At 38.5% G+C, this 144179-nt stretch overlaps 4 protein-coding genes across 7 annotated transcripts in view; 2 read left to right on the forward strand and 2 right to left on the reverse strand.

Moving 5' to 3' along the window:
* Positions 1-410: 410 nt before the first annotated feature.
* Positions 411-58213, reverse strand: mllt3 (MLLT3 super elongation complex subunit). 3 transcript variants are annotated; one of them, XM_079600063.1, is made up of 13 exons: positions 58128-58213; positions 55031-55211; positions 24075-24157; positions 23789-23932; positions 21590-21628; positions 19957-20085; positions 16795-17373; positions 6369-6441; positions 6009-6147; positions 5752-5851; positions 4872-4940; positions 4484-4555; positions 411-1771 (listed from the first exon to the last, which is right to left on the reverse strand). In XM_079600063.1, the coding sequence occupies exons 2-13, from the start codon at positions 55125-55127 to the stop codon at positions 1640-1642; spliced, it is 1656 nt and encodes a 551-aa protein (XP_079456189.1). In that variant the 5' UTR covers positions 55128-55211; positions 58128-58213; the 3' UTR covers positions 411-1639. The 3 variants fall into 3 exon arrangements, with proteins under 3 accessions (XP_079456189.1, XP_079456187.1, XP_079456188.1); XM_079600061.1 differs by lacking the exon at positions 58128-58213 and adding an exon at positions 55650-55911; XM_079600062.1 differs by lacking the exon at positions 58128-58213 and adding an exon at positions 55378-55747.
* focad (focadhesin) lies at positions 57069-118364 on the forward strand. The gene is made up of 44 exons (XM_079600049.1): positions 57069-57174; positions 60553-60637; positions 60843-60917; positions 63873-64027; positions 69171-69269; positions 72275-72376; positions 74184-74409; positions 76039-76245; positions 76623-76710; positions 78171-78361; positions 78449-78709; positions 88798-88902; positions 90337-90438; positions 91370-91500; positions 91671-91797; positions 92677-92811; positions 92917-92967; positions 93132-93215; positions 93331-93466; positions 94463-94651; positions 94812-94933; positions 95333-95425; positions 95536-95624; positions 99043-99084; positions 99412-99520; positions 99634-99750; positions 100911-101149; positions 101318-101407; positions 102158-102308; positions 102685-102804; positions 102965-103087; positions 103525-103602; positions 107908-107979; positions 108063-108165; positions 109853-109933; positions 110014-110142; positions 110227-110342; positions 111142-111402; positions 114041-114130; positions 115094-115271; positions 115436-115533; positions 117046-117297; positions 117893-117968; positions 118111-118364. The coding sequence occupies exons 2-44, from the start codon at positions 60581-60583 to the stop codon at positions 118182-118184; spliced, it is 5424 nt and encodes a 1807-aa protein (XP_079456175.1). The 5' UTR covers positions 57069-57174; positions 60553-60580; the 3' UTR covers positions 118185-118364.
* Positions 118365-122632: 4268 nt separating this feature from the next.
* LOC306991858 (putative C-type lectin domain family 20 member A) lies at positions 122633-124222 on the forward strand. The gene has a single exon (XM_079600093.1). It carries the CDS (start codon positions 122772-122774, stop codon positions 123537-123539), a length of 768 nt encoding a protein of 255 aa, XP_079456219.1. The 5' UTR covers positions 122633-122771; the 3' UTR covers positions 123540-124222.
* A 3193-nt stretch (positions 124223-127415) lies between these two features.
* hacd4 (3-hydroxyacyl-CoA dehydratase 4) overlaps positions 127416-144179 on the reverse strand; it is a 20208-nt gene continuing 3444 nt past the window's right edge. The window contains exons 1-8 of one of the 2 annotated variants that reach the window (XM_079600103.1): positions 142536-142633; positions 141694-141800; positions 139936-140063; positions 139524-139633; positions 136831-136937; positions 135770-135904; positions 135273-135419; positions 127416-127662 (exon numbers count right to left, since the gene is read on the reverse strand). In XM_079600103.1, coding sequence (XP_079456229.1) covers positions 135337-135419; positions 135770-135904; positions 136831-136937; positions 139524-139633; positions 139936-140063; positions 141694-141800; positions 142536-142540 — 675 coding nt within the window. In that variant the 5' untranslated portion in view covers positions 142541-142633 and the 3' untranslated portion in view covers positions 127416-127662; positions 135273-135336. Of the gene's footprint in view, positions 127663-135272; positions 135420-135769; positions 135905-136830; positions 136938-139523; positions 139634-139935; positions 140064-141693; positions 141801-142535; positions 142634-144179 lie in introns of those variants that run through there. The other variant, XM_079600104.1, reaches the window with a different exon arrangement.

Consider the following 144179-nt stretch of genomic DNA (forward strand, 5'->3'; position numbering starts at 1 on the left):
TTTTTTAAATAACGAACCTCATCACCCAAAAGAAAACTCAATGAAGTGCTATTGGAAGACATGTTGTCATCGCTTCTTGGTACATAACGGCTACCGTAGTTGCAATACGCATTTGAAAAAAAAGCGAGGCGCTAGAGAGCACTATTCGTTTGAATGTAAAATACAATTTCACCGCTATAGATTAGAGAAATTCCTACACAGTGTACCTTTAAGTAAATGCAGATGATTGTAGCTATATTCGTAATACGTTTCACTGATAAAATATTCACTGGTCAGTATTCAGTAACCACATCCACGACGGCTCTGTTTTGAATTTATATTATGATCAAGACCTTTCAACTGGAAGCAGGTCAGGGCCTTCCAAGAAAGGAAATATATATATTTTTTAAATCCCATATAAAGTTTATATACACATATAAACATTATATAGTGATAACTAAACTAAAAGCTCTTTGGGCTGAGAAAATGAATCTGGGAAACAAAGTGTACAAGGCATGATTTTCATTCAGCAAAAACAATCAAATAAAAGAAAACAATTCATACACTTCACACAGTGCCAATTATTCAGTATGAACCCACTCCGTCTCCCAAAATAATGATCTATATTTCTGGCCTGCTCATCTGATTCAACATTATAAGGTAATGAAAAGGGAATGCGGTTGCTTTTGCAGAAAGCGGAGCTCGAGGGCTACAGCTTGACCGCACAATCTGCTCATATTGGCCTCTATCACGTAATCTAATTCAAAACCAAAAAAAGAAAAGTCGTCATACAATGGAACTGAAAAGTAAACTTTGATTACTTCTTGATTTCCTCAGTTTAACAAAGCACTCCCAAGCTACAATCGGGACAACCAATGAACAGCCTCGGGAACGGTGGTCCCCAAAAACAATAAATAACATTAGAAGATTCAACAATACATTTCCTAACTGAACCAACTTTAAGAAAACATTGTGTGTAGAGGTCAACGGATTTGCTTAAGATCCCGTCTTTCGAATGGTGCAATGAAAACCATTATCAATTATTCAACAGGGCAACATTTTACTGCTCAGCAATAATTTGCAGACAATGTGCAATTCATTGAATAATAAAGTCGACTCCGTCCAGCATTATGACACCGTTCATTTTACATGATGTACAGTACTTTGCTTCTGATCCATGGAAACAGTGAATGAAAATCCTTTTCGTGTTTAGCATTATGAGATGTTTCATTGCCAATGAGATGGTGATGATCCCAAGTGCTTGCACAAGTTTAATATCATTTGCACTTACACACACACACACTTGAAACTCGTACTCAATAAATAGACAATGTGGTAAGGCAGTGTTTGAAACATGCATTCATCACAAAGAACCTATCAAACATTCATACGCAAGTAACAATATACACAAATGTATCTCGATTTTGGAGCAAGAACATTTTTTTTTTTGGCAATGTCAGATTATCAAGGCTTTTTGGGTGAAGAATCTCCAGACTCATGTAATAATGTTGTCAATTTCTGAGGCGTTTCGAGAGACGAGCTCTGGAATGAAAGCGGATCCTTCCATTGCCTTGCAAGCTCCTGTTTAGAAGGGAAAAACAAAAGTAGGAGAAAGGGGAGGTGTGATCTTCCTCCTGGTGGCAGCCAGCTGCACAAGTCTTCAAGACGATCCAGAAGTCTCCAGGTAGCTTTGCAGCTTCCGAACTGTGGTTTTGTCCAGAGAGCAGAGGTCAAAGTCAAAAGTTGTGTTTGTGATGTGAAAGTGTCCCGTTTCTTCTATGAGGTTTACAATCTGAAAGAAAGAGAGAAACATTTATTATCGGAGGGCTAAGCACCAAATATAAAACTGTTTTAAAGGGGTGGCATAATGCCCTTTTCACAAGATGTAAAATATTTATTTGGTGTCGCCAGAGTGTGTGTGTGTGAAGTTTTAGCTCAAAATAAACCACAGATATGTTTATATAGCATGTTAAAATTGTCACTTTTTGAGGGTGAGCAAAAACACACTGTTTTGTGTCTGTCTCTTTAAATGCAAATGAGCTGCTGCTCCCGACACAGGGGGCGGAGCTTCAAGAGCTCATGTCCTTTTACCTCACACACACATGCACTGGAAATTTCAAACACTTTTAGCCTTTTATGTTCAAACCGGAGTCAGACAATGATGGAGAGGCTCAAGAAGAAGTGACAACATGTAGACAACATTTCTGAATGGTTAGTTGATGAATTTATGTAGCTTATGTGTGGTTATCTTAGTCATTGATTAGCATATTCTGTCATGACAATATAAATCGTGTTCAGGGGGCGGGGTTTATGTAAATTCTAGGGTTGGTGATGTCACTAACCCGGGAGGAATGTCGTGTAGTCCCTACCAGCCGTTTGTTGTAGTCCTTAAAAAGCATTTTCTTTAAAAGCAAATATCTCCCTTTGCTTTGAACTTTGAGCGTTGTAACTTTGTTGTTTATGTTCAAACAGCAACAATACACACTAACTAAAGTTAGAAAAGTGAAATCATAATCAACCACCCCTTTAAACATCACTCTAGCTCATATTTATTTTGAGATAGGCGAACACCACACATTTTCTTTAGAAAGCACAAAAATCTAGTTTAATGTTGTTACTTTGCAGAATTCGCCCCAAACCGAGTCATTCATAAGCAGCATTTCTCAATAATACGTGGCCGTCTGTGTTCTCTCGTCTCTGAAAGCTCCAGTGACATCGAGGAGCCTCCCTTTGCATGATGTCTCGTGTCTGATTGTAATGAAGAAGACGCTTTCCCAAAGCAGCCTGTTATTGGTTCCAGTCCTCGCTGGTTTCGTGATTACAGAGACAGGGGGGGGGTTTGCAGAGCGGCCGCATGGATTAAACTGGACCCTAATGGGACCCAAACCTGATCCGTTTCACACTACAAAGCAAAAGCCGCATATGGAAGGGATTTCTTCCATTTCTCCTGAACGCTGGCCAGAAGCACCGTGAGACCTAGAGGCCTGTTATGACACTGAAGATAGAAGTCAGCTGTTCGTACGCCTGTAGCCTGAAGAACGTGGATGTGCTGCCATTGTTTCAAATGTAGTTTAAGCAGACAACAAAAGGCTATTGTGAAAGTTGTTGCTGATCAAATTTAGTATAATATAATAAATAAATAAACAACTACATTTAAAGTTATTCAGATAAATATTTGTATATATTTAGACATTGTTAGTTATATTATAGTTCTATAGTTCTAACATCTATCTATCAATCATCTTATTTATAACATTTTAAATAAATGTATACATTTATGTATATACACGTGCGTGTGTGTGTGTGTGTGTGTGTGTGTGTACTGTGCTAGATTAACAGACTTGTTACAGCACTTGTATACTGTTGCCCTCTTGCTGGTCTGATTGCTTCTATTGTTCTCATTTGTAAGTTGCTTTGGATAAAAGCGTCTGCTAAATGATTAAATGTAATGTAAATATAATATATGCGTGTGTGTGTGTGTGTGTGTAAAATATACATGTAAAAATATATATAATTAGGCTGTGTATGTGTATATATAACTGATACAATTTTAAATAAATGTATACACTTAGATTTTTAAATATGTCTAAACAATTAAAATATATATAATTTATAACATTTAAAATAAATGTACACATATATATATATAATTATATATATATATATATATATATATATAGAGAGAGAGAGAGAGAGAGAGAGAGAGACAGAGAGAGAAGTGTGTGTGTATGTTTCATTTATAAAATGTAAAATAAATGTATACATTTATATTTTTAAATATGTGTCAATTTTTACATATGTTTGTGTATATAATTATTTATAATTTTTTACCCATATATATTATATATCATAGACGTCCCGGAATGAAGAATTAATCTTGACAGGATAACAAAGAATAAAGCTTGCCAATGACATCAACGAATTTTCCAGTTTTGGTTAAGGGATAATCATGGAAGTTAATCAATGCCATATCTTATTGCGGTGGAGGACGATTATTTCACAAAACTCTGCAGGATTAGCTTGATTAAGATGTACGTTTGCACCGTTTGGACCTCATTTGGGACGTCTTCCAGACTTAAACCACCACAGGCTTTGCAACAGAAGGGCACGGCAAATCCTTGGAAAGAGAGAAGTATTACTCTCCATCGTGTCAAAGCAAATCGGCCTCAAAGAACAGGAATTATGGGCCGCAAAGAGTTGACTTGGCAAGCACTTGAAGGAAGAGAAAACCTACAGTTACCACTATGATTTATTACATCCAGATATTCATTGACATGTTAATGCTGAGGGTAATAACTTTAAACTTTACAGGTTTCTAAACTCTCAGGTAAAGCTCCCAGTGATCCTTGAACAGCGAGAGGGAGTTTTTAAGTGTCCCTTCTCATGTTCCCTCATAAAGGTCCTTCTGCGCTAACGGGATACATCAGATGCAGAGGTCTCCTCGTGCAGGAGTGAGTGATTTAGGAAAGCGGACTTCTGACAGAACATGCTCCTCATTCATTACCTGCTGTAATATGTGCCTTTCCCTCAGTGCCATCAGTCTTCTGTGGAGCTCCACCAGCTCATCCAAGTACGCCTGCGGAACGAGATGTTAGATTCATCAATAAAAGAGGAGACGCGCTTCAGATTGATCAATCGCGCCTTTACTAAATGTGACGTGTGTAAAATGTGGAGTCCTGAACTGCAGGGCTTTCAACGGTTATTGCTTTTTGGACATCAAGTGGCGAACTAAAAAACGTATTCAAATTGTTTAGCGCACAGCCACACACAAATGCATTCGTACAATTCAACTTATAAAAGTGTATTAATATTACAACGATAGGCCATATATACGCTACATGACTTCAATGAAATTTAGCACATATGCATAATAAATAAATAAAACTGCTTACCTTGTCACAGTCGATGTTTTTATTTTTGTCCATCTTTGCTTGTTTCATAGGACTTTTCACTTCGTGTATCTGAAAAATGTATCATAAGTTAATCTTATTATAATATGTACATTACCGTTCACAAGTTTGGGGTCGATAAGATTTTTTTAAATGCTTATATTCACCAAAGATGCATTTATTTAATCAAACATACAGTGAAAAAAAGAAAAGAAAAGAGTAATATTTTTTAGATATAATTTATTCCTGTGATCAAAGCTGAATTTTCAGCATCATTACTCCAGTCTTCTGTGTCACATGATCCTTAGAAATCATTATAATATGCTGATTTGCTGTTCAAGAAACATTTATTATTATTATTATCATTGTTGAAAACAGTTATGCAGCTTAATATTTTGTGGAAAACATGATGCATTTTTTTAGGATTCTTTGATGAAAAGCATGAATCAATTGTTTGTACTGTAACAAAAAAATAAAACAATGCTTTTAATAGTTTTTTTATTTTAATAATTGTAATCCTTGCTGAATAAAAGTTTTACATTAATCTTAGTTGAATAGAAAGTTCAAATGAACAGCATTTTTTGAAATAATTAAATATTTTGCAACATTTTGATCAATTTAATGCATTCTTGCTGAATTACATTTAATTAACTTACTGACCCCAAACTTTTGCATGGTCGTGTAAATTTATATTCTAAATATTTTTATTATAACATCAAACCAGTTTTATACAACACACACACACTCACTCAAGCAGTTCTATAGTCTATTGACAGTTCAATTTCCTTTTCCTCCACACATCATTTTCACCTCATTGCTCCTGATAAGCACACAAGTTGATATGGAAGTGTGAAATCACGACTACAGGAATAGAATGATTCACCTGGTTATTGGTGGATTTCAGTAGAGGTGGGGGGTCATTATGGGGCAGTGGTGAAGAGGCAGAGCTATTTTCACTGTCACTGCCGTCACTTAAACTCACCCTGCGAAATACGTGACAGATATTCACCATTCATTATCCCCATCCGAGTGTCCTCACGTCAGCTACACAGCATGATATGCAGGCATGGATATAATATAGAAAATAGATTTTTTTCGTCTGCATCCAGGGTTAATTGGAAGTTTTTCATAGATATTTACCTGCGGTGACGATGTGTCATTTGCGTGTGTAGCGGTCGCTCTAAGTCCGAGTCCATGTCATTATCATCCTCCTCTTCAGAATCCTCTTCGTTTTCATCCGAGTGCAAATCTGGGATCACCGACCGCAAAGGACCCAGAACTACAGGTGAATAAGGAAGGCAAATGTCTGTAGAAGCTTTTCTTCCTTTAATGTAATTTCAAAAGACGCAACGCATACACAACCTCAGTCATATTTCAGTAATATTAGTCAAATACACTAATATATAGCTAGTGAAATGCACTCCGTGGGAAAGAAAAGAGGCTTAAAATGACCCAGACTTTAATGAATCAACAGGATTTGGTAGATATTTGAAAGGTTACCTTGCCGCTTGTGTGCACGTCCAAAGCCAGAACTGGAACTGGAGCTGGAGCTGGCCGGGCTGGGCTGATCCGACTAGGAAATGAGGAGAAGTACCGGCTCAATAACAATAATAATACCAATCAAAGCATTGGTTTTGTGTGTTCGAGAAGTTTGAGCATGAAAAAAAAACAGCAAAACGAGATCTCATAAAACACAGAATCTGTCCCTATGTGAATCACATCACAATAACAATATCAAACAGACTAAGCCTTGCACAGTATTGCTTTTTCTCAAAATTGAAGTAAGTAAGTAAGTAAGTAAGTAAGTAAGTAAGGAAGGAAGGAAGGAAGGAAGGAAGGAAGGAAGGAAGGAAGGAAGGAAGGAAGGAAGGAAGGAAGGAAGGAAGGAAGGAAGGAAGGAAGGAAGGAAGGAAGGAAGGAAGGAAGGAAGGAAGGAAGGAAAGAAAGAAAGAAAGAAAGAAAGAAAGAAAAAAGAAGGAACGAAGGAAAAAAGAAGGAACGAAGGAAAAAAAGGAAGGAAGGAAAAAAGGAACGAAGGAAAAAAGGAAGGAAAAAAGGAAGGAAGGAAAAAAGGAAGGAAGGAAGGAAGGAAGGACGGAGAGGGAAGGAAGGAAAAAAGGAAGGAAGGAAGGAAGGAAGGAAGGAAGGAAGGAAGGAAGGAAGGACGGAGAGGGAAGGAAGGAAAAAAGGAAGGAAGGAAGGAAGGAAGGAAGGAAGGAAGGAAGGAAGGAAGGAAGGAAGGACGGAGAGGGAAGGAAGGAAAAAAGGAAGGAAGGAAGGAAGGAAGGAAGGAAGGAAGGAAGGAAGGAAGGAAGGAAGGAAGGAAGGAAGGAAGGAAGGAAGGAACATTTCACCATCAAACAAGATGACAAAATGCCATACAGGGGCTCATGTACAATTTAAACCTTTATCAGAATGAATTGGACTTTCTGATGCTTCATTTGATGTAACTTCAAACTAATGAAATATCCCAATTAGTGTGACAGCATTAAACTAGATGAAATATGAATAATAATACCTCTGGGCAGGGTGCGAACTAAAGAAGGCTTGATCCCCCTGAAGGACATCAAAACTTACCAGTAAATATGAAGAGGCGTTTCTATCTCTGACAGATTTTAAATCTTAATTTTGGCCACCCCTGAAATGGGTCATACCATTATCTTCACTTGAGCGGTTAAATTAAACGCGCTATAAAACCGCGCTCATTCAGGGACGTGCATTTCATTGCATGAACGAAGAGCATCATGTGTTTAAATTGAATGATAACAAACCCTCTTTAATGCTGTTAAACTGAATGTGCGAAGCAAACGGTTTGCTGAAAATATCCACAACTTAACACTGAAATAGAAGCACACGGATAATCTGTCAATCAATTGTGTGTAAAAGTTGCGTCTATAGTAGTGTATATCTATACTGTATGTGTAGACATTCAGATGCGACATCTTGAGAGCTTGTTAGTGAAAAAAACGCACACTTTTTTGAACTAGCATGAACTAGCCCATTGCCACACAGATGTAAGGTTAGTAACACAGTAACATAATTTAGTTACTCAAATACTGCATGACACCTGCTAACACTTTTTTGAGTCTGAAAAAGAGTCATAGTTACTAGTGAGGCCATTTCCACGATGTTGTGTTCCACACTAGAGGCTTTGATGGGGTTTAGTGTCACTTCCTCACTGTAAATCAGTGGGTTCCCCCTTCTCCAGACCTAATGAAGGCTGATTTATGATCACACAGATCCCTTCGGGCCAACATTCACACTAAACCTTCCTACTCACACACGTCTCTTCACTCTGAGTGCAAGGAAAGCTATATACAAGTTAAATACTTATTATCAATCCAAATCATGTTGCTAAAACAGTCACTACAAGATTTTAGCAATCCGATGCAGATATTTGTCTTGAAAGACAGCAAAAGTGAAGGGAATCAGTGAGACACTTATTCAGTGAGTAAGTCTATCAGGCTGAGGTTGGACTAGATTTAGTAGAGGTCTCTTTGAACTGTTGCATGTGTAGATTAATTGTTGAGGATCCCACAATTTATGAGGCACCTTTGACCTCGCGGGGCAATATCTCACCACAGACCGAAGCCTCTCAGAACAATGGGACTGTGATTGATTGGATCCTACGGAGGTAAAAGAGCAGACGTGTTTTTAAAGGGGCTTTATTTGCTTTTAGAGACGCATGTGCCATGTTTACTGAAAATGCCATTCAAATGTAACCAATCACATCATGTGCTCATGTGCTGTATGAACAGTTAATCCTTGTAAAAAATAAAATAAAATAAAAAGTGTTAAAAAGTTGGCAAGAAATAAAAAACATCAATTCTTTTTTTTTCATAGAATGTTGCAGTGCTTATTATAAATGATTTACCAATTAACATCTTATTTTTAAGCTCCCTCCCCTCCAAACGATTTTCCTCTCAGCGAAGGGAATAAATATTTTCACAACTGACATTCAGATCTGCCTCCATTTAGTTAGCAACGCCCAGCATCCTATCATCCAATCAATTCCCAAAGGAGGAAGTCAAGTCCCAGCCAACATTTATTTTCTCATTCCAGATTCCAGAAGCCATTTCACTCGGATATACGTCACAATGGGGAAGAAAAAACGGTCTCGCTTCATGCCGACTTTAATATTAGTACTGTAGTTACTGTACTTTAAATCACAAAATCAATGTTGCATTAAACTACATCTAATACCAAATGTGATGCATTATTGTAATTTTAGACTCAACGAACATTTGCTTTCAAAGAAAATGTCAAAGCAATTTGCAAATAATTTCAGCTTCATAATATTTTTTTTAAGAGCACAAAAGGATTTTCAGGATATACAGTTCTGCTGATAATATTAAAATTACGTTAACAAAATAATCATAAAAATTGCATGTCATTTTTATTTAGTACTATCCTAAATAAGCCGTTTCACATAACAGATGTTGACATTATAGTCCACAAAACAAAACTGAATTTACACAAAATTAACCAGTTCAAAAGTTTACATACCCTTGAATCTTAATATTGTGATCTGTTAGCTGATGATCAACGACTGTTTTTGGGGTTTTGTGATAGTTGTTCACGAGTCCCTCGTTTGTCCTGAGCACTGTTCTTCATTCTCACATTCTTCGGTTTTCTAGCATCTTCTGCAAGTAAACCCTTTTCAACAGTGACCGATTTTAAGACCCATCTTCTCACAATAGTGGTTTCCAATACACCTATTTTTTGCGCATTTTGGGATGTCTCATAAAAATGCTTGATGGAAACACAATAAATTCTAAAAATGTGCATAAAAAACATGTGCGCTCAATTGAGGAGGCTACGTTTTTTATCTGATAAGACGACATTTACTATGCACAACAAAATCTCACGTGACTCAACAGTGTGATTGGATAACTGGACCACCCAGAAGATCAGTTTCATCGCACAGCATCTCAAATGTTGGTTTGATCATTCTGAAATCTCTGAGCCAAAGTCTGTCATCAGAATGATTTGGTTTAATTCCCTCCCAGAAGCGTCTCACAGGATTGTTCACAAACACCAGCATCCGAACGCAAGAGAACATGACAGTGTTTGTGTTTCATCCGTGCGCTCTGAGACGCAAGTCACTTATGATGGAGGAAAAACAATCCACAGTTTCTTCCCCGATTGCAGCATCTTTCATTTTTATGACAGATACTTTGCGCCAATTTTCTCAGGAAGTGACGATTTTGTTCTCTTGAACACATGGGATGGAAAAGTAGCTTAATTCGCAAATGTTTTATGTGATATTCCAATTTTGCAGTTAAATTCGCAACTTTGGATGGAAACATGGCTAGTGAGACAGTATGGATGTTATACGGCACACTTCTCAACATAGTTGTTAATGCATGCAATTAAAAGTGTTCATCTGCAACTATTAAGAGAACACATCCAAATGCACATCCATGCGGCTTTCCAGGAATTTAAAACACAAAAAGGAGAAATTATTCATAAAGCATCATCAAAAGAGAAGGTTAACATGGTCCTCGCCAAGAAAACTCTCCTAAAAGAGAGGCTCTTCTGAAAACAGCCATTTCTCACAAAGCAAAATGAGTGTAATGATGTTCTTTTAAAATTACATTCAGTACAACAGAGATGTGAGCTGTAAGTGGAGCGAATTGGACTGATTGACTGCAATCCACAAAGACTTCCCGAACAAATGGAGGTATAATACAAATCAGGCTTATTGTGGCAAATGGGGCCGAGGATAAAAGAGTAAGAAAGGCGCTCTGTTACAATTGCCTTCATGGCTCTCCACTTGGCTGAAGTTTTGAGGTTTAAAGTTACATTAAAGTCCACTCGGTTTTAAGTTTAAATTTGTGCTCTAGCTGGATACGCATTTTACAAGCTTTCCGAAATTGCATGAGGTGGAGAAACATTGGGAGCTCTCAAAAAAACAAAAAAAACAGCAAGGAAGTTGAATGCGAAACTATTAACCTAATTCCTCTTGGAGAGCGGCCCGAGAGGAAATCTAAAGAAGCTATTAAAGTTAATCTGAATTAATTTGTTTACATTCTTCTCTGATGAGCACTTGGTGAAACTGAATCGGGTGTCTTGAACAAAATGTACAAGCTGAAGCCATTCAGCTCCTCAGCGAATGGAAGTAAGCGTGGGGTTTAGAATAGGGCAAGCATGGCGATTATGGCTAATGGCTAAGAAGGTTTTAGATACTCTTGGGAAACGTTGGCTAATGTTTTCTATTCAGTCAGAACGAACCGGGAGAACGCAAATTAGGGACTCCCTTCTCTTTACTATACTAGCCAAGTCACCATATAGCGCTTTATAAAATACAGACCGTTTCAAAGCAGTTTTACAGTAATAAACCAGAGAAGAACAGAATCAATGATGCAAAATTCGTCAAATACATTTCCGTATGTAGTACAGTCAACAGCGCCGACTATAATACTACTTTATCATATTTTTAATGACAGATTTACTATTACTCATACTTTGGGTTAGATATTTGAACAAACCCTTAACCTAAACTAAAGTATTGATGTACACTACCGCTAAAAAGTTTGGGGTCAGTAAGATTTGTAATTTTTTTAAAGAAATTAATTATTTTATTCAGCAAGGATGCATTCAATTTATCATAAAATAGCAGTAGAGCAATCTTTCTATTCATCAAAGAAACCTTAGAAAAATGTATGACAGTTTCCTGAAAAACATTAAGCAGCACAACTTTTTTCAACACTGATAATAACCTAAATTTAATTCTAAAAAAATGACCCATGTGACTGGTTTTGTGGTCCAGGGTCACATTTATATTACAAAATGGGCTGAAATAATCCCACAGACAATGCAATGGGAGATGTGAACCATATGGAAAAATTTTGCTGCAATTAGTTATTTAAATTCACTTATAATTTGTTGAAATAACTTAAATATCCAACTTTTCTACACTAAAGTTAACAAAACTTACATTTTTTAAGTCAAGCACGAACATTGAAGTTGAAACACATTATCACTTATTCTAATGTTGGATTTCAAGTTGTGGTGATAAATCGTAACAATCATTTTTGTACAGTGATAGGAATGCAAAAACACTCATTAACCCCTAGCAACCACTTACAACACCTTAGCGACCATCTATGGTTTTGCCTGTTCACTATGGCCTTGCTTCACAAATACAGTTACTGTGCAATATCCATTGTAATTTCCATCCTGCCCTTTCCAAATAACCCATTCAAACTCACATCCACCATCTCCTCCTCACACAGCACTGAAACTATTCACCACGGGCATCCTCGCCGTGCCTTAAACCCACAAAAACACTACATCGAATCGAAGGCTGGACATAACAGCGCGCTATAAAACTGTTACGGCTCACTCACTCGACTGGGAGTGACAGTGGTGCTAGGGAGAGTTGCTGGCGGGTGGGCAGGTGCTAAAAATCTCCCGTGAAGCGAGCTGACAATAGAGGCTGCCAAAAGTCCAGCAAGCAGGGTGGTAAAGACACTTAACTTCTACCCCTCGCCGAGTCTGTGGAAGAGCAAAGTTGTTTCTTTGAAGTTCCTTTCCCTTCATTCTCACCGTTTTTTCCCTTCTTTCTTTTTTCTTCAGTCTGCATTTTACGGCCTGTTTGTCCGTCTGGGAGCCTAGCTGACATCAAACGCATGGTCAGGGTCCCTCGCTGTAAATCAAGCACGGGCCGCACCCCTCTTCCCAAAGTAGACGCTTGTAAAAGCTCCACGGAGAAGCCCTGCACCCCTTAGACAATAAAACTGATGGCATCACTCATTGAGGAAAGGCTCGTAGATCTTTAAGTATGAAGATCATCTGGAGTGTTTGGGTTCAAACTCCTGAGAACATGGGGAGAAATACAGCGCTTTGCTGTCACCCAAACTTGAGTAATGGGAGAGCTGTGGCTATGCAGTAAAATGCTACATTACTTTTTTTTCCAGAGCTAATGAAAAAAAAAGCAACTTCCATCAACATTGACATGGTTTGCGGTGACATGCAGACCACCAAACTAAACCGATGCACTAAACCAGTCAAGCTCCGAACACACACACACACACACACACACACACGTTAAATTGTTGTTACAAGACTAGCGTGCCGTTAACAGACACACGTCAGCACATTATATATATAGTTGTCGCTAAACATTTTTCTGAATTATAATCGCCAAAATAATCCCTTTAACCAGTAAAAAAAAAAAGTGTCAATATGCTCGTAACGACTCATAATTCTTCATAAGTCTGTATTTACACTGGAACGCTTTGCAATAAACACACACAGAACGAAGGACACGCAATCCTCAAGAGTTTAGCACACAAAGCAGGTGGTCACTAGCAGCAACACACAGCTGGTCTGTGGCTTTACGACCATCGCCTCTGCTGTGATGCCATAAATCTAGCAGTGGCTCTGAAGCGGGCAACTGCTCTGCTTTAAGACTATTGTCCCGTTCCCTTCAAGCTTGTGAAGCTCCTCGCTTACGGAGGACGTCACATAAACAGATTTTAGGATTGGGTTACAGCCACTCCCACCAGTGTTTTACTCGGAGCATCTCTGTTAGCGACGCTACATGACAACATGCGATGTGCATTAGGCCAATGACTGCGACACGCATCTTCCTTTAACCTGTACTGAAATGTAGCTTTTGTTAAGAAATGTTAGTTATCAACATTTCAATTTAGCTTAAGGCAACAGTTAAATTGTTTTAAGATTATGTTTTTCATCTTATATATATAGATATTTTAAAAAATTTATTACAAACATGTGGTATACTGAACAAATTGTGTGTCTGTCTTAAATTAATTCAATTAAAATTAATATTATTATTATTTCTGAAGGATAAAAAAAAACTTTGTATAGGGAGCCCTTACTTCACTATAATATTAAAGGTTAAATCAACAGAGCCCAAACTATTAGCCTAAATTCAATTGCTTTTTATTTTTATTTAATAATCAACACTCAAATAACAAATGGTATGCAATGTAAACTACACATAAGGCAGTTTTTGCATGAACTTCTAAATCCAATTATAAAATTGTTGAAATATAATATTAAAAAAATTTATTACGGCATTTTTTGTTTGAATTTCAAGATAAAAATGGACAGAATTTGAAAGACAATGTTTCTTATCAAAAGTAACAAAACACGGAGCTTATCGCAATTGTAGGTGGTTAATGGTGGTTATAGGCTACAATGCTGTATTTGTCGTGTACACATAAGACACGTACCAAAGATTTCGCAGGACGAATGCGTGCACCGTGACATCCCTAATTACTACTTAATCAAATGTCAAGGAAGAAAAATTAGTTATGACAAAGTGAGGTCAACCTCAACAATGGGCTGGGGCAGCAGGGGTACGTACCGTGGGTGGTGTATCACGGGGTTTTGGTTTGGTTTAAATATTTTGACACCCCTAATATATATGATATATTACATATGACATGCACACAGAAAACATTGAGTACACTATTCATTGACCTGTCCATTTAATCAATCTAGTCCTAAAATAAATAGTACATGCTTTTGAGATAACATTAGGCTCTAAAAGTGGTTAAAACCATGGATGCATTACTACTATTGTTACCATAACTACTATACCAACTAAATAGCATTTGATTAATATAAGTGACGTAAATTCCTTCACTATAACATTTATGAAAAACTACCATGTACTATTTACTATGTACTTTACAAAATGGGAAACTTACTAGGTAGCAGTATATATATATATATATATATATATATATATAATATAAAAAGAGTATATAATAAACTAAAAAGATGTGCTGACAGAAACTGAGGTAAATTATCCATCAAACTGTCCATTTAGTAAATCGGTGTCTTGATCATTATTCACTAATGTTTGTTGCAGGCTTAGAAGGGTCTAGAAAAAAAAAAGCAAAGGCAATTACAACTTCCTCTTGCAAAACGCTCCTTTACTGCCTTTCTAAAGACAGAAATATACTGTGTGAATGTTAGTGGTAACGTAGATCAGAACAGGGCCACCAGGGCCTTACAGACCTGGTGACCCAAAGAAAAGCAGCACCTGGTATTCGTCAGTTGTCATAAACACTGAAGTTTCTTTCCTTCCCTCTTTTTTTAAAGAGCGAGTTTAAAGGAAAACTCTTAGCTATTCATGGTGTCCTTTCCCCATTCTCCTCGGGTGTCATAAAGCCATAAATCTCATCTCACCACTCGCCTTCTAGCCAATAAAACAGCCCCCGTTTTATGAGCTGCTCTCTTGCTGAAGGTAAATGAGCCTTGCCACTGGTGACACTGCCGAAGCTTAAAACATTCTAACATAGATCTACACGAACTACTTCATTTTTCCAGTCAAGGAAAAGTGACGAATGAAATCAAGTTGAAATTTACCAACTAGGAAGTTGCCAGTTGAGCAGCACAATTTTGCAACCTCGCCCCTCCTCGTGTAATCCGAAACATACAATCCTCAATATGACGAGAATAAATTGATACTACATCAGCGACCTAAATAAGCAGCCTTTGACCAACTACCAGATTTCCTTTCCTGAAAAGCAGAGAGGTCTATAGCGAAGGACGGCACCCAAACCAAACAAATGGTCCCTCAGCACCTGGACACCCAGCGAGTTTATTAGATCGCCTCTTGCACCAGACCTCCATTATCTCAACCCTCTAAGAGCCTGTCTCAACCTGTTTGTTTGAGGTTTACAGAGATCCCAGAAAAAGTCTCCGCTAATAGTCAACTACATTGCTCGAACACTAAAGCTCATACCAAAGAGTAGGCTCTGAGATCTATTGCACTTTCCCATCAAATTGGTCCCATAGATTTCAGTACTTGTACAATAAAATGGCCATATGGCATTGAGAGATGCACAATTTTCATGCATTTTTGTAATATTTTCAATAAATAGCTGATATTACTCTCATAAATAGTACCAATATATTGTGCCTTCTTACATTTAACAATTATTACAAAGCCCTCAATTTGTCATTAACTGTATTTCCAAAAAGGTCATTACAGGTGAAACTCGAAAAATTTGAATATCGTGCAAAAGTTCATTTATTTCAGTAATTCAACTTAAAAGGTAGCCTGGCTAACGCCAGACCCAATTCTCGTTGAGACTTGGGTCTGGGAACCACATGTGCATTTTCTCGTATTTGAGGCGTGGTGTACGAATGCGCCGGCGCCGTTTATTGGGTGCTAAGAATGTCTATCAAATGCGCCTGTACGTAGCTCATAGCCAATCGTTTCCATTATACCAGATGACGTATGTAGAGAAATGGTTTAACGCCAAACGCTGCTCTTTTTTCTAAATAAAATTGCGATCTAAACTACTTAGAACAATATCTAAGGCTGCATCAAAAGGTAGCTTCGCGTCTGCTGCCATGTTGACTCCATAGATATAAACAAACTGCTTAGTTGTGTCGCAAAGATGTCGTCATCGTCTTGCTGCTCCCTCCCCGTTCTGTGATTGGTTCCCTAAACGAGGTGAAAATCAGGTCCATGGTTTCCAGACTGCCTTTCAGCGAGAATAAAATCGCGCTGCGCAAAGGCAATCTGGGGAAACCCAGGCTACTTAAAAGGTGAAACTATATATTATATAGACTCAGATGCAAAGTGAGATATTTCAAGCCTTTATTTGTTATAATTTTGATGATTATGGTTCACAGCTTATGAAAACCCCAAATTCAAAATTAGAATATTGTGAAAAGGTTTTCATAAGCTGTAACCCATAATCATCAAAATTACAACAAATAAAGGCTTGAAATATCTACTTTGCATCTGAGTCTATATAATATATAGTTTCACCTTTTAAGTTAAATTTGAATATCGTGCAAAAGTTCATTTATTTCAATAATTCGAGTTTCACCAAATGTTTGTAGAAACGACAAAACCGATTTAAGTGACAACTGACCAACTGAGTTTCATATTGTTATGCACACGTATTATGATTGGAAATTCACTTACGTCTGATCTTGTGAACATGTTGTCGTCCATGTCCGAGTCATGCGGGTCCAACACATCCTGGAAGGGCGGTAACGCTAACGGTTTTCTCTTCTCTGAAAGTTCACTGTTTTGTAACCTACTATGCCGGATTTGCGGCTTGTCTTTCAAAACTTTTTTATCCGAATGGTGGTGCTGTAGCAAGGTGGGACACGCTTGCTGCTTTTGCGAGCTCTCCGAAAAACTGCTTTTCTGTTTTTTGGTAACATGGCCTTCAGTGTCCAAAACAGGCCGGCGTTTACTCTGTCCCAAGCTTGAGAAGCTAATCTCAGACGACCGCGGCTCCTTCGTCGTGGTCTTGGGCTCCTTAAATCCCATTTGGGGAACGGTGCGAGCTTCCTGAATTGGTTGATTCTCTTTGGGTTTTTTGGACTCTTTAGAGAGTTTTCCAGAGTCCTTGCTGAAATCTCTGAAGGCACTTTTGGACTCCTTTGAGTCTTTGGAAGGCTTGTCCTTGTGGTCCTTAGCCGGTTTGTGGAGCTTGAGGGAGCTGCTGCTAATATTGTTTGTGGTTGTAAGAGCACTGGTGCTTTTGGACCCGTCCTATAAAGAGAATATGACAATATTAGGAAAGATATAGCCAATTACTTTGAAGTCTAAGATTAATTAAGTAGTTAAGCATTGTATCCAAAGGGACAACCATAAAAATAAAATAAAAAACACTTCTAAAACTACTATGGTGAAATCATTTTACAGTGATGGTATAATAGTATTTTAATATACACTACGGTTCAAAAGTTTGGATTTTTACAACTTATATTCTGCAAATACACATTAAATTGATCAAAAGTGACATATCTTTTGTAACATTATAAATGTCTTTACTATTTCAAATAAAAGATGATCTTTTGAACTTTCTGCGAATAAAAGCTGTTCATTGAATCATTGTTTACCCGTCTATCCCTATAAAGTGCCTTTGAAAACATCTGTATTGTATAAAGCACTGTATGCTGTAAATTAAGGTGACTTGACTTCCTATTTATTAACAAATCTTAAAAAAAAAAAAAACATTAAGCAGAGCAACTGTTTTCAACATTGATAAAAAGCAGCAATGTAGCAAAGGCTGCAAAAAAATCCAGCTTTGCATCACAGAAATAAAAATATTTTAAAATAAATGTAAATAGAAAACAGATATTTTACATTTTTACTGTATTTTTGTCAGATAAATGCAGCCTTGCTGAGCATAAGAGACGACTTCTTCCGACCACAAACTTCGAACAGTAGTGTATCCAATAATTCCTTATTAATGTGCCATGGTATTATTTACATGGTAAAAAAAAACAATTGTACTTTTTGTTAGTGAAATGAAGAACAATACATTAACAACTGCTATAGATATTCAAATACTGAACTTTCCAACCATTAAAAATCGACAAACAATGTGTGTGCTCGAGCAAACAATCAAACCCATATGTGATGTGAAACATTTCCATAAACAATTGTTCAGCATGATCCGGAAAATAATACCACTGGGGGAAGGGCAAACTCAGAGCTATCTGGGAGGCAACCTGGGGACGAAGCAACAAGCCTTTCGGTGACTTTAATGACAGGGTTATCCTATCTTCAAGCTAACTAGCTCCTGTCAATAAGTCATTGGTGCAGTTACGTCGTTAAGCAGTCTAGACAGAAAGGGAGTTCCAACCTTGCCTAAACATCTTTTATTTTGTTATATCTGCTACAGCTTTTACGAGAAATGGACGAAACCCTTTTCTCCCATTTGAAACGGTGTTGCAAACACATTGAAACTGGCTTTAAAAAGTCCTTTTAAATGGTCTAGAAGACAGCAATGTTAAAAAGTCAAAAGTATTTAGACTTCAATCAGTTATAATGGACATGCTAAAGTACATTTTGGCAGCAAACAAAGAGGTAGAAACCTCTATATTTAAAATCTGAATCATGATTATGAAAATAATTCTTAGTGCTATTAAAGCCTAGTGCCAAAACGCTTGCAATATTTCTCCAAGAAAACTCTAGGTTTGCATAAAGGTTGACTTTTCAGGCAACCATTATGGTCGGCAATCAATCAACCTTCAAAAAAAATCTTCAACCATAACATCGAATTAAGTGGAGGAAGTGGAGAAGGACAACAAAGCGCAGATTGTCGTTTTTGTTTTTGCTAAAGCGACCGGTGTAGCAGTGCAGGGGAGGTTGGCTGTGAGCGACCCCTGATCTGTCAGTAATCCATCACACGCAAGCGCCTGTTTGGATTGGGAACGGTTTCCATGTGCTCCGGGGACTCTTGTAACTGCACTGTAAGAGCTAGCGTACAATACAAGCTGCTTAGCGACTAAGTGATATTGCACAGGAGACTAAAAATAAACCTAAATCAAAGAAACGTGGCGGTATGTAGTCAAGCAAGATTTACTAGCATTACGGCTAATGTGGTTTAATAGATGCGAAGATAAAAGGCTGCAGCATCTAAGGCATTAGTTTCTTTTTTTCTTTTCTTTTTTTTTAAATGACTGTTTTCCTTTGTTGTAAAATCAGTCCGAAATGCCATTTTAATAAAGTGTCGGATAACTGTAAACGTGTAGATAAGAATCGGTTACACTTTATTTTAAAGTAAGCAAGTTCACCAATCTCCCGCGACCTCATTCCACACATCACCAAATCCATTGAGTTCTTCCTCGGTGTCGCTTCTGAACAACTCCGCCAACTATAGCGCCCTCTCGCGGCTGTAGACGGTAATGTTTTCTCTTGGTTCATCTCAGTCAGTATGAATTAATTTTGATATATAAGTCGCACCTGACTATAAGTCGCAGGACCAGCCAAACTATGAAAACTTATAGTCCGGAAAATACGGTATGCAAATTTTAGTTATTACTTGCATGAGTAACAAGTACTCTGTACCTAAGAAATTTTTTGCCACATACAGAACGCTATTGTAACGGGACACCTGGCGAGTTCGTTTACGTCATCGGAATGTTAGCATGTGCTTTCTCAGCAGCCAAGAAATGCTCGACTTAAGCCAAGTTTCACATCTCTAAAATCCTTGGATTTAAATTGCCCCTAACGTCTTTCAACTTGCCAAATATGCAGGATTAGGCAGGATTCCTTGGAGAAACTGGGAGTCATGCGAAGTTCTCTCAAAAGTTCAGACGCTCAAACTTGGAGATCCACACTCACCTTTGACCCTGGGAAAGACTTGCTCTTTTTCACATCAGAGAAGGTCAATGTTAATGAGCTGCTGGGTAATGTGGGCAGCTTTAGATGCTGCCCGAACAGAGAAGTGGAGCCCTCCTGCATTACCATTACCTAAGAGATGAAAGACAATGAAAGAAATTAATACTTTGATTCAGCAAGGATGAATTAAATTGATTAAAAGTGACTGTAAAAGATTGCTATTTCAATAGAGATCTACAAAAGATTTCTAATGCTGTTCTTTTGAACTTTCTACTCAACAAAGAATTCTGAAATATAATGTATCACGGTTTCCACAACAAAGCACAAATGTTTTCAACATTGATCCGCATATTAGAACGATTTCTGAAGGATCACGAGACACCGAAGACTGGAGGAATGATGCTGAAAGTTTCGCATTTTAAAATATATTTAAAAAAGAAAGTAGTTATTGTAGTAATACTTTCGATTGTTAGTGTATGCTACAATAAGTTATTTTTGTGTTTTACTGACATGAGCTTCTATGTTTCATTGTACACAAAAAGCCTGTTTTTCCACACAAAGCTAGGAAAAGGAAAGTTATATTCAGTATATATGTATTTTGAAGATTACATTAAGTGCGCAGTAAAAAATTAAAACGGTAAACTTCAAAAGGAACTTCTGTTAAACTAGGGCTGAGCAGAATTATTGAGTTTGAAGAATATATTTATATATTTGTCATAAATGACATAGGATAAGGCAATACCATTATATTGATATACAGTTTGTATATCTGAAAAATAGCGGAGGACACAGAATGAGCTGCTGCGAAGAAAATGCATAATCCAATTTGTACTAAACACGAGACAAGCTTTATATTAAGGGCTTCAAAATATCTTGTAAGATACAATTAATGTGTATAAGTTTAAAGCAGCTTGATCCGCTCGGTGCTATCGTGTCTCTGGTCAGTGACACTAACGTGTAGCCAGACTTCATTCGGCCCAACGGAAAGCATATTTACACAGTCTGAATCGTTCCCTACCTCCTATAGTGCACTACAGTACGTGCCATTCACTATATAGAAAATGGTAATATTGTGAACAAGTGACCGATTTTATCTGCAGCTTCAACGGCTATTTATAATGTAGGGGGCGGAGCTTCAGAATCTAGAGAGCATTTGATTGGACAGAAAATCTGATGAGAAGCTGAAGTGCAGAGTGATGTCATCAAAATCATTGATCCGTATTGACGTAAGTGAGAAACTGAGTTTTGAACACTTATATCTTCTAAATGCAAATTTTGTCATTGTTTTGGAGCACACTAGCTGATAACAGTAAGACTAACATATTCATACTGAAATCCAAACAAATTCAATCTTGATTTCATGGGGAAACCATTTTTAACCTTTTTTTTTGCAAATAGCCTTACTATATTCATTATATATTTGTTTTCATAGCCTTCAATATTTTTGTTGGACAACATCGGGCAGAATGGGGAAAAAACATTTTTTTTTACAAAATAAATACAAAAAAATGGCCTTTTTAACCAAATAGAGAAAAAAAAAGTAGAACATATCAAGAAATATATTGTATATTGCCATTCAGCCAAAAAAATAGAGAAATATGATTTTGAACACATTGAAAATTGAGTTTGTCCTTACTTTAGAGTCCTCTGAAGATCTTTTGTGAGGATCCCGTTGCTGTGAAGGACAAAGTACAGATATTAGTGTCTTGACTATGAATCAACACGAACCACCACAGACAAACAAACACTCTCTAACACACATTTTGGCAAGCAGCACTCTGCTTACTCCTAGCCTGATGTAATGACGAAATGCCTTTCAACAGCCAAAACAATCAGGTAAATTGGAAAGGACCTTTCTCAGTCACCACCTCGCTAAATTGATATTGCTCTCTTAATTAAAACAACTTCCCGCGCAACTGCCGTTTGCCAATAAACTCTTTCGATTCCTGCCGTGCTTCATCTGTAACCCAGACAAGCACCAGAGGAGATTTTGTCATACCCCCAGCCGTAAAACATTTGAATTACTGGAATGAGGCAAGAGACGGCGAACTAAAACTACAAAGAGGGCCCTCACAAGAATAATTTCTTTAAATATGTCTTAAGGGGTAAAAGCGTCCCAGTTCATGGCTAATCCACACTAATGTGCTTTCGAATGCTGGTGGAACATCAAAACGTGTCCAAGATCAACAAAACGAATCAATATAAGCCAGTTGATTCATAAAAAGCTTGTGGATCCCTCTGGAAGAGGACCAAAGATAACTCAAGTTTCCTGTAGTGATAGATGGTCGTGTCAAGACTAGCCAAATCAAATCTTGTAAAGTTGCTTATTGTCTTGGTTGATGGCAACAGTAATTCCATTAGGACCGATTGCCTGACATTGGCCTTCATCTCTGGAAGACTGTTTTGCTAGTGCTAGCACAGACAAGCAGCAAGGTATATCCTAGCATTTTTCACCTGTGAACAGAGGGCATGTATTGTAAAACCACATGGGGCTAACTAACTAGTCAATGCAATGAACATCTTTTCTAATGAACACCTGATTTACCAGCACCCAAACTCTGGAATAGTCTTTCTAGCCTTGTTCGGGAAGCAGGCACACTGTCAGTTTAAATCTAGACTAAAAACACAACTGGCATACACAACACATTATCAATTTATATTATTCAAAACAGTTAAATTATTGTTAGGCTGCATAAATGAGGTCAACCAGAACTTCTTATAACAATCTTGTTTCTCCCAACATTTTTTTCTTCTCTATTCTGTCCCCTGATGGAGTTTGGGTTCCTTGCCACTGTCTGGCTTGCTTAAGCCCCTTTCACACAGCACGTTGATCCCGGGAAATTGCCGGGAAATTGTCAGAACGGCTTCTGTGTGAACGCAAACACGACCCGGGATTGATGCCGGGATCGATGCCGGGATGGGGACCTAGTAATATTGCCGGTATCAGTCCCGGAACGCGCGCTGTGTGAACAAAAGCCGTAATCAATGCCGTGTCGTAGTGATGACGCTGAAGCCGGGATCGTTCGCCAGCTAATGATACAGTACGTAATGCGCTAGTTTATGATCGAATCAGAGAGAGAAATGCACAAGCGTGGTTTCTCGAGAGAGAAATCGCAGCTCATAAGCAAACTTAAGATGCTGCGGAGACATTACATGTCACATCGATGTCACGTGTCTTTACGGGATTTAAACGCACTCTCTGATCCCAGAAAATCACTGGAAGTGTGAATGAACCAAAATCAAACGAACCCGGGTCAAATGCCGGGTCACTTTATCTTAATCTAAATTTATCTAAATTATCTAAATTTTATCACTTTATCACTCTATTCGTGTATTTTCCGGAATCTCTGTGTGAAAGGGGCTTTAGTTGGGGACCCTTAATATTCAACAACAATATTATTGATCTGACTGTACTTGAAGCTGTAGTATGAGAACTGAACTGAGCTGGGTGATAACATAATTTTTTGCAGAACTGCTTTATAGATGAAACTAATTCAATAATTGATGAGCTTTACAACAGAACTGAATCAACACTGAACTGACTTCAGCTGAACAAAAGCCAAAATGCATAATTTTCCTGTTTATCACTGTAAAGCTGCTTTAAAACAATCTGTATTGTATAAAGTGCTGTATAAATAAAGGTGACTTGACCTTTTGAGATTTAAAAGATTCCAACTAATGAATTCCAAGTAATTGCAAATGGTTACAAAATACAAATGTTTTCTCAACCATCTTTGAGACGTACATTAGCTCAGGAACTGATTATGCAAATCACTCCAATATATATATATTTTTAAAGACCCGCCCATCTTGTACCCAGAAGTTAGTCACGTACCCCTCCGGCCTTGAACAGCTTCTTGCGAAACTCTTCAGTAGGGTTGTTGAACGTGAGCTTTTCACACCGGAGATGATTGACAGGTGGGTGGCCCTCCAAGTGCAGGAACAAATCGTAGTCAAAGCGCACTTTTTTTGGTTCTTCCTGGTGAAAAGTGACAAAAATATTACCCAATGTACATCGTCACAATGCTGTCTGAATTGGTTTCAAATGTATGTAACAGATCAAATGCACTTGTTTATATGGATAATATTCACAAATTACCGTTTTGCTCAAAAGACAGTACCTTATTTTTAAAGTAAACTTCAATAGGCAAGATGAATCCAGCGTATCCAGACTCTTCAATTTTATATGGTGGATCCTTACACACTGCAAGAGAAAGAGAGAGACTGTTAGTTAAATTGTAGCATGAAAAATTACCAATACTTTAAGCAATAAGGGACAAATAGGTGTGGAGCATTATGAATATAACCATGGCTATAGGGTGTTGTTAGGGACTGTACAACACCATGCTTGCAACCCCTTTAGTCGTAATATAGCTTGAGTGCATTTTGTAAAGTGGGTATTACATAGGAATAAAATGTACATAAATTGTATTAAGACATTTTATTAAGCAAATGCATCAAAAGAAAATAATGAAATTTACTTGAGGATCATAAAACCCAATTACACATTTTATTTGTTATGTTAACAGTGTGTCGCACATCAATGAAAACAACAATAACACTCATTAATGTTTATTATTAAGGGAAGTCATTTTTTGTGCGTGTTTCGGGGCCATTTCATTCTGCCGGTTTAACAAGAAACAATGTCATGAAGTGAGGTATATGCGTTCATTCGGACTCGGAGTGGTGATTGGCTGCCGTGGCTGGAGAGTACTTTCCATGTCATCAGTTTCTGAGCTTTTCTCCACATTACTCATGAGAATAAACTCTTCTAATCCAATCACTGCGCAGTATTACGCATGAGATCTCATTACAGCAGAGAACTCAGATGTGACAAGACCTCTGTCTGTTCAGCTTTGTGTTCGGACACGTGTCGCATGTTTTCCAACTACAGTAAAGCAAAAGTGTTTTTTGCATTTTCCCCATGAAGCGGTCAGAGCAGTCATGTTTTTCTTTTTTCAACACATGAAATATTTGACTAACTATATTTCATATGTACCAACATGAGAGCGGTTTCTGAGTTTAACACTCGCAGCGCGGATCACAGTTCATATCTGGACCGGAGCAAGCGTGTTTCAAGTTATGGACGTATATTTCACATACTCTAGTGCTCAAAACATAAACCAGCACATATGTGTATCATGGCTTACAGCTTATGAAAACCTTTTCACAATATTCTAAGTTTGAATTTGGGGTTTTCATAAGATGTAAGCCATAATCATCAAAATATCACAAATAAAGGCTTGAAATATCTCACTTTGCATGTAACGAGTCTATATAATATATAAGTTTCATCTTTTAAGTTGAATTATTGAAATAAATTAACTTTTACACAATATTAAAAAAAATTGAGTTTTACCTGTAGATCAGTAGCTCTAATGCGGACATTTCTAAGAATAATTTATCAAAACATATTTGATGCGTTTATGATAGTTATTAGTATTCTCTGATGATAAGAATTTTGTGCATTTGTTGTTGCATTCGTCTCCCCTCTTCCACCATAAACACTCCCACTTTTCCACAGCTTCACACGCACATTTCTTGAAATAAATCTGAGGTGTTAAAGGTTACATATTCAAATCAAGCATTGTTATTATTCAAGCAACATTATACGAGCCAAAAAGGCATATTAGGTGTTTCCTGGTAGAGCAATATGAGATTATATTCCTCATGACCTGGTGCATGAGCATCACTGGAGGAACAGTATATATTATATATATTCTTATATTGTTTATTACACATACACAAGTATTTTTACAGAAGTCTCTTGAGCTCACCAAGGCTGCATTTTTTTAAATCTAAAATACAGTAAAAACAGTAATATTGTTCCCATTTGAGCTGCCATTAATCCAGTCTTCAATGTCACATGATCCATCAGAAATAAAAATATATATCTCACACATAAATCAACTTTAAACAAATTGTCTTTATACATAATTAACCCTTTGTGAACATTAAACTTCATTGCCAAGTAAAAAATATATGGTGAAAAGTTGCAATAAACTCCACATCACCCCCATGTCTCAGGGAGGCGTTATAAAAAGGTTCATTGCCTCTCAAGGGAACTTATTAGTGTTTAGACTTGCAGTTTAAATGACCTGGAACGTGTGTGACATCTTCCCTGATTAACTGCATTATTTATATGTCTTTATGGCCAACTCCTTTGTGCAACATAAAAACAATGCGCTTCAATCTTGTTATTTTTAATTTATGGCCTTCATCAAGAGACACTACTTATAAAAATAATAAACTGCCAAAGCACATTTAGTTTTGCTTACACAAATCATTCATCATCATCATAATCATCTCAAAACACCAAACCTCAGCAGTGAATACATTTTCTGTGTCAACTCTTGTTACACAGAATCTGTGTGTGTGTGCGTGTGTGTGTGTGTGTGTGTGTGTGTGTGTGTGTGTGTGTGTGTGTGTGTGTGTGTGTTCCACACATGCCCGCGCACACGCACTTCAAGGTACAAAAGAAAAAACATCAGGCTTGGTCCCAATTAGTCACTTCAGGATAAACACCCAGTTTAGGTCAGGTGACGTCCCAGGGGAACACTTGTTTGTCTCGTTCTCCAAATCCCACAAGAGCTTCTTAACAGCATCACCAATTAGTCAACATGTACTGTTGAGCGTTAATGGATACAAGGACACCTGCAGACAACGTGAAATAAAAAGAGGAACTAGTTCTTTCCTTGCTGTCTCACAAATACGTTTTTGTTTGATAATTAACCTCAAATTCTCAAATGTTGCTGATTTGGTTCTCAAAAAATGCTGAAAAGAGTCTCCACAATTTTAGGCAGCAAAGATACGTTTTTAATTGGTTTAAAAGATGTATGGTATACATTAAAACATAGCCTTGAAGTCTTCTTCTGAACCGAAAATAACTAGTTCAACCAGGTAGTGGAAAAACTCAAGAAGCTCTCGTCATTTTCTCAGCATTGCTCTCGAAGGAAACTGACAAAGCTCAACATCAATCGGCATGCTGAGGTTGTAATAGCAACTGATCCCCTTCCCCCCCTCAGGCTATGGGACGACTTTAATGGCTAGACGATGACTGACCTCAAGCCTAAGGTCGCCGGATCCCAAAACAGCGTCCGCTAAACAAATATTACAGAGATTGATTGCCGTGTCGGGTCACGTTTAGTTATCGTCTCTTGAAAGGGTCTGTTTAGTATGGTGCATTCATTCGATCCCGCCACCGGCAGTGAGAAGAGAGAAAACTATTATAGGGTGTTTTGCTTGTAAGATGCTTTCTCTCCTGTGTGGGATTTCTTAGCTATTCAAAACACTTTAACAAGCATAACTCTCCAAACTCAAGTGGTATATATATGCTCTTGCGGGAGGCTTCGGTTTTTTGTTTGTTGCAGTTACTCAGACAGGCACACTTACAGTATTTTGGAGATTTAGCATGCAACTCTTTCTTAGGACAAGTGCATCATTTTGTATTAATTTAGCGTCACCTCTGAAAGTCGATGCAAAAATAAACCGTGGCCATGTTGTGCTTTTCAAACACTGCCTAAAACCTGGATATGAGTTTGCATTTTAGCACATCCGTGTCCATCGTCCTGAAGTCAATGTGTTTTTTGAATGGGCTTTTGGTTAAATAAGGTCTGTGCTGAACACAAGCTCAATAGTGGGCGATATGACCAAATTCTTAGATCACGATATGAGCAATTTTATTTCACAACAACGATATAGTAAATTCTTATTAAACTGAAGAGCAGTGAGAGATTCTATGTTGTTTGATTAACATTAAGAGACATGGATGTCACTTTAAGACCGAATGCACAGATCCAATATACTGTCACACATCCATTTTTTTTTTACGTTTCGGTTTACATTCACTTAAGACATAAATGACTGTGTTTACGATGATATGAAGCATGTGTATTAAACCGTTCAAGCCCAATAAGGCGGCAAAAATGACTCAAGAGCTCTAAGCTTCAAGTGCACGAGTCTCTCTGACAGCGCGAGTATAGCCAAATGAGTTGTCTTTTGCTGCTTATTGTGCTTCAACAGTTTAAAATCACTTGTTTTTAAAAACACGCGCAGCACAGCAATGTCACGTGAGCGTAAACGCAATAGAGGCGATAGTCCAAAATCTCTACCGGTTGACAAATCTCTACAGATATATCGCCCACCCCTACTCAAGAAGACATTTTTACGTTTTATTCTATCGCATACAATACATCAGTAATACCCTCTTTACCCAAGTCAGTGGCTAAATGGGACTAAAGAGGATGTCTGGGATGTTAAACGTCATCAGCCGAACAGGTAAATCTGCTCACTAGTGCTTTCACAGCCTCGTTTGGGTTTATGATTGCGCTCTAGCAAACTATTATAACTCTCGAACTTTCAGGGAAAATGTTTCAAACAAAGATGGAAAGAGTTGTGCAGCTTAGTGATGGTGACATTGAGGTCATGTGCGTAAGAATCATAAGCTTTTTGTTAGTCGCAGACCTTATTTCCTGCAATAATCCAAAAGCCAATGGAAAAATCCTATTGGGCTTTTGTCGAGGGAACCAGGGTGATGCCGACTTCTGGGTTGGCCTACAAAAATACGTCAGTACTACAGTACTCTAAACATCAACTTCTGGCTCAACCAACGGTGTGAGTTTGGAGTGCCGCTTGGCATTAAGGTGATTGGCTCATAAAAATTTCTGAAAAAAAAAAAAGAAAAAGTAGGCTAGTCTTCACGCTAGCCATGCAAAACTGCATGTCGTGGGCTAAAATATCACACACACACACCTCTTACTCAGGCAACAAATCACACAGTGATGCCAACTATGAACTCCACAATAAACTAAATGTAAATTACCAGGAACATTTGTATTATTTATTATGATTAGAAATAGGCTAAGCTGAAAATTTCCATTTGACATAAAAGGCCATGGAAAGTTGACATGACATGTATTGTGCTGCATTTCAAAACTGTAGTAATTATACTAATTCATTTATACTAATTGTGCATGTAGCTTTATTGACAAAACTAAATATTTATACTTGAAAAAAACTTTAATATTAACAAGAAAGTTGAACTTTATTGCAAATAATGTAATGCAGAAGCCCTACTGTTAAGAATGTTGGGGGTATATATATATAAACTCTCACTCTATTGTTCATTATGAATTCATGTTTATTCATAATAATGAATAATATAAAAAATGTAACATTATACTTTGTTAGGTCATGATACCTAATGCATTAAAAGTGTTGTAAAGTATTACCAATTTAATCAGTGTTACATAAAACTGCAGGGATGGTAAAAAACTAAAGAAAATTGTGACTTCTGAAAACACACACATACATACGTGTGTGTGTGTGTGTGTGTATGTGTATATATATATATATATATATACAGTGCTATGCATAAGTTTAGACACCCATGCTAAAGTTGACTAAAAAGAGGAATAAAAAAAATCATCTTTTGGAAATTGAACTTAATGCCTTAATTTAAAAAAATAGGAAAAATCCAACCTTTAAGGACACCAATTTTCTTTGTGAATGAATAATGTATCGTAAATAAATACATTTTCTTCCTTAAAATGCAGGGTGCATAAGTTTGGACAACCCTATGTTAAATTCCCATAGAGGCAGGCAGATTTTTATTTTTAAAGGCCAGTTACTTCATGGATCCAGGATACTATACATCCTGATAAAGTTCCCTTGGCCTTTGGAATTAAAATAGCCCCACATCATCACATATCCTTCACCATACCTAGAGATTGGCATGGTTTTATTTCAGTTAGCCTAACAGCTGGTTTGATTTGCATTGAGAGATGATCTTATGGAAAGTACTCCATGCCACTCTAGGTATGGTGGAGGGTGTGTGATGATGTGGGGATATTTTAATTCCAAAGGCCAAGGGAACTTTATCAGGATGTATAGTATCCTGGATCCATGAAGTAACTGGCCTTTAAAAATAAAAATCTGCCTGCCTCTATGGGAATTTAACATAGGGTTGTCCAAACTTATGCACCCTGTATTTTAAGGAAGATTTTTTTTTTATTTACGATACATTATTAATTCACAAAGAAAATTGTTGTCCTTAAAGGTTGGATTTTTCCTATTTTTTTAAATTAAGGCATTAAGATCAATTTCCAAAAGATGATTTTTTATTCCTCTTTTTAGTCAACTTTAGCATGGGTGTCTAAACTTATGCATAGCACTGTATATACACACACACACACACATGTGTGTGTGTGTTTTCCATTTATACATTTTTAACCTAAAACATTGATGTTGATAAAAATTAATGTCTATGGACACTTTGCGTGTAAACTACCCACTTTTTCCAATCTGGAAATCAGTAAAACATTTCAAATCTCATGGAAACCCCTTATCTGCCACACTTACCCTTAGGAAACGTCATACACTACCTGCTGAATACAGGTTAGAAAAAGGTGAGGATGTAGGATAAAGTAGATCTACCTCAGAAGAAAACAGAACTAAACTTGAAATCTGTCTGGTTGTTATCTCAGCTCTAGATCTTTTGCTTAAGATGAAAAGGTCATTTTACACAGGGGATGGGGGGATGGGGGGGGGGGGGGGGGTTGTAGGAGTGAAGCACTAGACAGACTGTAGGAGTGAAGTGCACAATACACTCATTGACCTCCAAGAGGAACTCAGCCAACAGCTACAGCAGGACCAGAACAGAGAATGAACTGCACAATTTTTATTGAAAAAGGCCAAGAAGAGTTTTTTCTCTCCTTTGCACAAACACACACACACACACACTCACATACAGCATGCCAATTATAAAACAATGCCAGTCAGAATGCATTTGCCCTTTTCCTGAGACTGGGTCATAACGAGGGGCAGCCGGAAGACACTGAGCCAAATTATAGAGGAAAAAAGAAAAGAAAAAAAGAATCTTGCAACAAAAAGACACTTCAAACCACAGCACAGTCAGTCTGCCTAAACTAACCGACTTAATCTGCATTGCCTTGCTTAAAGAATCCTTAAAGGGAGAGTTCACCCAAAAACTCTCATCAATTACTCACCCTCATGTCATTCCAAACAATTAAGACTAATTCATTTTCGAAACACAAATGAAGATATTTTTAAGGAAATCTGAGAGATTTCTGTCCCTCCAGTGATACCTACGCAACTTGACATTTTGACGCTTCAAAAAGTTAATAAAGTGATTGTAAAACTAATCCATATGAATCAAGCGGTTTAGTCCAAATTTTCTGAAGAGACTGATTTATTTGATGAACAGACTGAATTTAGGCTTTTATTCACATATAATCATTAATAAAAACACACATCAGTTGTGGTAAACGGAAGCTCAAGCATGTTCGCTTGATGTGCGTGAACCAATGAGGTTCAATCCTGTGTTGCGCATCACGCTTGAGCTTCTGCAGGAACCAATGAGGTTCATTCTCGTGTTACGCATCACGTTTGAGCTTCTGCAGGAACCAATGAGGTTCATTCTCGTGTTACGCATCACGCTTGAGCTTCTGCAGGAACCAATGAGGTTCATTCTCGCACGTCAAGCAAGTTCGGTTGATCTTCTGTTTATGTTCGCTGATCAAAGTTTATAATGTGAATAAAAGCCTACATTCAATCTGTTCATCACATAAAGCAAGTGTCTCTTCAGAAACTTTGTATGATTTAATTATAATTCACGGTTCAGTCCAATCAAACACTACTGATTCCTAGTACATTTCTCCACAATATCCAGTCATGGTAACACGAAGGGCTTGTGGGAAGAGAATTTCACTTGGTCTCAGATTACAATCTCATATCTGACCTAAAGACTCCTCAGAACGATATACCTGCAGCATAAACAATCCCACTTACCAGCGGACCACCTGCACAGGGTTCAACCCAGGCCAAAACCACAGTGCTCAAGCCATAAATCCCCCTTCATGCTGATAAAATATAAAATGTAACCCAGAAATTATTAACAGGGATTTACTGTTGAAAATCAAATCAGTGCAGCCAGACACAAAAGAAGTTGTGTTACTAATGCAAGCCCTGTATGCATTACCCAGAACACATCTGCAATGTCTTACATAGAGAGCAATGTCCACCAGCTGTAGAACAAACCCATATTTTTTAGACAAATATTTTAAAATTATGCTTTCATGAAGGCAAATTCCAAATGACTTACATTTATTTTAAATTACAAATATTTATACATTTATGTCAGAAACTATGATTAATTACAAATATATTATTATTTCAAAAATAGGAAATAATTGCAATATTTTAATTATTAATACAAGTTTATTCATTTATTAATAAAAGTTTATTAATTTACTAATAAAAGTTTAATAATGTATTTATAAAAGTGTATTCATTTATTAATAAAAGTTTAGTCATTCTAAATATATTCTGTCAATGTCATATGAAGAAATAAGTGAACATTATAATATTGCATGTTCCAATATAATGTTCCAATAAAATTGTGAAAGTGTGAAAATCAGACTTCTATCCCTTGCATTCTTGCTTTTTCACATTTAATTAAATAAGACAGTGGAGGCATATACCATGATTCAAATCTATGGAAAGCCAATACATTTTTTATTTATTTATTAATTTATTTTTTATATGAGGCAAGCTTAATGAGGACCTGCACAATATGTTCCACAGTTTAGATAATCACCTGCCTAAGTCAGAAGGTCACCATGCTTCACAGATTACTGGACTATTGAGGCGATTGCATTCGGAGCTAATCAACCCAGTAGCTTAAGTGCGACAAATGTAGCATTAAGTTGTCACAACAGCTAACTGTTGTATTCCTGAATCTTTTAATTTGCTCAGCAAGAAGGACCAGAACCATTGAGGTGGCCGCAGCCTCATTAAAGACACGGCGGTAGCTTGCGATCGCAGTGCCCTTGCTGTGACTCAAGACTCATAAAATCCTCCCATTCATTTTCATTAGAGTGCTGGCTGACCTGGAATAACAAATCATTTGTGATGTGAAATGGGTCGGTCCATAATTGGTCCCAGACTCGAGCGCAATATTGACAGCAGCCAAACTCTCGGTAAGACCCTACCGCTATACTCAAAGTAATGGTGACCCGTCCCGCACTGACTTCCAGACAGTGCTTGAATTGACCTCGCCTCTTTTTATTACTACAGGAAATCTCGGATATCATTAGCCAGCATTTGAGCATTGTTAGATGCTTTTTCCAATCAAATATATTAGGTTTTAGCAGGTGCCATGAGAATGCGGACTGAAAAAGATTAGGCAGTGCACTGCTGGTTTAAATGGGAGGTTAAACCTCATTTGGACGGTTTGGAGAATTAGTGCGATGAAAGAAACAACAAAGCATTTGAGGTGGTGAGTCTTTAGCCGTTCAAGACAGAGCTCTCATACGGTCGACCAAACACAATATGTGCTTACTATCAGCTTAAGACAACCTGCCTGAACCTGTAAGCAGAATTTACGAAAATGACAAAGAGGTTGTGAGGAAACCAATAAAACGCAACTAAAGCTGCATAAGTGATGTCTGTCCTGCTATCACCGGCTCGGTTTCATCCATTATCCTTTTTTTTGTGCACATTTTGGCATATAGCATAAAAAAAAAAGAATAAATGCTGGATGGAAAAGCCAAGATGTGCATATGTTATAAAAATGCACATAAAATAAGTAGGCTATGCACTCAATTGAGGCAGATACATTTTTTTATCTGATAAGACGACATGCGCATAAACTATGATGGAAACACATTTACCAAATAAATCCCTTGATGAGCAAAAAAAATTAATCACGTGACTGCCTAACTGGACTAACCAGTGGATCAATTTCATCGCACAGCATCTCAAATGTTGGTTTGATCATTCTGAAATCTCTGAGTCAGAAGCGTCTCACAGGATTGTTCACAGACACCAGCATACGCACGCAAGAGAACATGACAGTGTTTGTTGTGTTTCATCCGTGCGCTCTGAGACGCAAGTAATTTATGATGGAGGGGAAAATAAGTAGTCACATTTTTTTTGCAGCCACTTCCATTTTTATTACAGATATTTTGCGAAACATTTCCCCAAAAAGTGACGATTGAGTTCTCTTGAACGTGTGATGGAAACGCTGATTTATTCGCAAATGTTTTATGCGAGATTCCAATTTTGTGCATAATTTAACACAGTCAGTGAGAAAGAAGGTTTGGTCTATATATGTACTGTCTAAAGGCACTGCAGACTTTTTTTTTTAAATGGACAAATATTAAAAATCTGGCCAATAAGCCAATAATTATCTTCATGTTATGGCCGATAACTGATAATTGGCAGATATTAAAATTCTAAATTCTAAAACCAATTTTGTCTAAACATATTAAAACTAAATACTAAAATTAATCGTTTTAAAAGCCACAAGAGAATTCATTACAATGTGCAGTATGAAAAATGGATATTGATTTTGAGATTTACTTCATTTAAGAGTGTTTTTAAATATTATCTTTAAGTGAACATTAAAAGGTACACTGTGTAGTTTTTTATTAGCTAAAATCAATGTCTTTATTCATAGATATGACCTCATTGGTGTAAAATTACCTCTGCCAATGATCTGACTTATCCTCGTAAGCGAATAATTTCTTATCTTTATTTACATGGGACGGGCAAGTCCAAGGAGGTTTCCATATCGTTCTGCCATCTTGAAAAACTATAATTGCAGCGAGGGACAAAAAGCACTAGTCTACCTCAACGCGTTTCCACGATGCGTTTTCGTATATAGACAGCTACAGCCAGGCAGAATGACTTGTTGGGTTGATGATGTTAGACAGTGGCCTCCAGTCATTGATGAAGGTACAAACGATCTTACAGATTATTTATGAAAATAGCTTGGCAATAACTATGTTAGCTAGGCTAACGTTAGCTAACGAGGAAACTATAAAAAGATCTGTCCATTTGGCAACAATAAATAAATGAATGACATCAAATAAACGAATTCCTGTTTTTCATTTGTGTCCATTATTTATCTAATTTTCACATTGCAAAAGGCAAGGGTAAGGTACAGCTAGAAAGTATACATAATATCGACAAATTAGTGTTTTTAAACATGGAAAGAGGTCAATATAACAGCAGAACAGTGTCACATAACGTTACATTTAGCTCAGGAAAGCCATTTAATGACCATAGCATGTTAATTGAATAGAAAAAAATAGCTATACACTGTAAAAAATGTGGCTGCGATTAGTTAAAATTTGTTGAGATAACTTAAATATCCAACTTAACCAAACTAAACTAAAGTTAACTAAACTTAATATTTTAAGTCAAGCTTGAACACATACTTTTTAAAGTTGAAACAATGTTGGATTCTAAGTTGTGCTAAATAATCGCAGCAATTTTTTTTACAGTGTAGAGAGGAGATTTTGCTGAGCACTATATTACATATTTATTATATTTTATGTAACTCACAACGTTTACTCTTCCAAATTGAAATTTTACCGCCGCCATTGAAACAATTGATAACGGAACATGTTTTCCCACTCGACATTATAAAAGTTACACGTTAGTGACAGTCGTAAATCGCGGGCTGTTTATTCCAGTGGACGCAAGTTGCAACTAAACCAATAGGAGGCAATGGCGCAACGCTACCCAGCAACAGCTCAGTTATGGCGCCCGCTTACTTCCGGTAGTTTCGCCGGATTCGTCTATAGGCAGCATAACGTATAATTAAACTCGAAGTGCTTTTGGAAGACATGTTGTCATAGCTTCTTGGTACATAACGGCTACCGTAGTTGCAACACGCGTTTGAAAAAGCGAGGCGCTAGAGAGCACTATTCGTTTGTATGCAAAATACAATTTCACCGCTAGATGGGAGAAATTCCTACACAGTGTACCTTTAAGTGACGGCAATGGTAATCGAAATGTAAAAATAGCAGAAAGGAGCATTACTATTAAATATCCTAAATTGTCCAATGTGGATAAATTAAAAATCACTAATATCAGCCAATAACTGCTAAATTGTACCAATATACTGTGCATCCCAATATAAATTACATATGAATTGTTTTCCCCAAGTAAAAAGATGAATGTAAATGGTTAGACATGCATAAAGGTGGTCTCGTTGCAGAGTTTGCCATATGGGACCACTGTGTTCACACACACAAAGGTGTAAATCGACACCTACCGCATGGGAACCACTGAATGTCAAAGAACCACCAAGGTCTCAGGTTCTTTTGGGCATGGTGGTTCACTCTCATTCATCATTTTCACAGGACATGGCTTGAATACACTGTAGCCTGTTTTCCTGAACATGTCATCCTGCATAAACGAGGGATTCAGCACGGAGAAAAGCTCTCTTCAGACCCCCATCATCCAAAACCACCGCATTAACATCTGCTTCTCAAGTACCCTGCCCCCATGGAGCAACACTTCAGCCTGCCATTTCCCAGCTGTGCTTTCTCAAACACGCAATTCAAAACAAGGGGAAAAACTGACCCTGGATCTTTTGCTCACTTTCAAGGCATGTTTTTCAAATGCATTTCGGCAGTGCCAAGGCACCGTGGGTCATGGAAAACGCCCAGCTTAGTAAAGATTCCCCAGATGCCAACTTGAAACAACGAGCGATGACCCTCTCCCTCTGCGCTTTTCAACAAACAGTCCACTCGGTTGAATTCCAGCGAGCGGTGAAAATCGTCCTGGTGTGTAGTCAAGAGCGGCTCTGCTTGCAATTACAGCTGCTTGAGGCCCTCACTCGAGCGTGAGCCTTGACACTAGTGCCGTTTGTACTTCGTTCTGTGTGCGGGTCTGTTCAGCATTCACTGCAGACGAATGGGTGAAGCGATGAGACGCTATAGTCAACAGCCATCATAAATAACTATATGTTGTGACAATTTTATGTTAATGACTTTGAATATATGGGGGAAATTATGCTTCTATTTACACAAGCAGACACAAAAGGTAGAACTCAGCGTACAACAGTTTTGTAATGTTAGGGATCAATACCAAAGAACAACAGCATTTAGTTTTACAATACATTTTTAACATTAAAGAAGATACACTACACCGTTCAAACATTTCTGGTCATTAAGTGTCACCAAGGCTGCATTTTTTAAAATAAAAAATACAATTATGTTGTGAAATATTACCACAATTTAAAATAACGGTAATTTATTTCTATGATATTTCATCATTACTCCAGTAATCAGTGTCACATGATCCTTCAGAAATCATTCTGATTTGCTGCTCAAGAAACATTTATCAATGTGGAAAACAGTGTGTGTGTGTGTGTGTGTGTGTGTGTGTGTGTGTGTGTGTGTGTGTGTGTGTGTGTGTGTGTGTGTGTGTGTGTGTGTGTGTGTGTACACTCCAAACTTTTAAATGGTAATTATGTTTTTTGGTAAAAAAATAAAATTTGTATATTAGATATTATAAACAAACATGAATAAATAATAGTATATTTATAAAAAAATACTATTGAACTGCATGTTCACAAACTTTATTGTAAACTGTTTCTGACACTGCACTCAAAACAAAGTTTGCGAAGTCTAATCCGCCGCTGGTTCTTTTAAGATTTTCCTATGGGCTTTTATAATGGGGTTTTCCAATTTATGAGTAAAATAAAGTCTGTGGTAAACATTGACGTTTTGTTCTACAACATAAACTGCACACACACCCCAAGCGGTCTTATCTAGTTACTTATTAAAAACGTACGTTTTCAAAAATGACCATAACTGCTTCAAAATGTGTGTTTCCGCTATGGGAGTGTGTCATTTACATTGTAGAACAAAACGTCAAAGTACAGTCAAGTTATGTTTACTACAGGCTTTATTTTACTCAACCCCATTATAAAAACTTAGAGGAAAATCTCAAAGGAACCAGCAGCGAATAAGCCTGCATCACTCTATGGTCACAGGCCACAAACATACGCTACTCTATCCAAGTACACAAACACAGACATGAATGCTTGGATGCATCGCAAGTGTGCAGTAGACTGTAACATGCATTACTGGGTGTCTGCATGGCTGAAAGATTTTGTTTTCACATGCACTACGTTGTAGGCTATGTAGAAAATCATAAAAATATTTTCTTAATGAGGAAGAAAACAAGCTAAAGTGTTAAAATACAGACAAAAGTTAAAGGCTAAACCCACATACGAGTCAGTGCTGCTTGCGAGGCAGGGTTTTAATGTCTTCAGGTTGACTTCAGCAGCATCCAAATTCATTCCAAGACTCTAAATAGCATTGCATTGATTGTGGTTATCAGCTTTACAGGATGATTACAAAACAAGCAAGTCATGCAATAAATGGAAGAAAGTAGAGACGATAAGACAAACCGGAGTTGTGCTTGCTGAAATCATCTTTCAACTCAATCAGATTGCAAGATTTGTATGGACCTCAGCAGGCAGCACTACACAAAATTTACAACAACAGAGAGACATGGTTTTCCTGCATTGACTATATTTTGGCGGCCGCCAAACATAATATTTGTCCCACAAAGATTTATTTGATCATTTAATGTGACGATATCTGCCCTGTACTGGTACCCGCTCATAGCCGGCTGCTTTAAAGCGCTCTCGTGAGTGTTTGCGCTCTGTGAAGAACGTCAAAGGTTTCCATTTACCACGTGTTTTTTCAGCCTTGAGCTTTGTAGCCAATCACAGACATAACTGTTGAGCATGTGAACGCAGTGGCCAATCAGGTGCATTTAAATTAGTCAGAATCCAAGTTCTGCATGCTCACGAATCCTTTAATTATAACCAACAAAGTATACTGTCAATAAGAGATTTGTAGCACGGCGTAGACCGCTTCATTGATTATAAAGAGTTTTCGCAAGGGTGCAGCTGTGTGTACTTCGCGTTGTAATTTGCTTCAATGGTCATGCCAGTGATCTTTGCTCGTTTTCTGTAGATAATCTATATTTTCCATGCTGATGACTACACATTGCTGGATTTACAAGTGCGATTGACCGTGATTACCATAGAAATGTATGGAACAAAACAATCTGATACTGCATGACAAATGATATGTCATTTTATTCAAAACAGTTGCTCAGTGACTTTTTACATATATTTTGACAGAATTTTTTTATAGACAGTTTTAAGGGCTTTATTTTATGATCTGTCCTGACATTTCATGAATAAACAGGATAAGTTAATATTATAAACTGCCTCTTTGCTTTTATTGTCAGTAATGGGCTCGCGGTTCACATGGGTAACCAACACTTGTGTGTGTGTGTGTGTGGATGGCCTTGTTCAACGGCCATCACTGAAGACCTTTTTTGACCCAGGAAAAACCCTGAGAGAGCAAGCATCAAAATACATATTTCCCAAACTATGTGGCTACATAATACATGCTCCTTGAAGCATAAGAACTGGAAATAAAACTAAACATGCACAGACTCCGAGGCACCCAAACCCTATATCTTCTAAATGTGAATGCGTAAGAATTGAAACAAGCCCTCACAGAAATTCACGAACCCTTAACAAATGCAGTTTCCTGCTCTATCTCTAATGTGTGTTCAGGGTATAATTTTACTCGCAGACATAATGAGTCAATAAAATGCATTGTGGTACGAGTAGTATTCCAACAAGACAATAAAACCTTAGCAGCCAGACAGAGTAAATAACAATAAAACATTTCTACCCGTGACTAAAGGACACAGCATTCCCGTTTGACTTTAACTATTCAACCACAGCCAAACCTGGGAATCAAGGTCTAAATCCCAGTAATTGACAATTAGGGGTTGCGAAATAGCAACATCGCAAGGGGTGACGCGGGGGGGGGGGGGGGGGGGGGGGGGGAGATTGATGTTGATAATAATTATTAATTATTATCATTAATAATAATATTATTAGTGTTTTTCTGTTTATTGTTGTTTTTATATTAGTGTTATTATTATTGGTGTTTCATTAATAATAATATTATTAGTGTTTTTGTTGTTATTATTAATGCTCAGACTTGCAGAAGATAATATTTGACACATGGCACTGATAATTCAACCAAATACAAAGTATGCTTTTTACCTGACATATTTGAAAGACAGATGCAATGATTAATGCATGGCCATGGATATTATAAAATATGACATGATTTTAAAAGTGACTTATAACATCGACTATACAATACACTTTAATTTATTTAGTGCTAATAAAATTATTAAGCCTATTTGGAGAGAGAGATGTTTATAATGTAACAATGTCAGTCATCGTGTGATAGACTACTTGTTCTGAGCAGGTGTTGTCAGTGAACAGGCTGTAAAACTGTTGGCTAAGTTACAGCAACTCATGAAAAACTGATGGTAATTATCTGGGAAACATTTTCTAACAGCAGTCAAGTTGTCATTGTTTGTGTCAAACAAGTTGTGAATTTGTTGTAACATTAAAACAGGAGATCATGAGGAGATCCAGTGTTTTCCTCTGTGTCTGTGGGTGAACGAAACTTTCGGAAGATCATGTGAACAATTCCTTTTTTCCCCATTGGTTGTTACGTTAAATCTTACCCAGATACAATAGTACTATTTTCTGATTGGCTATTTTGTAGCCCCTTTCTTTTTTTTGATTGGCTGTTAAGTGGCAGGCTCAACTAAGAACTCCAGGGGTGACGCGTCGCGGCGACGACGCGCTTGTTTCCTGCCGGGTCCATAGTGACAGCGGTGCGGCCAGAGAAGTTTTGGGCGCTGCGGCATATTAAATATATTATAAAGTTTTTCCGCGTGAGAAATACAATGTGTGGCGGGAGTGCGTGACAAAAGACTGAAATGAGTGACTGTCACGCTCAATGCGTGACACTTGAGAGCCCTGCCCATTAATAGGCACCATACTAAGGTGATTAGTTGTGGGGTAAAATTTATAGGTTTCTCATTAAAATGACATTTGAAAAAGCTCTGACTTGACTGATTTAAACTATTCTATTTCCTGCATGGGGCTTTTTTCACCTCACCGCAGAAAGCCATGCAGCTTGTCAAGGCTTTGTTTCCCAAAGGTAGACTATATTTTAGCACCAGCTGTGCTGTCATCAACCCGTCTTCAGCAAAAAAAGGGCTGTTATGCTCTTATATTGTGTTCTTTGAGCTTTCTACTAGTCTCAAAAATCACTTAGTAATCTGAAAAAAAAGATCCTGTTTAAATGAAGGAAAACAGATCCCAGATACAGGAATTTCTCAGGAGACAGTTGCTTGCTTACCGATAAAACGGTTTCAGAGAAGCCGAACAGAAGGAGCGTCTTACTGCACCACATGAGGCAAACAAAAACAGTGGTCATAATGTGAAAAAAGCAAGGGATGGTGAAATTTTGGCACTGTTATGGCCAAATCTACCCACTTTTCTATAGTTCTCTCATTATTTTGCCGCCTCATTGCTTTTCTGTCTTTTTATTCATTCTGGTGGTCTGCAAAATGTACCATTGTCAATTAGCCTACATCTTGTTCTCTGAGAATTAACATTCAAGCCAGTCACAGGTCTTTCCTATAACTTAAAATTAATTTAATGAGTCGATACAGTTTCAATTGACCAATGAATAATAATAGGGCAGTGAATCATCACCATCCACATTGTTTATTCCATGTGTGCAATTATGATGTTGTAAAGGCCCACACATTTTGCATAGCTAATACAGACAAGCAATCATTTAAAGGTAGGGTAGGCAATTTCGGGAGAGGCTAGCAATAGCAAGCTAGCTTTGAAACATGAGATCCCGTCCCCCGTTCAGGGGAGCGTTTCCCAAAGCCAACTATGGTCGCAAGATCCGTTGTTACCAATAGAGTTCAATAGAAATTGCGATCATAGTTGGCCAACGATGCTTTTGGGAAACGCACCCCAGAATAGGGGTGGGACGATACAGGTACCTCACGATTCAATTCTGTGGCGATATGTGGTCCACGATATGATAATATCACGATTCGCGATATCTACGATATTTAATATATTGGAAGAAATTTCATCAACGATATATCACGATATATGTGACTGAAAAGAAAAAGAAGGAATAAAGAAATAAGGAAATTTTATGCATTTATTAATGCCAACATTTCCAACATTGTACAAAAAAATAAGCATTTGCATAATAACTCACTGCCTTGACGATATCCATATGGGGCTATACCTCAGTGGCAGCAACCATACAGCCATACACCATACGCGCGGGCACGTACGTACGTACGTACGCACGCACGCACGCACGCACGCTGCAGATTCATTTTGGCATTGATAGTGTTGAAATAAACGCAAAAATCAGAGTCTGAGGACGTGAACAGCTCCGGGCAGAACGTAATCGTTGCCGTCGGACCGAATACAATGACTGGATGAACATTTTTTGGTCCTGAGACTTCCACAGAAGATATGTACATTTTTCTGTATTTCAACCACTTCTATTCTTGATTGCTATAAGGATGTGAAGAGAGTTTCAACCAGAACTAAGTATTTATGAAAATTGCCTACCCTACCTTTAACCTCACTCACTTAGCTTGCAATATAGACGTCATTCCCACAGAAATCCACTTTGACTAGATGACAGAAAAGATGCGAGAAATAAAGGGTGATATGGAAGAGGAGGGTCATAAGGCAAATTTAAAATGTCACAGGACTTTAAAAGATTACAAAACAAAAAAACAGACAAACAAAAAAAACTCCTGTACGAATCTTGAAAAAAAACTATATTATACAAAAAATTCTAAATAAAATATAAAAAAGCCTCTATGCCTCATCCCTCCAACCCCTATTTTGTACCATTTCCGCTCTACTTTATCTTACATATTGGCTGTTTGCATGCATGGCCACTATTCGACATGATTGATAAAATTGTAATCTGTTCTAGTCATAAAGCTTTTCCACTTTTTGTTCTGACTTTAAGAGAGACAGATAGGGAAAGACGCGGACACCATTCAGATTGTTCTTGGGTTCGTCGAAATGAAAGATCAATTCCCCTCAGCAGTTCAAGTCTTTTCAGGTGGATGAATGAATTACACTTCACTGAGATAAATGGGGATAGTGTTACTTTGTACCTCAGTAGATTCTCAGCCGCAAACGCAAGTTCCACTTTTGTGCAGCAGATCCTTTGAGACGGAGCATGCTTGATACTCTCTTAGATTGTCTTAAGAAGCTCCCTTTCTCTTTGTGGATCAAAGGTTCTCCCCTAAGGCATGACTGCAAAGGAGGGTGGCCACACATAGATGATGAAATCATTCAGCCCACTTACCCTGCATTGATTTTAGTGCACATGCAACATTCCTAGTTAGAAAAGTCATCGGTCATCTAATGATGATAAAGGTGATTTAATACAGTGGTTCGCAACTGGTTTTGCCACAGCAAGTAAAATAGAGGCTCAAAAGTATTGTAGATGCATTGACATTATACAAATAAAAAGTTTAAATGTAGTTATATGGTAAGCTGCATTTTATCGTTTGCATTTAGCATTGTTTTTAGACCATTGTTTCTCCTGCGGTCATCAGAATAGACGCGAAAATAGAACTTTGTACTAGTGATTTTTTGTTTTCTTGAGGGAAAAGTATAATGATTAAAAAGGGCAGAAGTTTGGTTCTTAACTCTTTCCCTGCCATTGACAGAATTTTCCGACAATCCATGTTTTCTCTGTTATACGGTAGGGGGCGCTGTTACACATCTTCTGAAAGAGTACTGAATCTACGGATCAAAACAAAGGCGAAGAAGCAGCAGAAACAAGCGATATAAGCATTGCTTACCCACATGTGAGCTAACGTGATCATAAAAAAAAAAAATTGTTGACCGACGAAAAGGTATAGGACTGTCAACACCTGTCATTGAAAATGTATTACACATTGCTGCTATATGTGTGCTTGTTTATTAGATATTTTGTCTATTTGCATTATGCTTGAACATAGCCATAAGCGTGTAACACTCTTAGGTCCATTTATCAAATTTGACTAAGTTTAAGACCACAGATTTTTTTCAACAAAACTACAACTAGCTAAAGGAAAAACCCATTTAAAAAAAGTTTGCAGATTCCAACTGGATCTGGTTAGCCTTCAAAGATAATGCGATGTATAATACAGATGCACTACAAGATCTTCTTATTGACTGGAGCTCATCATATAAAAATCTTAAAGTGAAAACAACAGTCTTCGAGTGCAGAGATTTGTTTTATGCCAAACTTGTGGAACTTATGACAATTCAGGCAGTGTACGGTTTTCCCAGCCATGTTTTTGGGTCAGCTTACACTTCTTGCGTTCTGCCATGTGGACAATGACCACAGCAGGATTCCCCCTCAGTGAGAGCACAGAATTGTGGGTCAGATTTCAGTCTCGCATCCCTGCCAGCAACACTGTTACAAATTAAAGAAGTCTCCTTGTGCTAGAAAAACCAACAAAACATTTTTGTGCTTCCTAACCGTGCCTATAAAATCCTGCACAACAATTGATATTGAAGGCACACAAAGAATTTGCATAAATAAGAGATTGTGAAAATTATGGCAGAGTGGAAAGTGAAAATCAATCTTTTTATTCAAACATGTTTATATGTTTGAATGCGAATCAGCCACGGTGCATAAATCAAACCTAGCCTTGCCAAATGTTCATGAGTCATTTTGAATAAATAAATCTTCACTACCAGTAAAAAGGGATTCATTCCGACCTGGTTCAGTTGTGATTTCAATCTTTTTCAAATTTGCTTGTCATTTGAAACACTATTAGCCCTTTTTGAAGTTGCATTAGGCACTTCAGATTCTGCAAATGACCTGCATCCTCATGACACCTGATTAGGCAAACATGACTAATGCATTACATGCACTTTCTTGTTTGCATTCTGCCAGGAACATAAACGCAAGCTTCCAGGAGTGCAGTAAAGAAAAGACAGAGCCAAATGCTTTATGGCGTGCACACATACAAAGCAAAGGAGTGAAAGAATTGCCAACAGACAGCCCTTATAAACCATGCTTCAATAAACCACTTCCTCCCCCCCGTCTCCCCTTCACCCCCTTTGACTCGCCAAACCGGGGGAAAATCAGCATTTATGGCCCAGTTCCTGTTTTGGACTGCTGCTCACAAGCCTCCCTCCACCCCCTCTCTCCCTTCATTCTGTCCCTCCCTCCCTCTTCCGCTCCTTTCATCGCAGCATAGGAGGCAGTCTGGAGTTTCATGGCTACAGAGCCCTTTGTGCATCACCTATACAAGGTGGTATAATTTCTGCAGCGTCGTAAAACAATTACAGGGCCGTTCATGCAGCCTTGCTAGCGCTAACTATACCGTCTGCCTTGTGCTGAAAGCACCGCTGTTGTCAAAGGTCATATTTTAAGGAATAATTGGAAAGGCTAATCCATTATATGGCACACACACAAAATGATTGGAACTAGATTCAGTGATTCGCTGAATACGCCAATTTGTGAATGACTCTCACAAGTATACAAATGATTATGGCAGCTACACTAAAAGGAATATGGATGCTGCAATATTACAGTTCTGGAGTAAATATAGACACATGGTCACTGTGATTTGGCCATGCTCCTGGGCCAACATATTTAGTTAATCCAACATTCCGGTCCAAAAATTGTGTCCTATCCCTAAACCCAACCCTACCCATCAGTTATCCCTAAAATCAGAGGGAAATGATGGTGAACAACACTCATGTAGAAGCACCTCACTCACCCTGGTTGTAAGTCTAAACTTGTCCCTCAAATCTGATTGGCTGTGGTTGATTTAAACGTTGTTTCGGGATCAACAAAGATGTTAATCCAGGAACATACCTGGTGAAATCACATTCACCATATACACACACTCAAGATTCAGATCAAGTGCAATAACTGGAGGGTAACGGCATTATAAATAATGTGTAAGATATTCAAAATGGTGTGTGTTTTTTTTACAAGCCACAAACATGTGACCTGTTAAACGGGTCAAAGTATGAGCTGGCAGCAGCCTGAGCCATGCCTTCACAGTTTAATGATATGTGCATGGTTAAAAGATCACTGTGAGTTCCTTCGCTGGGAAGAGATTTGACAGTCAGGCATGATGGGAAAAAGAAATGTGTGACACTCACACTCCCAATTGGCAGAATTTATTCCACATGTAGGGAGAGACATATCATCATGCAATTCAGCCAGAGAGACCCAATTATTTTAGCTCTCTCTGTGTGTGTGTGTGTGTGTGTGTAACAAGAAAATGACATGATTGCAAGATGCTCACAGCTCACTATGCCAGAAATGAAATCACAGTTAATGGCTGCTCATAAAATGTACAATCATTTCAAAAGATTACATTATAAGAAAGCAACCATGCATGGAGAGATACAAGGTCTCGGTGGAAACCTGTTAAATGTAATGCACAAAAGAGGCAGTGGTACTTCCAAAACTGACATTTTTATCCAACAAATTGAGGTAGACAGCTACGCAATTCACTTGAGAAATGAAATGGACAGTTTCATAAATTCAGCAATTAACTTGAAGACGATGCTTTCGGACAGAACCCACCATTCAGAAATACTTACACTAATTTAGCTGTCACGTTATTCATACAACCTCTAATGCACAAACTTGGACACATCAGTGCTGTTTCCTGGCGTCATCGAGTGTTTCAGGTCTTTCAACAGACGCCCTCTCTTCCAGGCAACCTGAACGAGGTTAATCAAGACTCGGCCTGTGCCCAAGTGGCATTTTGAGGTCCCCACAAGTCACCCATTTTCAACCACAGCTATCTTAATGCCCGCTCTGCAGCCTCCATGGCTCTTCTCCAGCTTGCGCCAGTTATTCCCAGCATTCCCTTGCTGAAGAAATGACCTGCAAATCCTCAGCAACCCACCTCCACTGGCATGCACCTGGTTTCCACCCATTCCAGCAGTCCCTCATACTTCTGCGTCTCTTCTTTTCTCTCCTCCCAAAGCACAGTTAGCTCCAGTAGGATAGACTCTGAGACCAGGATGATGTCCGGTCTAAGCGTGGACTGGTTGTCGATATGTGCTGGATTTTTCGGCTGCCTATATATCCAGGTCAACTGTCATCACCCAGTCTCATACTGTGCCAATGCTGTCACAAGTTATTCATCATCACCAACACATATAATCGCAAATCATTGAGCATTTCAAGTGTCAAACATATACATTAGGGACAGTAGCGCTCTGGCTCTCCAAGACAAAAAAGGCACTCTTCCCAATTTCGCCCCCACGTCTACAATTTCATAACTCATACTTTGTCAGAATAAAATTCCTACGCTCCTCAATTCCACTCTGCAGGGAATCACTTCATCTCTCCTCCCATGGATGGATCGCTTCCCGTCAAGGGGAAAGAAGCCTGGCAAGCGCACAGAAGAATAGGGGCGGAAAGGAAGGCAGCCCCCACTGACATCTAAGCCATACCTTGCCTGAGGAGGGCTTAAACTCTGCGGTTTCTGTGCATATGCACGATAAGACACTAACACAACCCTTTCTCCTGCTTGGGCCGAGTCAATGAGCGGCGCAAAGTTAAAAGGCGTACAGAAGTTTCAGGAAAAGATGCCCCACAGGCAAACATGTTGACCTGCTCATTATAGGACCACAAGAAAGAAGAGCCGAGTGGCACTGACGAATGATGCATCAGCGTCAAAAACATTACAGATATCGAATAGCACTAAATGTGGTCAATGACTTTTGGGATGCATCTAAAGAATGATTTCATTCCATTCTTGGTCATTTAAAGTAATACTTTGTTAATCGCTGGTTATTCCAAACCCATGTGACTTTGCCTTCTGCGACACACATGCATGTACTGGCCTTTTTTCTTCTTCATGCAGTTACAATACTAGAGTATCAGAGAAACAAAGCACTGTAAAAGTGGTCTGTACCATTCATTCACTGAAAATGTTGACATCTGCTCTAGCTTATCTCGGCACGTTCATGAGAACTAAATGTCCAATTAGTGAACGAATCGTTCTTTTTAATCATTAATCTGATTGACGGATTAATGTCCGGTTTAATCAGGATGTTATCCAGTACGTGTCTAGAAGTCCAGGTTGGTATAGTTGTATTTAACGACTTTTTATAAGGTTGACACTGGTTCCTTTGACCGTCTGTCAAGTCATCATTAGCGGGGAAACGAGCTCTTGCGAGTAGGTAACCCCCTAGCAACAGTAAAATAAAATAAAAATGCTCCGAACACCTTAGTAATAGATGAAGAATGGACTGGGCGATAACAACATCAAGAGTCAGATAAATGTTTGATTATTTTTATGTGCCAAAAGCGGAACGAAACAGCACTATACTCATTTGAACCGTGCCACGTGGACCATTTAGCCCCTGGTTCAAAGATTTTGTTAAGGAACAAATTTATATCTGCATTTTAACTCAAGCTACTACTACTACTGTCAACTCAAGCTACTGTCAAATAGGCCTATGTATTTCAAAGAGACAAAACATGTAATATTATTTATATTGCAATGCAGACTGCACTGCAAACTGTGCAGAAGATATGCATCAAAGTCAGGGAACACAAACCTGTTTCATGACTTGAAACAATATCACCTGTTAAAACATGCAGAAACTAAGATATTTATTTCGTTTTTACAAAATTAACACATTTTCCCTCAAGAAAGTCGTGATTTTTTTCCCCCCATCACAGACACTGAAGGACTATTTTCTCTATTTAACACCAGAGAGCACAGATAAAGCCGTATGGGGCTTCTGCAGTAAAACAGAAGGATGATGTTATTTTAAGCTCTTCCAGCAATTGGGCTCAAGTGTCCTGTCAAATCTAGAGAAGCCAGAGACATACTGACATGGTCCACTGATGTAATGATGATACAATCTTGTTTTGTCATTCCCGCTTTCCCTCAGCAATAAAAAGGCTAAATAAATTCAGTAATCACAAAAATACATCACACACATTCTGCAGACCCTCGTGACCTATAGTGTGGGCAGCTGGTATATCTGAATGGGATGCCTAATTAACTGTCAGACAATGTTTGTGTCCCTGGATAAAAGACTAGAAACACCAATGTTTTCTACCGAAAAGTAGAAGATAGCGACTTGTCATGAACCAAAAGCCAGACATATATTTATTTGAGAGTATAACTGGCATAGATAGAGCAGGTGAAATTAAAGTCCATGTTCCACTCCATTTATTTGGGTTTGTTGCCCCCCTATTCCAGCGCTAGCACAAAATATCAGGTTTCCAAGGATACACAGCATGCCTGCTAATCATGGCTGTTCGTTCCCTTTATCCCAGCCAAAAAAACACTTTTCACCTTTGTTTAAAATGTCCAGGTAGACATGATTTCTGAAATTGGGAAACATCCACAAAAGCACCAATCAAAATACCTTAAACGGGATGGTTTTAAATTTTGTCATGCCTTACGCACCCTCATGTCACTCCAAACCAGTTAGACTTTCTTTCTTCACACAAAAGATGATATTAAAATGTCCATACAATTAAAGTAAATTATGTTTTCCTTTCAGTTTCAAAATATATTTTTTGTCTTTTATAGAATAATAATAAAAAAAAGTCAGGTTTGGAACAATAGGGTGATTTAGGGTGTGTTCACACTTGGCTGGTTTGGTTCGATTAAAACAAACTCTGGTGCGATTGCTTTGTTAGTGCGGTTCATTTAAATAAGTGAGAACGCTGCCATCGGTTCGGCTGCCATCATCTGGTGCCACCAAACAAGCGGACCGAGACGCTGAAAAGATGAAACATGAACGCCACACGGACCAAAGACAGGACACAATAGCACAAGATGCAACCCCGAATGCTCAAGCTGTTTTTTCCCATCATAAGCTATGTTTCCATCCACGTTTTTATCCAAATTAAGGGATATCGAATGAAAAATGCCTTATGGAAACAGTAAAATTCGTTTGAATTTCATGAATATCAACTCAAATGAAATGCGTTCGGTCTCATCGGATTTTATCTTGATCGATCCGGCTTAGGCTATGAGATAAACGCTGATAGAAACGTTATTTGCCGAATAAATAATGAATTGCATTTTGTCTAGCAAAACTTTGTTCGCAAATGTTGGCTCGAATGTTGTGCGATTCAGTGCGAAAATGAATGGAAACACCTTAAAATGTCTCAAATCAATTCGATATACCAATTTGATCACAAAACAGCATGTGACGTCATTACGCACAGGTTTTTATTGGCTTTAAAGCCGTTGGATGGAAACACTTTCACCAGCTTTATTCGCATGAGTTTTTTTACCGAACTTCAGATAATTAGATTGACAAGTGGATGGAAACTTAGCTAGTGTTGTGGTGTTTCCCATCACAGTTCAGGACAGGCATCAGAACAGACAAAGACATTCATGATGAGTAGTTTAACATGGCGGCGGCGGCGGCGTTGCGCAGACGCTGCGTGGCAGGGGTTACGACCCGCACTTCTTTTTACATCAAGACGGCCATCTATCGCGTGGTAAACACTTGTTAGCAGCCACATCAACTTTATTCAGTGGGCCTACTGTTAAACATTATAAACGAAAGATCTTGCAAAGTATTTTGTGGAACATGGTTGTGACTTATTTACAACAAAAATGTAATCTGTTAGAAAGAAGTTCATTGTTGAGGTCAAGAGAAAACACAGAAAGAGAGTTAATCTACCTTGGTTTAGTGACAACTTGTGGCAAATGATGAAGTGTAGAGACTCAGCTTTAAAGAAAGCTATTAAGTCTAGAAGAGATACCGATATTTTAATTTATAAAGGATTGAGGAATAAAGTGGTTAAGGAATTGAGATTAGCCAAATCAAGTTTTTATCTTTAAGTGATAAATGAGGCTTTCTAGTAAAGAAATCTGAAAAAATTAAAATTAAGTGTGACGGAGGGATTCCTGCTGCGGTTTTCACACATTTTATAAGCTCTTCGAGTTGTCAGCTGGTCAAAATGCCATCATAAATAGGCTACCCACATACAGCGAACGCATTTATCCCAGTGCACACAGCATTGTTTTGGATGTTCGGCAAGTTCAGATGCGAAACATACGTAATAAAAGCCGACCATACAGTTTGTGAACATATCTCTATGCTATCTCTAAATTCAGTATCTTTAGGTTTGGTGTTAAAATGCCAAATGTGAACACTAAGCAGACAAGGACTAGATGTGTTTTTTTTTTTTTACCAAGCGAACCGAAATACAAATCAGAAACGAAGAAAAACTCAATAATGACTATTGTAAAGCTTGACGTATAGCAAGTCAAATTTTTAGTTTTGTTATGTCTCATTAGAACTACAGAAACGCGACCCGATCTGGCAATCTTACATAGTGTGGTTATAGCCGATAAAGGACTGCAAATCGGAGGCAGAAGTGCCTTTCACCCTGTTACGACTTGATGAACCACTGAAACGATTTTGGAAACATTATTTTAAGGTAAAAAAATCTTCCTAGTGTTGCTTTAAATGATGACATAATTTTATTTTTTTGAGAGATCTAACAAAGGCTTTTTGTCCAGCGACATCTATGAATGAAGGTGGATACTTTTCAAATGACATACTGAGTAACTGTGAGAAAGGCACAAGGAAGCACATAACCCCGTGAGAGACAGGGAGGCAACATGTGTAATCTACAACAGCTGTGAAAGGGGCAACGTCGAATACTACCGAGGCTTCAAACACAAAACAAGGTGAGAGAGAAAGAAGGGCCTTACTGCCTCTACTAGAGTAAAGAGTTTTGGAGAACTCAGCGAGTGTGTGAGCAGCTGTTCCTTTCGGGGCAGTATGGTGAGACTGTTGGTATTAAACTGTCAAACACAAGCCCGTCTGTGTGCAAGGTTTCCCTCTAACTTCCCCTCGGCTCGTCTCGACACCAGCTAACACTGATCAAAGCCCTGAGGAGGGAGAGGCGCGGGGGGAGAAGGGGGTGGCGTAGCCTCCCGGGACCCCAAATAATAAGCCTGACTGTTTACCTTACAAGCGCACCATAAATTCTAAGACTAAGAAAGCAGGTTTCTGTATCCATCCCCTCCACGGAGAGTCCTGTTGTGAATTATCTTCCGAGTACGCAGAAGGCCACATGGGGTGTTTGCTGACGTAGATTTTTCACGGCGTTGAAGAAAATGTAAATATAAAAAGTGTTTTGGGTCTAATTAGGAATAGGATTTCACAAAAGTAGTCATTCGACGTTCACATTTCAAGGGAGATCCTGTTCCGAGCGTCATTAACATGAAGTATGTACATCTATCTACATTAACTTAAGTGATTTAAACCCTCTTCCCCGAGTTCATTCTGAAGCAAACACTTTGTCGGATCCATTATACACAAAGCTGCGGACCTCAGGAAGTACTTAGACTACTAATTCATCACAGCGCAAAAACATTTTAGGTATACTTCGAAGGTGGCGTTTGGTAGGGTCTCGAAAAGCTGGTGTCATAAGGCAGGATTTATTAGAGGTTAAGTATCCCCCTGCTGCTTTTGCCTTTTTTTCCAGCAGCCCCTGGAAGACATTTGCCAAAGAAAAGAGGAGAGGGGCTAGAAGTTCAAGCAAACCCACATTTAGTGTAGCTCTTGTCATCGAAGAGCTTCAGGAGCATGACTTCCAGTAGTTTCCAAATTAGGTCCAGCCCTTGATTTACAGTCCGTTTTAATGTTTTGAGAAAATAAATATAGCGGGGGAGATTTCACCACACGCATAGAGCCTGAGAGCTGATCTGAAGCACACATCCCCTTCAGATCCTAAGTAAACAACAACTCTGTGGCATAAATCAAACCTGCGGCGGTGGACATGATATGAACCCTATAACGCAAAGGAATGAGGGAAATATTAGCATACTGTTTGAAGCCATGCATCTTGAGCTGTCCACAGAAGCAACTTAAGTCCTTCTCTGCAATTTTCCAATCTTTGTGGCTTGATTTCCCACCACAGCAATAAAACACGGTCTTAGAAAGCTTCAAAATGTTAAATCAGAACAATTTAGCAACAGTACCTACGAGAACGTGTGCGACCGGGACTTGACATTAACACCCGCCGACCTGCCAAATGAGGGTTGAATTTTATATATAATATTTACATTTTTCAATTGTATTCTTTTAAAAAACGAAGTGCACTGTAGTGTGGTCTAAAATATAGATTTTTCTATACATAGGCCTAATCAATACAGAAATATTTAAACCGCTTCCAATTCACATTTTCCGCAGAATAGATACAGGATACCGGCTGCGCTTTCTCTCTCTCTCTTATCTCTCCGACAGCGAGTGACGCGCAAACCCGCCTCTCTTCACTCACTCGCTTCATTTGCTCCGGATTAATATTGTTGGCGTTACAGGGCTTGAATTTTGGCGTGGCAGTGCACATAATTTTACTCATTCCTGTAGATGTTTTGCACACACCCAAAGTGACGCACATAAAGCCGCCTCTCAGTACTAAGTTTAGTTATTTTGCGCTGCTTATTGCGGTTAAACAGTCAAATTCAAACAAAATAATGTCAAAATGCCAGTCTCGGTGAGTATTCACGTAAACACGGTCAGTTATGTTTTTAAGTGAACCTAAACAGTTGAGAAAGAAAACGCATGTGTAACAGTATAAGGGATCTGTCCGTAAGGTCTTAAAGTGACAGCAGCCTAATATACCTGCTGGCAAATTATGAGATATATTAAAAATATCTATATAGCATGTAATCAATGTCAAAATTATGGCTAGTGAAAATGTTGAGTGGCTAGTAACTTTGGAAAACCACTAGCCACAGTGACTGGTGAGCAGAAAAGTTAATGTCAAACCCTGCATGCGAAGGTATATTTTTGTGACGTGCATGACACATCCATTTATATTTGTGAATACAACATGCACAATTTCTGAAAAAAAAACAAAAAACAAACACCCCATGCAATAGGGGGGAAATGGTTGGCTGGAACAAAGATGATCTAACAACTGTTCTCAATAAAGTGCAAATGCTCACATGCGATCTAAAAGCAGTGGGATGACAGTGACTTTCTCCAGCACTTACCACGTCACAGCAAACTCAGATTAAACACTTCGGGCAAGGAGAGGAAACCAGCAAATATTTTAATTAATTCCTTCCAAGGCTTTCATCAACCGCTACTCCTACATTCCTCCTTTCAGACCACCAGACGCTTTTTCTTTCTCTCTCTCTCTCTCTCTCTCTCTCTCTCTCTCTCTACCTCTCCTGTTTGTTGTGAGTTACAGGGGTTGAAATCACTTTCATACATGACCACCAATACATGAGGTGATTGTAGAAATCATAAGACCATAAAAAAACAGTTTAATAAACTTAAAACACATAACTGGTATAATCTGAATCGGTACATTCTCATGTTGGATATATATCTGCATGTTTGAAAATCAAGAAATACCATGTCTGACCAGACGGGGAGGGTCCATGCAGGACCCACAAAGACAGCACAATATGGGAGAGTGTGTAGGGCTACATTATTAAGCATTACCTGTATACCATTTTATGAAAATGTTTAAAAAGAATGAGGGTGTGTGCGGCAATGGACTAGGGAATAAAAATGGTAACATATGAATTTGGGTCTCATTTTTATTAAGTTGCGACAAAACAAAAACATTTTATTCAGTTTTCGCTGAACAAAACGTTCATTTAAAAACGGAGGCTGAACGTGTTCTAAACGATATACACTGCCAGAGATGAGCAAACCCTTACATTACCACAAGGAGACAATACAAGACTGCTAAGCAAAGGATAACATTAAGTTATTATTCTACCCTAATAAGAAAGGTTCCACAGTTTGTTTTTGTTTTTTTGCAGCGATGCCAAAGAAGAACCATATTTGGTTACGCAAAATAACCTTTCAGTGAACGGTTTTTAAAATAACCATGTTTTCTTATTGAGAGGAACATTTTAATAATAATAATTTAAAAAAACTTATTCCCACTCTAAAGAACATTTTGTACAATGGAAAGGTTCCATGGATGTTAAAGGTTCTAAATGGAACCATCAATGCCAATGACTAACCTTCATTTTTAAGAGAGTAAAGCGCATTTTTATGAAAACTTTTTAGAAGTAGTCGCGCTCTTATTACTGCGCGTTGTCAATGGTATCAGAAAAAGACAATCAAAACAAAAAAAATCCACACATGAATATAAACACACATGAACGCAACATATTTAGTGCTAAAAATACTTATTTATGCATCCCTGATATCTAGCACTTTTTGTCCCTGCAGCGCTCCAGTAGACCATCAGACAATCTCTGCATGCATCAAGGTGCATTCAGTCTGGATCACACACACCACTCCTGCCTTTCTCTTCAACAGAATCCACAAATGATAATAAACCGCTTCACGTACCTCTTTTTGGTTTCGGGAAACTTTCGTGAAGATGAAACACGACTTTCTCCACAAAATGCTGAATGTTGCTGTGCTCTGGTCCGCGGACAAACACCATCCAGTCGTGCGTAAAACCTTCCACGGTGGGTTTCTTTCGGACCTGGGCACGATGACCGAGTTCCAGCTTCACCTGAACGGCACCCTAAAACACCCAAATGTTCACTTTACAATGATGTCGCCAATTATTAAGTATAAAAGGAACAGTCTGAGCGCGTGCGTGTTATAAACCACTCAAAAGCCGCATACAGGTAAAGCAAAAATAATGGTCGAATCATAAGTTTCTGGTGTGCTATTTAACATTAACATACCAAAATAATTGATAGAAACACAGCACTGAATATTTGTTATTGAATGCCCTCCTTTTGTTTGAAATCTTTCAAGCGCATCACTTTTGCAGACATGCACTAATACACTGGAAACGCACGACTCCACTAGTTCTTCTGTACTTCAGTATTCCGATGGAAATATGTCTGGAAAAGCCTCATACGCGTCTAATCGCCTTTCCAACCCGGACGAAAACGAACAGAGGCACTGGAGGTCCAAAACACCGCACCGATATAACAGGTAAAGCCCTACTCACCGAACTGGCCATTGCTGAGGCCACGGGGTAATGCTATTTCATGGAGAATTTGGTTTAAATAAGGACACCGAGGACTGTAGACGCCCGATGGCGGACATGGTCTTTTAATTGAGCTCTCTGAGTTTTCAAAGGCTGAGGAGTAAAGTAAGACGCATGCGCGTGAGTGTCAGCGCGTGCTCTCGAGTCGCAGTCGGTGCGGTGCGCGAGACGAGCCAATGGCAGCGCGAGCGAGTGAAGTGCCACTATTAACCCGTGTAAAACCACCTTTCCACTGCTCAACAACAGCTATTTATTAATACTTGCTCTGTATTAAACATGTTACATGTATATTTTCTATATTGTGTGTATGTTATGCTCGTATATTGTGCCTTTCTGCTGTTTGTTGCTTTAACCAGTTAGTTTTTTTCAATACAATGTGAGTGACTATAAACTAATGTAATTTAATTTGGCCTATTGGTTTACACTGTTCTTGTTTCACACTGAGTGCAAAAAAAAAAAAAAAAAGCTTCTTAAACACCTGTTATTTTACAATATTCAGTCAAAATTATATTGTAAATTAAAAGACGTAGTTTTACTGTAAAAAAAGCCAATGGATAAATTATTTTAGTCAAATAAATGGCTAAAATGTAGAGAGAAAATGTATATAGTTTTTTTTAAATAAATTAATAATCAGCAATATGGTATGATCAACAATATAATATAATTAATATAATATAGCCTAATATAATATAGTATAATATAATTAGTGCTTAATCAGTGATTAGTGCTAAATTAGTGATTAATTGTGATTAATCACATTCATAAAGTTTTTGTTTACATAAAATGTGTGTGTGTGTGTGTGTGTGTATTATTATATTTATATATGGTATGTCTCTCTCTCTCTCTCTCTCTCTCTCTCTCTCTCTCTCTCTCTCTCTGTGTGTGTGTGTATACAGTATAGGCTAAACACAGATATATATGTATATAATATACATAAATATACACATATATTATTTAGATAATAATAATAATTAGCTAGAAACGTAGATTAATTGTGTGATTAATCGATTTGACAGCACTAAATATGATATAATATGTAAATTATAGTCACACGCAGTCTATTCTACTTAATTTTTCTATTATTTATTGGGAAAATAAATAGGCTATAGAACAAAAGTCCACGTTTAAACACCTGTCTGTATGTGGTCATGTAGCCTATATTTTAAAATAAATATTTACAAAAAATGTTCTGACATTTTATTTTATTTTATTTTATTTTATTTTATTTTATTTTAGGAAAGACATAAATGAATGTAAGAAAAGTATTAGAAGGGTACTTGCGAGTTCCATAATGTCCATACAGAGAAAAAATCCATGTTTTTGCAGTTAAAATGTTAAGAAATAAAACAGTGATATTAACGTAACGCGTTTATTAAGTTTGGTCCTCCACGCGCACTGTAGAAGCATGTGCTGGCGCTTGGAGGGTTTTTCGCGAAAAAGTTAGCAAAGTGCATCAAAATCTCACTGGAATATAGGAGTTCTCTGGGTAAGAATATCACGTATATCACATCAGCCTGCTTGTTTATGTGATGTCAACATTGTTAACACAGTTATAGAAACATTTAGTGAAACTGACAGCTAGGTACTAGGTAGCGGGCTTTCCTGTATTACAGCAATACACAAACAGGAACGTTTCTTCAATTGCTAAACACATATTTGTAATTGAATGGCAATATTTCATCACACAAATTCGGAACTAAATAAATACCCGCAGTGGGCTAACCTTACAATAAGCACTGTGATGGTGGTATGGTATCAGATGGTAATACCATGATATTGAATGATTGCTTTATTCGTGTAAAATGGTGTTTACATGGCGATTAAATGTAATTCGACAAATACCCTTAGTACGTGGTATTACTGTGATACATGTCCATTGTTGAAGCACCATCATTTGAAAACGGACATATTGTAGTCTAGCCAGCCAGTGACTTAAACACAGCATCACTTAAACAATGATGCATTATTGTGGACACACACAAGCAGTGCAGAGCAAGCAGTCCCGAGCTGAAGCCTTTGTGCATTTGGACAAGTAGCCAAAGGCTGGAAATCCCTGGAATATTTTTACTTCTTTACTTTGCTGACAAAAGCGTGTGTTTAATATTGATCAGATTAAAACAACCAACTAGTTTGCCGACATTTATATATAAACCTCTTCCTAGAAGTTTAAAATACGAGTCAAACATGACTAAAAATAGTTTTGTAACTTTTTTTTGGGTGGCGTTTTCTCGATGCATTGTTTATCATCTGTCATCACTGAATTCAAATAACTCCCAAACTACAGCAGTAAGAAGCTTAAACTAATGTGGAGATATTTTGATTTTGTCTCCTAAATAATACTCAGTTGGAATCTACAACAACATAAAAATCCACTTTTATTGTAATAAAATAGATACTTTGGGCTTAAACAGACTTAAGTCAATGAATTTCAAATCTTACCTGATTTGCCCGAGCCACTCTTTGCTGTCAGTAGAGCTTCTGTACTGTCAGTCTTTATGGAAACGCAGCAGGTATTTCATCACGCACACGCAGTGCTTGTCAGATAACAGTCCCACGAGGGGAGGGGCAGCATTTTAGGGGCTTGCATTGTCTCTTTCTCCCATGTGCTGTGGCATAAACCTGAATCTCCAGTGGCCATCAGCCAGTGTCAGTCAAATGAACGGCTGGTAATCCCATTACCCTACGCCGAGAGTCCATATGAGACAACATATGAGACGCCAAAGTCGGCGGTCCGCAACTGGACGGACATTGAAGCTTTGGCAGAAGTCACTTGTGAATAATGCATCCCATTGATGTGGTTGCCAGTGCCATCTGTCAGATGGTTGTATCTTCTGAGTTTAGATGCAGGCAGACTATATGTCTCAGGCCTTTATTTAATTTCACTTTAGATTACGTTAGTTTGAAGTGGTGTTGGGTTGTTCTAATTTCAGTCTAATAGTATTGCCCTGAAGGCGTTTTTTTTGTCCCGTTGCACCTGTTTGGCGTGTTTGATCCCTTGACACCTGTGATCTGAGACTCACAGCTGTGTTTTTTCAGATGATGTCAGTTTGCATGTTAATTTCTTCATTTCAGGAAATGAGGGTTGATTCTGAATATCCCATGACTTAATTTCTCATGACGTGATTTGCAGTTGCAGACCACACGTTTAAGAAATTCTGTTCCTTCCCAATTTAACTCTTAAAGGGATAGTTCACCCAAAAATTAAAATTAGCCCATGATTTACTCACCCTCATGTCATCCTAGGTGTATATGATATTCTTCTTTCAGACGAATACAATCGGACTTATATTAAAAAAATGTCCTGGCTCTTCCAAGCTTTATAAGGGCAGTGAATGGCCATTTCTGTTCTGAAGTCCATAAAAGTGCCTCTATCCATCATTAAAGTGCTCCACACTGCTAACCGGGGGGTTAATAAAGGCCTTCTGAAGCTAAGCCAATGTGTTTGTGTAAGAAAAATATTCATATTTAAAACTTTATAAAGTAAAATAACTAGCTTCCGGCCGAACAAACATACGGATTTGACTTAGGCCTGAGTTTAAAGCGCAACTTATGCGAGTAATGCGACGCACTGCTGGTATTTACGCTACGCCATGACGCACTGCGCTACTTATGAAGTAGACTGCGTATGTTTGTTTGGCCGGAAGCTAGAATTTTACTTCGTTTGTGTAAGAACAATATTCATATTTAACATGTTACACATTGTTCGCTTCAGAAGGCCTCTATTAACCCCCCAGAGCAGTGTGGAGCACTTTTGTGATGGATAGATGCACTTTTATGATGGATAGAGGCACTTTTGTGATGGATAGATGCACTTTTATGATGGATAGAGGCACTTTTGTGATGGATAGAGGCACTTTTATGGACTTCAAAACAGAAACGGCCATTCACTACCATTATAAAGCTTGGAAGAGCCAGGGCATTTTTTTATATAACTCCGATTGTATTCGTCTGAAAGAACAATGTCAGTCATATACACCTAAATCTAGACTAAATCATTTTTGGGTGAACTAGCCTATCCCTTTAAATTCAATAAGAAGTCAAAAGTTTGTTTTACTTTACACTACTATTCAAAAGTTTGGGGGCATTTAGATTATTTTATTTTGAAAGGAATTAATATTATTCAGAAAGAAAGAATGCATTAATTTGGTCAAAATTCACAGTAAATGCATTTATAATGTTAACAAAGATTCCTGTTCTTTTGAACTTTCTATTCATTAAAGAATCCTGAAAAAAAAAATCTTACATTGTTTGGAACGACACGGGGGTGAATAAATGATGACAGAACTGTCAACTATCCCTTTAAGCATAGGCTAGTTGTTTTTAACATTTCACACCAAATCAGCATATTAGAGTGTTTTCTGAAGAATCATGTGACACTGAAGTCTGGAGTAATGATACTGAAAATTCAGCATTGCATCACAGGAATAAATTACTTTATTAAAAAATCCTTAATATTTCACAATATTTCTGTTTTTTTCTTCACAAAAACACAGTCTTACCAACCCCAAACTTTTGTGTAGTGTAGCATAATGTAGCTACATTCCTGAACTTGTACAGCATTCATCTGATATTTAGAAGAAATGTTTGGCTTCCTAATTTACTATTAATGTGATCATTTGTTTTCTTTACAACTAACGTCATCGGTCCCTTTTACTTTTCAACACCTCCTCTCCATCCATCTACAGACTATTGTTCCACTATCCAATCAAATCCCATTAGATTAAATAAAGTGCTATATTATTTTTTTTTTGGTCATTGAATGTCCAGTTTCACTCAAAAATATGTAAATTTTGCTAGTATAATTGGCTGTGAATGCCTTTTTATGGTGACTAAATGACATTTTCTGTATGATGTTTGCTTTTAGTATGGGGCATCATACATGATTTCCGGAGATGACTGAAACTTTGAAGACACGGTTTGAGTTCCCCAGCTCCCTCATTCAAGCTCAGGTAAAGCACTCAGAAAAGACAGATGATTTAAGGAGTTCGAGGTAAAACAAGGTTCACATTCCACAGTAATTTCATTGAAATGATTATCTGTCCCGCCAAACGTGTCTGGCTTGTAGAAATCCATTCCTGTGAATGTTTAATTTTGATGAAATCTAGTTTGCTGAAGGCATGTGAAGAACCAGATTTGTTGCCTTTTTAATTCTAGGCTGTGAGGACGCTGGTCACTGCAGTGTTGAAAGAGAAAGGCCAAAATGAAAGGATTTGTCAGACTACCACTAAAGTAAGTCGTCACAATCATTCTTGCATACATTAGGGGGCATATCACATCACACTTAGGGCACATTTAAAGGAACACTCCACTTTTTTTTGGAAATAGGCTCATTTTCCAACTCCCCTCGAGTTAAACAGTTGAGTTTTACCGTTTTCGAATCCATTCAGCCGATCTCCGGGTCTGGCGGTAGCACTTTTAGCATAGCTTCGCATAGATCATTGAATCTGATTAGACCGTTAGCATCTCTCTCAAAAAAAATGTCCAAAGAGTTTTGATATTTTTCCTATTTAAAACTTGACTTTTCTGTAGTTACATTGTGTACTGTCTAAGGCCGACAGAAAATTAAAAGTTGCTGTTTTCTAGGCCAATATATAGGATACTCTGATTCAATGATCTATGCTAAGAAGCTATGCTAAAAGTGCTACCACCAGACACAGAGATCGGCTGAATGGATTCGAAAATGGTAAAACTCAACTGTTCAACTCATACAATAAGTGCTGTGTCCAGTCATTCAATAACATGCATTTGTTTGTGTATGTGCTTCTTAAAGGGATAGTTCACCCAAAAATGCAAATTCTCTCATCATTTACTCACCTTCATTTAAACATGTATGAGTTTCTTTCTTCTGTTGAACACAAAACAAGATATTTTAAAGAATGTTGGCAACCAAAACAGTTGACGTAACCATTGACTTATGACCTTCTATGCAAGTCAATGGGGTCCATCAACTGTTTGGTTACCAACATTCTTTAAAATATCTTCTTTTGTGTTCAACGGAAGAAAGAAACATGAGGGTGAGTAAATGAACTATCCCTTTAAGGAAAGTGTTTTCAAACTGGCTGCCAATGAGCAATGACATCATGTCCAATGATCTCTAAACCATTTCATTGCATATGCGTTTAAATTGCACATAAGGCAGTTTTATATCATCTTTTAATCATATAATTATGATTGTACTCCAAATTTAAATAAATAAATAATAAACAATAAATAAAATGAATAAACTAAATAAATAAACCAAATTAAATAAATAAACACTTAAACAGTGGCTATAACTCATTTTCATGAATTTTTTTATTTTTTCAAACCATACATTACCGGCGGTAAATAATGAAGACAATATGTAAGGTAATAGTGTATTTATTGCGAAAAATGCTCCTCCAGTTCTAGTTTTGGGCTATTTGGACATTGAATGTCTTTCCTGAGGCAAATGTAACATTACGTGACATTGTTTACAAGCTCGAAAGATTGACATCTTTCCAGGGTTGAAACTTTTTTTCTTTTTCTTTTTTTGAGATATGATACATTTCAGTTTCTTTAAACATACTTTCTGAATCGTTCATTTTAGGTTGTGCTTTAGTTGTAAAGAGATGAGATGATGGTTTCATGCAGCTTGAACTGAGGCCGCAACAGCGATCTGACATTTATTGTTTGAATTTCATTATAAAATTGACAAAATGTCAGTGCATCACTAATTTATTCATGACATTGAAGCCCAGAAGCTGAATGCTAAATAGCTGTGGTTGACATGTAAAGGTGGGCTGTGATGCGTTGGATCTTGGATATCTGAAATACAAGGACGTTTCTGCTGTTGTTTTTTGCTGATTAATTATTTAAATAAAATCTTATGGAGTATGGAAAAGTTTGGAAAATGATATTGGTCAGTAATTGGTATCGGCCGATTGAAAGCAATTACAGCCGATGATCAGGGCAGATTATTTCCTGTCAATCAAATGTGTCCGACTGCAACTCAAACTGTGTGTGAAGAAAATGTCTCTTGTTTTGAATTTAGGGCTATCTATGTTAACAAGACAATAACACAGTTAAAAAAATAGTGATGTTAAAGCAGGCTCTATTTGACCCTATGAATCACTCGTAGTTCAAGCAGGGTTGCCAGGTCTGTTTCCCCCCCCTACACCGAACATTACTTGTAGCTCGCCTTGAATCCAATAATCACGAAGGGTTTGTTACTTCTGATAAGAAACAACGTCTCATCTTTCAAATGCAATACGTTTTATCACAAAATTCAAGCAATAAATGGCTTTTTGACGCTTGTAAATGTGACGTGACAGATCGTTGTAGCGCCTTACTTTAAACAGCAGCGCGAGTCTGTTCTTCCACTTTTAATATAAGTTATAGCATGGAAAAACACGCATGAACATCAGAAGGTATGTGGAAAGATACAGAACAACTTCCCGAAAATGAATCATGTCTCATGTAATCTCTCAATCAGTGTTTCAACCAGAAAATAAACAGCAGTTGAATTAAATAGTTTGGGCTCTGTTGCTAATTCTAACCTCCAATATTATAGTTATGCTCCAAATGAGAGGGTTCCCTGTAACATTTGTTGGGAGAGATTTTTGTTTCAACTATCGGTATCGGCAGATATCGTTCTGAATAATGGGTTTCGCCAGAGAAATGTATTATTGGTGCATCTCTATTACATGGTAAATATGTCATGAAATATCATATCTGCCTTTTAGTATTTCCGGACAGTTAATGATTCAATTGTACAACACCATTAACATTGTCTCTTATACGGGTGAAACTCGAAAAAAAATTATATCGTGCAAAAGTTCATTTATTTCAGTAATTCAACTTAAAAAGTGAAACTAAGATATTATATAGACTAATTAGTAATTACATGCCAAGTGAGATATTTCAAGCCTTTATTTGTGATAATTTTGATGATTATGGCTTACAGCTTATGAAAACCTTTTCACAATATTGAATTTGGGGTTTTCATAAGCTGTAAGCCATAATCATCAAAATTATCACAAATAAAGGCTTGAAATATCTCACTTGGCATGTAATTAGTCTATATAATATATTAGTTTCACATTTTAAGTTGAATGACTGAAATAAATTAACTTTTGCACGTTATTACATTTTTTTGAGTTTCACCTGTATTTTTGTGCTGGTGTGTAATGGTTTGCATGTTGAGCGTGTGTTGTGTATCACCAGGGGCCAGCGCTGGAGTCTCTGTGGGAGCAGTGCAGCAGTGACAGCACTGTCGTCCGCTCGGCCTGCTGTGACGCTTGGGTGCTTTTCGTGGAACAGGGACATGCAGATCTGCCGTATGTGCTCAACACCACCCTTAACCTCCTGCCCTCGGCACGGTATGCTTCTGTTCACTGCTGGGAGACATGCACACGGCTCCACTAGCTAATTCAGATTATCCTCCCATTTCATCCACAATTTAAAAAAGCTCTGACTCGATGCAGTTTCTTTGGCCCCTTTTTCTGGCATTAAGAAGTGTTCTCGTCAATCTGATCACAAGCGGACGTCGCTAAATACATGTGTAAACGGGTCTAAAACCTTTTGAGCTTGTCCACTTATGACCACTTCCAGAGGTAGTCGAAAACGCATTTGCTTTGGTGGTGTAAACGCTCATGTGGTCGAATGTGTAGGGCTGCATAACGAGTAATCGCAACTAATCGTTTGCAGAATAAAAGTTTTTGTTTACATCATATATGTGTGTGTACTGTGTAAAATAATTATCTATTTATACACACACATGCATGTATACATTTAAAAAATATTTAAATATACTTTATATTATATATAATTATAAATACTTAATATATAAATATATTTTTTTCTTAAAATTATACATTAATGTTTGTGTATTTATAAATACATAATTATTATACACAGTACACACACATATATGATGTACACAAAAACTTTTATTCTGCAAACGATTAGTTGCGATTAATCGTTATCCAGCCCTAGTTCAAACAGCCACAAAAGACCGTCTACTCTCCGCCTACTGACCTAATGCGTAATATTATGGGAAGATTTAAACTTTGTCGGCTGGAGACCCAAGTTTGGTTTGAAGATGACAAACGTACCAAGCACAATGTTCTCACCATTCCTGATTTCTAACACTCACAGCGTTCAGCGTGGTCTTGTAAGCGAAAGCTGCTGCTCTCTGTACAGTATGTTTTTCCGTCGTCTCCGGTCGTGTTCATCTATAAATTGCGTGAGCTTATTTCATCCGTTCGATCAAAAGATCTTAAAAAGCCTGTACATTTACCCGCCTATAGACCCTCCCCTCGAAGAAATCAGGACAGAAGTGTTTGAAAGTGAACAAAATAGACGCATTAAAACACCAGGTGTAAAAGGGAATGTGTCTCCCTCGTCTACTTGTGATCCAACGCATCTTAATACCAGCTGTAAACAGGGCCTTTGACACATTTTTAAGCCCATATTATAGTGTCAAAGGTGGCTCCAGATGCATTTTTAAATGATACACCCTTCCCACCCCGTCAAGCCCTGAGGACATCATCTTATCAGACTCCTCAGGCTCTGGCCTCTCCCTTCTCTCAACTCTGGAATTAGTCTTTGAAAGAGTTTTTATTTATTTAAATAGTGACCAATTACACATCATAGCATCAGATTAAAAGTGATGAGTAATTTCGATGTTAAAATACTCCCTCCTCTCCCAGTTCAGTAAGCAAAGACAACTATATGTTGTATTATGTATTTATATTTCCCAGAAGAGTTTTGACTGTTGCTTTGTACAGTACATTGTATAGGTTAGAGAACTGTATTTATAACTATAATTTAAAACAAAACTAGCAAATGCGGAAACGGTAATCTTTTATTATTTTCAAAGGAACAGCACAGGCATAAAAAATAATAGTTATCATGCTGCGAAGTTAGCATATTTTTGGTTTTACTGTTTTTAAAGTGTTGAAAATTCTGCTAATTTGGCTATCATTAACATGGTGTTTCCAACATCACACTGACAACTATGTACTTAAAGTCCTAAAAGTGCTTAATGTCTGGTGTTTGTGTTGATCACATGGAGGTTGACTAATTGTTGACTCCATTGGTTTTGTAGATGATGCAAATTACCACAGAAGAGGATTAAAAAAACACACACATTGTATTATGGTTCTTTTATACTCACCAAGGCTGCATTTATTTTATATATTTTTTTAAAATATATATTAATGTAATTATTTTAAATATTAAAGGGATAGTTCACCCAAAAATAAATATTTGCTGTTAATTTACTTACCCTCAGGCCATCCAAAATATAGGTGACCTTTTCCCCCCCATGAGAACAGTAAAGAAGATTTTTAGGTGAAACCTCAGTGATTGATAGTGTAGAAGTCAATGGCTACCATCACTTTGAGAGTCAAACAAAAACATATGCAGACAAAACTAAATGAATACCTGTGGCTCCTGACGATTCATTGAGGTCCTAAGAAGCCAAATGATTTGTCTATACAAAGAAACTGAACATTATTTACAACATTTTGACCTCTAATCCTCTAGCCCTGAGCTCGTTCTGCAATGTCTAAAGCTGTTTAAAACTACCGGTCATCACAATTGCTGGTGATTTCGATGAAACACGAAAACATATCGCTTCCAGTTTATATATGTGGCAAGCTAAAGTCTTCGTGCTAAAATCTGGGGCTCAGAAATGAAGAAAAGCTGGGATTTTCAGTCAGGCAGGGGTGTACTGGGCCACTTTCGGCAGCTTCCTCATCGATTTCTTTGAGTTGTGGCATTGCAGTCTTCATTTCATGACAAGAGAGGCTCTCTACTTCTGTTGTCATCTCATGACACAAGAACACCACCACAGGTGCTGTCTACCTAAGGCTTGATAATGTGTCGCTGCTTCCTCAATCTCTCTCAGTTCTTAGTAGTTCTCTTAATAGTTCTCAGTATTCTGGTTCAAACTAGTATGTCTGTGCAAAAAAAAATCCACGTCGTCTAGTATTACCGCCCATGCCTATTGATTCCCGACCCGCACCGCAAATGACAATCTAAATATTAATCCTCCCGTTATATCAAATATTAGCGGTTCACCCGTTCGTGATATGCAATGTTGAGAAAACACTTCTTAAAAGGGAAATTATTTCTGTAAATCCAGTAATCAAATGTTATATTTCATATTTGCTACCCGCAAGTCTGTTTCAGGTAGTATTTATATTTTAGGACGAGGTTATATTCTCTGCAAAGTTTAAACGCTTAAATCTAACTTTTTGGAGTGCATTAGCGCATAAATGGCCGCAAAACTCCAAAATGGTTTTATTTGATCACCTCTATAAACCTCTACAGTTGTTTTGTCATAAGCTATGTGCAATTCACCATATAGAAAATAGTAAATGTGTGAACAAGTGACCGCCACAGCATCTATTTATACTGTAGGGGGCGGGACGCTTGCAGAGTGATCCATATTGGCAAAAGCGAGAAACTGAGTTTTGAAAGCTTATATCTTTAAAGTGCGTCATTGTTTTGTAGCACACTAGCTTATAGATAACAGTAAATCTAACATACTCATACTAAAAGCCAAAAAACTTCACTTTTGATTTCATGGGCACTTTAAATCATGCTAAAATCAACTCTAAGCCTGAAGCACAAACAAACAGATGCGTTTATTGCTGCTATAATGTGGTTAGTGTATTGCGTTTTTAGAGGATTACCTCAGTTATCTGCCCACATGCTTCCTTTTCCCTTTGAGTTGGACTCTTGGATGCAGATCAGCAGCAGACTGAGGGTGCACATCTGCATATTCAGAAAAACATGCAGCCTGCTCCATCAGTCAGCTCATGTGTCTCCAACACACACACGCGCACGGCTGCTGCTGTCATCACCATCGCATGGAGCAGCTACCCACACAATGTACCCTTTCATCATACAGCCCTGAATTTTAAAGGAATAGTTCCCCCAAAAATAAACATTCTGTCATTATTTACCCACCCCCATGTCATTCCAGACCTCTATCCTGTTTTTTTCAGTGATAAATCGCTATGCCTTACTACCAGAGACTGTCAAGCTCCAGAAAGGACAAAAACACCATAAAGCAGCATAAAAATAGTCAACATGAATACACTGTGATTGCAAGTCTTCTGAAGCCACGTCTATACGTCTTATGGACTACTTTTGTGCTGCTTTTTTTTTTTTTGGTGCTTTTTGAAGTTTGCCAGCCATTAATCATTATGAACTGCTGCTGTTGTGTAAAGATTAAAATATCCTCTTTTGTGTCCCACGGAAAAAAAATAACTACATGAAGGTGAGTAAATAATGACAGAATTAAAATTTTTGGGTAAACTTTTTCTTTAAAGTCAAGCACATGAAAAATGCGAGAATATTTAGGTTTTATTTATTTACTTATGTACTTTATATCTTATACTATTGATTGCTTACTTTATTTACTTGTTGATTGATTCTTTATTTGGGTATGGTGACATTCTTTGTGCTGTCAAAGCCGTGTTTATGGTGTATGGAATTGGGTATCAATACAACAAAAGGGACCAATTAAGGGCTTCTTGTGTCAATAACCTCAGCATTTTTCTGAATTATTTTTTTACTGATTTAGGAGAGTATACAAAAGACATGCTAAGACTTGCATTGCCTGTGTGAGTACTGGCAGCTTTGACAACAACATTTTGTAGACTTTATTTGGAGCTTATGAAGCACTATTGTAATAAGTAGCATATTTATTTTCAGCAAGATCTAAGCTTGCATGCACATTGTCCCATAAAATCCATCAATAAGCAGATATTTGGTACATATGCTGCTGAAAACTGGAGCATGTTACGGCTTTTCTATGCGCAGTGCGTACCAGGCTCACGAAAGAGCCTAGATGAAAGCCGGTAAGATGAATTTCCTTTCACTGTGGAGTTATGTTTTCCCCTTCTGGTAAAATATACAGTAATCAAACCCATAGGAGCTGAGAAACGTACAGTCAGACTTGAGAGAGTCGAGAGGGAGGGATGAAAGAAAACACGGCACATGTTGTCACGCAGCAGAGGTGATTTATAATGTATGAGAAACACTCCCCCTGTATCCTTAAGGAACGGGAGCTTTGTATCTTGCATCCCAATATGTCATTAGCTACATTCGGAATAGCATCCTACCATAGTGTGACTGTGTATACTGTGCAAAGTATGAATTAAAGACCCGAATGACCTCTTACATTTGTTACAATGTGCAACATACAACCAGAACACATTGTATGCCACAAAGTAATGCTCTCGACTTGACCTTCTGTTTCCAGTCTGATAAGAAAACTGGAAGTAATATCAAAAAGTATTTGATATTTGTTCAGGATCTAAGATTTTTATGCAATATTGGGTTAAAATGCAAACTGTGATCACATGCCCTCAAGCTAAAACAATGTTGCATACCACTGTTTGGATCATATAATGTCAAATGATATGTGCTTCTCTGATGGATTATGGGTCCGTGGTTTTTCTTGGGTAGGATCTGCTGATGCTAACTTGTTTCTTGCCTGGGCAGGAATGTTCAAGGGCTGATCAAAGTGGTCGGGAGGCTGCTGCAGATCCAGGCAAGTCAGCGGGATAGCGGAGCAAGCTTCACCTGTCCATATTCAATTAGGTGAGTGCCCTTTCCAAGAGCAACAGCTGCTGCCACTTGCTCTAAACCCAGAAAAGTCATCATTTAGTTTTGTTGATGTTTTCAAAACACTCTCTTGCCAAGAAGATTTTAAATATGCTAAATTATGTAACGGGAATGGGCAACAGAATTTAAAGGTGCAGTAAGCGATTTCTGAGAAACACTGTTGATTTTTTAAAATCAGACCCAAACAAACACACCCCTCCCTTCATTGCTCCTCCCCCAATGACAATGACATTAAAAGCTGTCCTTTTACTTTAGCTCACATTACAGCAGCAGCATATCTTGATTCTGTGAAACAGCAAAACCAATGTTACTCGCGTATGAACGCGTACAACACAACCTCTGTGTCTGTTTTCAGGCCTTCCCGTTCAGGTCTCCACAGCGCTGGAAAGCTTTTCTAATATTAACGTGGCTCTTGCCTGATCATAACCCCTCTTTTCCTAATGATATTCCCCTGAGATATACCTTTTCTCTTTTGTAATGTCTCTCAGCCATCTCTCTTTCTACAAATTTCCTTCTTGCTCTCTCTCCTCCCCCATCATTAGTGGACACGCCCCCTACTGCCGATTGGCTCACTCTCTCATCCCCCATCATGAGTGGACACACCCCCTACTGCTGATTGGCTCACTCTCTCTCCTTTCCATCATGAGTGTACACGCCCCCTACTGCTTATTGGCTCACTGTCTCGTCCCCCATCATTAGTGGACACGCCCCCTACTGCTAATTGGCTCACTCTCTCTCCTCCCCCATCATGAGTGGACACGCCCCCTACTGCTGATTGGTTCACTCTCTCGTCCCCCATCATTAGTGGACACGCCCCCTACTGCTGATTGGTTCACTCTCTCGTCCCCCATCATTAGTGGACACGCCCCCTACTGCTGATTGGCTACAAGTGTGTTGTGTTGCTCGTTCAGATCCACTTTCATCTGTGTTTCTCAGTAATCGCTCCATGCACCTTTAATGTTACGCTACTTCTTTAAATAAATATAAAGACCTCTTGAGTTGAACTACTGTTCAAAATTTTGGGTAAGATCTTCAGTGTCACGTGATCCTACCTAATGCTCTGGTAAGATGATGTAAAATTAGAACAGCCTTCTGTCTGTTTTCTCTCGCTTTCATCACTTTCGCTTTTAACCTCATGCACGTACTCATTTGCTAAACTGAACAGCCATTTAGATCGATCTCTCTCACAGATACCCCGACACATATTAAAAATGCTGAATCATGCAGAATTTTTTGTTTGTTTGGTTATTTATGTGAATTAAGCCTGGACTACATGACCCCTTATGATAAGTTACTTTATAATGAATCAAATGACCGTGTATGTAATTTTTCTCCTCCTGTGTCGAGTTTCTCCCTGGTGAGAAGATGAATGGGTCGATGGCTCTGTGCTGGCCTGGGATTGGTGCTTGGCCTTTAGCACGGGTTGGCACAGAGGGAGGGCTCGAGGATTAATGAAAGATGCCCACTGGTGCTCATTGTGTCCGTCTGCTCGATGGATCCTCTGCAATCTGCTCTGGGGTCACAAAGCCACTTACTGTAGATATCCAACAGAAGCAGACAGGGTTAGGGTGGGGTGTAGACGAATAAATCAACTCTTTCCACAGAAAAAAAGACAGATTAAAAACTCAAACTCTATATCTTTTTAATTTGTCTGTGTTTCTTAACTGCAGTGCATACTAAACAAAACTATGCTGCTTTGGAATATACTTCTCTTAGGCTCACCGAGGCGGTGTTTATTTGATCATAAGTACAAAAAAAAAGAACATTAAAAAACATTTATTTTTCATCACCATTACTCCAGTCTTCAGTGTCGCATGATCCTTCAGAAATTATCATAATATTATATTATAATATCATAATATTGCTACTCAATAAATATTTACATTTTTTAAGTATTATCAATGTTGGAAACAGTTGTGCTGAGTGATTTTTGTTAAAACTGTTTCTTTAATTATTATAATAATTTTTTTTACTAAAACAATGTAATCTGCTTATGCAGTAAATGCTGACAGATTCAGTGAATAACTTGTTGGACTGATTCAAACTAATTCAAAACTTTTTTTAAACTTAAAAATAACATCCATTTGTTTTTAAATCAATACACTGACTGGTCAAATGTATGTTGTTTTATAAAAATTAAAAAAACATCCAGCAAAAGCACAATAGGAAGATATCTATTTTTTTATATTTTTTTTATATTATTTTAATCCAGCTCTTTCCATTCAGAGTGCAAATCACAACCCAAATAAAATAAAATGCATTTCATTCCCTATGAGTGCTGTATATTCAGTCTTTTTCTGTAGGCTCAAACCTCTAAATTCTCCTGGTCCGCTACAGTTTTAAGACGTCTCTCCTGGTTAAGCAGTCTCGCCCTAAACTTTCATTTCAAATGAGTGCGATGGAGGTCAATGTGTCAGCCAGCCTTTGTCTGGCAGTTAATGTTGTGGCTGTCTGCTAAAAACCGCCCCTGATGGATGAACCCTGATAATGTGATGCCGCACCAGTTGGCCGGGGAACAACAAGAGATAGATGAGCAAATGTTTGAACTGTAGGCTGTCTGTGGAGAGCTTTGGTGCAGCCCTAACATCTGTCTGGAGGTGACCCAGACCATAAATTCAAGTGCTGAGAGACTGTTTACCATGTGGAGGATTTCAAGGTAACTTAATAAAATATGTTCCTGCCTGACCCTGTGCCAAAGGCACACACAAACAACATGATCAGGAAATTGGATGAGTTCATTAATCTTAGGATAAAAGAGCATGCGTGTTTGTTAATATAAGGGCCTTTATTTGTGTGTTAGCATTAAGGGACATTAATCACATTCACCAGCATAGCATAGACATCCAAGCAACGACTTGGTGTCCGATGCGTTAAAGATAGAGGATGATTTGAAGCTATTTTGTTTGTATTGCCTTATTAAAATACTGATGTTTAAATACTATATGTTAAATATATATATTTAAATATGTGTTTGATCTTAGGAGCTTCCCTCACCCCTACATCACAGTGCTGGAAAACCGTCCCGACTGCTGGCCCGCTCTGCTCCAGGAAATTGATGACTTCCTCCAGCTGGCTACAGACAAGTATGAAATCCGTTAACAATGACAGATCTGGGGGATTTCATAGAACATTTTTATAACATCTTAAAGAGGTCAAGGCATGAGAAATACAATTTTGACATTTAGAGGTCTTTGTACCATTTAAACATCCTGCAAGTTTCAGAGCATAAAATGTCCTCCTCATTGTAAACAAGCATTTATTTAATCAAGCTCCAAAAATGGTTTGTTTTGATATTGCGGGGTCTGTGACGTCACATGGGCAAATACATTTGCATACGACTGCCTCCTGAGCCAGACATCGACGAATAGTTATACATCATTGCACCTTAAGCCCCGCCCACTGGCTTTAAGTCACTTAAAGGAACACTTCAGGATTTAGCATTAAGCTTTGTATCAGTAGAAAACCTGTAGTATTTTCAAATGACCGTGCTTCCCTCCCTCATGTCCCCCTGAGATGAGAGATTTATGTATTTTTATCTGTAAACAATCCTCAGATGATGCAAAAATCTTCATTATGCGTCATCAGAGGCTTTTTTTGGCCAGAGGCTAAAAACTACAGCCAGTAGAAGGCGCTAGATCCGCATGTTTTCAACCCGCCCATAGAGGGACGGATCTCACTCACAGAATGTACAAATAGTGTCAGCCATCTTTTATTTGGAAGCTAAGCTAACAGGCTCTTGTTCTGTGGAGAAAGCTGAGTAGTAGGGGTTACCATCCTCTTTTTCCCGGACATGTCCGGCCGTCTAGATCGTCCAAAATATCCGGGATTCGGCTTTTGCTTTCTGCAGTCGCCATTCATTGTTTACACGCACATCTTTTGTTTCAATCTAACTGAACTCATTCCGATTGGTGAATCTGAATGTAGTGTTTACATGAACGCTAAACAAGTGATGGGTTGATGTGCGTTTTAACATTGCTAAGAAAATTCCTGCTCCTCCGTGAGAGATACGAGACCGGTGTGTCTCACAGGTGCCGCTCATCAGTAATCACGCCACCGGCCTCGCGTCGTTCTCCCGCGGCCGTCAGTCACGTCCTGCTCGCCACAGTAAACATGATGAATGGCGACTGTAGAACGCAAAAGCCGAATCCCGGACATTTTGGGCGGTCTCGAAATCCCGGGCAGACTCGTCACAGAGACTCACTAGTAGCCTAGCCTTGTTGTTTAACTGTGCTCTGTTGCATTCTGGGAGTTGTTGTCTTTCATCCACATGAGCCATAAATATATTTTCTGGCTTTTCTCAGTCTAGAAGGCTCCAAATTAAAAAATAATTTCACATTTCTACTACATAAATGACCCATTTTAAATAAACATTCATCTTTACAGAAGTGAAGTATCCCTTTAACGGTTGACCTTCAGGTGTGAACGACCAGTGATAAAACAGGGGGGTTTCATGAAACTTTAAAAGCGGATAATTTCAGACAGAGGGTCAGAATTATATATTTTTGTCTTTTTTTTATGCAAAATACTTTAACATTATAGGTGAACCTTAAGGAGCATATTAAAATAATAATAAGAATCCATGCCGTGACCCCTTTAAAGGGATAGTTCACCCAAAAATTTAAATTCTGTCATTAATTACTCACCCTCATGTCGTTCCAGACAAGTAAGACTTTGGTTTATCTTCTGAACAAAAGAAGATATTTTGGATGAAATCTGAGAGCTTCTGTCCCTCCATTAACAGCCACACAACTACCACTTTGACGCTTCAAAAAGTTCATAAAGAGATTGTAAAACCAATCCATATGAATTAAGTTGTTTAGTCCAGATTTTTTAAAGAGACTTGTTCATGTTAAACCCTTACAAGTGTACTTATGGTGTGTTTTTCTTCAGAGATGAGCCAGTATATGTGGAAATGCTGGTACCGTTCCTTCGTTACCTGTACTGCGAGCCCCAGAGGTTGGCAGAAAACGCTCTGCTCAGACACAGCCTCCTCAGGGTCCTGCTCCAGCCACGAGGGGCTCGTGAGCCTGACAGCCTGCAGGAGAAGGGGGCGTCCGGCACTAGGGTGGTCCGTGAGCTGATTCGCAGCCTCTTTGACCTGCTTCCGTACATGCTGGTAAGCTGGAGGATGATTTCTGATGTGCTGAGCTGAAGTAGCTCCACGGCACTATGTGGCTTAGACCCATGAAATGTTTCGACAGAAGGTTTACATTACCCATCGTTGTGAATTTCCCATGGTGCCTATCTCTAATTTATGGCTTAACAAAAAGCCTTAAAGATGTATTAAGCGATTTCTGAGAAATGCGGTTGTAAATTTATATGAATATTTGCTAGATGTCTGTACTGTGTGAGTGCTGAAAAAATATATTGTGTTTGTACATGGTCTTGGATGTGTAAATAGGAGAAAAAAACAAAGTTGATTGGATTAATCCACGCAGCACCGAAACTCTCTTGTAGCCAATCAGCAGTAGGGGGCGTGTCCACTCATGATGGGGGAGGAGAAGAGAGTGAGCCAATCAGCAGTAGGGGGCGTGTCCACTCATGATGGGGGAGGAGAAGAGAGTGAGCCAATCAGCAGTAGGGGGCGTGTCCACTCATCATGGGGGAGGAGAGAGAGTGAGCCAATCAGCAGTAGGGTGCGTGTCAACTCATGATGGGGGAGAAGGGAGAGTGAGCCAAGCAGCAGTAGGGGGCGTGTCCACTCATTATGGGGGAGAAGAGAGTGAGCCAAGCAGCAGTAGGGGGCGTGTCCACTCATGATGGGGGAGGAAAGAGAGTGAGCAAGAGGGAGATTTAAAGAAATACTGTAGAAAGAGAGATGGCTGAGAGACATTATCAGAGAGGAAAAGGTCAGATGAATATAATTGGAAGAAGAAGGGTTACGATCAGGCTAGAGCTTTAGGTCACACGCAAATATTAGAAAAGCTTTCCAGCGCTGGAGAGATGTTAGAGAGTGGGAAGGCCTGAAAACGGATGCAGAGGTTGCGTTGTTTCTACTCATACACAAGTAACATTGTTTTTTTGCTGTTGTAGACCTTTGTTGTTGTTGAATCACAGCTGATTCATCCATACTTGCACAAGCTGTCTGATGCGCCAGCTGTTTGTCGTTGCATTGTGTGTTCGTTATTTTGGGGCCGGGGCAATGTGTTTGTTTGGGTGTTGGTTGCAAATTCAACAGTGTTTCTCAGAAATCACTTACTGCACCTTTAAGGGTGCCTACTGTTCAAATCTAAAAAAAAATTGTATTTGAAAGAAATTGATACTTTTATTCAGCAAGGATGCATTAAACGGATCAAAGGTGAGATTCATCAAAGAATCCTAAAAAAGTTCCCACAAAAATATTAAGCATCATCTTCAGCTGTAATAATAATAATGAAATAATAATATTAGAATTATTTCTAAAGGATCATGTGACACTGAAGACTGGAATAATGGCTACCATCACAGGAATAAATTACATTTTAAATATATTGAAATAGAAGACAGTTTTACAGTTTTCACAATATTAATGTTTTACTATACTTTTGATTAAAAAATGCAGCCTTGGTGATAAAAAAATCTCCAAACCTTTGAACAGTAGTGTACGTTCGTTGTATTGAACATGGGGTGAACATTCATATTATTTTAATATTTAATATAATTAATAATGGGTGAACTATCCCTTTAAACATTTTCACACTTAGTTTACACATTATTCCAGTTATATCATATCTTATATCAGTGTCTTCATCCTGTGGCCCATCAGGTGGACAGTGTAACAGCAGTGGTGGAGTTCAGCTCGTTCGCTGAATCTCTGGCGGCGGCTCTGCTCACTGATCCAGGTTTCTGGAGGAAGGAACTGACCCAGCTGGCTCTTCAGCTCCTGTGTGCCTGTCAGCTCAGTGTTCATCTGAGGGGAGAACTGATGTCTCTCCTTCACACACTCCACCAGATAATACCTGCACATGCAGTGGTGAATACACACATTATATTTTCTGTCTTATTTAATATTGGAGGTGTAGTGTTGTACAAACTGGACTACTATTATGGAAGTATGAGAAACTGTAATCTCTCTTAAAATCAATGCTGTCTTATTGTATTAATTTACAGATGCAGTTTCAAAAATGAAATTCAAAAAATTTTAAAAGAGAAAAGAGCAACATTATTAACATTTTTTTTTGTTGCAACAGTTGCACTCTCAGTGTGATCTCAACAAATCTTCTCCTTTCATCTTTATAATGGTTTTGTTTGCACAGCGTTTTCTAGCTCGAAGCGATTTGCATTCAGCTTTCCCTCAGAGGCTCCATCTGTGTCAAACCGTTTGTCTGATTGTGCCCTATCTAACTGTAGGAGCTCCCGCCTGAGCAAGTGATCATGGGAATCTCCCTGCTACTGCTAAGCGCCTCCACCTCTCAGCAAACTGCCCTCCTAGAGCTCGGTAAAGATCCTCTCAACATCTGAACGCATCATATAGACATGGCTAGCTTCACTTCCACAGAACATGCTAGTCACAGGCAGTTTTGCACAGATTGAAAGGGTTGATTTGTTACTTTGTCTTACTGAGTTGTCATGCTGATTCCAACATATACAAACAAACCAATAAGAAGCTGTAGGCTTACTAAAAAGCTGTTATTTCAGAATAAATTCCATCAAAAAGTGGGAATGCACTTCTACAAACAGTGATACAAACTGGAACGGTGGTGTTGGTTTTACCGTATCAATTTGAGTGCGAGTCCTCATCCTTTTGAAGTGCATTGCTATTGCGTTGCAGAAAACACCATTTCTCAACATGTCAAAAATTCCCACAGAAAATTTAATTGAAAGAGACACCTAATTGTAGCAATGTTAAAGTCTCAGAGATGAAGGAGGTGTGAACCGGGCAAACGTTTAACATTAAAGCTACACTGTGTAATTTTTTAAGTTGATTCTTAGCAAAAACACTTTGTGCTCATTAATGTATAATTACTTCTACCAAATAATCAAGTATTCTCATAAGCGTAGAATCTGCCATTTATAATACATACGGGTGAGCTGCTCGAATGTTGCGCCTCCATCTTGAAAATACATTAGCCAAAGAGGGACATACCAGGAAATTCAAGCTTCTTTTACACTCAGTGGCACCGTGACGAATGCGAGGGGGAGATTACTCGTGACTGCCGGCAGATTTTAAATAATACGGCCACCGTAGGAGTTAAAACGCCCTCGGAATGGGAGGGGCTAGAAAGTAATATTCAGTTGGTTGTCATATACAATTTCACCACTAGATGGGAGTAATTCCTACACAGTGTAGCTTTAAACTTTAATCCAAAAATTAACCAACAACAAAACAAAAGTAAAGCGGCACCCTTTCGCGGATGACTGCCTCACAAACATTAAAAAACACAATATAACGTCCAGGCCTGGTCCTCTCTCATATTGTATTGTAAAAAGCGCTATATAAATAAAGGTGACTTGACTTGACTCATCTTGCACTGTTGACACTTCTCCTTTTATCCTTCCGGAGCTCCTCCGCTCATTAACACTTGCACCTCAGGCCTCGCTCCATTCCCACGGCTCTCGGCCCCACCCCCTGCGTGTAACACTGATATCTGTCTTACAGAACATTATAGAGCTTTGGGAATGGGCTCTTTTGACTTGGGCCTGTTAGCAAGACCCGAGCAATGCCTAAGCAACCACCTAGAACACCATAGCAACCACCTAGAACACCATAGCAACCACTTAGAACACCATAGCAACCTCTTGCCAGCCATCTACATCACCTTAGCTTGATGGCGGCAAGTTTTCCACAGGCAAGCACCACTCACATTCACTCACAAAATGTAAAATCTATTTTAAAATGAGTTATTGTATTAATTAAGCTAGAGTATTTAACTATAACTTCTTTTGTCTCTCTGCTAGCTGTGAAGATTGTCCCTCCTGAGGTGCCGCCTCCCTGGGGTGCATCTTTGCTGGTAATGCCCTTGTTACAGGTGCTGTCCTGCTCCAGCCTCATGGAAGCCCTGACAGACACGCAAACGCACTTGAAGAACCTTAAACTGGCCAATTCTCTGTTGCAAATGGTCCAAAGAGAACCCTCCGATTGGAAAGAGGTAGCACAAATTAGCATGCACCCATTTATATTAGAAGAGAGTTCTTAAAGTATTGTGTGATACTGGATTTTGCGCTTTCTTCTACAGGACTCCACACAGCTGAGTTTGCCTCTCAGCACTTGGTACAGCGAGCTTCAAGTGTCCACCAGCGTCCTGAAGCGGATTTCCCTAGACTCCATGTCTTCTGTGGAATGGCTTTACTCCCTGCAGTCTTCTCTCCCTGTCTGTGAACACGTCCCAGATACCGTTTGTCTTCTGGTCTCCCATGTTATCGTCAGCAGTCACGGGCATCTCTGCAGGTTAGCGTTGGACACAGCTGCTGCCATCGCCGAGGCCGATCCTGCTAAGGTAAAGTCTGCGTCTCACCGTTTCGTTTTGTGATTCTGCTGTATTCAGTTCTGTACTATTTAGTAGGAGGTCCTATTAGTTAAAACTACTAGGTAGCCAAAGAAGTAACCAAAAGGTTGAGGGATTCATATTCAATCACCACTGTGTTCATGAACAAATAATTTAACTAATTATTTTTTGTTCCTGCAACTTAAAGCAGTTTTTGTCCCTTTACGCAAAATATGCAAGTTGTGTAGGGCTTCCAGAAGTCTTGGACCGGCACTGAGTTAAAGGAATCGTTCACCAAAAAGTGAAAATTCTCACCCTGTTTGTTTCAAACTCCCTTATTTGGACAAATGTTCATGCAACATTGACATCCAATATGATTGCACCAATAATTATGATGATAAAGGTGCGTAATGCGTCTGCGACACGAAACTGGTCCGTTGAATTATTAGAAAATAATGCACACCCGAGGCGGAATGTGGCTTGCGACGCGAAACTGAGAATTATTTTCTAATAATTCAACGGACCAGAGTCAATTATTCTGCTTATACTGTGGTTACCACACCTCAAAACATTGTTCAGAATCAGATGATGTGTTTTAAGACATTTATCAGGTTTTTGTCCTCAAAACACTCTTGTGTGTAGGACTAATTTCTTGCGTATCTCATCTCAAACCTCCGTTGCCAATTCCAAAACGTCATTTTAGAGCTAGTAACGGAGACTTGAGCAATTAATAGCAGACTAATGCAGTTATTAGAGAGAGAGAGAGAGAGAGAGAGAGAGAGAGAGAGAGGGGTTAGGCGTGTGTGAATTACCTGTAAGTCTGCATCTGTGTTTGCCAGTAGTGTCTCTACTAATAGCAAGAACAGCGATGTTATTACCTCGCTAGTGAGAAATATCATGTAGCTTTTAAGTTGCTACAATATTATACTGGTAAAATCGGCATAGCAGCGCTGACAACACGTTTCTGTGCGTGTGTGTGTGCGTTTGAGTGGAGAGTGAGCAGGAGAAAGAGAGTATGTGATATCCATACATAATAAAGTGTAATTTTGAGGCAAAAACATGGAAATAATTAGTCGTTTTTTTTATCCTATTGTTTACTATATTTATTTGCTTGGTCCGTGTCGTTGTGGGTTTCGGTTCTTTTGCTGTTGTAGGCTGTAAAGACCTTTTGAAATAACTGAAATCATTTGGCGAGGTGATATGGATATGTAATGCGGTCAAGACCTGCCTAGATCAACTTTAGTCGTGCGTTTCCATGAACATAATTGCACACCTTAGAACGTTCGTTAACCAATCAGATTCAAGCATTCAACGTGGTATAAATTAAAATGAAGCACAAAAAATCTGAATCAACAGTTTTAAAGTGAATTCACAGCATGGTAATATACATTATGAAAAGTTAATGTTCATTTTGAGATGTACAAAAATGTGATAGAAACATAAAGTGAGTTATGGAAACAAACTAGCTATACTCTACAGAGATTTTTCTGAAACTATTGTGCATAACTCTTCATCTTTTTATAATGCAATTGATTGGCCTCCATTTGGCGTTTAGGACAATAAAGGATTTTCACAAAACGTAGAGGCTGTATAACAGTTATCTAGCTGAAATGATGAAAACCACAGTCCTTTGCACATTAAGAGCACCACATTGTTCCTTGAGCGACAGGTTTTTTTTTTTTTTTTTTAAAGAACACAATTTGGGGGGAAAAATCCACTCATAGTAAAGCTTTCATTTCTATCCATTATCCAGATGTCAGTGTTACTAGGCAACATGCTCAGCCTTAGAAACTGAAGCAGTAATTATGAAGGTGTACATGATGGTACAGTAGACCTGTACTCCACACTTACAGTACCTTCATTACAGAACGCCTTAGGGCTCTCATGGACACACATTCATTGAGACCAGAACGACTGGTAGCCGAGAGCATGGGAAGCGTGTGACCTGAGGGAGGATGTGCAGGACTGTTGTAATCACACTAACAGGAAGAAATTCCAGGTGGAATATGCATCATCTGTCACGGGATAAATGCCCTTATTAAAGGCCTTGGCTGGATGCTGAGATTCCCTCTCTACTGCTTTCCGATTAGGGCTGGGGATTTATTGAATGCTCACAGTACAGTGATTCGTCAATCAGAAATGATTGAGTTGATTTTATGTTAAATTTGTTTTATTTGACCATTAGGTTTACTTTCCTTGTCTCACAACGTGCAAGTACGAGAGTGTTAAGACATGTTTTATAGTATATCTTATTTAAATTTCGGTAACACAAACAGTGAGTGACAATAATCTCAACGATTCAGTTCAAACTGACCATTTCAATGAACTGATTCAACGATTCATTTGTGTCATCACTCAAAAATGTCCATTAAAATCCCAATGTGGCATTTCAAATATCAAAATATTTTAGTTAAATAAAATATTGCCATTTATTATATGAGTGCATATAAATGTAAAAAGTAATTCTTCCTTGTGTTCATTTAGTGAAAAGCGGTATAGAAAATAAGCCTTTAATGGCTTTTCACAGTGAAGTAGCTCACCAATACCAGCAGCTCACACACTTCCTCAATGCTTCACTGTAGTACTATGCTTTTATTATTATATTTCTCAGCAGATTTTTGAAGACATCACTCTGGAGCATCACCATGTAACTCGTGTTTTATTGTGATTCATCACTCTACACACAACTTCCATATTGTGGGTTTTTCTGAGACAGCAATTGCTTAAATTTAGCTAAATTCCTGAGCAATATTTTTTGGTTAAGACAATTAAAAGTTTAGCCATTTTGGTATATATATATATATTTAAACAATTATTAATGTATTTAATTTAACATATTCAATGTATATTTTTCATACTGTGCATGCATATACGCACACATTTGCTGCCAGATTTACAGTACTAATCAAAAGTCTGGGATCAGTAAGTTTTTTTTTTTGTTTTTTTTTGCATTAAAGTATGCATTAAATTGTCAAACATTTAAACAAGGCAGTAAAGACATTTCTAATGTTACAAAAAAGTACTATTTCAAATCAATACTGTTCTTATGATCTTTCTGGTCATTTATAAATCTTGAAAAAAGCATCCACAAAAATATTGAGCAGCACAACCGTTTCAAATATTGTTAATAATGAGAAATGTTTCTTGAGCATCAAATCATCATATTCGAATGATTTCTGAAGGATCATGTGACACCGAAGACTGGAGTAACGATGATACAAATTCAGCTTTTCATCACAGGATTTAATTACATATAAAATATATTCAAATGGGAAACTGTTATTTTAAATTGAAATAATATTTCATAGTTTTGCCCCCCCCGTTGAGCATATGATACTTTTTACAAAATATGAAATAATATTTCTGACCTATAAATCATGTCTTACTCTCCTGCTCTCCTCGTTTTCTCTTGTTTCCACTCTTTTTTCTCCTCATTAAGCCTGTTAATTGGCTTGTTGTGGGGGTCAGAGGTTGTGCTGGTTTCAGAGGGCCATGTCTCTCCCCTGTCATCTCTCAGGGAGGGATGCTGAGGGGTTAATCTCCAATTAGAGGTTAGAACAACTGCCATGGTGTCTCTTCTCGAAGGGTTAAAAATCTTCTCAAGGGAGGGAAAGATCCGCTATTCCCGGGTAGTGGGGGGGTTTGTTAGGGAGTGGCTTGTCTGGGGAATTGCTTTACAAATGCTAAAGATAAATTAGAATAGATGTATTACATGATGTATTTTAGATGCCCTCTTTGCACATTTATTAACCATCTTCGAAACACTTTCCCTGAATCCCGTATGCAATGCTTTGATCCAATTGGCCACACTAACATAGCAGTTCTGTCTGGCAACAAGAGAAATATTGCATGATCAAACCTTATTAAGGCTAATCACTATTGAGCGTGTATCGCACATCTCCAGTTGAGCATTGCAGCTGCGGGAGGAATATCAATAAGCCTTTGCTTTTACATCATGTGTTAAAAGCATGGAGACTTATGGGGACGTGTATATCAGTAAGGTTTGTAGTTCTGTATAATGTAGTTAATGTTGTTTAGTTCGTGAATCATTCCTTAGTTTATGATTAGTGTTCTTGTGCCCTGTTCATTTTATGCTCTCTTCTGAAGCGACTTTATATTTTGTTTACTTTTTAATAAATTGAGAACTATTGCGGCAAATAAAGTTTTTACTGTGATTGTCTTTATCCTAACATTTAGCCTGAACCTTTGATGTTCATTTGTGTTTTATATTTTAATATTAATATTTTAATTGCATATCTGAATTTAATGCATTGAGTGCATTGACTTGCAACCAGTGCTATTTTAGCATCCATGATATACTATTGTAATTTTTGTTTGTATTTTAAATTGGATTCTATTTTTATATTATAGTTTTCATTTAAATTTTTGTTTTTTAAATTTATTTTATTTTATTTGTATTAGTTTTTTAAAATATGTATATATAATGTTTTTTTTATTTATTAATTTGAGTTATTTGAGTATTTTAAATTAAACCAAATGAAAACGAAAAATATTGCCTTGGCAACTAGCTGAAATATTTTTATTTAATTTTATATCAGTCAATGTTTATTTTATTTCAAGTAATGAACATGTTTTTTATACCTTTAGTTAATGATAATAACCCTGCTTTCAACCACTTTACTGACATTTTAAAGTTCACTCATTGTGAAGACCACTGGTGAAACTTATTTTTCAGAATCGTTATACATCACAATATTTTATTCCTTAAATTTAGGGATTTATTCTTTTTTTTGCAGTTTATTGCTGATATTTATATTTTTTTTTGGCAAATGTTGACTGTTTAAATAGCTTTTGCATAGTAGAAGTAGATGTTAAAGTTACACTATGTAAAAATAAATTTGTTCAAATTTAATAAAATTTCAAATAATGAGACTTCTTCCTAAACATGTTTGTGTCTTACCCTGATTCACTATGGTAAGCCATAAAATGTATATATAAGTGTTTATATTTTGGACCTGTCGGGATGGTTTTTGTGGGAAAATGCGTACATGCGTCGCTCGCCCGTGCGTGTCTCGTCACATCCATAAAAAGAGAGAAGTTGCTCCGGCTACTTTGACGCGGGTATGGAGAGGTTAGTTGTCACAACAAGTGAGAAAGGTTGACATGGAGCAGCTAAATCTCAAATCAACAGGAATCACCCATTTTAGAGAAACTCAGAGGAGAGTCTGCTGGCAGAAAGAGACCGTGACAGAGCTCGTAATAAAACAAGAACCAACATTAGCTTGGCTTTTCGGAGATAGCAAGAACTGAGGGATTTGAAATGTTGTAAAAGCGTGTTTGGAGAAGGTGTTTTTTTTACTCCACATGAGTAAGGTATCTCTCTAAAACTGTTATTTGTAAAACATTATCTATTGTGAAGGGTTGTTTCAATATGGTTGTTGCCATATAGCACACTAGCGCTGTGCTGGATTTTATTTTCAAGGAAGTAAAGTGTCTATTAATGATTATAGTTACAGTAACGTCTTCAGCTAGTCAGCTTGAGATCCTTTCCATCAAAACTGTTTGTCTCTGAAGTCTAGTAGTGAATGTTTTATGAGCAGTGGATAACCATATTCATCTACACAGTCACACAGAGACAAAGCACAACCAAACATTGTTCTTCTGCAAAATGAGTGCATTTTTTTTTATTTTATTTTTTTACCTCTAAAAGTTATATAGTGTACCCTTAAATGGTGTTTTGAAGTTATACAGTCAATACTAATTAGGTTTTCCAGCGTGCATACAGTGTCTTGAACTGACAGGCATTGTTCTGGGTCTTTTCTTGGGGCTTGATCTGGCCCTCAAGGGGTCTAACCTTGATATGTGTCTTGGTCTGGGAGGATGGGGTCTTGAGTTTCCTCCAGAAATCATCATCATAGTCGAGTCTCAAATAAAAGCTGTCTTTCAAGAGAAGCCCTGGATCAGTTTAGGCACAGTTTTGTTGGTTACTCAAGTTATGAATAACGTTGGCCTTGTGGGAATGTGAGCCGCGTTTTCCAGGAGCACAAGACAGCGATATAAACCAGGAGTCACCGCAAAGCATTTCGTTTGATGCCAAAAACATGAAATGCATTAGTAAAGCAGCTCTTGGGTATGCACTCAGATTTGAGGACATAATCCTCAATTCAGGTGGAGAACGTTTCCAGGTCCTTCACACGCTCCACAGGTTTTCACCAGTTTGTCACTGCTCACTGTAGCCCTTCAGTTTCTCCTGACATCAAGCATACCTTTCATTTTTTTTTTAGCTTGAGCTGGGGAAACACTGGCCTTGGGCCAGTCTTAGTATTATAGAAGCTTCTCGAGCAGTGTTTATGCTACAGAAAACAGCTTGAGAAAATAAAGAAAGAGAGAGAAACAGGGTGTTAGTCAGATGGTTGGAGGGGATTGCAGCGACTGTTGGAATGAACTTCAAAGCCCAGGACTATTTGGCGTCCTTCGCCCGCTGCATGAGATGGATAACTTGTGACAGTCCTGCTTGGTTTAAGTTGAATGAGATGGATGAGAAGAATAAGAATTTGCCCTCCCACCCCTCCTCCATCAGCCCCTCGCTGTGATGAGCATGTCTCGTTGCGTTATTGGCCCCGCCATTTCTATGGTAGCCAGTCATGAGCGATTTTCCTGATTATCTGTTATTTTAGCCTCCTTATTTTCTGAATTTAGAAGCCCGTTTTCTTCTGTGTGCATGGTCACCTCTTCTTCATGTCACTTAGCGGAAATGTATTTTTTTTTCATTGTTCGGTCTTGTTTTTCTCGCCTTGATTTCTTTCTCAACTAATTCGAATGATCAGACCTTAAAGGGATAGTTCAATTAAAAATGAAAGTTCTGTCATCATTTGCTCACCTACAAGTTGTTTCAAACCTGTATGAGTTTCTTTCTTCTGTTGAACACAAAGGAAGATATTTTGAAGAATGTCGGTAACCAGAGAGTTGATGGACCCCATTGACTTCCATAGTAGGGAAAACAAATATTATGGGGTCCATCAACTCTCTGGTTACCGGCATTCTTCAGAATTTTGTGTTCGATTTAGTGTAACTAACTTTAGCTGGAAAATAACATTATTCTAGAACCGCTATGAAGCCAAAACAGTCTCTGTTACCTTAAATGATTAGTTTATCTCTGTAAAGCTGCTTTGAAACTATCTACATTGTTTAAAGCGCTATATAAATGAAGATGACTTGACTTCAACAGAAGAAAGAAAGTCATACAGGTTTGAAACAACTTGAGGGTGAGCAAATGATGACAGAATTGTATTTTATTCCTGAACTATTCCTTTAATAATGCTTTCAAAGCTAAAAAAAACATTTGAACTTCATATTGCTTCAACTGAAAATAATAATAGTTCACCCAACAACAGCAAAAAACAATTCATAATTTTCTTACCCTCATGTTGTTCCAAACCTGTATGCACTTACTATATTTTGTGGAATTTAAAGTAAGCTATTTTGAAGAATGTCTGTGTTTTGTTTTTTGTTTCTTCGTATAGATAAAAACGGTTGAAACATTCTTCAGAATATCATCTTTTTTTAAACTTCTGCTTACTTTCTGTGTTGCTTGTTGTCGTATCCCCTTTTCTCTTTTTTTGTTCCTTTTTGCTGCTTGTCGTTTTTCTATTGTGCTTTTCAAGGGTCTTGCCGTTGCATTTGTTCGACATGCTTTCATTTTTAATTAAATTCTTTGAAGAGCTCTTTGAAAGGGTGGGATGTTTCGAATTCCCTGTGAGCGACTGATGATGATTCATTTAATTTCTGTCAGCTTAATGAAAATAAAACTGAGATGAATATTTTTGGCTCTTTTACTGCTGGTAATCAACTATAAGTCCCATAACAGCAATGTCTTAACCCCGTTTTTGAAATTTAACATTAATAGCCATTTTTTTCCAGCTTAGATCTTTCTGCTGTTCTCTCACAGAAGGATTTTGAAGGTTATTGATCCATTAAAGGATTAGTTCACTTTTTAAAAAAAACTTTTGCTGATAATTTACTCACCCCCATGTCATCCAAGAAGTCCAAGTCTTTCTTTCTTCAGTCGAAAAGAAATTAAGGTTTTTGATGAAAACATTTCTCCATATAATGGACGTCAATGGGCCCCAAACGGTTTAAAGTCCAAATGACAGTGTCAGTGCCGCTTCAAAGGGCTTTAAACGATACCAGACGATGAATAAGGGTCTTATCTAGCGAAACGTTCGGTCATTTAAAAAATAAATAAAAAAGTTTACGTTTTATAAGCACAAATGCTCGCCTTGCTCTGTTCTGTGATGAGCGTTCGTGTATTCACGTATTACGCAATTACGTTGAAAAGGTCACGCTTGACGTACCGAGTCAGTGTTTACAGTTGTGTGGAAGGAGGACCATATACACATATTCAAATGTCTTTGTGTCAGTTTATCGTTTAAAATGCCCATTGCGTGTGCGTATCCTGGGGGTTGTAATATTAAAAAGCCTAAAAGAAAATTTTCGTCAGGACAGAATTTTTTTTAGTTTTCATAGAAGCGTGACCTTTTCAACGTAATTGCGTATTACATGACGTCCCGAACGCGCATCACAGAACAGAGCAAGGCGAGCATTTGTGCTTAAAAAACTTAAACTTTTTTATTTATTTTTTAAATGACCGAGCGTTTCGCTAGATAAGACCCTTATTCATCGTCTGTATCGTTTAAAGCCCTTTGAAGCGGCACTGACACTGTCATTTGGACCTTGAACTGTTTGGGGCCCATTGAAGTCCATTATATGGAGAAATGTTTTCATCAAAAACCTTAATTTCTTTTCGACTGAAGAAAGAAAGACATGGACATCTTGGATGACATGGGGGTGAGTAAATTATCAGCAAAAGCTTTTTTTAAAGTGAATTAATCCTTTAAATTCTCTTAAAAAGTCTCTTAAGTCCATAATAAAAGCGTGATATGTTTTCTATTTGAATAATATATTTTAAAATGTAATGTATTCCTGTGATGGCAAAGCTGAATTCACTGCTCTAGTCTTCGGTGTCACGTGGTCCTTCAGAAATCATTCTAATATTTTGATCTGGTGCTCAAGAAACATTTCTTATTATCAATGTTGAAATCAGTTTTTGTGGAAACAGATTTAAAAAAATCAGGATTCTTTGATGAATAGAAGGTTCAAAAAACAGTTTATTTGAAACAGAATCATTTAAAACACTATAAATGTCTCTACTGTCATTTTTGATCCATTTAATGTGTCCTTGCTGAAAAACAAATCAAAATCTTTTGATCGGTAGTTTATATCTGACCTTCTTCCAACTCCAGCGGTTCAATATGTGGCAGCTATACTTTGATTTTAATTGCTTGACACTAAGAGACCACATCACTCTTTTACTGGCCTCATTGCACTGGCTACCAGTACGTTTTAGAATTGATTTTACAATGCCATTCGTTTTTAAGGCCCTGCATGGACTTGCTCCACAGTATATTAGTAATCGCCTCCACTCTTATCTACCTCCAGCTCCCTGAGGTCATCAAACCAATTACTACTTTCTGCTCCCCTCTTGCTTTTAAGATCTGAGGGAGATCAGGTTCTCTCAGGTGTGGCCACTAGACTCCGGATATTAAAAGCAGTTTTCAATCTTGATTAAAGGCCTGTTTATATGCCATTGTTTTTGTCAGATGTGCATTAAAGTGTATTTAATAGGTTAGTTTTCTTGTAAGTTGTTTTCTTTCAGTTAGGGTGTGTTCACACTTTTAGTTCAGTTCTCTTGGTAATTTTGGTCTGGACCAAAAAAGAAAATAATACATTTAGTCCTGGTTCAGTTGGCGTTCACACTGTTATTTTAGAAGACTGAGCCTAAAGATACACAAAAAAAAAAGATGTATTTTGCGACCAATCACAACACACTGGTCCAGCCGACCAATCAGAGCACATTGCGCAAGGAAGGGCTTCATAGAGACAGGAACTAAACCGAGCGATACTGACAGACTGGTAAGGGAGGAGCTGCAAAAATGTAAAATATGGTGTTTTTGAACATTTCAAGCATGAAAACCTGTTCTTGTCAAGTCTAAAAACAAAATCAAGACTTCGTAAAATGGCATAATAGGTTCTCTTTAAATATCCATTGTTTGCTTAATTGTTTTTCAATGTACCTCTAGGTGCCATGTCTACTTCCTGTCCTGATGTTTAAACTGGGCCGAGTGTCCGATCCAGCTTTGTCTCTCTCTGTTCTCTATACTCTGCCAAGACTGGGAACCCACAAGGTACAATCATTAATATCCACAGCATGCACTGGTTACCTAAATCAGAAACTTAATAAAATAATATTTTTCAGCAAATGGGTTTTTCTTGATTTTGAAAGTTGTATCAAGGAAGATAGTTGGAAGTTAAATTAAATGTTGTTAAATTGTATTAAAAAGATGCATTAACATGTATGGCAATCAAAATGAAAGGGATAGTTCAGCCAAAAATGAAAATTAGCCCATGATTTACTCACACTCAAGTCATTCTAGGTGTATATGACAGACGGATACAATCAGAGTTCTGAAGCGAAGCAATGTAAATATTAAATATCCATATTTAAAACTTTATAAAGTGAAATAACTAGCTAACTTTTACGTAAGTCAAACGAACATACGGATTTCACTTAAGCCTAAAGCGCAACTTATGCGAGTAATGTGACGCACTGCTGATATTTACGCTACGCCATGACGCACTGCGCTACTTCCGACGTCACAAGTTGCATAAGTAGATGTGTGTTCATTTGGCCGGAAGCTAGAATTTCACTTTGTAATGTGTTAAATATGAATATTTTTCTTACACAACTGCATCACTTCGCTTCAGAAGGCCTTTATTAACCCCCCGGAGCCATGTGGAGCACTTTTATGATGGATAGATGCCATTCACTGCCATTATAAAGCTTGGAAGAGCCAGGACATTCTTTTTTATATAATATAACTCCTAGGATGACTTGAGGGTGAGTAAATCATGGGCTAATTTTTTTTATTTTTGGGTGATCTGTCCCTTTAAGAAAACAGAACCATTAACAGGTTATTCTAGCGCAGTTCCACAGAAATATGAATCTAGTCCGTCGGCATGGATTTGGGATACTTTGCTTCCTCTGTTGCTATGGCAACAGCTCACCTGCACTGCAGGCAACTCCAGCCATTAACCTGACCACTGTCTGTGCCATTGTTATTCATTTGATTCCACCAACAATACATATTATTCATAAATCTTGTATGCCAAGTGTGTACTTCTGTAACATTTGGCTTGCTAGTAAAATGCTGCATCAACAAAAACATATTCTGTAGCTTGCACAATGAGTGCACACTGTACTATAAAATATGAATAAATGAGAGAGGGGAGATGTTTGGTGTTTTTGCTGATGTTATTTTATATGCTTAGGCACTCTATCATCAGCCTTGGGATGGGGGTGGCAATGTTTTGCCCTTTAATGTAGTCCTTAATTTGAGCTTTTTGTAATCTGTGAGATACTTTTATATTTAAAAGCACAGCAGAACACAAACTGGCCTGTAGGTCACATCCAAAGCATTAAGAACATCAAAGCATTAGGTAGTTAGTTGCATATAATAACTAAACTAAGCTATTACGGTAGCTAAGTTTGCATATATCCAGTCCTGTTGATCATTATGTGTATGTGTGTCCTGACTCCTGACTGAACTCTTGTCTTGTAGTTCTGTATCCCGCAGGTGCTTCATGTTCTCCAGACTCTGGGCAGTTCATCCAGACTGAGGCCTGTGGCTCTGCGGCTCTTAACTCTGTTATGGAAAAAACAGGTGCAGTTAATGCTAAAATCATTCAGATCTGTTTGTGTGTTGTGTCAGGTCTATGAGAGCATGACATTCTGTTCATTTCTAATGTTAAAAATCAGTATTTAAAATTGATCTATTTCAATTTTACCATTTTGGTTTATGCTTTGAAATATCATTATATTTATATACTTTTATTTATTAATATATTAAATTAAATTAAAAATATATATATAATTCATATATTATCTAAGTGTATATATATATATATATATATATATATATATATATTATATGTCTTTTATTTATTTAAAATGGATATATTAATATATTGTTATCTTGTTTTATGCTTTGAAATATATATTAATACATTTATTTATATTTAGGTCTGAGAGACTTTCGTTTCGTCTACTAATTTAATGAAAAATAGGAAATATCATATTTAATTATATATTATTATTTTTAAGTTTGAGAGGCTTTTGATTCATCTAATGATTTAATGCAAAATAATGATTTACCATTAATATTTTTATATAATATTAAATAATTATAGCATGTGTAATAATGATAGTATAATAATAATAATATTATTACATATATAGCATGTGTAATTTTAGTAAAAAATCTAAATTCATAATTTTATTTTACTAAATAAAATGACTGCAATAAAATTATGCATATATGGTTTGATCCCTGTAATTAATGAAATAAAAAAATGATTCAAAGCTTTATTATTTTAGCAATCTCATTTAGTCATGTTACAGTTGGCACTGATAGTTCACAAAGAATTTGTGTTTTAGAACAATTTTCACTGAAATATTCTTAAATGAATCATTATCAAATCTGTTTTGGTACCCAGTCCTACTATAATATCTGTATCTGTACGATCTGCTACACTGTATATCATAGATCTATTACTTTCAGGATAGATTTCAGAGACTTTTGACCATTTGTATAGGACCGTGTGTATCCTGACCTGCAGAGACTGATGTCACAGCTTGAGAAATCGTCAGTGGTCATTGGCAAAGATACGCAGTGGGAGCAGATATTGGCCAGAGCAGCTTGTGTCAGGGACATCTGCAGAGAGAGGTCAGCTTCATCCAAACGTATAAAACTAGAGTTCATTTATCAGTGTGATGTGCTGCATATTAAGCCACCACTGTGCTAACTTCTGATATGTGGGTCAACCGTTGACTGTTTAAGGTTCCCTGAGCTTTGCCCCACTGGTGTCATTCACTCTGTCGCTCATGTTGTCCCAGGCCGTACCAGCACGGAGGAGACATGCTGGCTGCCATCAGAGACACACTGCTGCAGTTCTGCAGGAAAGATCAGGCCACTCCTGCTGCGCTGGCACTGCAGGGCTTACAGGACCTCTGTAGGGCTGAGGTCAGTCTTTCTGTGTCTTCACACTGGCTATTAGAAGTATCCAAGAGAATATGAAAATGCACTTTTATTTACAAACTACTATTGGGTAAACCGCTGCCACCCTGGCACTTATGTGCCCTCCTGCCTATTTATGAAGAGGAAAATTATAATCAGTTCCGGGCTCAACGAGGATTTTCGCTCCGTTTTTATAGGGTTGTAGATTTGTACTTGCTCTGCAAACATTTCTTTTATATATATATATATATAATTATTTTTTTTATTTATATTATAGTTGTTTATTTTATTGTAATATTTATTTTAGGAATTATTTAGAAATATCATTTTAAATTATTCATTTTGTTAGCTAGTTAGATAAAAAGTTGCTAGGCAAAAAAAAAAATACATGCGCATGATCAAATATAATGAGGCAATACACACACTATTGTTCAAAAGTGTGGGGTCAGTAAGATTTTTCAAATATTTTTTAAAGAAGTCTTTATGGCTGCATTTATTTGATCACAATACAGAATATGAAATGTAGTTACAATTTAAAATAACTTTTCCTTCAGAAATCACTCTAATACGCTGATTTGCTCGTCAAGAAACATTTCTAATTATTATCAGTGTTGAAAACAGTTGTGCTGCTTAATATTTTTGTGGGAACCGTGATATAATATTTTCAGAATTCTTTGATGAATAAACTGACATTTACTTGAAATAGAAAACTTTTGTAACAAACATCTTTACTGTGATTTTTTAATAAATTGAATGCATGAAATAAAATTATTAAAATTTAAATCATACAAACCCCAAACTTTTGATCATATAATGTAGTGTATAGTTTCTCTTACACTGTTGAGCCCTGCATTTGAATGTTCTTCTCGTCTGCTTTCTGTTCAGGTAGTTGATATCAGCTCCACGTGGAAGGCACTCTCTCCTAAGCTGTGCTGTGACACCAGACCCCTGGTCCTGAAGGCCACTGCTGAGCTTCTGGCACTAGTACCTGCTTTAAATATCAAAACTGAAGAATATGAGGCACGAGACCACCAAACACTGTTTCTGAGTACTAGCGTAATTTCTTTCTCTCCACATTTCACACCCGGGATGAATTACTTCAGGCTCTATGTCCTTTTCTTACAGAAATTCAGAAAAGAGGCGCTGAGTGTTTTATGGGGCTACGCTCTTAGTCAGGTGAGCGCTGACATTTTCAAATGGTAATTAACTGTAGGAATGGGCCGGACTTGTCACCCAATGAAAAGTCGTGCCATTTTTGTGTCCATTTATTATTTATTTGCTTTTATACTGTACCAGTGATGAGGGAACAGTAATGTTTAAAGCTGTTTTGGCTTCATCAGGACCCAGTGGTTGCAAGCCAAGGTTTTAAAGCCCTCTCGGAGTATCCTGAACCATCTCACACCATCCTCCACTTACCAGAACAGGTGAGAACGTCACAAAATGTCCTCACTTTATGTCTGTCTACCTTTTATTTAAAAATATCTGTTTATTTAGAAGGTATTTAGAATATCTGTAATAGTGACGTGATCTTGCTAACAGGCCAGGCCCGTACCAAAGCAGCCCGATGAGGACGACGAAGGGAAGGAAAATGAGAACGAGAAGGATGAAGATATTTCAGTGCCGGGGGCGTCATATGTCAAACTAGTTTGTCTCACACCGCAATCCATTTTACCAGGTATGATTATAAGATCATGGTGACTGACAGACTAGTCAATGTTTTTTAAATGTAGCTCAACTTGCATTTACACAAGATCTCCATTTAAAGGGGTGGTATAATGCCCTTTTCACAAGATGTAAAATAAATCTCTGATGTCCCCAGAGTGTGTGTGTGAAGTTTTAGCTCAAAATACCCCACAGATATTTTTATATAGCATGTTAAATTTGTCACTTTTTGAGAGTGAGCAAAAACGCACCGTTTTGTGTCTGTTCCTTTAAATGCAAATGAGCTGCTGCTCCCGGCACAGAGGGCGGAGCTTCAACAGCTCGTGTCCTTTGCAGCTTTGATTACCTCACACAGACACACACTGAAAATTTCAAAAACTTTTAGCCTTTTATGTTCAAACATAAAAGTCGGGCAATGATGGAGAGACTCAAGAAGAAGTGACAACATGTAGACAACCTTTCTAAATGGTTAGTTGAGGAATTTATGTAGCTTACGTGTAGTTATTTTCTAGTAATTGATTAGCATATTCTGTCATGATAATCTATAAATCGTGTTCCGGGTTTAATAGATCCCACATTACACACAATCCAACATTACACACAAACTCAAGTTAGAAAAGTGAAATCATAATCAACCACCCCTTTAAACGACTGTCAAATTAGTCAATGCGCACATCCCTAGTAGAAATTTTGACAGATTTTATGTGCCGGTACTAAATTTTTACATATCGCAGACCCAAAGTGTGATCGTTTCTGTTACTGTTATATCATTTTACCATATTTCCTTAATTTTACCAAAAGCCGTACGATTGGACTCGTGTCTGTGAGTATCTGTATACTTGCCTTAAAGCAAAACATGCAGCATAACTCGCTCCCACAACAGAGACTACACTGACTTAATAAATGAAACAATATAGAGTATGTCATTGGCTTATCATTATTATAAAGACTGCTGCTTTTAATGTATTGTTTAACCTACTTAATTCATGAATTTTGTGTTCCAATGCAGCCCTTGAGACCTTCCTAACAGCTGTTGTGAGGCAGGAGATGAACCAAATGCCCCGCGGGGTGTACCATTCAGCGCTGAGCGGGGGGAATCTGCGCTCTGACCAGGGAAAAACTGTATCTGGAGTTCCTTCCTTCATGCTGAAAACATACGAGAAGAACAAGCAGCCGGGTCTTAAACCTGGCTTAGCAGGTACAGATGCATTCAGCTCACTAATGTGGGTGTTTAAAGAACATTTCAAATTATTATAGCTAGCTACTGTGTGTTTGGTACAATTGAAGTATAAAATGTTCTGTTTGTGCAGTTAAATGTATTAAATAAACATGTTTGCGGTTTGATTGATCGCTTTCAGCTGGGCTTCTACTCTGTTATGACCTTCCTGTTCAGACTGACAAAGATGGACGTCCAATCAGCCGCTTCCTTGTCAGCCGAGGGCGGAGTTATCAACAAATGTTAGCCGCCCTTATTCACGAGGTACCTTTCAGCGTGGACTTATTGGATGAAACTCAATATTTTAATTTGAAAAAGTTGTATTTGACCCCAAAATGATAATAATGTATAATAATATTATTAATTATATTATTCTTTTCACATTTTCCTTCCACGTTTTCATTATCATAATGCTTGGATGTAAAAATGTTTAGTTTGTTTGTAATTCCGTTTTTTGTCATGGGTGATTTGTATTAGATTCTAATTTCAGAAATTATTATTTATTTTGTAAAATGTTTTTTTATTTGTCAATACAATAAAAAATCTATACGATGAAAGGAAGTGCAAACAATAGTACCATAATGTATAAATCCTTTTTTTACAATTTAAATAATTTATATTGTTCACATACGTTTCAGTGTTTTGCTGTTTTGTTCCTCTCAGGTGAACATCCAGCCGTCCGAGTGGCATCGCTCTCTGCTTTTGCCTCAGGCCTGGCGGGGCTTCATGAGCCGGGCTTACCATGCAGCTCTCCGGGTAATTCTGTGTGTCTGTATAACTATCACATCAGATATAGGAGAATAAGACTAGCATTTATAATTAAGGCCATCATTTATGAGATTAAATTAGATGTAATTATTGTCCAGGGTCGAAAGGCAGAGCTGGAGATGCTACAGAAACAGGGTAAAGAGAGTCCAGAGGAACTGCAGTATAAACAGCACTATGCCTGGCTCTGGTAAGATTCACACATCCAGACACATCTACTGTGCAGACTGACCTGGTCCTGGAGTTTGTGTTAAATTCGTGATAAAACAGAAGTGGCGGCAGATCTTTTCTCCCATATCGTGAGACAAAAAACCCCGAAAAAGTTCAGATGTATCAAATTTAAGGCCATAAAAAATCTTAAATTGTATAAGAAACGTTATAATTATCATTTCAAGAGGTCTTAAGTTTGGGGACAGAAAAACAGGAGTCGTGAAACAGCTGTATGTTATTATTAAATCTCAAAAAGGCTATGATTTAGTTGCGAGCGCTGCAGGTTTCAAACAAAAACGCTGCGCTCTTCCGTGTTCTACAGGGTTGTGCTTTCAGAGCTGGTCACAATCAATGAATACACATTTATGCCAAGGGTAATAACCCTCTGAGAGGGTAATCTCTGCTTTTCCATAAGCGCCGCCTACTGGCAGAGAGTAAAAAATTGCATTTTCATTTAAAAGAAGCTATTGTGCATTCTAAAAATCTAAACAATTAGGATAAAGTATATAATCATTTTAAATTAATATAAATATAATAATTTATCATTTTGACTTTCTTAAAAATGGTTTAAGGCTGAAGTGTCGATATTTTACATATATATCATTTATTATTATATATATCTCCAAACATTCCTTTTGCGATTAATTGTAATAATCCAGTGAGATTTTTGTATGCACAAGGAGTCTGACAACAGCCGGTATGATCCACGCAGAGATCTGATCTCACCATCATCGAGTCCATCTGGGATTACATGAAGAAACAGAAAAAACCTGAGACAGAATAAATCCTGAAGAGCTGCAGCAACATCTCTAAGATGCTTGAAGAAACCTATATATTATATTCCTCCCTATGGTGCGAGCTCCAATTACAGTTCACACTTTAGATGCATTCATTATATCCTGACAGCTTCTGAAAGTGCTAAGCTATATATATATATATATATATATATATATATATACAGTATATACATACATTATTCGCAATTATCCCAATACATGCACTAAAATTGACTTTGGCGACAAATGGGTTAAAAGTCATTACAAAATGGCTCAGGCTCAGTTTTGAGAAGTTTTAGTATGAATTGCTTGCAGATGCCATTTGATTTTATATTTTATGAATGCAGTTATGAATGCAATGCCATTCATACATTTTTAAGTGTGACTTGAGCGTTCAAATACTTTTGGAGGGGGGCACTGCATACAAACTCTGCACACTCTTGAACAGGTTTTTATCACAGTGATCTCAGATTTAGCTTTAGAGTTTTTATTAAAAATGGATCTTAAACATCTTATGTCGGCATTTTAGTAACTTTCCCATGACAATAGCCAATAGAGCTGGAAAAACAAAGAAAAATGCACTTTGCACATAATATGTAGTTAAATCTTAAAATAAAGCTATAGATGTAGCTCAGATTCTCACTAAATAGCTCAAAGAACCCCTAACGAGCACACATGTCACAGTTGACCATAAACTACTTGTAATTTGACCATTTGAATTATATTTCATAGTTTTCAGCACAAAAAGCTTAGCACTTTGAGAAACTGTCAAGATGAATGCTGCACTATAATGAAAGCCTCTAAAGAGTGAACTGTAATTGGAGCTTGCACCATAGGGAGGAATGTGAGGGTATTATTTTATACATCTCGTTTGTGTCAAACCATCCAGAGCTGTAGAATTGTGATTGCTCTGGCCTTTTCAGCCGCGTAGAAAAGCCAGAGACTGACATTTCAAAGTCACATACAAATGCATGCACAAATTCATATAATCTTTCAATGTAAACCGGTTGGCATGTATAGGCTGTTATTGTTCACACAGCGTCTCGCCATAATATGCCCTATCGCATAACCACGCGGTCTGGCAGAACACCATAACTCAACCCCTAGGACGCCATTTTGACAGCTTGTCAGCCAATGAGTGATTGATGGGATAGCCTGTTCAGATGGCAGCCAGAGGCTTCATTCCCCATGGCATCACGAATTCTAGTTTGTTCCGCAGTCTTTGTGTAATACAGTTATTACTCTCCTGGGAGCTGAGGGCAGTCCACACGCGGTCACGTGCCCTGAAGCATGCTGGGAGGCTTGGATGGTTTGAGAACACTGGGATTGTAGGGTTACAGCTTTTTATCCCTGCAGAGACAGATGTCAATTAAAGATGGTTTAAGCTTGAGGAAATGAGGTAAACATGTCTGATTTTGTCATATGGGGAATTTGTGTGTTTTTAACTCTTTTAGTAAACAGTGGGGTCCAAAAACTATGAAAATTATTTTGAAATTGAATACAAACTTTACTCATTGTTTATATTATATTAATCTTTAAAGGGGTCTTATTATGCTTTATTTTCAACTTTCTTTAGTGTGTAATGTTGCCGTTTGAGCATGAAAATGGTCTGCAAAGTTACAAAACCACTCCCAAGGGAGTTCTTCTCTATGTCAGTGTCACTGTTTCTGGACTCCCTGAAACTTTGTAGTCTTGAGTTTTCTTCCAGGAACAAATACGTAACAACATTCCTCATTAAAATAATTCCCACCCAAGTCATAAGCAAAATAAAGGATACGAGGCCTGGTTGAGTTGCGTTAGTGGTGTGTTGAAATGCACGGTTATGGTGAGGGGTGTGACATTTCCAAAATAAGCTCAAATGGTTGACCAATCACAACACGCTGATCCAGCCGACCAATCAGAGCACACTGCGCTTTCAGAAGGAGGGGCTTCATAGAGACAGGAACTAAACAGAGTGTTACTGACAGACTGGGAAGAGAGGTGCTGCAACAATGTCAAATATGTGAAAAATAAGGTGTTTTTTGAACTTTCAAGCATGAAAACATTCTAGTAGAGTCCAAAAGAGACTTAGAAAAAGGGCATAATACTCACTCACTGTTTTAGTATTTACAGTGGACCTGAGACCACTAGTGGAAATGCTTCTATTTGCAGTTCTCTGATTTAAATACAAATTTACTTAATTTTTTTTAGTATATTAATTGGAAAGTAACATTGAAAGATTTAAATAAATGTCTTTAGTACCTTTAATGACAGCAGCACTCGAGAGCACTTAGTTTGTGTAAAACTGTATAATGTGATCCTGTATGATTTGAGAATGATTCAAAGAGCATCAGTGAAAGCAACATCTGTCCATTTCAAATTTAACCTAGTATCTTTCTTATCCATTTTATGCCATCGAGTTTCTTTGCTCTAAATGTTTCCGAATATTCCTGCATTTCCAGGTTTAAATTGGACGAATCCCAGATTTTTACTGTGGCCTCAGACTTCTGGGACCCGCTGTACTCCTATGAAGCTGTGCGAGTGATACCTGCGCTCTATAAATCATTGCCTGAGGAGATGAAAGCTCTTCTGTCAGTCTGTGGAGCACTTTAAATCTCTCTCTTTCATTCTGTCTTTTCTCAGGGTCAGAGACCAACTGACTGATGTGGTCAAGTCTGCCGCCAAGTAAGTTACTAAAGCTGCCGATATTTTTGTTCTTTTGTTTCTCTTTTAGAAGCTGAAAGTCTAACCCATTGATTTTTATTTTCTTTCCTAAATCTTTTATTATTAAACCGAGCTCTTTATATTCAGAATCTGCAGTTGGTCTTTATACACCGCAGTCTCTTAGGGAAACTTTTTTCTGTGCTTTATTGATTTCATTGTGAGCTCATAATTGAAAACCAAAAATTTCAGTCCTGTTTTCAGCATATATAATAAAACAATAGCTGTTCAGCATTGCTGCTGTAGTTCTGGTAGAAATCTATGAAAAAGTGTTTTGCTTTCCATTGACAGAGATAGTCCGGTGGTTCAGGGTAACTCTATTTTAGCACTAAGTGGCCTGGCTGTCGTCTTAACCCGATACGAGAGCAACCTTCCTACACAGTCTGAAAGTGGATGTGAGGTGAGATGCTGCTTTATTAAGAGTCCTGGCTTTCCCACTCTCCTTTCAAAACAGTAGCAAAAAGACCAAAAATTTCTTGAAAACTTCAGAATAAACTACTTTTCCGTTCGTAGGTGGGTCCAGACACCCTTCCCACAGTTCATTGGCTGTCGATGGTGACCGACACACTGCTCAGCATTGTGAGCAGTAGCAGGAACCCTAAAGGTCAAGTCTTCCCATGGTTCATTCATGTGAGTTGTAACCCCTCAGGATGGGTGTTCAAAAAAAGTCATTTATTTTTTACAGATTTACAAATGTACTATAGGATTGCTAGGAGCGGTTTTTCCTTGTGGAAGTGTTGCGTTTGGTGAACTAATAAAATATTAAACCTGAGTCAAATCAATATTTTGTGTGCAGTTATTTAATTAGGCCTGTCATCCGGTATCGCGGACTCTCTCGGGCTGCTGCCATTTTGCGACTGTTGTTTTGTGCACTGTTGGATTATAAGATAACAAACAGATAAGATTTAAAAACATCTCAAATCTGTATCTCTTATCCCCATAATTATTTATGTGGCGAAATACCGTGTAATAAGTGGTATGACTGTACCGTGTCTCTTAAAGGAACCGTATGTAAGATTGTGGCCAAAACTGGTACTGCAATCACTTTCAAATGACTGTAGAGCAGTGTATCCCTCCCCCCTGACTCGAGGTTGCCAGATAGGCTGCAGGATCCAGCAGGAACGTAGGCTGCTACAAGGAGCTTCCAATGGCAAGACTAGAGCAGAACTGGCAACCCAAATGCCGAAACACTACAGACTTCGTGATTGGTAGATAGGTGGAGGGTGGCGCATCAGGTCAAAACACAACATGACAACATCAACATCAGTTGAGGGCTGCAACTTAACTTTTAAATGACAATATCCTGGCCGGACTACTGTTGTCAGTGATATAAGTATTTGAAATGAACATGATTTCTTAATGTCTACTGACATATCAGGGCCATTTTATGATTAATTGAAATACATTTCTTACATACGGTTCCTTTAAATGTCCGTCTAGTTGGAACTTGCCGCGCTGAAACTGCTTTCTCCGCGGAAGCTTTGTCTTTAAAGAGCTAATAAAATATTTAAACTCAGATCAATATTTCATTTCTAATTATTTACTTATGTGGCAAATAGCCGTGTAATAAGTGGGATAATGTACATCCAGCCGGTTGTTAGCGCAGAATAAACCCTGACAGGGTGATCAGGACCTCGACACGAAGCGGATCCTCATCACCCTGTCGGGGTTTATTCAGCGATAACAACCGGCTGGATGTACATTATCCCTTACTTAACAAATTAAACCTTGATGTAATTGTACATTATAGCAAAAATGTGGTATTATTTTTTTTGTCTCACACTTTTTAGCGCTCATACTCCGGTGAGAACACAGCGAGTGTGATCGCGCGCTCCTGTGCTGCTCTGGGTCTGGCGTGTTTGGTGCCGGTGTTGGTGACCTCGCGCAAAGAGAGCGTTCCCACTATACTGGGCACTCTGGCGACGGGACTGCCGGACTCGCCCACCGCAGACGAATCTCAGGCAGTGCAGTTTCACAGCGGCCTGGCGCTGGGCATGTTTCTAGCATGGCTGAATGATGAGAGAGTCAGGTGTGTGTGAGTTCATATCATAACAGAGACTTGTAACGCCCCAAAAATTGAACTTGAACTTTTCACCAGACACTCCCAGTTATAAATGAAAAAATGTTTAATAGCTGCATGCGTTTAATGGCTGCAATGCTTACTGACGTGTTTACTTGTTTTCTTTGTTTATTGCAGTGATATATCTGGGCAGTCAGTGGCAGAGCTGCTGAAGAAACATCTGGAACGACTGGAAGTTTGTTGCTTCGATCACAATCTGGAGTACAAGTTAGTCTAATATGTTTTTAGTGTTAATTAAATTTTGCATAGCTTGTTTTTTTGCGTGTGTGTGTACAAAATAATTTTAGTATTTACTTGCATATATACAGTGGTGGCCAAAATGATTAGAATGGAAGATTTTTTTTTATGTTTTAAAAGAAGTCTCTTCTGCTCACCAAGGCTTCATTTATTTGATCCAAAATACAGAAAAAACAGTAAAATATTTTTACAAATTAAAATAACTTTTCTATTTTAATATATTTTAAAATTAAATTTATTTCTGTGCTGGTAAAGCTGAATTTTCCGCATCATTACTCGAGTCTTCAGTGTCACATGATCCTTCAGAAATCATTCTAATATGATGATTTGCTGCTCAAGAAACATTTATTATTATTATCAATGTTGAAAACAGTTGTGTAAAAACATTTTCATGATTATTTGATGAATAGAGAGTTCAAAAGAACAGCATTTATCTGAAATAGAAAGCTTTTGTAACATAATCACTACCGTTTAAAAGATTGGGGTCAGTAAGAGTTATTAAAGAAATTAACATTTATTCAGCTAGAAAAGTGACAATATATACATTTATTATGTTGCAAAAGCTTTCTTCATTTTAATTTTAAATTAAATTATAATTTTATAATTAATATATATAATTTTGTATTATTGTTGTTATTATTATTATGGGTTGTATACTCTTTATCCCCCCTGTACACTAATGCACTCTTAAACCTTTGTTTCGCTCTTTCTCTTTCTCAGTGCTGGTTGTGTGTTGGGTGTTGGTTTGGTCCTGAGTTCTCTCAGTAGCAGTAGTCAGTCTGAGCGGGACCGTGCGCACGTGTCTCTGGCGCTGGACAGACTCGTGCAGACGCTGCAGGACAGCAGCAGCATGAGCCGCATGTTGCAGGAGGTAAAACCGCTTCCAGGTTCACCAACACCTGGGGTTCACGAGGCAACTGTTGATGAAATGCTAATAATCATTTAAATAAAAATGAAAAATATATATAAATCAAACGCTTGCTAAAAAATAAATTGTATTTGTTCACCTGCATGTCATGTGACCATTAACCAACATCAGTGAACAGTGTCCAAAAAAGTTTGACAATTCATTTGTCAAACACATTGTTGACGATGACAGAATTTTTCCCTTAATCAAATAAAAAATAGTTTAAAAAAAAATTAAAAATATATATATAATTCTTACCACTTTCCATCAAGTACTATCAGCGGCAGTTTCTGTGCATCCAAACATTTCTTGTGTCTTGTATCTGTTCTGTCGTCTTCAGGTTTTGGCCTATTCTGTGGCGTGTGTTGCAGTTTCAGCATTTAGCTCAGGCATTATTGAGGCCAGTAAAGCGGAGGAAAGCATGAACACACTCCGCTCCCTGACGGAGGAAAGCCAACAGGTGAGAACTCAAATCTAAGGCACTTGGAGAGTCATAGAACTAAGTTTGGGTTTGTTTGTATTGAAGAATACATTTATGATGTGTGTTTTGTGCATGAGTGATTAAAAGCCACATTTTTTTAGTCACACTTTAATAAGGCATTTATTCTGTGTGTTTTTAGACGCCAGGCTTTGCTTTGGCGTTGGGACTGACAGTGTTTGGCCTGTCTTGTTTTGGTCATGGTAAAGCTATGGACATCCAGCCCCGTCTGCTGGCCGCCTGGACCAAGATACTGCTGGCAGAGGTGATATTTTGAGCCCAATATAATTCTCTGAACAATAAAACGTGTTATTTCCATATGTTATGCATATTTTTGCCATTATGCATATATGAAGGCTTGCTGGCCATAATTTTATGTGGTGCAACCACTTTATTATCCATTTCAAAGCTGCTTCAGGTGGAAAAAAAGTCAGTGGAAAGAAACGGACAACTAAGAAATTCAGCGTAGAAACAAATGTAGTTTGTCTCCCGGCCCCTTGAGAAACAGTGTGTTGTTGTGCCGTAGTAAATGAACTATATATCAGGATCTGGTCTAAGGCACAGGTCCAGAATGTAAGGTTGAGTCTTTGTCTGTCTGAGATCTTCGTTTTGGTCTAGGAAGTTCTGGCATCAACACTAGATCTCAGCTTTCATGAGGGAGAAACTAAACTGTCATTTTTTTTTTTTTTTTTCATTCTCTAGGGTTGTCCCACAATGCAGAGGCTGTCCGCCCTCAATGGACTGATCGCATTAGTGGGGTCTGAGACGGCTCTCATTCAGGTAATTTAAGGGGTCATATGATGCGGTTTTAAAAGTTCTTTATTTTGTTTATTGGGTGTAATAGAATAGGTTGACATGCTTCAAAAACGCATAATTTTTTAGGTACTGTACATTATTGCAGGACTTCTTTTCTCAGTCTGATTGGCCAGCTGCCCCAGAGCATTGTGATTGGCCAAACACCTTAAACACCCCTTACCGTTATGTGTCCGACATTTTAAAGAGAGATACATAAAACGCATTTCCGTTCTGATTAGGGCTGGGGATTGATTTTTTTTTTTTTTACTAATGCACAATTTGCTGTAATTAATTGCAATTAATCGCATTTCCCCCAAGCTTGTTATCATCAACATTTAAACGTAGAATCACCTAATTAAATTAAACACAGTGGAAAAAAAGGAACAGAAAATAGCCCTATATTCAAATAATATTAAACATCAGTATATCCATATATTATTCTTCATTCAGTTCTATGCAACATATTCAGATTTAACTTTTATTTTTATTTTTACTAATTATCAAAATAAAGTTTAGTCCTACAAAGCTATTATTACCAGAGTTTGTGATCAGAGCAGGTAATTTTACCATTGTTGCCCAGCATGGCTATACCAGCTCAGGAGGGCTATTGCAAACAGAAGTCTACTACTGAGAAATGACACGTTATTTGAGCGGACTTTGCTTTTCCAGTGCGTGAACGGTACATAACTGGAGCGTTTGGGGCGTGAACGAGTGAGCAGAGAGCGCAGCAGCGTGCCCACACACCAGGGTTATTATAGTTTTGCATTATTCATTAGTTTTTATTTTTATTTCGTTTTAACTTTGTGTTTTCAAATTCAGTTTAGTTTTAATTAGTTTCTAACGTGGGTTTGCTAGTTTAGTTTAGTTTTTATTTTTTGAAAATGCTTAGTTTTAGTTTAGTTTTAATTAGTTTTAGTATTAGTTTTAGTCTTTGTCTCCGACAGGCTGCAATCGGGAGCCCGACGCGAAGCGGAGGGATCTTGAGCAGCCTGAAGGGGTTATTCCCAATAACTACCGACATTATCCCGCTTATTACATGGCTACCTATCAAATAAATCACTACTTTGAAACAAAATATTGATTTAAAAAGGAGTTTATTGATAGTTTACGATTGTATTGCTTCCGCTAAGCTTCCGCCAAAGAAAATAGTGCGCTCCGTCTACGGTTAGAATTCTGTGAGTCCATATAGCAACGCTCTGTTTTTCATGGCAACGGTCTGTTATACTCCGCAGCGGTGTGTTATCAAGAAATAACAGACCGCATTCTACATTGGAATTCAACCAAGCCATGTAATAAAACAAAATATAAACTTAAAAAGGATGGGACAAATGGGCTGCCAATGTAGATCAGAAGGCCGTTGAAAAAGAAAAGAAATAAAGTATTAAATCCCGAGATGTATCGAATCAAAAGGTACGTCGGTCCATCGGGCATTTGCCCGGAATGCCAGATTACCATTACAGCCCTGCAGCTTATAACGTTAGTGTTTTGACAACGACAACACAAGTGCATTTTAAGTTACCTCAAACTTGCGACTAGTTAACTTTTTAAAGAAGGCCCAATTGCTTCTCATATGAACATTATATACAGAGAATATAAAATATTTGTATACCACTTTTTATGTGTGTGATTGTGTAAGTGATTGTGTAAAGGTGTTTATGAGATACCATCCTTTTGCGAACTTGCTTCAAACGTGTGTGACTGTGTGTGTGTGTGTGTCGTGCATGCATGCGAGTGACAGAGAGACGGAGGGACAGCAGGGAAAGGAAACACAGCTGAGCGAATTCTCTGCGTGTTTTTAAATAGCGTCGAAGGAAAGACATTGACAAAGACGAAAACTAAGGACATTTACTCTATAATTTTATTTTATTTTAGTTAGTTTTGTCAACCACACATTACAGTTTTATTTAGTTCTCGTTTTTTTGTTTTGTCTCGTTTTTATTTTTATTTCAGTTAACGACAATGTTTTTTCCCATCTAGTTTTAGTTTTTTCGTTCGTTTTCGTTAACGATTATAACCCTGCCACACACACACACACGGAACGGAGAGCGCGGCGCACACACGGAGCGGAAAAGACCAGCTCGTGAAACCTGATCGACGAACACGGAGGGACGGGGCGGCATATTTTCGGTTTATATTTTCTGCCTTTTTCTTTCTTTTGTCCAAAAACCGGCAGATAATTTTCGGCAGCCGAAAATTCGGTGCATCCAGCTTCTATAGTATTTCAATTCAGCTTTGCTAATTGTACACAGCATCTTTGTTTTGTCCTTGTCCTTCTCCATCATGACAGGGTGACTTTGGTTCGGCACACTCGCAGTAGCAGCCGCAACAGGAAGTCATTAAAACGAGGGAAAAAAAAGTGCTGCGTCAATTGCGTTATTTTTTTAAAATGCGTTAAACATCTCAAATTAATCGCAAAGATTACCGCGTTAATTGTGTAGCGTTTACTACAGTAAAGTTGAGCGAGTGGATCAGGTATTCAGAGCTGGAGTGAGTGAGTGGAGGCGGGGCTAATTCGCATATTCATTTATCCATATATATTAAATTAAGCAAGAGTGTAGAGTTACATTCAAACATTTTTAATGCATGAAGACATTTTCACAGGGAAAAAAACTTTTAAATATGTAATTTTGGTGATCAAACATGAGTCTTAAGGGATAAAATGATTGACTACAGGGGGACTTTAATTTATACAGTGAAGACTATGCAGTGTTATTTTACTTACAGCTAGAATGTTCTTTTTCCTCATATATTATTCTACAGTGAGTCCATTATCATATGTTTAGGTGCTAGTTAAATGCCAGTCTCGTATGGGCACTGCCCTTTTTCACCCACACCTGTGCCAGGCTGGTCTTTGTGTGGCAAATTACACTCCTCCGTGCCCACCCACTTTCCAGACACTTACACACACACACACACACACACACACACACACACATAGAGAGAGAGAGAGAGAGAGAGAGAGCAAATGCTGTCTCGCCTTTTTAAATGCAAATGCCACCATACTTGGAAGGTAGCCAGGAAGTGTCGCTATAGAAACGCTGGGACTTGACAGCGGTCTCTGCAAAGATTTCTTCTCTCAGTGTGAATCGGAGCCTTGTGAATGTCTCGGATTACTCTGCCGCCCCACAGATGAAAAGATTTGTGTTAATGTGACTTAAAGTCACTGAACAAACACTTTCAGCGCATTCAAACTCCCACATCAGTTAATTCCTTCTCGAATCAAATCTTGAATGTAGCTCGTTTAGCTGGTCACTGTTCCTTTCAGATCCGAACTAACCAGTGGTACTAGTGAACAAGATATTTGAACTAACTGATTGCTTTTTTTCTACTCTGTTTAGTAACTTTTTGCACGTACATGTAAGCGGATCGACCTCAGAAAGTTGACTACTGCTGGGAAAATAATACGGCAGTAACAGCAGTGGGCAACATGAGGGCACTGTAGAGTTAAATAATCCAGTTGGAGAAAACACATGAATCCTTTGTGTTTCTATTTGTGACAACAAAAGCAGTGGGTTTATAACTAGTCTTGAAGGTCATTTAAAAAAAAAAAAACTTAAAAATAAAAGAAATTATTAAATTCCAGCCTAATATGTATTTTAATAGTCATAAAACTTGAATGTAAACACAAAATTGTAGCCTGGCTGTAAAGCAGCCATTACTCCAGTCTTCAGTCAGTGTCACATGATCCTTCAGAAATCAGTCTAATGTGCTGATTTTGTGCATTGGTGCTTAAACAAATCTTACTGACCCCAAACCTTTAAACACCGGGTTCGTACAAGTTGCTTAAAGTGCTTGAATTTTTTTAATTGAAGTCCTGGAAAACCCTTGAAAACAGCCATTTTTATGAAAAGGTACTTGAAAAGTGCTTAAAATTATTTAAAGACAATATATGTGAAATTAGTGTGTAATTGTATCGACAAAACAATCTTTTGAAGCTAAATTAACGCTGAAGCCGGTCTGATATAGAGCCATTTCGCACGACTATGAGTGTGATATTGCTCATAAATAAATATCCAAGTTTATGATACAGCTTTCATTCTTCAGGTATATTAATATCATATATTCATACATTTAAAATCAGTTTGAATAAGGAAAGAATTTTTTAGAATTTGAAAGATAATAGAGATGTTGTTTGATAAGTGAGATCTAATGCTTAATTGTTAAAACTCTTTCAATTCACTTAACTGTTTTGCTTTATTTGTTGCAACTGGTTAGTTTGAATTTGAGGTAGGCTTATACTGTGTCCTTGAACTCTTCGATCTTCAGAAAGTGTGTTTGTGTCTCCATTAGTTGAAGAGTGAGACAGAGGAGTCCTCACAACAGCAGGGCCGACTGAACGAGGTCATCCGAGCCCTTACACAGGTTAGCATTCATGAACATGTATATACTGGAAGTGAAACAATGGTTTGATTGAAGTTACGTTCTCATGCCATCCTCTGCACTAGATCATCACCTTCTCAGGAACTATAGGTCTGCAGTCTAACGGAGCATGTCTGCTGGGACACCTGCATCTGGCCCAGATGTGCAGCAGCCACAGTCGAACCGCAGGTGAGACTGCAGTTATTCACAATAACCGTAGTCATCTGAGGGGCTTCTATTTATTTATTATTACTGTTGTTGATGATAGTAATAATAAAATGTAAAAAGTCAAAGTAATTTTTTTAAATTGTTATTTTATATTTGTTAATAATAATAATAAAATACCGGTACATCTAAAATGCAAAATTGTCAGTCTTCTGTCTTTTTATTAAAAACAAAACAATATTCATACAGTAAAATAGTAATATTGAATTATCAATGTTGCTGTTGATGATAATTAAATTATCATAATAAAAAAATGTTGGTGATCAAAGATGAGTTTTTAAGTGATAATATATATATATATATATATATATTAGGGCCGGGACTCGATTAAAAAAACTAATCTAATTAATTAGAGGCTTTGTAATTAATTAATCTAAATTAATCGCATTTTAATCGCATATAAATATTTGACCTGAGAACGGTGAGAAGTAATTTTTTTCACATGGATTTTTAGTATACCATTGAATAATGACTGAATACATAAGCTTAAGCAACAAAATATTGTTTATTTTTGTTCAACCAAGTCCAGCAGACCAGTGCTATTTTTGCCATTAAGTGTAGCAATAGCCGCTTCGAATTCCTTGTTGCATAGCTTGCACACAACCACGCTCTTATCGACGCTTCCATCCGTTCGTTTTTTATAACAAAATGTCCCATCCACGGGGCCAACCAAAGCGGTCTCGTCAGCTTCTTTGTTGATGTTCACTGTGGTTTGTTGTTGTCTGAAGTTATTAAGTTATGAACATAGACGGTTATGAGCATAGACATGTATAAAGGCTAGATGGCTTACCGGCGCTGAGAGCCAATGGGGCCCGACGACGTCACACGGCGGCCATTTTAGGACAGGTCCGCTCGTCCAGATATGACATTAAAGTCTATTGTGCATGTAGTGCTGAAATAACTATATCTTGCTCAATTTTCAACCGATTTTCAAACGGCTTGGTGTGTCATAAACGTCAGGGATGCGGCTATTTAACTGCATACTGCATACATTCAAAACGTGAAGCTACAATTTAAACATCGGCATCAGCACAAATCATAGCCACGTTAATAAGGTTTGTAATAAACCAAACCGTTTGTAAATCCGTCAAGAATTCAGCAAGTTACGAGCATTTGTCACTCACCTTCCGTCCACAGCAGCAGGGAGCAGCAGCGCAGTCACCTGACCTAAGATGGCCGCCAAGTTGACGACACAGCTGACTCCGCCTTGAGCCATCTAGCCTTTATACATGTCTATGGTTATGAACGCTATTGGTGCTCCAGTATAATCGGTCCGCCTAAACTCATCCAGTGAGAAACGTTCCGCGGTGCAAAAATAAGTGCGATTAAAATGCGTTAAAAAAATTTAACGCGTTATTTTTTGTGTAATTAATTAATCTTAATTAACGCGTTAAAGTCCCGGCCCTAATATATACAGTAGCAAAAAAATTAAATATCTCGTCAGTTTTTCCAATTTCGTGCAGCCCTAAATATTAGTAGTACTACAAATTGTTTATAAAACATGAAATATAAAAATATTATAGTTTTTATGTTTACTACTACCACTAAATAATAATAGCTAAATAATAAAAAATAACAAAACACAAACAAATGTATACTGTATAAATGGAAGAAGAGCAATAAAACATACTTCTCCACCTCTCTTTAACAGTTCCTCAGGACTTTGGTTATCTCCCAGAGAAAAGTGTCATCCGAGCGAGTGTCGACTTCATCACTGAAGCAGGAAGGAAAGGTAACACTCACTCTTCTAATCTAATGCTTGCTGTCTAATAAAAGAAAGCTCTCTGTTAAATACTAATGCTGTGACTCCAGGGCCTGAGTTCACCGCTCCACACCTGGTGAAGACGGTTCTGGCCGCTTTAGGCTCGGTTGGTGGAAGCTTCCAGTATCCTCCAGTCAACTGGAGTGCCATCCTCTCTCCGCTGATGAGACTCGGCTTTGGTCAGCTTCCTCTTCCTCCTCATCATCATCATCTTGAATTAGTGTTTTATAGGAAATGATTTTGAAGTGTTCACCTGTGTGTAGGTGAGGAGGTGCAGCATCAGTGTTTAGAGTTGGCTGCCAGTCAGGCCCAGTCCTCCCAGAGTGCCTCACTCTTCCTCGGCATCTGGCTTGTGCCTCCCCTGGTTCTCAGCCTGAGTGTGAGTGTTTGTTTCTTTCTGTGTGTAATAGATGTTTGAGGTTTCTCTATGCAGATTATTATGATGGGTTTTTTAATACCATAAATTGCTAGTTTTAGATGTGCAAGCCCTGCCAATATGTTCTTCAAAAAGTTTGTTGAAATGTATGATGTTGAAGTATTTTTATATTATGTAATATATTATGTACAGTGTGTGTGTGTGTGTATATACACATACATACATACATACATACATTTAAATAATAATAAAAAATGATAATCTGCAAGTTCAGGAACTCGGTTAAAATATAATAAATAAATACTGAAAAAAATAGTTGCATTGTTTTTAATGAGAGTAATGGTAATAAATAAATTCATGTTTTTTGCCATAAACGAGCAGTCCTACATGACGGCGAGTTTTACATGTGCATATTTCTGCTCTTATTTTATTTAGAAAATGTGTACATTTAGTTCCTGGGGGCCATATGTAGAATTCAGAAACCCTTGTTCTTAGCGACACCGGTGGCTATTAAGTGAACTGCAGATGAGTGCTGCGCGCTTTCTTCTCAATAACAATGTAAACGCTCAACACAAATGACAGCGCTGAGAAATTGTTTATTAAGCGAATAATACATGACAAAACTTCATTATAACCATAACTTTTCCTTTTGTTATATTCATAAGATGTTATGTTGAATGTATCTTGTAAGGATGCTGAAAAGTGAAGTAGTAATTAGTATATAATTTTCTGTAAGTAGTTCATCATGGTTTTCCAGCTTTAAAATGTGTCTGTCTCTTGTCTATCCCGGGACCCTCCACAGCTCCGCACCAGGGCTTACCTGTACGAGTGCCTGAGCTCCTGGATGAAGCATGTGGCTGAAGACAAACTGCAGGTGTATGTGGACAGTCTGGCAGTGCAGCAGTTTGAGCCCGACACACGTGCCCAGCGCTTGCCCCTGTGCCTGTCCATCCTGCGTGGCCTGTCCAAAGCCATGGCGGTCCCCAACCCGCCCCAAAACTGCTGGACCGCTCTGTGCTCTGCCACTGAAAAGATCTATAACCTCTTATCTGATAATATACCGGTATGTCCTGGCATTTACCTAAAGGTCGTGACACACCAAGCCAATGGTCAGCCCAGGGTTTGCATTGTGTTCCACACCGTCAGCACTAGTCGGACCCCTATAGACTTTTGATACCAACTTATACAGTTAAAAAAACGAAATCAGGCACAAAAGTATTGTTTGCTAAATTGATCAGTCTAAAATTAAATATATTCTTTTGATAATCTGCTTATTTTACTTGGACTTCATAAGACCAATCATTTTTGAGTGAATTAAATCAACTGACTGCAAACCTTTTATATGCTACGTCAAAAACTTAAATGGAGCTTGTTTAAATAAACATGACCAAAAACAACCAAACGGGAACGTTGTGTGGAGGTACAGTGCAACCACAGGAGAACCTTTTAGTTGGTTGGTTCCCTTAATGTTTAGGGAACGTTATAACCCTGAGGGAACGTTCCCTAAACGTTCGTTTTTGGTTTGGTTCAAACTAACCTTTAGAGTACCATAAACTAACGTTCCCTAAACGTTCTGTGTTAGTGGGGTAGACGATTATTTCCTTACACGCGTACAAGCTAGTTAGCAGTCGCCTGCAGTCTTATGCCTGGTTCAGATTACAAGATTTTTTTTGTCTGTTATAATAGTCACTGTGTCAGATTACGACTCCTAAATTATTTGGACTCCTAAAATCTTTGTTGTGTTGTGGACAAGAAACGTCAGACTACACGTTGTTTTCTGACCAGTCATCGCATGCCGTCTCACACGCACACATTCACTTGCACACATATATACTCTCACTCTCGCTCACTCACTCACTCTCGCTCACTCACTCACTCTCGCTCACTCACTCACTCACTTGTGCACACACACTCACTCTCGCTCACTCACTCACTTGAGCACACACACTCACTCTCGCTCACTCACTCACTTGAGCACACACACTCACTCTCGCTCACTCACTCACTTGAGCACACACACTCACTCTCGCTCACTCACTCACTTGAGCACACACACTCACTTGAGCACACACACACTCACTCTCGCTCACTCACTCACTTGCACTCTCGCTCACTCACTCTCGCTCACTCACACACACACACACACTCACTCACTTTTGCACACGCACTCACTCTCGATCACTCACACACTCACTCACTCAATCGCGCAAGCACACTCACTCGTGCACACACTCACTCACTCGTGCACACACACACACACTCGCTCACTCACTCACTATCGTTCACTCACTCACTCGCGCACACACACTCACATACACTCACTCACTTGCTCACACACATACACACTCACTCACTTACTTGCACACACACACACACTCACTCACTCTCACTCACTCACTCTCACTCACTCACTCACTCACTCGTGCACACACACTCACTCGTGCACATACACTCACTCGTGCACACACTCCCTCACTCGTGCACACACACTCACTCGTGCACACACACTCACACACACTCACTCACTTGCGCACACACACACACTCACTCTTGCTCACACACACATACACACTCACTCACTCACTTACTTGCACACACACTCACTCACTCTCGCTCACTCACTCACTTGAGCACACACAATCACTCACTTGAGCACAGACACTCACTCACTCTCTCTCGCTCACTCACTCACTTGTGCACACACACTCACTTGAGCACACACACTCACTCACTCTCGCTCACTCACTCAATTGAGCACACACACTCACTCACTTGAGCACACACACTCTCGCTCACTCACTTGAGCACACACACACACACACACTCACTCTCACTCACTCACTCACTCGGACTCTCGCTCACTCACACTCACACACACACACACACACACACTCACTCAACTCACTCACTTTTGCACACACACTCACTCTCGATCACTCACACACACACTCACTTACTCACTCACTCGCGCTGTCACGCACGCACACACACTCACTTACTCACTCACTCGCGCTGTCACGCACGCACACACACTCACTCGCGCACACACTCACTCACTCTCGCTCACTCGTGCACACACACTCACTCACTCGTGCACACACACTCGCTCACTCACTCACTCGCGCACACACACTCACTCTCGCTCACTCACTCACTCGTGCACATACACTCACTCGTGCACATACACTCACTCGTGCACACACACTCCCTCACTCGTGCACACACACTCACTCAATCGTGCACACACACTCACTCACTTGCGCACACAGACACACTCACTCACTCTTGCTCACTCACACACACACATACACACACACTTACTCACTCACTTACTTGCACACACACTCACTCAATCAGAGTGACGCGACGTCGGTTGTCGCCTACTATGACACACTATACGAGATGAAACGATCGAATCTTGCGTCCCGACGCCCGTTGTCGTTTACGGATCCCCACGACACCCTACGTCAAACGGATCGTGCCAAAAGCGGTGTGTTCAAGTGCAGCTTTTTGGACGCAGCCCACATGACGCGACAACATTGTCAGCTTTCGTCGCTTCTCGTTCTTTTACGTTGGCTTGATGTGTGTCAGCCTTAATGGAAGATGTGTTTATAGTCAAACATGTTGATAAAGCATTGAACACTTGACAGTCACACTGCTGCTGTACAGTGATATGTCTCTGTTTTTGTGTTGGTCTGTAGGCTGGTGAAGTGGACCTCTATGAAGAGATGTGTTCGTGTCTGTCTGAACTGAGCGACACTGAGGTAGACCGCATAATCAAAGTCACTGAGGTAAAATATAACTAATGTTTGTGATTTATAGCTTCATAAATCTGATTCTGATTTAATCTTTATAAATATGCATCATGATATGTAGTCGTAATGTCTTGCGTCAGGGAAATGAACACATTGTTTCACTGTGCAAGCTAGTGAGTCCACTGTTCAAGATGCGTATAAAATGACATCAAATGGTTAATAATGAAGAGAAGACTGAATAACCAAATTAAATGCTTTTTCTTGGTCACACCACATCATGAGGGTCATTTTAAAGGTCATTCCACAAAAAGTGTGCCTCTGGTTTTTCATTAACATGTAAATAGTGACTTTAACTGTGTACAAATAATGCCAGCAGCATTATAGAGTGCAATAGAGTCTGGAAGTAAAAACACATTTTCTCATAACGTATAAACCTTTAAAAGTAGGCCTACTGTGAGCTACGAGGTTGTTAATCGATGGTATTTGCTCCTGTTGAACAGGTCAGCCCTCATTTGTCACCTTATTTTTTTAAATAATCGTGTTTAACTCTTTCACTGCCAAGTTTACAGCCACCACCAGCATTTTTTTAAATAATTTTCACAAAGTTTTCATGGCCATCAGAATATTTATTTTGTATGAATATCTGAACATGCAATATATCCAAAAAGAAAATAACCTCTTCTTTAAAAAAATAACAAAATTAAATAAATATTTGCTATGAATAGATCAATATTATCTATTATAATTATTATTATTTATTGTCTTGACATATTTGTTTGGTTTTAGTGAACATAATATTTTGTTTTAAAGACTTAAAGTTGTGTCCCCAGGTTTTGCATCCTGCAGTGGATGTGATAGTTCTTTTAGCGTCAAATTGAGTAATTTATCATGTCATGTAACAGCCATCCCAGATGCAATTTACAAGTGAAATGACTTGCTCAAAGGTACACTGACACGGAGACATTAAATCAACACACTGTTTTTGTGCTCCCTCTACAGGCTAATGTCGAAAAAACAACTTTCATCCTATCCTACCTGACCTCTAAAGGCAGAGTCCCTCTCCTCGGGCTCAATGATGTCATCAGTACCATCCTCCGGGTGGGGAATAAAAAACAAATAAGCTGGCTTCTTCTGCAGGGCCTCCACCAATCACGGTTCGCCTCTAGTCCCAATACAGGTACGCTAATAAAACTGATGTATATAATAGTAGAAACAGTGCTTGAGTAAAAAGGTATACCGTTCAAAAGTCTGAGATCATTAAGACCGCAAACCTTCCATTTCAAATAGCCACTCTTTGATGAAATTGTTGTTTTGGAAAGTAAAATGTTTGTTTGTTTTCAGGGGTCTCGAAACGAATGGAGTGGCTACTGGAATTAATGGGCCACATCAGAAACGTTGCGTACGGATCTCCCTCTGTTAAATGTGTCAACGTTATAGAGGTATGTGCAATATGACTGCGCTGCAAAATCTTTTTGCTTCAATTTATTGGCCACTGGTTACTTTATAGTCATGTGTGGATTTGCCTCTCAGAAGAGCATTCACTGTCATCTGGAAAGTGTTTTTAGTTGCCTTGCTGTGGGCCTAATGATATAAACAGTTATTTTGTCTATAAAACGCATTGCCCGCTGCAGGAAACAAGAAACTACCTGTTCACTGACAGATTAAAACTATGCGGTAACGCAGCGCTTTTTACTTGGTCAAAACAATCATACTAAAAATAAATTTGAGTGTGTTGAAAGTTACGCTGTTTGTTCGCTCGGTGGCTGCTATGAGACTCCAGTAAGCTAGATTGATATTAGAATATCATATTAATAAAAAGCCGGTATGACTTGTGTTGCTAAATGGAATGCAATTCATTTTAAAATATAGTGCACGGCAGACAAAATGCTGTATTACTGCTACTTCAAATAAAGCTCTTTCTGATTATGCTATGTTAGCCACTTGACAGAATATTGTCTCTGATGTACAAACATGTTGCTCGCGGTAAATCAAGAAAACAAGAGATTCAAACAATAATACTAACCGTTTTTTAAAACACTGAGTCACAGTGACTCCCGGACGAAGGCTTGTATGCCGAAACGCGTCGGAGTGTTTTAAAAAGTGTTGATTATGACCAAGCCATAGAAATAAAGGCTTTTTAATTTTTCCAAAGAGAGTGCCTTGGATGTTCCTGATGATTTCTATATGTTTTTTTCTATCCAAAGAGCACCTCGAGCTTATTTACTTGAGTCCAGGAAGCGCTTCTCTACAGACATTTGTTTATAATAAGACTAACCGTGTTGAGCTTTATAACTATGATTCATTTTCTGTCGATAAAGGTCTCTAAACAGTTGCTCACCCATCTAATTAAACACATTATATATTAAAGCGTCTTTGGTGTTTACATGGTTTCTACGGAGGGGGTAATGCAGATGTGACGTCATTGACAGGCGACTCATTGACACGGGCCGTTACACTGGTTAAAAAAGCTGATTTCTCCTGGATTTAAACATTGTTGGAAACATTTGGCATGATGTAAGCACACAAGGCAACAAAATATATAACACTGTTCTAGTGGTTTTTGGATATTTTAATCCAAAAATCTTACATACTGTGCCTTTAAATCGGCATGAAACAAGATGGTCTTTTTTTTTCAATATTGTGGCAAATATGTCCAAGTGAAATGGTTTCTCATCCAAGAAAAAAATTATTTTGTCTATCGGGAATTGTTTGGAGGGTTGTTTCTTTGCTATTGGTCGATCTCATGTGAGTGACAGGTTGCCCCGCCAGTAAACACATCATCAAATAAGAGATGTCGCTGCAAGAGGGAGAGGACGTTATTTTGATTAAAGATTGTGAAGGCACATGAATTAAAAAAAATAACGATGTGCACGGATAAATCATTTATAATACTGCAATATTTTATTGACTTCAAGGTGACTTTAAACATAATGTCCACTATCTCTTTGCAGGGCACAGACTTCCTCCTCGGTGTGTTTGCTGCAGCGCTGGCGTCCTGGGCGGACCATTGCTCCCCGCTTCTCATTGGCATCAGGGCCCAGTGGTTTCCCTGGCATCAGTGCTCTCAGTCAACAGAACTCACTCATGGCCTGTATGTGAACCCTGCCACCAGTGAGCTGTCGGTCTCCTCGTGCCTCTCTGCAGTCCCATACAGCATCAAGCAGCTGCTCGCCAAAGAGCCGTGGAAGGCCCAGTCACAAAAGGTGTGGCATGTTTTACCTCTCGCTTTACTATTTAAATATGTGGAGTCATGGGGTGCTTGGAAAAGTTCAAGTTTAAGATGGCGTTCATGTCCATTGCACAAATGAGTTGCACACCATTGTAATACTTACAGTCCTCGAACTTAAATATGAGCAATAAAAATAAAGCTAATATTTTCCTGTGTATCTATCTACTCTACTGTTCAACATTGCATTTATTTGATCAAAAATACAGTAAAAAGTCATATTTAGAAAAAAGGTTACAATTTAAAATAGCTGTTTTCTATATAAATATATTTTAAAATGTAATTTATTCCTGTGACGGTAAAGCTGAATTTTCAGCATCATTACTCCAGTCTCCAGTGTCACATGATCCTTCAGAAATCATTCTGATATTTGAAAAATTTGTATTATTATAAATGTTTAAAACAGTTCTTATTTTTGTGGAATCCGTGATACAGTTTTTCAGGATTCTCTGATGAATAGAAAGTTTAAAAGAACAGCATTTATTTGAAATAGAATTTTATTATCACTTTTGATCAATTCAGTGCTCAAAAAAAAATGACTGAATCCATTCTTTCTTTCTTTCTGCCATCAGTTCATCGACTGGCTCTTCAGTATCACTGAAGCTCCTAAACTCAGTTTCTCCGAGACCGCCCTACTTACAGCCAGAGGTGAGAAGCTTTGTTTTAAACACAACCAATCATTTTCTTGAATCTGTTTTAATAGCACGATCACAAGAAGCAAATGATTGTTATATAGAGAGTATATATACATTCTCTCATTTGACTGATTTGTATCTCTTATTTGTCTTAGCGGCATTAATGTCTCTGAGATCCACGGAGGAGTTCAGGAAGAAGGGTGTGTGGACCAGGGCGTATGGCTGGTGATCCTGTGAAGGCGACGGCACACCAACGGCTAGATACGGTTACACAACAGTGCTAATATTTGAACAATTCACAAACTCTAGTGATAATCCCCAAACTCTAGTGATAATCCCCATCTGTTACCAACCAGAGAGAAAACTGACATGTTTAATAGACTGAAAGTAGGAATACCATAGTATTCTTTTTTTTAACGTAACAGTGCACATAAAAATGGGTTTAGAAAGCATCGTTTTCAACTTTTGTTAATTTCCACTTTCATGCTTTGCATGTAAAATGCATTGACTATTTTTTTGTGACCAGTTATGTAAAATAAATGTATATGTGACATACCAAGTATCTTTTTCTGTTTAAATGAAGCACTCTTTTTGCATACATTTCCTTTCACAAAGAACTTCCCCGACAGCTTCCCATCAGCCACTCAGATACTGAATACAATATATGATGCCTAATGGTCTATATTGTAGTCTGGTCCATACTGTAGCTTAGGCTAGCTAAGAGCTGCCCATTTAGGCCACCATTTTAAATATCCTAAACAGACTAAATTAGGCTTCATGGTGAATCAGGGTAAGACAAAAAGAAGAATTTATGATGTATTGACTCATTATTAGAGTAAAGACATTTAGAATATCACACGAGATTTATATTGCAAATAAATGCTGTTCTTTTGAACTTTCTATTCATCAAATAATTCTGGAAATAAATCTACCACGGTTTTCACAAAAATAAATTAAGCAGCACCTGTCAGTGTTTTTAACACTGATAAGAAATGTTTCTTAATCATCAAATCATCATATTAGTAATTAATAATTAATTTGAGTTATGAAATAGGAGAATGTATAAACTACCCAACTTCTAGAAAGCATTTGATTGAATATTTAGCAGTTAAAAACAAAGCAAAGGAGGTACTCAATGCTAGCCTCTCCAAAAATTGCCCACCCTACATTTAATTGTGTGAAGGAACATAAGGGACATAGGTAACATTGAGTACCTTCTTTGCTTTGTTTTTAACTGCTAAATATTAAATCAAATGCTTTCTAGAAGTTGGGTAGTTTATACATTCTCCTATTTCATAACTAAAATTAAATGTGAAAAGTAATAGACATTAGAATGCAAAGTAATATTAATGGCAGTAGATCGCAGTCTTGTGTGGATACTAGTGTTTACTTTGGTAGTGGTTAATTTGATTTTAAACAAATTAATATAAATTCTGGTAGATATTTTCAATGAATGTTAATTCATGAAACTAATTTTTGTTACAACATGAGTGTAAAAATGGTGCCTTGAGGCCCGGTTTCACAAACAGTGATTAGATTAAGCCAGGATTAGGCCTTAGTTCAAATACGACATTTATAAACGTGCCTTAGAAAAAAAAACATTACTGGTGTGCATCTTGAGAAAACAATTGCACTGACATATTTCAAGATATATATAGTTGCTTTCAGTTAAAACAGCTCAAACATGCATTTTAGTCTGAGACTAGCTTACGCCTTGTCTGTGAAATCGAGAGCGAATCTTGTAAATTGTGTTTTGTTTTTCAGATTAGTAAAGTCCCTCATCTCATGTAACTCTCAGGCAAATCTGTGTTTGTTTTGCAATTCAATCTGTTTCTAAAGTCTCTTGATTTCCCTTTCCAGTGTTGTCCCCGTTTACTGTGCATTCAAAACAGCCAGTGATGAGGTAAAGTAATACCAGGGTAACTTGAAAACTTTGTTACATGAAAAAAACTGAAATAAAATCAAATATATAAAATAAAAAAACTTATTTGTATCAGCTAGATTTCATTTTCACCTTGTTTATCTTTATGTACTAAAATAACTTATTAATGTGCTAACCCTAACTAATAAAACATATATAAAAGACATTTAAAATAATAATAATGATAATAAAAATGACAAAAACACACCACAAAATTATTAAAACTTTAACTAAAATTAAACCGAAAAAAAGAAAATATAAAAATAAAGAGTAATTCACAATATGAATAAAAACTTTAGTAGTTTCTATATGACACTGTATAATACCAAGTACCAAAGGCCAATTTCGTCAGATACCATTTTTTTAATTTCTGGGAATGAGTAATTATAGTAATATCTGTTATCGCTGTTTTTTTCTTAATATTTATAATTCCATAGCATGCTCAATTGAACTATTATTCTTGTGTCTTTCAGCACTAATGCGCATGTTCAGAAGTAGCTCTTTTTACAACCTTATTGCAGAATATAAATATTATTAACCTATTAGTTATCGCTAGTTTGATTGCATGCAAGGGTCGATCCACTTGATACAACCCAGATAGCACACGTACATCTCCAAGATGTCTTTTAAAAGAGTATTTCATCTGGAAAACATCTGTTGTGTACAAACATCTAAAAAAAACATCTTTTAAAAAGCAGTTTTACATGCATTCTTAATCATAATCTTAAAGTCTATATAACATCTGACAGGAAACGTCCAGAGACGTATTGCAGATGAGCAAACACACACAAAAAAAAGCATCTTCCAGATGAAAACGTCAAATAGACGTCTATGAGATGTATGTGTGCTATCAGGGAACATCTGTATCTAAAGTACCGATATTGCTCCGCCCATCCCGATCGCTAGTTTTTACGTAGAAGAGCATAGACCAAGTGAACATGCACGAGAGCATCTTTGTGAGCATCATTATCCGCTCGAGCACACAGGAACGAGTGTGCCGTAACATTGTTAGCATGGCTAAATGTAAACTAGAGTAATAGGCTACGACGTATAGCCTATGTTCATTGTCACTTTACCTCGATTAGAGGAGACAGGTCGGTGTGCACATGCAGGGTTCATTTATTGTTCATAATTAGATGCTGCTGATAATGAATCTTTTTGATTCACACTCATTCATTTAAAAAAAAACATAAAAATCCAAATCAATGGTGAGGACAGCTTTTCAATTATAGGTTATACATTTTTTTTTAAGAAATGTTAAATAGCATACATGAATGTTAAATAATATACCAGTTATATCTGGATATAAGATTTGGAAGTCTCTGATTCAATATTTAGTCTGTCGGACAGCATTTCTAAAGAGAATGAGTGGTTTGACATTTGGTTTGTCTCTTTAAATTGCTGCCATCTACTGGTGCCTGAATATCACTGCAGTTTTCACTACAAATAACATACAAATAATATGACTGTTAGTTATATGGTCAACTAGTGGATTTTTGAGAATGAGGTTTTATTGAAATTGGGAATTACGTTTGGAACTGTCAGTAAAATGGGTTACAAATTACAAACCCATTGTTTTCCAGCACAAGTCTGATCTTATATTTACAGCTGTTGTAAAAAAAATTACTAGCCTATTACTTTTTTATATTTCTGGCACATTTAAAAATGTTACTAAAATGTTAACATTTTGTATGACTTGTTGTAGATCAATACAATTTTGAACTGTGTGTCAGTCCTGGCCAGTTTAGAAAAATCCATAATATTCCTTGTGGCAAATCTGAATATGTTTCCTCACTATACTTGTATGTAAGGTGAACCATCACCTAAATTGGCACTCGGGTTGTTTCATGTCTGTAATATGTTGAAGCAAATTTATTAGCATTGGTTTTCTCGAAACTATAACATTTAATTAGGCTTTTGAGTACGATTTATTACAATTTTCAGCCTCTTGATCTTATTAACAAGCTGTTATTCTCTGTAAACTGTTTTTTTTTTTTTTTTTTTTTTTTTTTGAGAAAGTGCTGCAAAATCTATTTGAATTGAAGAAGAAACAAGGGGCCTCATTTATAAAATGTTCACAGTAAAAAGTGATCAGTTGACTTAACTTAAAAAAGTGAGGAAACCCGTTGACTTAAAATTATGAAGTATACATTTCATGCATAATTTAAAAAATTAAGTTATGTGGAATTGTCAAGTTCACATAACTTAATTTTATCAGTTATGCATAATTTATTACTTTGAAAAGTGAGGAAACACCGCCTCCGCAGAAGATCAACGAGTACTTCAACACCGCCTACATGAAACTCATTATGATATGCAAAGCTGTTATCCAATCATAGCAGTGGGCGTTTACTTCCAAGTCTTGCCCATAAAAACGAACGTTTCAAAACCAGGGTAGAAAATAGCTTATTACTTATTAATTTTGATGTTTTTAAATGTAAAATGCAAACTCAGACAACAATATAATTTTTTTGTGACCCCTTTAAGAAGCTTTTATAACCGTGCCTAAGAGAAAACATTACTGTGCATCTTGAGACAAAACACTGGCACTACATATTTTAAGATATGCCAGTCCAAGTTGCTTTCAGTTAAAACACCTCAAACATACATTTTACTCTGAGACTAGAATCAAGCCTTGTCTGTGAAACCAGGGGTTAATGTATCGATATGTCCTTTCTTTGAGTCACCTGATTTGCCTGTTGTTTACGTTTTGAGTAAAGACATTTGTTAGTGTAATGCCTCAAATTGAATTACCCAAAGCAGTGAAGGTCACCGTTTTTTATTGGTCTGTTCATGGCAGAAATTTGTGAAAGGTGTGGTGAGTCAGCAGTATCATGACATAAATGTGCAATACCACATTTATTATGAATTCTGCTGCTTCACCTGTAGAGAGACATGAAGGCTTCAGTAACTGTGCTGCTCTTCTTGAGTCTCTTTGAGCTGAATCTCAGCGTCTACAGATATCACGCTTTCGTGAACGAGACGGACTCCTGGGAAAACGCACAGAGGCATTGCAGAGCGCGCTACGATGACTTGTCCACTGTCAGAGAAAAAGATTTACAGAAGCTCTCTAACAATCCTCTAATTAAAGATAATTTTTTTTGGATTGGACTTGAGAGAGACGGTGAAGACAATAACAAGTGGATATGGTCCGAAGGCGGGCGGGCGAATATTACGTTTTGGAACCAGGGAGAACCAAATCATGATAATGAAAAATGTGGCGCTGTCGATAAAAACACATATAAACTGTGTGACGGCGACTGCTCTTCGCGTCTAGGATTTTACTGTATGACGGCCTTTGAGCTGATCCTGGTGCAGAAGGAAAGCACATGGGAAGAGGCTCTGCAATACTGCAGACAAAACCACATCGACCTGGCCATACTAAACTCAGAAGACATTATGGAAGAAGCGCAGATAAACAGCACAGATGCCGAGACAGATGAAGTGTGGATCGGTCTGCGCTTTCTCGCTGGTCACTGGTTCTGGGTAAATGGAGAAGATCTGGGCTATAAGGTCTGGTCTGCGGGTGGAGAGCCCCAGTGTCCTGCCATGGATCAGCGCTGTGGAGTTTATAACCGAACACAGAACGCTTGGAAACCGGCAGACTGTGAACAGAGACTTAACTTTCTCTGCGTCAAGAAGGGATACACCAGAGTCGATTAATCTTTGAAGGTTAGCAGATACTGTGAACGGGGACTTTCTTGCAGAGTCATTTTCAGAAACATTAACTTTCTTTGCTTTGTTTGTAATGGCTGAATATCATGATGGAATTGACAATGTTTTCCCGAAGCTATAGCCAGTTTTACAGACAGTAAGTTGCTCAAAATGTTGACTTGTTTAATGCGTATGAAATCCATTTTTAGCAGCACTCATGTAACTTATTTTATTCAATGCATAGAAATGTTAAAAAGCTGATTTATAAAAAATATATATTTTTTATTTAATATTCACTATTATTTTGGTGGCAGCACAAGTCTCGCTGTGTGTGACACTGTAGCAACTTTTATTATACCAGTCTGGTTGTATATATATATAAACATTTATAAATTTAAGGTTTGGGCCTCCTTTAAAATTAATAAATGGCTTTGTTTTTTTTATACATCGTGTGTGTATATATTGTGATTTTTAGTGACAAATGTCAATTATTTAAACATGCAACCTACCATTTCTTTAAAATCAACACTTTTGTGAGAGGAAAACAAAGAAATAAGTTGTCATTTTTTTTAAACATACTTTTTAAAAGACACCTGATTTTTGGTAACAGGAAAAGAAAAATGCATCCATGTCCCACTTTGAAACCTTGTAAAAAAAAAAAAAAAAAGGTTACATGAGATTGACCAATATACATTTTGAATAGTGGAATGTGTGTGTTATTAGATTCAGTGTTGAAAAAAGATAATAAATTAGTTTAATTTTTTTAAGTTACAACAGGCAAATGTCACTCTTTCAGTGGAATGGCCCATATATATATATATATATATTAGTCTATTGTACCATTCCCGCCTCAATCTGTAGGTCGGATTCTATCAAGGACTTGTAAAATGTTTTGAATAATTTACATTCAGAATAATTGAATCAAAAATTGACAAAGTTAATTTGACTCATGCAAGAAGATATTCTGGCATCATTAACCTAATTGATTTTTTTGAGTAACTGAATTTTAATTTTTTTTCACAAATTCCCTACATTTTCAATTTTATGTCTAATAATATTATTTGTCATAAATTACTTTGTAGGTGTTGGTGTAGAACAATGTATACAAACTGTGTGTGCTGGTTTTAGAAAAAAAAATACGTTTCTCCAAAATTTTCTAAAACACTGTTTTATTATTTGGGTCTTTGAACTGGACAGCAAAAAACTTTGTCATCGCTGTCGTCAAATTTGAAATTGTGGGTTTATATGGTCAGACACTGAATGTGTTATTAAAGGGGAAATATTATTAAAGGGTTGGTAAAATGCCATTTTCACAAGATGTAAAATAAATCTCTGAGGTCCCCAGTGTGTGTATGTGAAGTTTTAGCACAAAATACCCCACAGATATTTTATATAGCATGTTAAAGTTGTCACTTTTTGAGGGTTTGCAATAACGCACTGTTTTGTGCCTGGCCCTTTAAATGCAAATGAGCTGCTGCAGAGGGCGGGGTTTCAAGAGCTGGTGTGTGTGTTAGCAGCTTCATAATATTGGCTGCGATTACCTCACGCAGACACACTAAAGCCTAGTTCACACTACAGGATTTTAAGCCCGATTTAAGCCCGATTTGCAAATCGTTGAGCTCGCCGACAGGTCGGGTTGTTATCGCGTGCAAATCGCGGGGGATTAGCGGCCGATGAACGCTCGCCAATCTGTTAGTATGAAAGAGCCAACAACGCATCAAAGACGCTCGCAGACGCCTCGCGGACGCGTCGCCGAGCCCAGAAAAATATCTAGCATGCTAGATATCTGGAGCTGTCGCACGACTCAACCACATGTGATGCCATGAGCTACAGCCAATCAGAGCAAGGCATGGGTTGAGGTCACTGGGAAAATACCGTTTATACTGTCTATGGGAATTTTATTTATTTTTTTCCAGAGCAAATCATCGCGCAAACAGTTTGCAGCACTAATTTCTGTCTGACGTCCATATTCAAACAAAGACTCGCGTGTTGTGTACTTGTGTTCTTCTTCGCTGGGTAGTGGCGCGCGTGCTGTATTGCGTCATTTCCGGTTCGTTTTATCGCGTGATTTCTTCGTGATAAAACGTGGTTTGTAGACAAGATAGAATCGTTGGCTGACAGAGTTGTTGTCACCTCGTGTAGTGAGTTACCTCCTGTTGCGGATCAATCACGTTGTGTCGTGTGGTTTGAACAGCTCAACAACTTGAACACTCCTGATTTCACAGAGAGCAAGTCATGTAGTGTGAACTGCACAGTTCAGCCCGACGTTTTAAAATCCTGTAGTGTGCACTTGCCTTAAAATGACAGAAACTGTTCTGCCTTTAATGTTAAAACGGAGTCAGACAAAGATGGAGAGACAAGAAGAAGTGACAACATGTAGAATGCAACAGGACGTCTCTGAATGGTTAGTTGATGAATTTATGTTGCTGATGTAATGCTAAAGTTTGAGCTGACTCACAAATGTACTCTTATACAACAGCTTTTCCTCTTCTCAACATGGAGTCCGTGTTCACGGGGGCGGGGTTTAAGTACATTTTAGGCTTAGAGTGCCGAAGTTATGACGTCACTTTGTAGGCCAACCCGGAAGTTAGCGGCGCATGGGTTCCCTCGATCGAAAAGCTATGCATTTTCCCCATAGACTTTTGGAAAATCGCCAAAAATAAGATCTGTGTTCAACAAAGAGTTGTGACCCTTACACGTTTTGTCTATCAAGATAATCTTTACAAGTTAATCCAAAATGTATACATTTTGAAGCCTAAATAAAGCCGTCAGATATAAAATGCTAACGGTAGGCTATAAACGGACTACAGCACACCACTCTGACCATGGTCGCGGATCAACGTCATCATCAAGCGTTCATTATGATCTGCGCTGTGTATGAACCCTATGGTATGAACTTATCCACTTTTTCATGAGAAATATTGCCCATTCGTTTTTTCCAAAAATGTTAGAAAATAATTTTGTTTATGCGTGCCTCTATGAGATTTTTTTATCTTTTGTTAATGTTTTATTTATTCGTTTATTATTTTGTTAGTTTATATAAACCTTAATATTATTTTCTTTGTGATTAAGATTATTATGCCGGATCATTGTGCCCCAAATAAACTTTAATAAAGATTATCTTTCACTGTATTATGTTTGATTGTATGTTTGCATCCCATTTGCTAATTCGCCAGAAAAAAACGAGCATCTTTCATTCAACGACTTGTGGTTGCATCTCGGGACAAAACAAAACACCATTGTCGAACAGTCTCGCCACAGAAATAAAGAACGTGAGGCTGAAACGCGGGTTAGTAGTGAGAGATTTCCTGTTTGTCATGATGACGTCTAAAGTCCCCGCCAAAGGATGTAGTCCCTTTTAGCAACTTGTTAGCAACCACCGTTTTTAAGTCACAATAAATTTTTTAAAAATCACAAGCAGGTTATAACTGGTGTGTTTTATGTCATAGATCAAAACGTGAAAATATTTAGAGGCTTTGTTAACCACAGACCTTATTTCAGGCGATTTAGCAAAAACCCATTCAAAAAACCCATAGACTTTAGGGCGAGGGAACCGGAAGTGCTAAAATGCTAACTCACTTCCGCGTTTTGGCCTACAAAGTGACGTCAGAACTTCGGCACTCTATGATACTGACACTAACCAGTGAGGAATGTCGTGTAATCCCTACCAGCCGTTTGTTGTAGTCCTTTTCTTTAAAAGCAAATATCTTCCTTTGAACTTTGAGCATTGTAACTTTGCAGATGTTGTTTATGCTCAAACAGCAACAATACACACTAACTAAAGTTTGAAAAGTGAAATCATACTTTACCACCCCTTTAACATTTACCAAAATCAAGGTTTTTGACCTGCCAATATCAAAGGAAGCCGTTTATACAACAGTTTTCAACTAAAAACGGAAAAAAATTTATTCGTTTTGGCCGTTCATTTACACGACAACAGTGTTTTGCTGGCAAAATGGGTACTTTCACTACCATGATTTAACTCAAATACAGAAATATTAATAATCAAAACATGGCATTGTGTGTATGCAGTTCTGTAGCATGTGCTTAAAAACATAATATCAGAATCAAACAGAATGTTTTTTAAAAATGTAATTTCAGGAATGCACTCCCCGCCACCATAATACCATACCTGCCAACATGTACGCATTTTTCGTACTCGGCACGCATTTTGACCCATAAGTACGCTTGTACGATTGGCTGCTCTCTGGGTACGCATTTTGTTGCTTCTCGCATTTCGCCGTTCTCTTACGTAGAGTTCTCTCGTACTGCGTCGAAGAACGCTACGGGAAAGATATTTCTTTGTCGAGATTGAAGCCAAAAATTAATCCTTAATTTTGTAATATTGTAAAACGCTTTTCTGAAGCATACAACCTAGGCGGAGCAATACAGCTCACCCATTGGCTGCTCTGCCAGAAAAGCACAGCCTATGCGAGGCCAGGACGCTGACCAATGAGGACGCTTCGCGCCCTTCTGCGTCACCTCCCGCCCAAACAGGCGTGGCCTAGGCCTATAAATACGAGCATAGCTGTCTAACACGCCGATTTTCTTAAATTCACGAAGCTGCACGCATCGTTGGATTGGATTCGAGCCACCACAGCCGTTTGGATACAAGCACCTCAGCAGGACGCGCCTCTTACCTGAAGCCGCTGGTCATCGCCGCCTTCAGCCGCCGTTCCCTGCTGCGCTTCTCCGGCGTGGAATATCCTTTACATTATGTGTGTGTGTTTTGTGTGTGTGTTCGCCGTCGCGTCACACAGTTTTTCCACACTAAAAGAGCCGAGCGTCTTTTTCAAGATGTCTCGCACCTCCTGTGGCTCGTGTAGAGCCCCGCTCAGCGACAGGGACCACGTGCTGTGTTTCCTGCCTGTGAGTATCACGCAGCTTCAGCTCTCGTCGATGGCGGCTGCCATCGCTGTAATTTGATGCCTACGGTGACTCTGCGGACTCGCCTGGCGTTCATTTACTGAAGCTGCACCCTTTTCCGCCCGCTGTAGTGCCGCGCCGTGAAAAGCGCCGTGCTCAGCGGAGCCCGGAACCTCCCTTCACCACGAGGTGCTCGCCGCTGCTGCCGCTAGCTCCTCCGCCCGCTTCGCTGGACTCTCTGACCGACGGACAAGGGCCGCTGTGTGCCGCCGCGTCCGTCATGGATGAGGAAGATGAAGCCGTGTCTGTGAAGGACGACTGCTGTTCTCTCCTCGCTTCGGGTAGCGAGGGATGGGCGAGCTCCGAGGATCTCCCCTCCCCCGCCGCTCGTGAGCGTCGACGGAGAAAGACCAGCATCGATGCGCTTACCGGCTGGATGGCTGCTTTTCTGCAGAGGAACGTACGTTACCGTCCTCACGACCCGCGCCTTTTTCTTCCTGAATTCACGAAGAAATCGCGGAGTCCCGGAAAGCCCCGTTTTCAGCCAGGATGCGCATTTCTGCTTCGAGGAAAGCTACAGTGTTAAAATCCCGCCGCGGCCGGATTTCACTAAAATGTCTCGCTCGCACAGTCCCAACATTCGCGACCGTGCCAGTGTATTTTGCAGTCACCAAATCGGCATCAATGCCCGTTTGCCTGCACACAGACGCCGTTTTCACGACGCCCCAGGTAAATCTGAAAATGTATTTACTGGTGTCCCGGCCACGGCCGATGGTGTAATGTGTGTATCCGTAATGCCCACGACCTAGTGCCCATTCGTACACACAAGCACAGCCCTACACAATACAGGGCTTGCACACATAAAATCGACTCGTGTCGGTTGTGCTTCACATGTAAGCTAGTGAACGTGCCCGCTTTTCAGTGCCCACAATCACTACACACTGCATGTCCCGTGGTTTCTGTAAAAACGAAACGAATGTACGGTCAGTCGGTTCTGATAGACAGTACTCTCTGTGCTACACGGTGTCCCGGCCATGGCCGATGATGTAATGTGTGTAACTGTATGCCCACGACCCAGTGCCCATCTGTACACACAAGCACAGCCCCGCACAATACAGGGCTTGCACACATAAATCGACTCATTTCGATTGTGCATTATATGTAGTGAGCGTGCCCGTTTTCAAGCGCCCACAATCACTACAAGCTACATGTCACACGGTTTCTATGAAACGAAACCTATGCACGGTCAGTCAGTTCTAATAGACAGTACTTCCCAGTGCTATAAATGTACCCGCGTTCACGCACCCACATTTATTCTCAAACATGCCGAGCCGTACGGGGCTCGCACCGCGCGCTCCCTCTTTCAGCTGAGAGAGCTGAGAGCGCGCGCGGGCTGCCCGCTCGATTAAGCGCGCCCCCGCATCACGCTGCAATGGCGCCCATGTTACAGCACACGACTGCTCTCGTGTCGCCGCCATTTCGCGACCAGAGCCCGGTTTTTCAACCCGTGCAAGCACAGCCCTGAACAACACAGGGTCTGCACACATAAAATCGGCTCATGCCGATTGTGTTTTACATGTAGTGAGCGTGACCCACTGCCAAGTGCCCACAACCACTACACACTGCACGTTCCGCGGGTTTCTGTAAAAACGAAACTAACGAACGGTCAGTCAGTACACAAAAACAGTGTTCCCGGTGTTATAAATGTGCCCGCCACCAAGCGCCCACGTTTATTCACAAACATCACGAGCCCTACGGGACTCGTCCCGCGCGCTCTCTCTCGACACAGAGAGCTGAGCGCGCGCGGGATGCATACTGTGTTAAACATGCCCCCCGCCTCACACGCCACGGCGTCCATGTCACAGCACACGGTTGCTCTCGTGTCGCCGCCATTTCGCGACCAGGGCCCAGATTACATTCAACACCTAGTCACACGTGCAGATGCATGGGAATGACTTCCCGGGGTCTCAGAATGGGTGCTAGAGACTATAAAAAGAGGCTATTCGCTACAGTTTCATCGACGCCCTCCCCGTTTCACGGAGAAAGTCGAAACTACGGTGAAAACAGAAGTAGCACATCTACTTCGAGCCGAAATAGCGAAGCTATTGAGCAAAGGGGCCATAGAGCCTTTATCTCAAGCTCAGAGCGAAGGGGGTCTGTACAGCAGATATTTTCTGGAACCGAAAAAAGACGGGGGTCTCAGACCCATTTTAGATCTCAGGCATCTGAACAAAGCGCTGACAAAGCGAAAGTTCAGAATGCTCACGACCAGAGCTATCCTCGCGCAGATTCGCCGAGGAGACTGGTTTATGGCAATAGATCTGAAAGACGCGTATTTTCATACAAATTGCGTCACGTCACAGGCGATTTTTGAGATTCGCCTTCGGGGCCAGGCATATCAGTACACAGTCCTGCCATTCGGCCTGTCTCTAGCACCTCGTACATTTACAGTGTGCATGGACGCGGCGCTGGCACCCCTGAGACTCCGCGGCATTCGAATTCTGAATTATTTGGACGATTGGCTGATTCTAGCTCAATCACCTTCAGAACGCATCCGCCACAAGACCCTAATTCTCGATCACCTCGAGTGCTTAGGTCTGAGAGTCAATTGGGAGAAAAGTTCACTGTTTCCCAGTCAAAGGATCTCCTTTTTAGGACTGGATCTGAACTCACTGTCTATGACAGCACAGCTGTCATCACAGCGCAGGCAAAATACCCTGCAATGGCGAAATCCTTCCTCAGCGGCCACATAGTGCCACTCAGGAGATTTCAGAAAATGCTGGGCCTCATGGCCTCAGCCTCAACAGTGCTGCAGTTGGGCCTGCTGCGCATGCGCCCACTACAGTTCTGGTTGAGAGCGCGCGTACCGCGCCGAGCATGGTTACACGGTCGTTATCGCCTCAAGGTCACTCAGGAATGCATTTCAGCCCTGACACCATGGAGAGCGTCAGACTGGTACCGGTCAGGTGTAAGCCTGGGGACTTCCTCGAGCCTGAAGGTGGTGTCCACGGACGCGTCCACCTCAGGCTGGGGAGCACTGCTCGACGGCAGTCCGCTCTTTGGCCAGTGGTCAGAGCGAGCCGAACTACCGCACATAAACTGCCTGGAAATGATGGCAGTGGACTTTGCGCTGAGGCGCTTCTGTCCCCGGATAAAAGGACACCACGTCCTGGTCCGCTCGGACAACATGTCGGTAGTAGCCTACATAAACCGCCAGGGTGGCGTGAGATCCCGGAACCTATTCAGGTTAGCGGAACGCATACTGGTGTGGGCCCAGCACAACCTGCGCTCGTTAAGAGCAATGCACGTGCCAGGTCACTTGAACGTAGGCCCGGACAGACTCTCACGGAACAACGTTCCTACGGGAGAGTGGTCCCTACACACACAGACAGTGCGTCTGCTGTGGAAAACGTTCGGCAGAGCGGAAATAGACCTGTTTGCAAACCAGGAAAACGCTCATTGCCCAGAATTCTTTTCGAAGAGCGCGAACGCGCTGGCCAGAGTCTGGCCCCGCCGCCCGCTCTATGCTTTTCCTCCTGTCTCACTCCTGCCTCAAGTGCTGGAGCGTATCAAGGAGAGCGGATGCTCAGTACTGCTAGTTGCTCCATTCTGGACGAATCAGACCTGGTTCCCAGCTTTGATGCGACTGAAAAGTACTGCCCCGTGGCCGATTCCAGTGAGGAGAGACCTCCTCTCACAGGCCAAGGGCTCGATTCTGCATCCTCACCCCGAGCTTTGGTCCCTACACGTATGGGCCATAAACGGGTACCCGCTAACCTCCCAAGAGGAGTGTTAGACACGATCGAACAAGCTAGGGCTCCGTCTACTAGACGGCTCTACGCTTCCAAATGGTCGGTGTTCTCTGGATGGTGTTCAGATCAAGGTCTGTCACCACTTCAGTGTGGAGAACCGGAGATTCTCTCCTTCTTGCTAGAGCTATTGGATAAGGGAAGAACCCCATCCACGCTCAAAGTCTATGTGGCTGCCATATCAGCGTTCGTTAATCCAACGCTTGGCCGTTCACTAGGCAGGAACGACCTGGTGGTCCGCTTCCTGAGAGGCGCCAGGAGGTTAAACCCTCCAAGGCCTCCTTCAGTCCCCGTTTGGGACCTTTCTACAGTGTTGAACGCTATGAAAGGGGCCCCTTTCGAGCCTATTCACTCAGTTGACATGAAACACCTGTCTCTCAAGACCGTGTTTCTTTTGGCTCTCGCTTCAGTGAAGCGTGTGGGAGACTTGCAAGCGCTCTCAGTGAGAGCTTCTTGTATGGAGTTCGGGCCAAACGACTCTATAGTCGTATTGAAACCGAAGCATGGGTACGTGCCTAAGTCCCTCAACACACCGTTCAGGGCTCAGGTCATCTCCCTGTCGGCCATGCCGGCCTCAGAGGACGGAAATAGCTCCCTTTGCCCGGTCAGGGCATTAAGAGCTTACGTGTCCCGCTCCGCTGTTTTTCGACAGACGGAGCAGCTCTTTGTTTCGTTCAGCGGGCGCTCCAAGGGACGAGCCGCAACGAAACAGAGTCTATCTCGATGGGTAGTGGACGCCATTGCGCTAGCCTACGCATCTAGAGGCTTGGAATGCCCTTTGGGCATCAGAGCACATTCCACGAGAGGCATCGCCTCTTCATGGGCTTGGTATAGCGGAATCTCGTTACATGATATCTGTATGGCGGCAGGCTGGGCCTCCCCGTCTACATTTATTAGGTTCTGTAACCTAGAGGTTCCTGCGTTGCAGGCTAAACTGCTCTCGGTCTAGAAGACTATGTATAAGTGTTCCTGCCCCGCGCTGCGGCCCAGGTCACTTCAATGGTAATATGTACAAGTGCTCCTGCCCCGCGCTGCGGCCCAGGTCACTTCAATGCCTAATATGTATAAGTGTTCCTGCCCCGCGCTGCGGCCCAGGTCACTTCAATGTTTAAGCATCACTCACTGACAATGTGTCCCATGAGCATGCTATTACCCTTCATATATATCTATATTTACATATATATGCTATTATGCCTTAAGAGGCACTACTATAAGGGATGATGCTATTAGCCGCTCTCCCTATACTTCTTGGGGTAGGCGCTTGTATACCAGGGCGCGCGCGCCCTTAGGTGTCTGTGTCGATCCAAGAACACGCACGGCGGTTTGCATAGGGTTCCCGTAGCGTTCTTCGACGCAGTACGAGAGAACTCTACGTAAGAGAACGTACTCGGTTACTAACGTAACCTCGGTTCTCTCTAGGAGAGGGAACGAGTACTGCGTCTCATGCCGTGCGTGTCCACGCTGCGTCGCTTCATTGACGAAAATCGGCGTGTTAGACAGCTATGCTCGTATTTATAGGCCTAGGCCACGCCTGTTTGGGCGGGAGGTGACGCAGAAGGGCGCGAAGCGTCCTCATTGGTCAGCGTCCTGGCCTCGCATAGGCTGTGCTTTTCTGGCAGAGCAGCCAATGGGTGAGCTGTATTGCTCCGCCTAGGTTGTATGCTTCAGAAAAGCGTTTTACAATATTACAAAATTAAGGATTAATTTTTGGCTTCAATCTCGACAAAGAAATATCTTTCCCGTAGCGTTCTTCGACGCAGTACTCGTTCCCTCTCCTAGAGAGAACCGAGGTTACGTTAGTAACCGAGTACGATTTCAGTTTCTATGCAATCTATGATGCTGATTCTGCCGCGCTGAGCCACAGTGTTTAAGTGGAGTGAAAAGCTTTCGGCCAATCAGAGCGCTGCATGTTAACCCGCCGCCCACCTACCCCTCTTGTTTACATGCTTCGCGATCAGCGCTCAATTCAGTGCCTCAAGCAACCTTGTTTTCTTGTTTACTTCTTATTTATTCAATCCAGACAATTGCTTGATGAAACATGGATTAAAAGTAAGATAAAATGTATACAAAACGAAATTCACTTTAAAGAAAGGCTTTGTGCTTTCTGTTTGTGCAGTAAGTGCCGCTTTCAGAGCGGTCCGTAACGGAGAACTGTCACGCCCCTAACATAGTTTTTTCCTCATAAATGCGAACACGAAAAAATGAATATTTTATGTTTTGTGGAGAACCAACCCTTCTTCCTCCAGTGGGTTAGTATTACTTTTGGTTTGCGCAGTGTAATTCAGAAGGCTAAGTGTAACCTGGTCTGACTCTCATCTTTAACATTACTACTTAGGCCTATGTATTAGCTCACTCCGCCTCCTATTGGTTAGACTAACAAAAATATGGGCACAAAATATTGGACAGGATATAAGACAACATTTGTTTCAATACATGTACTGCCATTCATCCACTCCATTCCTCTACACAGTAATACTATTTTTTTGTAATCTAGTAGGTACTAGTGATGAGCCAAACAATGTATTTGAATGTAAATTGCATGTATCCTTTGAATTAATTTAGCTAGTGTGTGTGCGTGCGCGTGTGTGTGTGGTGTATCATAATTTGTTCTGTTTTTATTCTATCAAATAAAAAAAGATAACTTGGACTTATAGTGTTCATAATAACTAATTTTGATATTGATAACTGCTGGTTTTTCACATTTATTTAATGTTTTGATTTATTTATTTACAAAGAATGTCCTCAGTTTACTTTTATTTCTGACAAGATTTTCAGGTGAAAGAAGTTTCCATGGGCTATGCCTCCTGTACAAAATGTTTGGAGTGATTGCAGTATTTGAATAAAATTTATGGTCTACTTGTATATGGTTATGGAGTAACTAATACATCTTAATTGGTGAAAGTATATTATGTGTATAATATGTATTATAGCGTTAGGTTTCTCACAGGTGTGTGTGCAACGGTGGAGCGTACATTGGAGGTGGTCTATCAGGTTTGCGCGGGGGGGGGGGGGGGGGGGGGGGGATAGTACTCATAAAATGTCTTCAAGGTTGGCAGGTCTGTAATACTCTTGTGGTTCGAATATTTAGCTTTGGTGAATGAGCCAGTACTGGTATCTTGTTCTTCTCTGGGTTAGTCTTTCTTCAGTTTCTTATTCCAGCGGCACAGAATCTCCTTCCTTTCCTTCAGCAAGAGTAGTGCAGTTAAACTGGATCCTTCAAAACAGAGAGAAGATGACAATCCACTGACACACTCATGCTACAGGCTGAAGAAGTAAATGACAGAAAATGAGCAAATGTCAAAAAAAATACAGTTGATACTTAAGCCACGTTCAAAAAATGTATGAATGTCATTGCATGAGATAATATGACAAAACGTGGCACTTTTTAATCTTAGTTCATCACATTAAAAATGTCAAAATACTATGTCTGTACTCATACATTTTGGTAGAAGTTTGATATGCCATATTTTTTGTTTCATACGCATTGAAATGCAGACATTTTTAAGCGTGCCTCAATTGTACTTTTCAGGGCCACTGTGCACATTAGACATCATATTATTTTACCTAATACAAGAAGTAGTAACCAACCCATAAGCATATATGGGGAATAAATGTACATCGATGCGGGTACTTTAGGTTGGACTGAATCCGTCCCTTCAGACTCGGACCAGTATGGCAACATATGTACAATGCTTATTCCTAAAACAAAAGAAAGAGGACACAAAAAGATTGTGGTTAGTGATTGAAAGCTGCAGAATGTTTTACCCTAATGAGGCTCATTTTCCTGTGTCGTTAAATGCAGTGAGCCGTGACTCTTTATCACAGTTGGACATGCTGCAGCAGGATCTGGCTTTCTCAACACTTTTCCTGACAAACCCTTTCTCAGAAACATGCGCTGCTTAAGACAAGTGTGCTAACTCATTTCCGGCTGGCTCAGATCAGCTTCCAATTTGAAATGAAGCTCTTAAGTCGATTTGTGCAGGCCCGGACACGTGCTTGTGTGTTGAGCAATAATTTGGGATTTACAATGTTAATGTCAGCAAACTTGGTTGTATCATAAATTCTACTGTTTGAAACAGATAAATATGACAAATATTATAATTTTCATTAGCAGTTATTTCTAGAGGACATCAGGACTCAAGTTGAAAATTATGGCAAGACACTAAAAATCAAAAAAAAAAAATTCTTGGGGTTGTGGTCAATTTTCTTTTTTAACATGAAAAATCTTACAAATGCAGAGATGTTTATAGATGTCTACTGTACATACATACCGGTACTGTATGAATTAGCAGTGCAAATCAAAGTTTTAGATACATTTCAACTTCCATAAGGAGAAACTTATTATTTTATGTATTATTGTATTTTATATATTTTTTTAAATGTAATAAAGCATTGACTATCTTATATTTCATAGAAATATTGTTGCTGTTATTCATCTATAATGTCTCCCAACCAGGGAAAAACACATGCAGTCCTAATGCCCTTATTAACAAAGGATTTTTGAAAATAATTATTGAAAATAATCAAATATATATTTCCAAAGCTATCTGATCTCATGTGATGGCATTTATTTTTTTCAAAATTGCCACAGTATCTTAAATAATAAGATCGTAATCATACTGTACCTTCTGTGACAGCAGACAGCAAGTACACTGGAACTGACAGCGTTTGATGCACCCATAGCATTTTCCAGTACGGTGTGCCTGTAAGGCAGAATAACTCGTGTGGATACCTGTAGGACAAACAAACCGAAATATGACCAACACAACCACCACGTTTAGCATATACTGCACTCTTAAGCCCTATTCATATAGGACGGGTTTTCTAATTGGTATTTGACTTATAATTCTTATCACTCTACATCTGTGATTTCATGCACCGATCCGGATGGGACTAACATCTCTGTGTTTTATAGAAGTGGACGTTACAGAAGCTCATCTGCATCACATATGAGACATTTATAGAAGTGGCTGTTTATAATAAACCCACAAAAGTGAGCAGAGTCATCTAGAGAGGTATCTTACCTGACACTGATATAAAAATATCTTAGCAGTTTCCGTAATTGGGCTCTATTTATTCATTTATTCATTAAAAATATTTCGTCAAATGCCATCAATAATGAAATGAAAGCATGAAGAAGAAAAAAAACAGAGAAGCATTAGTAAAATACAATATTATAATTCAGAATTGTGACTTATTTTCTCAGAACTGCGTGATATAAAGTCACAATTGTGTGTTATAATATAAAGTCAGAATTGCGAGTCAGTCTTTTTTTCCTCATAATTGGACTAGATTATAACAGGCAGTTGTGACATTATGGCTGCACGATTAGGCTATGACAAAAATCATAATTGTCGATTATTCCCTTGAAATTGTAATTGCGATTATTAATTACAATGATCACAATTTACATTGACTGATGTTTTGAATATAGCTTTATACCAGTGGTTCTCAACTCGTTTGGCCATGGGACCCACATTTTCACACAAGGAGCGACCCACTTTTTTAGAAATTATATATTATTTCTAAAAAAGTGGGTCGCTCCTTGTGTGAAAATGTGGGATTATGGAAACAACAGTCATCATGGTGAACACACAATACTAACATGAACTGTTAATGAAACATGGAAACTGATGAATAGAATGAACATCATACCTGCATGCAAATCCTTTTCAGCTAGTAGGCCTACATGACACACCAGTAACGGGATTTATTGGTATTTTACTTTTATTTCGTGACTTAGGCTACTAATTTACAACGCAACGACGTTCAGACTTTGCATGCTTGTAGTTTATTTTGCGTTTTATATAGTGAAGCGATATACAGCGTGCGCCGCCGCATTTGCACGTGCAATTGAAGTGCGCGCTACAAGCCCGTTTTTCTGAGGTGAGAGACTTTTTATTTTTATTTCCTATTGTGCTGGGTTCTCTGAAGTGGTCGTGATTCTCCTCTCACAACGTCATGCTCTAAACACACTTCTTAAAGGAACACTTCACCTCTGGAAAGATGAATGTGTATTTAAAATGGGTCATTTATGTAGAAGAAATGTGAAATTATTTTTGAATTTGGAGCCTTCTAGACTGAGAAAAGCCAGAAAATGTATTGTTGGCTTATGGGGATGAAAGACAACAACTCCCAGAATGCACTTGCTTCGCTGCCCTAGGAGGCCACGCCTACCGGTAAGAGATCGCAGTAAACAACAAGGCTATGCTACTAGTGAGTCTGCCCAGTATTTTGATGTCGCCCAAAATGTCCAGGATTCGGCTTTTGCGTTCTTCAGTCGCCATTCCTCATGTTTACTGTGACAAGCAGGAACGAGACTGACGGCCGCGGAGAACGATGCGAGCCCGGTGGCGTGATTACTGATGAGTGGCACCGGCGCCTGTGAGACGCACCGGTCTCGTATCTCTCACGGAGGAGCGGGAATTTTCCTAGCAATGTTAAAACGCACATCAAACGATCACTTGTTTAGCGTTCATGTAAACACTACATTCAGATTCACCAATCGGAATGAATTCAGTTAGATTGAAACAAAAGGTGTGCATGTAAACTATGAATGCGACTGCAGAAAGCAAAAGCCGAATCCTGGACATTTTGGACGATCTCGACGGCCGGACATGTCCGGGAAAAAGAGGATGGTCACCGCTACTACTCAGCTTTCTCCACAGAATAAGAAACTGTTAGCTTAGCTTCCAAATAAAGAATGGCTGACACTATATGTACATTCTGTGAGTGAGATCCCTCTATGGGCGGGTTGAAAACATGCGGAACAGCGCCTTCTACTGGATAAATGATGAGCTAGTGTTTGTAGTCTTACCCTTATTCAAAGAAATTTGACTTCCTGCTTTTTATGACGCAAATTGACGATTTTTGCGTCATAAAAAGCAGGAAGTGGAACACTTAAATCCTTATTTCTCCCATCTCAGGGGAAAATAAGGGAATAAACCATGACCATTCGAAAATGTGACTGGGTTTCTAAAGATACAAAGTCTAATGCAAATGGGTGAAGTGTTCCTTTAAGCACGCCGAATAATGTCAGTGGACCTTTTTTTTAAATCGCGGCTTTCAACGATTACGAAATCGTGGCATCCGTAATCGTAATCGCGATTAGAAATTCGATTAATTGTGCAGCCCTAGTTTACATCACGCAATTCTGGGAAATAAGTCCGAATTATGAGATAAAAAGACACAATTAGGCCTACCCTTTTTTCAATGGCGGAAACAAACTTCCATAGACATTCGCATTCAGACGGGATTATTCATTATTCATATCACTATTATTCATTGATGCCTGGATCCAAACATAAAAGACACAAACCTTAGAAGGCCCAGTATATTCCACAGATAAAACTGCACACACACGATTGGTTTACTCTGAAACTCTTCCAGACTGATGAGGAGAAACAGAAGGACATTTCTCTCCATTACCTGTAAAAGGAAAACAGCATTAAAGAATAATACATGTACATATACAAATCATGCAGCTTAAACTCATAGCTCTGAAAAATACACTTTTTTTTAATGAGGCACTTCCTTAAATCTTGATTTGTGGCAACAGTTTGGGAAATATTTCATAATGTCACAAAAAAACAGGAACTAGATTTTAAGAGAAAAATACATGTGCAAATTAGTGCAAATTAAACAGTACATGAATAATAATGTATTATTCCTTGAAATAGTAAGTGCGAGGCTTGTACTTTAGTGCTATGAATGTGGTCTTAATATTTTACCTGCATACAGCGAGGGAAGAGTCTGTACTCCTCAAAACCATCTGCAATGTGAAACAGCTCTAACACAGACAGAAGCTGACAAACGCCCATCACAAAGCCTACAAAATAGAAGGTGCCGGCCTGGGCATCTAACAACACAACACAGGATATCAGAACAGAATATTTTATAAATGTGCCTTAGAAAGAAAAAAAAACAGTACAGGTGTGTATCTTGAGACAAAACAATGGCACTGACTACTATTTTAAGATATATCAGTGCAAGTTGCTTTTAGTTAAAACAGCGCAAAGACATGCATTTTAGTCCGAGACTAGGTTAAAAGGGATAGTTCATCCAAAAATGAAAATTCTGTCATTAATTGACCTTGATTGGAGCTTGATTGACAGGTGATCCGACCAATCATACTTTGCCATCCGGCCATTTTGTTCCACAAAGCAGTCAGGAGAGTTAGTAGATTAACATGGGAGGATTTGAACTTGAGAAACGGAGTGTACTGACGCCTTTCCGCGGTTAAAACAACATTCCTTATGTTCATTCATGTTTATTTGATGCTATAAATGAACTAGAAGGAAGAGATGCACGAGCAGCTTTAAGAGGCTCTACAGAGATCTGTCACGACACCTTAAAGAGCCACAAAACGGTATTTATTGTTTAAAAAATTAACAAATATGAAAGGTGAGACTTTGTTTAATATGTTTAATATCAAAAGTAACCGAAAAGTAAGCTGGTCTGTCCTGTCTGTCAGCGTGTTGTCAGTGTCCTCTCTGCTCCGCGATGTGTTTTTCACTGCGTGAGAACATGGTGTGGCGTGAGAGTGGCAGTAGCTTGCCGGACATAGCGACAGTAACTAAGGGGGGCGGGTCTTTGCGAACGGTCAATTACTCACCTTCATGTCGTTCCAAACCCGTACTACTTTAGTTCATCTTCAGAACTCAAATGAAGATCTTTTTAATGAAATCTGAGAGCTTTCTGTCCCACCATTGACAGCTACGCAACTACCACTTTGACGCTTTAAAAAGTTCATAAATTCTCATTTAAACATTGATATGCGAACATAAACAGAAGCTCAACCAAACCTGCTTGACGCACGAGAACAAACCTCATTGGTTCTTGTAGAAGCTCAAAAGTGCTGCATAACAAGAGAATGAACCTCATTGGTTCTTGCGTGTCAAGCGAATATGCTTGAGCTTCCGTTTACCACAACGGATGTGTGAGTTGATGAATGTTTAAATATGAATAAAAGCCTAAATTAAATCTATTTATCATATAAAGCGACCATGTCTCTTCAGAAATTGTGGACTAAACTGCTCAATTCATATGGATTCGTTTTACGATCTCTTTATGATCTTTTTGAAGCGTCAAAGTGGTAGTTGCGTAGCTGTCAATGGTGGGAAAGAAAGCTCTCAGATTTCATCAAAACGTTTTTCATTTGTGTTCCGAAGATGAACGAAAGTCGTACGGGTTTGGATACGACATGAAGGTGAGGAAATAATGACAGAATTTAAATTTTTGGGTGAACTAACACTTCAAGCCTCATCTCTAAAACCAGCGGGTAAAGTAATGTTTAGCGTTGTTGTGTGTGGAAGTCAAGAGCCCTTTCGTAAGTGTTCTGTTTGGTTGTTACACAACTCCTAACAACCACTTTCTCTAACAACATCTGTGTACAACTGGGACAGCTAAACAAACTGAGTGTTTGTTTAACATACCAGACTATTTACATGAGCAGACATTTCAAATGCTAGCTTATAACTGTTGCTTACCTTCCCCAAAAGAGAGAAATCTGGCTGTCATATTCGCGAAAATCCATGTGTGTCCACAGAACTGAAGCAAATTGTATGAAAATAGATATGCGAGACTGAGGCTAAACCTGCAAAAGATCACATTTAAGTAATAGACTTATACAGCAAATGAAAATAAGTCATTTAAAAACTATGCATTTTCTTATGAAGAGTTTTGGTAATAAGTCTGCAAATTATTCAGTCATTTTTATGCATAATTGAGGTTCATCAACTTTTTATCTTAGGAAGGGTCTTCTATTTTATGATATTTGTAAATAATCCATAATAGAGTGATACATTATTTCAGGACTTGTCAATGGGATTCCAACACTGATCCCAATGCAAAGCTCTCAAGCGATGCGCTGTTGTTATTACATCCTCACCTCAGGAGATCGCGAGAGTTGATCGTATAGCCTAGTGACTTTAACACTCGAACTAACGTAATATGATTTGGTAATCTATTCTAACGTAATGTAAAAGCCTATACGTTTCTATGTAAACAGAATCTTTAGAACGCGTCCCGTGCGTTGAGTTCCATTCAGCCCCGTTTCGGCTAAACGCCTGCAAGAAGCTTTCAGAATCTGACATTTTGTTTTATTTCTTTATTATTAGGCCTATTATTATTATTATACTGGTTAAATACAAAGCTACCATTTTATTTTTTGCTATGCGGCATCCTTGCAACACGAAGTAAAGTCCGGTCTGGTATTTTATCTCGACTATATGCAGATTATGTTTTGGGTGAGGCTGCGCGCTATGACCGGCGAAATTAACAACTGAATGATGTCAACAATACACGTCGATTGAACGATGCTGATATTTACCTCATTCCTCCCAAGCTTCCGTAGTCATGAGACAAAATAAGGCATTAGGGGGAAATCAAAAGTGTGAGGAAGTTTTGATCTCAGAACTCCCCCTCTGACGTCAAAAGGGCAGAGTTGGTTTTCCCAACATACACACAGAGGGAACGTGTGCTTGCCTTCATGTTTGTCTCATATGGCACATAATCAATCAATAGCCTATGTTTTAGTTGTTTATTTGTTTTTACTATTTTAGTATTTCATATATTTTTTGCAATAGATCGATACTTCTAATGATATTTTTAATTTCAGTATTTATGTGAATTTTTGTTCAAATTGATTTTTAAAGTTCTAGGCTATTTACTAGTGTTATTTACAAATTGTAATAATTTGCATTGCAATTAATAATGAAGAAACCAGATGATGTATTCAACATGCCGTCATGAATTTGTATCTCGGGTGCAAGCTTCAGTCCGATCTGAATGTCTGATTTTCCTGTTAAGTCGTTATTGTTTTTTTAGATTTTTACTATAATCTGTAATATTTAAATGTGGATAATCTTAAGGGCTCACCTAAATGGGTAAATAAGGGAAATCTACAAAAAGACTATCAACATGCTTGTTAAGAGACATTTATGTTGAGAAATGGTCCAAACACATCTGACTTTCTTTCTTCTGTTAAACAGAAAAGGAGAAATTTAGAAGAATGGTTACACTGAGCTGTTAAGCTCCAAAATGTACACAAATTGTATTGCATAAAAGCATCATAAATGTCTTCGATAAAACACATGTACTATATTCCAAGACTTCAAACTGTTTTTATAAATCTGAGAGGTTTGTATTCGTTTTTTTTCCTCAGCTGTTTTTTTTTTTTTTAACAGTATTTGCACATCTGATTTGCCTCTCAAATGGAAATTTCTTAACTATTTCAATGTGGACAACCTTAAAGGGTTAGAACACCAAAAACAATGTTTACTCACCGACAAATCTCTGACTTTCTATCTTCTGTGTAACATAAGAAAATAATCTGAAATAGGCCTATGTCTGTTTTTTTTTTTTTATACAATGACCATACAATATCATACAGTCCATATACAATGACAGTCCATTTTCTTAAATGTTTTCCAAACATATCTTCTTTTATGTTAGTAATACAGTTTTGAGATGGCGGAATTAAAAAAGAATAATTTGGGGCTCTTTTCTCTAACGTTCAACCAAATCTCATTGCATTTTTTAGATCCTATATAATTATTAGTTTAACCATTTACATAAATAAAGTTGCATATGGGTTTTTTGGTTCTGGTTTTGTAAAAGAAAAAGGAAAACAAGTTTTCTCTTATTATAATTTAAAATAAAACTATTTTTGGGCCCTATTTTAACGATCTGAAATGCAGTCAAACTCGAAACGCAAGAAACTTTGTAGGCGGATCGCGCAAATCTAAAAGTAAAATGTGTTGGTCTGAAGTAGCTACATTATTCATAGGTGTGGTTTAGACTTAACATGCAATAAACCAATCAGAGCGTCCTCTCACATTCCCTTTAAGAGCAGGCGCGCTTGTTCCATGGCATATTGCTATTATAATGGCGGGTTTGCCAGCGCACGCAACTTACATGATGGTAACGGTGATTTCCCAGTCTTCAGAATTTTGTTTCCTGGTTCTTGACGGAC

This window comes from Phoxinus phoxinus, assembly GCF_949152265.1.
Source record: "Phoxinus phoxinus genome assembly, chromosome: 2".
Lineage (NCBI taxonomy): Eukaryota > Metazoa > Chordata > Actinopteri > Cypriniformes > Leuciscidae > Phoxinus > Phoxinus phoxinus.

Excerpts from the sequence above, each read along its gene's own strand:
- mllt3 (XM_079600061.1), bottom strand. Across the intron at positions 23,933-24,074 it reads AAGTTTACTTTAAAAATAAG|GAAGAACCAAAAAAAGTGCG; the intron begins GTACTGTCTTTT and ends ACTTTTCACCAG. Across the intron at positions 6,148-6,368 it reads ACGTGCACACAAGCGGCAAG|TTCTGGGTCCTTTGCGGTCG; the intron begins GTAACCTTTCAA and ends ATTCACCTGTAG.
- focad (XM_079600049.1), top strand. The coding sequence starts at position 60,581 with ATGACTGAAACTTTGAAGACACGGTTTGAGTTCCCCAGCTCCCTCATT. Across the intron at positions 78,362-78,448 it reads AACCCTCCGATTGGAAAGAG|GACTCCACACAGCTGAGTTT; the intron begins GTAGCACAAATT and ends TTTCTTCTACAG. Across the intron at positions 109,934-110,013 it reads CACTGAAGCAGGAAGGAAAG|GGCCTGAGTTCACCGCTCCA; the intron begins GTAACACTCACT and ends CTGTGACTCCAG.
- LOC306991858 (XM_079600093.1), top strand. The coding sequence starts at position 122,772 with ATGAAGGCTTCAGTAACTGTGCTGCTCTTCTTGAGTCTCTTTGAGCTG.